Source organism: Lygodium microphyllum, chromosome 28, assembly GCF_053477565.2.
Source record: "Lygodium microphyllum isolate KBCC chromosome 28, Lygodium_microphyllum_v1.1.10, whole genome shotgun sequence".
Lineage (NCBI taxonomy): Eukaryota > Viridiplantae > Streptophyta > Polypodiopsida > Schizaeales > Lygodiaceae > Lygodium > Lygodium microphyllum.
The window spans coordinates 21,427,895-21,572,073 of record NC_141162.1 but is presented as its reverse complement, the minus strand read 5'-3'; the positions used below and the strand labels follow the sequence as shown (position 1 = coordinate 21,572,073).

General features: G+C 42.0%; 1 protein-coding gene and 1 pseudogene across 2 annotated transcripts; one reads left to right on the top strand and one right to left on the bottom strand.

Annotated features, from left to right (window-relative positions):
• The first annotated feature begins 46,978 nt into the window (after window positions 1-46,978).
• On the top strand, window positions 46,979-117,135 carry LOC148011236 (Haloacid dehalogenase-like hydrolase (HAD) superfamily protein). Of its 2 annotated transcripts, none has more exons than XM_087669951.1 (11): window positions 46,979-47,221; window positions 47,705-47,860; window positions 61,451-61,519; window positions 61,669-61,773; window positions 61,916-61,970; window positions 85,955-86,028; window positions 115,488-115,571; window positions 115,658-115,798; window positions 115,881-115,946; window positions 116,191-116,300; window positions 116,684-117,135. In XM_087669951.1, the coding sequence occupies exons 1-11, from the start codon at window positions 47,129-47,131 to the stop codon at window positions 116,850-116,852; spliced, it is 1,122 nt and encodes a 373-aa protein (XP_087526077.1). In that variant the 5' UTR covers window positions 46,979-47,128; the 3' UTR covers window positions 116,853-117,135. The 2 variants fall into 2 exon arrangements, with proteins under 2 accessions (XP_087526077.1, XP_087526079.1); XM_087669953.1 differs by having other exon boundaries at window positions 46,981-47,188.
• LOC148011237 (uncharacterized) lies at window positions 56,931-59,554 on the bottom strand (annotated as a pseudogene).
• Window positions 117,136-144,179: the final 27,044 nt, after the last annotated feature.

The following is a 144,179-nucleotide window of genomic DNA, read 5'->3' as shown; positions in this document are numbered from 1 at the left end:
CGTCTTGGGTTACGTAAAAACACGGTATGACCATTTTTGTGAAGAAAATGAAGGATTTTTTATAGTTTTTGATGATAATTATGTTCTTATTGGATGAAAATTTGTTTGTATGTGGGTTGCATTATGAGTAATTGTTGTTCATCAAAAAATCTTGATTTTGCAATGATTTACATGCTTTATTTAATTCTCAAAGACTCGAAATGCGGTTTTTAAGCGGTAAAATGGTAGTTTTTCCGTTTCGGGTGGGTAAAAGGTGTTCCCATGGGGGGAAAATGGAAGATAAATTGAATGTTAGTATGTTGAAGTGATTGGACAAGAAAAACCAGAAAATAGCATATTTTATTGCCAAATAAATTAAGAAAATAGAAAAAATAAGGAAAAAAATAGAAATACGTCTTGGAAAAATAAGAAAAAATATAATGATTGTTTGTGGATGTGTGGTAGTGGCAGAACATGAGGTTTAGCCTCAGTTTGCCCTATCTCTTTGTCAAAGTTTGTGATTTATTGCTTTTTCTACATCAAAACATGACAAAATGAACCTCTACACCTATGCAACGAAAGCAATACCTAAACGTAGGGGGTTGGAATGTTTGAATGGTGTGATTTGCATGCTGATTATTGCTGATTTTCTGATGCATATCATGATATAGAGTTCGTTGTATTTTAATTAAGAGGATAGTAGCACGAGTGTTACCTCGATGCTATCCTTACATCGCCACAACGGGTTAGGGAATAAGCATTAGAAAGCCTGATTGTGCACAACACGTGTCTTATTGGAAATGATGTTTGAGCACTTTAGGATCATTCACTTTGCATGTGCACGTAAACCATGGTGTCAGAATAAAAAGCCTGGATGCATAGCACATGTTTTCAATGACAATGACCCACGCTTGAGTGTGGAAAGGCATCCTAAGCCATAGGATAGACATTCGTTTCTTGGGGGATTATTTGGTAAGGACACATGGTATCTCCTGGAACACTAGCGAAATGAAAGAGTGGATTTTGTTCGTTTGGTTTATATGTTGAGCAGCAGCGCATCAAGGGGCCAATCCCTGCGATGTAGGAGAGCTGCAGTGGGGCCGCGGTGATTCTACCGAGAGATTGCCTCCCATGTATGTCATTATCGTGGTATTTATTGCCAATGTGTATGGGTTCTCCCTCTGAGGAGTCTAGAAAAAGAGAAATGTTGGACTACAAAACTACAAAACTATAAACGCATAGATTAGGCTTTAGGATAGTTTGTCTTTTAGCAGCAGATTGACGCTCCTGGCCCGCGAGGCCGTGAGGGTGTGTTTGTTTGTTATGAGTATGAGATCTGGCTAGTGCCATAGCCAGTGCCGGCCCATTTGAGGTCCCATCACAACGTGCGTATAGTCATCACTTTCAGCAAGGGCTGCACGACTCCTTCAAAGCCCCGCAAAGCCACCAATAGAGAAACCCACCATCAAGTCTAAGGAAGGGGGTCTGACCTATCACAACAACCCGCCAAACCTCAAGACGAGCGAATCACTAGAGCCAAAGATGAGGCCTACAAACCAAGGCTTCAATGGATGCCTAAACATCAAAACCCGCCCCCTAGGAGCACACATCCCCGGTCTCGCAAGGCTAAGAACCCACACTCAAAACCTAGGAGGCCAAGACGAAACCATAGACATCGACATACAGTCAAGCCCCGATGGGTTCCTAAGGCCTTATTACAAGCACAAGGCTACTATGAGGTAACTCCTGGATCTAGGTACCTATTGCCAAAATAGCCAAAGGCCCTACTCAAATGCCGCCCTCAAGCTTGACCACACAAAACATCAAGACAGATCAGGCACTCGGGCCACAAGAGACCATGCAGAATCTATAGGCCTAAACTATAGCCTACTACTAGCAAATAGTCTCAGCCTAGACCTACTAGTGCCCCTCAAACCTCAAAAGCACCCTTAGTAGCCACAGCCCAGCCTATTGAGCAAGAGTCCAAGCCACAACCATAGAAGCAACTGGTGCCGCAACAATCAACTACTGAACTCTCTAGCTCCCAGCCACCTATAGGTCTTAGACCCTCTTATGAACGAGGATCAATTCTAACCTTGGCCACGGAGTTCACTGAGAACACGGGGGATGATTTGGTTGCTTGCCTTAGACACTTAGATGCCACTTTTCGATCGCTTGCTAAAAGCTATGACTGCTCGGACTTAGACCTTTTGGAAGATCCTTTAGCAACGAAGGTGCGTACACTACCTTATTCATGGGAAGAATCCGAATTTGTATTTGTTAAGGCTACCAAAGCAACTAAGGAGTTAATTGCCACCGAGATTTCCCGTGAGCAAGTACAAAAATGGCGCCTCATCACATCATATGACAAGCGTACTGCCTATGCCACCGACCAAGAAATTGAAGAGTTGAAGCAGCTTGCTGACAACGACTCTTCTTTCTTGAGGAAATGGTACACTCTCCGACTTCAATGGGAATTTGAGGGCTGTCAAATCATGACTAATATTGAACAGATATGTGCTATCAAAACCTTGGAGTATGACCCCACTTATGTAGCTCCAACCTCTTATATGGTTTTGACAACAATTCGTAATATACCCCTAAAAGAGCACCTCCTGACCCGTCCGTCTTTGGATCATATTCTAGCTGAGGATGAGTTGCACATTGCTAGCTGAATTGGCTCCCATGACTTCCTAAAAACGGACGTCCTTACCTACATCACTCAAGTAGGTATTCGCCCTATTGACATGGACCACTATGCTAAAATGGAATATAATCCAAACTTCTATGCTTGGCTCATGCGAAAGTGAAGCACCGTGCACAGGCGTTGAACGCCCTTAACCCTTTAACCTCTAATCCTAGGAAGGATCCTTCTCATTCTCAAGTGGGAAGGGGATAAGGTGAAATAAAAAGGTAAAATCAAATAAGTAATGTGAATAAAATGCAAGGAAAACTAAAAAGCCTCAGTCAATGGCCAAAATAGATGAAATTTTTAATTTGTAAAATGAGGAAAAATATCATGAAATCTTAGAATGAAGGGATTGCTTGAAGGAAAAGTCTACTAATATGCTTAAGCATCTCAAGTCAGCAAGCATGAAGTCTTTCCTTCTGCAAGTAATTCTTTTGAAAAGTACTAATGGTGAATATGGCTTCATGACAGGCCAAGAAAAGACTGGTAGATTGTCTTTCTTGAAAGAACAGGTGAAATACGGCCTCTCAATGAAGACGAGGGCTTTCAATCAATTTTTTCTGGCCTATCTTCAACCTAGAGGATGTAGCCATTGAAGAATGAGTCGTGAGGCAGATTATTGATGAGTAGTGCAATCTGCAAAAATGCATGAAAGCAGTGAGCCAAGGGGTGGATTATATCCATTGTATAGAATTCTTACGAATGTTTCATAGGAACCGGGGCATCGTGACCATGCAAGAGGGAGAAGAAACTCATCGTGTGCAGATTAAATTGACCCCAGAAGAGCCCCAAAGTTGGCAGAAATAGCATTGGGCTGGCAAACAAAGTAGAGAGAAAGCCGAAGAGAGACATATGTGCCATGTTGGGAATGGACAAGGTGAAGATCCACACCAATGACAACATCAACTTGGCAGATATTCCGGATCTCGAAATCCAACTCCAAGCCAAGATGGTGAACACATTGTTCTCTAGCTAGAGGTACAACATAATCATGAGCCACATTAATGTCCCCTTGCTAGAGAGCATTGCAACACGGTCGCTAGATGAGGTGAATCTCAATGGTTTTGTGAGAAAGACCATCGAGACCTTGGCAAAGGCTTTGGCAATAGTAGGATAGCCCATCGGAGGAGAGTCCCCTGCCACCAAGGCTAAAAGGAAATCTTCATCTTCAAAGGCCTCAACCATTGGATTCAGTGGGGTTGTGGAGGGAGCTCACACTCAACCGCCAAGACCCACGACTACTTATTATTTCAAGCATTTCAAGCGAGCTCTAATGGCTATCTCTCACCTAGCCGATGCTTCTTCGAACCTACGAGTGTAATGAGCTTACCTCGATGCCAAAATGAGTTGCCTCCTCCCTCGCACACACTGGTAGCTCAACAATCCTAGATGCTAGCTCAAGCATCCTCGATCCTCCTCCATCGAGCTCCATTCACTATAGTCGCATGCATGAGAAAAAAGAAGAGAAGAGAAGAGAAGAAGAGTAGAGGAGATGGTGAAGAGCTTCACCCTCTTGATCTCTCACTCCCACACACTCACTCCCTCACACTCTTACACTCCCTCTCTCAAGAGCACACACACAAGCAAGGTGAAGAGAAGAAGAGAAGAAGAGAAGAAGAGAAGAAGAGAGAACTCTTATTAGCCGCACACCAAAGAATGAGCTTCCATTCACTTTTTGAACTTTATGTACAAGCCCTAAAATCCCATGGGCACCCATCCCTTTTTACATGATTGGCCATTGTGGCAAGGTCATTTTTCCTATTTCCCTCTTCTTGCATCATGCCTTAAGCCTACATCTATCTATTCTTTTACAAATGGCACAGGAGGGAGCCTAGCGCTCTTTTACAAGAGTTTTTAGAGTTTTTTGAGGCACCTTCCATTTAAAATTGTGCTTTTTGCCTCATCTTAGCTTTATCCTTTGCACCTTTGCTCTTTTTCTGTCCTTTTTCCTCTCTTTGCTTCATATTTTTGCCATCTCAAATTGAGGCTAACATTACCCCCTCCAAGATAGGTGCCAGTCCAATGGCACTTCGAGCTCTTTATTGTGGAAGGATGGGCTCTGAGCAAGTGGCTAGTGGGGTGATGATAGGGTCACATGTGGACTCTGTTGATTGGGAAGCTTTGGTAACGACTTGGATGGAGAACCCAAGGTATGTCGAGTGGATGATGGAGGCCTCCAAAGTTGGTGGTTTGCAGCATCTTGTTGTACCTGAAATGAGAAAGTGCTCTACCTAAGGGGAGTGTCTACCTCACCATACAATGTTCTGTGCTCGTGCTGAAAGGTGAGAAGGATCGAAGCTTACACGCGAGCTATGGCGGGAGAGCAAGAGCAAGAAAGAGAGAGACAAGAAATGGGAACTCCAACAATCACAATGTGTGACCGGGCCTTCCTTTATTCAAACTGTCACTAAAAGAATAAAGAATAAAGTGACGTGACGGACGCCCGCCACCTGCAGTGTGCAGTGGCGGGTACTATCAGTGTAGTAATACATGGGGCGGCACGACGGAGGCGCCTTTACCCCCAACAACCTCCCACTTAAAGGCGAATCTGCCCTAGTGAGAGAGAAAAGAAAAAGAAAAGACAGTACAAATGTACATAGGTACAAGGGATGAGGAAAGGCGACATCTCATCCAACGCCCATCAACCTCCTGAGGAAGGCAAAGCGCTCAGTAGTGAGGCTCTTCGTGAGCAGATCTGCAGGATTCTCGTGAGTGGAGATCTTGACAAGGTCAACAGACCTGTCCTCCACGACACCACGTATGAAGTGATACCTCACCTCAATGTGTTTCGTCTTCGCATGGAAGACCGGATTCTTAGCCAACTGAATGGCACTCATAGAATCCGAATGCAGTGTAGGTGTAGCATCAATCCCAAGGTCAGCAACTAGACGGCCTAACCATATGGCCTCCTTGCAAGCCTCAGTGGCTGCAACATACTCGGCCTCAGTGGTAGACAAAGCCGTACACTTCTGAACCCTGGACATCCAAGAGACAGCCCCTCCAGCATAGGTGAATACATAGCCAGAAGTGGACTTCCTACTATCTGCATGTCCTGCATAATCGGAGTCAGTGTACCCCACGACCCCTGTATCCTGGCTGCCATAGCAAATACACATATCTGCTGTGCCCTTCAGGTACCTCATGATACCCTTCACGGCATCCCAATGTCTGCTGCCAGGTGTAGCCATATAGCGTGCCACAACACCAACTGCATGCGCAATATCTAGACGAGTGGCTATCATGGCATACATCAAACTGCCCACGGCTGAAGCATAAGGGATCTTGGCCATCTCGGCCCTTTGCTCATCTGTTTGCGGACAATCGGCCTGTGATACCCTCACATAAGAAGGTAATGGACAGCCAATAGGCTTTACGTCCTGCATGCAGAAGCGCTCAAGGACTTTATGAATGTACTCCTGCTGTGAGAGATACAAAAGCCCCTGATGCCTATCGCGCTTAATGCGCATCCCAAGTATATGTGAGGCTTGTCCCAAATCCTTCATTTCAAAGCTCTTCTTCAGCTGAGATTTAAGAGCATCTAGCTCATCATGAGCTTTCCCTGCTATCAGCATATCATCAACATAGAGTACCAAGATAAGCAAACTGCCATCACGGGCTTTCTTCGTGTAAAGACACGGATCCATAGCACTCCTGCTATAGCCCTGTGACTGCATAAAGGCATCAAACTTATGATACCATTCCCTAGGTGCGTGCTTCAAGCCATACAAGCTCTTCTTCAACTTGCACACTAGGTGCTCCCTGCCAGGTTTTGCAAAGCCCTTAGGCTGATCCATATAGATCTCATCATGCAAGTCCCCATGTAGAAAAGCCGTCTTGACATCCATCTGATATAGATCTAAGTCAAGCTGTGCAACCAAAGCCAAGACTAAGTGCAGGGTGGTCATCTTAACCACAGGAGAGAAGACCTCATCAAAGTCCACACCATGTTCCTGCTTAAAACCCTTTGCTACCAATCTAGCCTTGTATGCCGGCTTGGGGTGTCCAGGGGTACTTTTCAGCTTGTACACCCACTTGCATGGCAAAGCCTTCTTGCCCTTAGGCAAGGCAACCAAATCCCAAGTCTCATTCTTATGCAGGGAGTCTATCTCAGACTGCATAGTCCTCTCCCAGGAGTGATTGTCACCCCTGCGCATAGCCTCATCATAAGTGAAAGGCTCTCCTGCATCTGTAACCAAAACATAATGCATAGAGGGCTGAAATCTGTCACGTGGACGTCTGTCTCTAGCAGACCGTCTCACCGCAGGCTCTGCTGCCTGTCTAACTGCCTGTCCAACACCTTGGCCCTGTGGAGGAACTGCTGCAGGCTGTACTACTGGCTGTGCTGGAGCTCTAGGCTCCTCCTGAAAGATCACTCTACGGATCTCAACCACCTTCTCAGGCTGCCTGTGCATCTTGTCTTCATGGAAGATGACATCATGGCTACGTACTATTTTCCATGCCTGCGGATCCCATAGGCGATAGCCCATCTCTCCTGACTCACCATAGCCAAGGAATATGCATTTAATGCTCTTTGGATCCAATTTACTCCTCTTGTCCTTGGGCACATGGTAGAATGCCTCACATCCAAAGACACGGAGATGCGCATAAGAGGGTGGCTTACCAGCCCAAACTTCCTCTGCAACCTGGAAATCCAATCCACTGGAAGGCGATCGGTTTATGACATGCACTGCCGTACTAACTGCCTCAGCCCAAAAACTCTGGGGTAGGCCTGCATGGCTAAGCATAGAGTGCACACGCTCCTGAATAGTCCTGTTCATGCGCTCAGCCAAACCATTCTGGGGTGGGGTGTAAGGAGCGGTCAACTGACGCTTAATACCCCTGTCATCACAAAACTGCTCAAAAGCATGCGAGACATATTCTCCCCCATTATCTGTCCTAAGGCATTTCAGCCTATACCCAGTCTGGTTCTCAACAAGAGCAAGCCATCTCTGAAAAACTGCCAAGACATCGGACTTTTGCTTTATGGGATAAGCCCACACTTTCCTAGAAAAATCATCAATGAAGGTAACAAAGTACTTCGCGCCACCCATAGACATGCAAGGCATAGGCCCACAAACATCGGAATGCACCAATGCCAAGGGCTCACTCATGCGTGGCCTACCCGATTTCTTATGCGTAGACCTATTCTGCTTACCATAAAGACAATGATCACACGAGTCAAAACGTGCATAGTCCAAAGGCGGAAGATACTGCAAACCAGATAACATTTTCATTCCCTTCAAAGACATATGCCCCAAACGGGCATGCCAAAGTGATACATGTGGGATAAAGCTTACTATCAAAACATGGTCTACAGAAGACCCAGATACAACAAGAGGATAGAGGCTGCCAGCCTTGGCGCCTCTAGCAAGCACAAGTTTGCCTTTGGTAATTTTCCAGGCAGAATCCCCAAAACAGACATGAAACCCTGCATCATCCAACTGTCCTGCAGACATAAGACTGTGCGTAAGCGCAGGTACATGACGTACATCCTTGAGCAAAAAGGAACTGCCAGTGGAAAACTGCAACTGAATATCTCCACAGCCCACAATATCAAGAGACATGTCATCTCCAAGTCTGACTGATCCAGATACAGTACGGTAAGAGTGAAACCACTCACGGTAAGGCGTCACATGGAAGGACGCACCTAAATCCAATAACCAGCACTGTGCATACATACTAGATGTCTCAGTCAAGTGTGAAGTATCAGAAGAACTAGCTGCAAGTATAAACTCATCACCACCATCGAACTCCTCAGTCTGCGTGACATTAATTTCCTCAATCTTGACGCTGGACTTCGCAGGTACTATGCTGCGATTAGAGGACTTCTCCTGCACTTTATCTTTCCCCTTATCCTTGCGCTTCTCATTGCGCAACTCATGACACTGTGGTCTAATATGGCCCTTTTTCCCACAATGATAACAAGTGACATTTGCATTGCGCCCACGCGACTTACTACGCGACTTGCCACGAGATTTAGACTGACCCTTCTGCGAGTCACGGCCTCGGCCATTACCACGGTCATACCTGTCATTCCTGCCTCTAACTGTCAAAGCATGACTACCACAAGAGGCATCCAAGTTTTTGCGATTCACCTCTTCCAGAAGAAGAGAACTCTCAACATCTGCCAATTTTAGAGTAGCACTAGAGGCACAAAGAGCAGTGCGGAATACATCCCATGACTCATTCAGAGTCCCAAGCAAGAAAAGAGGAGTTACTTCCTCTCCAAAGGTGATATCCTGCGAAGTCAGGTTCTTCAGCATAGCATGGAACTGGCTCAAGTGAGCAGACATAGTCGCATTATCCTTCATGCGCAGATCCATAAGCTGCTTCAACCAATACATCTGACTCGCCGGACTTTTCTTACCATAAAGATTCTTGATCTTATTCCATAGATCCCATGCACTCTGTGCTTCCTCAAATACATTATAATGTACCTATTCAGTGAGAGACAATACAATCGTGGACTTGCATACCTCATCAAGTTCAAGCCAGTCGTCATTGTCCATAGTTTCAGGCTGCTCCCCACTCAACCGAAGTGGCTTAATCTGAGATTTCTGCACCAAAACCTGCCATATTTGACTCTTCTAGTAAGAGTAGTTGGTACCATCCAACTTTGTAATGTTAAAGATGGCACTATCATGCGAAGATGATGCCATTATGCAGGCTGGAAATGCCCAAACAGTCCAAAACTGCTTGCTGTTTTACTGCAGAAACTGCCCAAAAATGACCAAAACGGGGTCCAAAGGGCGAGCAAAGTGTGCCAAAAGTTGATGCCCACTTAGTACTAGGTGCCGTACACCAAATCAAGATATTTCAGCATGAAAAGTACACCTCAATCCACCAATAACTGCTTGTTGTAATAAATTGCAGGTATGCAGTCTAGAGAGCAAACTATCCCAAAATAGGATCCAATGTCAAGCAAACAATGCTAGGTCCAAAGCCGGCATGAAATGGACATAAGCAAGGCCAATGACAGTGAAAAGAACATGAGCTCAACACCAAAGCATGTCAAAATAACATCTGCCAGTGAAAGGCACACCCCCAGACACTCTAGGCAAAGTGTTCCTGTAACTGCCAAAACCTGACACAAATAGGTGTCTGCTCAAAGAGAAAGATCCAAATATGAGACTCAGCTCATAAGCATCCTGTGAACCAAGAGTACATCAATGCATATCCATAAAGATCGGAGCATGATCCCAAAGTCTCAATGTGTATGTAGCTGCTCAAGACATAAACTGCTCCAAATACATGTAAGTGCTCCAATAGCATGCAACTGTCAAAGATCAAGCAAGCATGTAAAATGCTCCCACTGGCACAAAAGGCGTACAAAGCGAGCTCAGAAGCTCAAACAACCCAAGAGAAAGCACCAATGATAAGTGACCCTGTCAATGCATCAAGCGCATCCAAGAGAGCATGACATACATGAAGCACCGGTCGTATTAACCATGAGCAATACATAAGCCCAAATAAGCTCTCGGTCAACTCAATGACATCCAAATAGCAACCAAGATCAGTGATCAAGTAAGCCGGGAATGCTCAAATACATCCAAATCCAAGCTCCAAATGTCGGTATGGCATACACGAACCAAATAGCATATGTCACGAACCAAAGCATGTAATGCAAAAGCCTAACTGTCAAGCAGAGACATGAGGCATAGGCGGTCCACGAGCATGCCAAGTCGGTCCAAATGCCAGTGAAGACGGAGATAATGCGAAGCTCAAAAGCATCCCATAATCTCATACATATGCTCCAAGTCATCCCCAAATGTCAGAGACATCATGCCAAAGCTCAAAGCATACATCCGGTATCGGTAGGTAAGTGCCGAAGCATGTAAAGTACCTTCAGCCCACTGTTATTCCAGCATGTATTTACTGTTCTAAACAGTAGATTTCAGCCCCGTATTCAAGCCAAAATCGCTCCAAGTCGTCCCCAAATGTCAGAGACATCATGCCAAAGCTCAAAGCATACATCCGATATCGGTACGTAAGTGCCAAAGCATGTAAAGTACCTTCAGCCCACTGTTATTCCAGCATGTATTTACTGTTCTAAACAGTAGATTTCAGCCCCGTATTCAAGCCAAAATCATGGTCAAACCAAATGCATACATCCCCAATACATGCGGGTAGGAAGTAGACCGCATACGGGCATCAAATAGCTCCAATGGAATGAGGCATAAGCAACAAATGTCAGTGTCAGGGGTCCTGCCCTGTTTCCAGCACTGTTATGCAGTGAATGACAGTTTCAAAACTGAGAATGATCAGCTCCCAACCTCAATGTCAAGACGAAGCATCAAAATGATATCCAAAAATGGCTCAAATGCCCTCCAAATAGGCCAATGATGAGTGCTCCATGAGCAACAAAGCATTCAGCTGTAAAACGTGGAGGTCAAAGTCTAAAAATGGGCACCATATTTAGCGTGTTGAGGCTTGGAGTGCTGCTTTAATCACGTGGCTGAATGTTGAGTGTGGGGGGGCTCAATGACGGCCCAAGGTAGGCACATACCAAGCCATGAAGGCCCAATGCAAAGGGGAGGGAAGATATGAGCTATGGAGCTCAAGAAGAGTGGCTGCCCTTTGTTCCTGCCCTGTTTCAAACTGAGAATACACTCAAATGCCTGCAAATGCTGAAGCAATAACTCAAGGGCAAGGCCCTGATGAAGCTCAAGAAGGCCGGGATGGAGCTCGGGAAGCCGGGGAGAGTCGGGAGCTCAAGAGGTCGGCTATGGCTGCTGGGATGGAGACCCAATGCGTGAAGTGAGTCGATGCGAAGGTCGGAAGCACCGAGTCGAGCTCGAGCAAGAGAATGCCAAGCTCTGATACCAGTTGAAAGGTGAGAAGGATCGAAGCTTGCATGCGAGCTATGGCAGGAGAGCAAGAGCAAGAAAGAGAGAGACAAGAAATGGGAACTCCAACAATCACAATGTGTGACCGGGCCTTCCTTTATTCAAACTGTCACTAAAAGAATAAAGAATAAAGTGACGTGACGGGCGCCCGCCACCTGCAGTGTGCAGTGGCGGGTACTGTCAGTGTAGTAATATACGGGGTGGCACGGCGGAGGCGCCTTTACCCCCAACACGTGCTGGTGGAACAGGGAGTTGGGTCTACAAGCCTGGGTGATGTCCCACACTGGAGGACCCCATTTGTGCAAAGGGAGGTGCGATGTGTGTAGCTTAGGATGACAGGTCTAACCATAAGCGAGTGTTACCTCCCTAGGTATGTCCTGCCCTTAAGGTGCCCTAAGCGTGAAGTGGGGAGTGAAAAAGGGCTAGGGGGTTAGGAATGGAGTTGGCGGTCAATTGAGGCCATCGAATATGCCTAACTTGAGGACCCCTAGGTGCAGTGACTATGAGCTATGTGCCATGAATTGTGTTTGGATGTGTCGTGTGCTCCTTTCATTGTTATTTATTTGTTGTCTTTGTGTTTGGCCTTCTCTTTTCTTTTCTTTGCTTTTTTTTTTGCTTGCTAAGTTACATGATTTGGGCAGTAGCTAATTGCTAGTTATCATCATCAGAATATGTGGTAGGGAAAGGGGATTTAATGGAGTGATTCAAAAATCTCCAACTCTACATGTAACCCTTAAGGTTCAAGCGGACATGGAAAGAGGTGGTGGAGAGGAATGGGTGGTTACACCAGGTGAATTGGCTATCACTCATATCCTCGAGAATAGCTAGGTAGAAGGAAGGTAGAAGGAAGGTAGAAGACTGGCTCACATCATTAGGCAGGTCATTGTGCAGCTATCTATGGCGTTAGGATCAAAAAAGAGTAGGGAGAGACCACATTCTTCCGGGGTAGGATCCCGCTTAAGTAAGATTTTTTATAGCCTAAAGTAGTTGCATGTGGTAATGAAGGTAGGATCGGGACAGGAGGAGAAGTCAACAATGAAGCGAGTCACAGTAGCATCTAGGCTATCCGAGGTGAAAGTGAGGACTTGTGCTAAGGTAGTAGTATGGGGGTTATATATGATGGGGAAGTCATAGCGACCATGGGTGTTTGTATCAAAATCTACTCCTACCCTACGAGGATATACCATGAAGGTGGGGTTGTTTCTCTTAGAGAGGAGGGTATTACAAAAAGCCATCTAGGAGAATACATTGTCGTCGCAAATGCATGTTTGCCACAATGGCTGGCACTCATATCCAAGCAAAGACCGAGGCACTTCAAAAACCTTATTTTGCCAATACTCCACATCCTTGGTGCCCCAAAGGGTAGGATTCTTCTCTCTTTCTTCCAACTTTTGTTGGCCTAGTCGACTTCCAACACCGATCATCTCTTCCACTACTTTAAGAAGAGGGACTCTGCACAATCCGTTGGGGAGGAGGAAGGACTCTGCACAGTCCGTTGGGGAGGAGGAAGCTGAAGTTAAAAGGTTGCTTTTCTTTTTCTTGTCTCTCCCAAACTACAAGTTTTGCATGGAAGCTGGCCAGCAAGTCACCTGGGCATGGTGGAAGAGGTGCGGACAGCTGCGCCATAGGTGTTCCCTCGATCTCTATCTGGCTTCTTCCAACATTTTCTCTATTTTCCCTCAGGGCAGTTTTTCTTTCCACGGATGTGACTATTGACTTATGTTGTTCTTCAGAGTGGGGTGAAGGGGGTTGTGGGATCACTTCTTCTTCGAATCTGCCCCTGTCAAATTGCAGTTCAACTTCACCCTTTGGCGATCTTCTTGCTATACCTCCTCTACAAACCCCAGTGCATCAGTCTCCTAGGGGGTTAGGCTAGCCAACAACAGGTACTTGCATTGTTCATCAAGGCTCAACCCAACTACAACGGGTTGTGGTGGCATATGTAGCCCTGCTTGTAGAGCTCTGTGTGCTATGCTCAGCTTCTTCTTTACCACCTCAAGGGACCCTCAAGGGACTCCCCTTCCTCCATGTGATTGGCATCCATCAAAGTATTCATGAAAGCTCATTGTTAAGTATTGAAGCCCACTTGGGCTGCCTCTGCTCTGCTTTCTGCTAGGACTTTATCTTTATTCACGAGAGCCAGGCGACGCGCCAAGTTCTTCACTCTTCATTCATTTTGGCCTGCCCACTCTTCGGCTCTCTTTTTCATCTCCTCTATACTTTCTCCTTGTCTTTGTACCAAGGCCTTGAGTCTCTGCTCTTGGTCTTCCAATTCCCTGCTCATTCTGCCCTGCTCTTTTCTTTCAAGGCTCAACTTTTCAGTCATGGTTTCCATCTCTCTGTGGTGTTGCTCCTCTTCTTGCTTCCTTTCTTCTTCTCTTGCGGCAAACTCTTCCATGTCTTGTTCAATCCGATCTAGTTTTGCTGCCAAATCCTCATGTTGCATGATTAAAAGTTTATATCCTCTCTGCATTTTCACTAGCTCTTGATTTTCATCTTCGAGCCGTTGTTGCCAGCTTTTCTCCTTGTCATCTTTGGCCTTTAGTTCCTATTATAGATCAAATATCTCATTTTGTTACATAGCTATTTGCCTCATCTTTTCAAGCTGGAAGGTTGTCACCGACTCATTTTCCACTTTCAACTTGTCCACCGCTATCTTTCTTTCCTCCTTTGCCTTCTCTAGCTAAGAGAGCAGTTCAATAACATATTCATCATAGTTTGCTGGTGGCGTCATAGTAGTAGGGATTGGAGTGGTCAAAGCTTTCACCTTTGGCATTTTGGATCCTAACTAGACTTGGCATCTGTGGCCGATCTTTTCTACCTAGTGGCCGTAGTCTCCACACTCTTTCCTTGGGCCAGTTCCTTATTAATGAAGTACTGCATCCAAGCCACAAAATTGTTTACATTGGCGCTGGCCAGGGTGCTTGGAGTGAGAGTGGTTGCTTCACTGGTGGGCACCAAGAGGGGCGGGATGGGATGGATGGGAGCCTTGTCCTTGCCTTCGATGATCATAGGAGATGGTATGACTTTGGGTACATGAGTGCTTGATCCAGGTCCGTCATCCCTGGGCAGACTTAAAGCCCCTAGGTCATCGAGTCAGCTTTGCTGTTCTATGGACCGGTGAGTTGCTTCAGCCATGTCTTCCTCCTCCTTTCTCCTCAACTCCGCCTCCTTTTCCGCATCTCTTCTCTCTCTCTCTCCCTCTATTTTCCTTGATTAATCCGCCAGCTTTTCAACTTTTTCCTTCTCTTTCTTTTTCCTCTCTTCAGCCTCTTTTTCCGACTCCTTCTTAGCTTTTCTAGCTTCCTCTTTCAACTCCTCTACCTCTTGCTTTTTCTTATTCTTCCTCTCTTCAGCCTCTCTTCTTAGGGATTCCCTTTTGGCTCTCTCTAGATCTTCTTTTTCCTTCTTCATGCCCTCATCCTGTTTCTTCTTCTGAGCTGTCTTTTAAGTGGGCTTCTTTACTTTTTTCCTTCTAGATCGAGCCTCCTGATCCTCCTTCTTTGTCTCAGTTTCTGTCCTATCGCTCGATGGCTCTTTCTCCTGGTGGATCGGTGACCTATCTGGAGTCTCATCCTCTCCTTCTTCTCCTTGCTGAGCTTCTTTTACAACCTCCTAGATTATGGCTGTGAGCACACTTCCATATCCGATAAAAGAGGCTTTCGAGGAAGGTTTCTTTCTCTGGTACTTTTAGAGACTGGGGACTCTCCGCATGCCAATCTGCTGCGCCTAGGGCTAGTGCTTTGGCTGCTTGGTCTATAGTCTTGCACACGTAGCCATTCTAGTCTACCTCGTCCAAGGTGTGGGCTGCCACATTCTTCAACATAGGCACGCTGATTCGGTGCATGAGGAAGTTATAAACCTGGCTGGAGAAGAGTGAGTGCACCAATTTTACCTGCATGCGGGCCTAAGCATCAGGGATATCCTATATGCTGATGATGTCATTTGTCAAAACATCCTCCCTCTTCATCTTTAGCATAGCATACACATCTCTCTTATGTTTCTTCTCCACCTTAGGTTCCAAACCCAATGCCTTCTCCACTAAGGCCTGGTTCAATGGCACCTGCACATGTTTAGCATTGTCCCCTCCTCCCATAGTCATCATTCCGCATTCTTGATCGAGGTTGTATGTTCTTAGAAATTCCACACACTTTGTGTGGTCAAGCTCCTACGCAAACTTCTCTAGGTACTTCAAGAGGTTACACTGTTCCACCACTCTCCTTGCAGCCTCCTCCTTGGCTACCACCTCCTCAAGGTTGTGGATACTACAGAATTTCAGTTGATTATAAGTACGATTTTCTACGTTGATGTCATACTACATCCTCTCCTCCTCCGTGAAAGGGAGTTGGTGAGCACGATCTTGCTGCAATATCTTTCATTTCTGTCATGAACCATGATTCCCATTAGTGCTTTCAAAACAATTATTTGCTGAAAAGAAAGACTTCATGTTTGTTGAATGAAAACATTTAAGCTCCAAAATAAACTTTCATTTCAGACTTTTCACCCTTTATTTCAAAATTTTTGTGACATTTTTCCTCAATCACAAGTTAACATGTTTCTTTCCTTTCTATATTTAAGTATAGACTGAGGTTTTCACGACGGTGTGTTTTTTCTTATGTATTTATGCATTTGCTTGATTTTGATTGGTTCTGATTTGACTCACCTTACCCCCTCCCCTTCCGAATTTGAGAAGAATCCTTCCTAGGATTGAAGGTTAGCGAGCCAAGGGCATTCAACATACGGGTCAAGTGTTTACCTTTGCATCAGCCAAGCATAGAAATCTAGATTGTACTCTAACTAAGCTTCGTGGTCCAGATCGAATGGTCAGCTGCCAATGTGTGTGATGTAAGTAAGGACATCCGTTAGTAAGTCACCGAAATCGACATAGCTAGCAATATGTAACTCTTCCTCGGTCAGGAGGCAATCAAGGTAAGGATGTCCTTTGATGTGCTCTTCCATGGGTCAGCCCCACAAATAGTTGTTAACACCCTATACGAGGTTGGAGCGACATAAGTTGGGTCATACTCCGGATGTCTTGATTGCGCGTCGTTGCTCAGCGTTGGTCATTATTTGGCATCCTTCGAGTTCCCATTGCAATCGAAGAGCATACCAATTGCATAAGAATGGGGATTCGATTTCAGGCCGATGATAGGAGAAGTAGCTCGCTTATCATATGACGTAATGAGACGTTGTTTGATGGCTTTGCTCTATAGATATCTCAATGTTGAGAAACTTTGCAGCTGAGTGGGGTGCTTTGATGAATGTGAATTAGAATGTGTCCCATGAAGAAGGCATCGTACAAACTTCGGTTGCTAAGGGCTCTTGCAACAAGTCCAAGTCCAAGCGAAGCCAGCAACATGAATGTGGCATCTAAGTGTCTAAGGCAAGCAATCACGTCATCCCCTGTGTCTTTGGCTAGATCCGTGGCCAATGTCAAGAATGATTTCCCATCATAGGAGGGTCTAAGGCCTGCGGATGGTTGGGGTTTGATAAAACTAGAGAGTTTGACAGCAGATGGTTGCGATTTCAATTGTTCTTGAGATTGCGGTTGGGTCCCTTATACAACGGGCTGGGACTGGACTGCTAATGGGGCACTACTACTTGCGAATGCGGCTTCCTAAGTCTTGGTAGAGTTGCGTGGTACTGGTTTGGAAGTAGCAGGCTGAGATTTGGACCGATAGACTTGGTCAGTCTTCATTGGCATAATTGGTTGTGAGTCTATGGGCTTGGTGTCTCGAGGCTTATGCGGCTTGAGGCCTTGACACATTATATGACTGGGTATGGTTAAGCGTGAGGGCAGCTTTTGATCAATGTCTTTGGTTGTTTTTAGCCTTAGGGATCCATATCTAGTCATTATCCTCATAATAGACTTGCACTTGCAATAGGGTCTTAGGAACCCATCGCGGCTTGACCGTATATCACTGTCTATAGCTTTGTCTTGGCCTCCTAGGTTCTGAGGTTGCGTTCTTAGCCTTGCAAAGGCATGGCCGATTGCTCCTCGGTGGGTGGCAGGATCTGATGTTTAGGTACCCATCCAAACTGGGGTTCATGGGCATTTGCTTTGGCCTTAGCAAGTTACTGGCGTAGAGGCTTGGCGGGTTGTAACAAGTTACAACCCCCCTTCTTAAACTTGGCTGCAGGTGTTTCTACCAGTGGCTTTGCGGATCTCGTAGGAGTCGCGTAGCCTTGCTAAAATCTACTACTATGCGAACATTGCCAATGGCTAGGTGGATACGCTGTGACTCATAATTAACATTACAGTGAGCTTACTTTTTAAAGGTTTGACCTAGCAATGACTCCGTGCTTGCATCTTTAGTGTTTGGCAACACATAAAAGATCATTGGTATGCTCTCAAACTCGATAGAAACTACGGCCCTGCACTTCCCTAGGAATGCATATGATCAGCCCCCATATGGACTTAGTTTGGCAGTAGTGTGTTGTAATTGTGATTTTCCAATGTTGGTCCAATGATTGTGGGTTAAGACATTGAAGTCTGCTCCCTCATCGATCAAGGCATTGAAAGTGCATGTCTGCTTGGCAGTGACCATGATGCAGAGGTAAGCAGGTTCTACGACTTCCTCATTTTCATCGTCAATCTTCGTGATTGTGGCTAGTCGTACCTTGACAAGGGGTTCTAACATTTGTGGTTCATGTAGAGGATGTGTGGGAGGGTAGTACTTCTTGATTTGACTACCATTGAAGAAGCCTATGCCCTCGCCTTCTAGAGTCTCGAGTTCGACATTACCAGTTCAGCTGATGGCACAAACCTTGAAAGGCCCTAGACCTTTAAACTTCATTGCCCCTTAATGAAGTACAAGAGCACTTAGTCTCCCTGTTCAAAGTCGTGATGCTTGATATGCTTGTCAAACCAGCTTTTGCGTCATACTTTCTCGCATATGAGCGCATGGGTAGCTAGAAGTTGAGTTTTTGAGAGGCGTTCGAATTCAACTAGACGTTTCGTCCATGCCTCCTTCCCATCGTTCGTGAAGTACGATCCTCAAACTAGGAACGAAGAAATCTATAGGTAGAATTGCTTCAGTTCCATAGGTCAACCTAAAAGGTGTCTAGCCTATAGCCATTTTATAGGCTGTGCAGTAAGCCCACAAGGCTGCCATCAACTTGTTATCCCAGTCACTGCGCGAAGCAGAGACTACCTTGGTTAGGACGTTTAGTAGAATGTTATTTGTGGATTCCTCCTGGTCGTTTGCCTGAAGGCTGAGGGTAGTATGGCGAGGAATTCTGATGGATAATTCGAAAGATGGATAGAAGATGCGCAATCACTTCATTAATGAAGTGTGTACCCTAGTTGCTAACCAGTTCAATGGGGCAGCCGAATCATAAGATTACCTACTCCCATAAGAACTTGGCAGTCGCTCTAGAGTCATTCTTTCTCGTAGCTCTTGCTTCTGCCCATTTCGTTAGATAGTCAACAATGATGTACTTGGCTTGCGAGTATTGCGCTGCAGGACTAATGGGTCCTATGAAGTCAATTCTCCATTTTTCGAAGGGTTGTCGTGTAATTATTGGGGTTAGCTCCATCTGATCCTTGCGAATCGGGACCTTTGTCCTCTCACACTTGTCACAGTGCTTAATGAATTGTGCTGCATCGTGAAAAAGCATGCGCCACCACAATTGAGACTGTAGCACCTTGTGGGCTATCGTATCTCTGCTAAAGTGTCCTCCATCGATTCCGTTGTGTGCCTCTGAGAGTATATCGTGCATCTCATGCTTGCATACGCATCTACACAACAATCCATTTTGCCCTAGCCTATATAGGTAGCATGCTATCAACTGATAGGGTTGAATCTTGAGGATAAGTTGCCTAAGTCGAGCTTTCTCTATCCATCGTTCAGGTAGTCCATGCTCAAACACTTGGACTATATCATCTGCCCAATATGGCGTCAAGTCGGCTCAAAATAAATCTCTCTCACTGGATAGGCTAAACAAGTGTGCGTCTGGCAACTCATTGGCGATGCTTTGTCCAGCGACCTCTCCTGTGGGGATGCATAACATGTGGTCGACCATGTAGTGCTACTTTTCCTTTCCTACAACCATGGAGAAGTCAAATTCTAAAAGCAGAAGGAGCCATCAAGTTATGCGTCCTGTAGCACAAGGTTTGTTTACTAAATATAGCAAGGCTTGATGGTCCAAAAAGAAAGTGAAAGGCGTGGCTACTAAATAATGCCAAAATTTCTTCACGACAAATACCATGGCCAGACTTCTCTTTCTGTCGACGAGTAGTTCATCTCGGTCTCAATGAGTTGTCTACTAGCAAAGCTCACTCGATAGTCGAGATTGTGTTTGCTAGGTTGGCACAACACTGCCCCCACAGCGAATTTCGAAGTATCAATATGCACGTGGAAGGTAATGATCCAATCCGGAGCTCATAGAATCTGTGTTGTGGTCAGAGCCTTTTTCAATTCCTCATATGCACATTGGCATTCTTCAATCCATTTGAATATAATCAACAGTTTGTACAGAGGTCTAGCAATCAATGCATAATTCAGCACAAACCACCGTAATACCCCGTATGACCTAAGAAGCATTGAACTCCCTTATAGTTGGTTGGGGGTGGAAGATCAACAATGACCCTAACTTTTGAAAAATCCGTGGCAATGCTGTTCTTCGACACCACGTGCCCTAGGATGCATCCGTGCTTTACCCAGAACTGGCACTTTAAGGGATTTAGAGAGAGATGATATAGGCGACACCGTTCAAAGACTGCTCGGAGTTTGTCTAAGTGTTCTCTCCAGGTCAAGTGAACAGATAAGTCATCTACAAAGACTTCTAACTCTTTTCTGAGCATGTCTTTAAATATAGTGCACATAAGGCATTGAAAGGTGGCTGGAGCATTAGTCAACTCGAAGGGCATGACTATGTAGGCAAAGACACCCCACTCAGTGGCGAATGCAATCTTATGCCTATCGTCAGAATGCACCTGCACCTAATTGTATCCAGAGAAGCCGTCTAGAAAATTGTATACCTCTTTGCCTGCCACTCTCTCAAGCATGTGCTCGGTGTACGGCAATGGGTAGCTGTCCCTCTTAGTGGCAGTATTCACCTTTTTGTAATTGACGCATACTCTAATTTTTTCGTTTTTCTTCATTACAATGACTATGGGTAACACCCAATGTATGTGCTCAATTTCGTAGATAAATCCCACTCTCATCAGCTTGTCAATCTCTTCCTTGACTGCATGAGCGTGTTTTGGATTCATAAGGTACGATCGCTGCTTGACTGGTGTTGCATTTGGCATCATGGGTATGTTATGGGTCGCTACACTCGGATCTACCCCCTTAAGGTCTTCTAAGGACCAAGCGAATACGTCTAGATACTCTCGCAAGAGAGCAACGAGACTTATCTCCTCTTCCTCTGTCAAGTCATCAGCAATAAAGATAGGTCGGGGTGTCTCCCCTTCCTAGGCTAAGTTCACCTCCTTGACTTTGACAGGTCCCTCGATGGGTTCACTTGCTTGCCCTTAACGTTTGGCACCTAGCAAGATCACTACCCTATCACCCTTCTTGAACTTCGTAAATCCCTTAAGGAGGTCTTGTGGTTTTCGTTGTTCGTCTACTCGTGCATCCTTAGGCTATTTTTCCCTTTCTTCCTTTAAGCATCTATGCCTCAAGTGAACGGGTAGGTCCCCCTTAGTACATCTAGTCTTGGAAGGCCTAGGTATTTCTGGGTCGCTCTCTAAACTCACTTCCAACTCAGAATCAAACTCCCCGTCTTCGCTAGAACAGGTAGTCTCTCCCGATGGTCACAGCTCAGACGGTGACTCTGTTCTAAGCACTAGCATGCCATTTGGTTGGGTTAGGCCTGCTTTTTCAAAGTCTATGACTCCTATATATTCCAACCAAGTGCGTCACAATCCACGCGCATGACCTCTCACTCTATCCTGAAGGTGTTCTTTCTCTGTGGCTTGGAATCTGCTCATATCTGTTCTATCTCTCATCCTTCAGTGTCGTATTCTATGGTATCTATCTTACCCTCACTCTCGTCACTGAAGGAGCAGCAACCTTTGTATTCATCATCGAAAGCATCTTCGTCTAACTGCTCGTCGTCTCCTAGGTCTTGGTATGTCTCGCGTCTTTGATCAGGGACTAGGGCCCAATTGTACATGAGGTTTAGATCATGCACCCTAGTCCATTTCCACCTTGGTTCATCTAAGAGATCTTGGAGTGGCTTGAAATTTGCTACTGGATTGCCAGCTTGCTTGCCGGTCAAATACTCTAAAATCTCCTGGAGTTCCCTCTTATTGTTTGGCACTTGGAAAGTAACAGGGTTTGGTCTTCTATAAAGATTTCCTGCCATCATGCAGACCAGTACCGGGGGTGTACCCTTGGGCTTGCCAATCATTTTAATGGAATGTTCGTACTCCTCATTGTCCGAGAACTGCGGGTCAATGGTAGCAAGGATATGCATCCAATCTCGCTTGTCTTCAGGACATGGGATATACTTAGTTAGGGGCCCGCAGGATTTCTTGATCTGAGCATCACCCTTAAGCATCATGAAAGTGGCGTAGAGGTCGACTAGTGTAGTCTTCCAAGAGTCCATTTCTACCCTTATAGCTTCTGTTCTATTGCCTAGGAAGAGGAGACCATTCCCCCAATCTTTGATTACTCTGGCATTGCGCATCTAGGGTCAGCCCAATAGGATATCGTAGTCCACTTCCTTCATGACTATAAAGTCAACTGAGAATTGGACTCCTATGATTTTCATTAGCCAGTTTTTTAGCACCCCGAATGGCTTCACTTTCATTCTGTGAGCTAATGTGACATTGAACCTAGCAGTCTCGACAGGTGGGTTGCCCCAAGTCTGGAGCACTGCATGGCTCAGTAGACTAACTCTCACCCCTATGTCTACAATCCCTTTCCTTGTTGTGTCACCTAGGGCTAAGACCAGTAAGATCGCGTGCATCTTGGTGCCTTCCCAAAAAGCATTAATGTGAAAGGACTTAGGCAGGGAGTGCAATGTCAAACTCGGTATCTGCGACTTTGCAACATGTTCTTGTAGGTCTGTAGCAGCTTGCTCTCATGATCCTTCAACCCACTGCTTCAAGTCTTGCCATAGGGTCAAATGCTGCCTAAGCAGATCTCCCAAGCTTAGCGTCATAGGGGTGGTTACTAGAGTGGTGAGGAGGTCATTGGCAGCTTGTCTTTCTCCTATTCTAGATTGTCCTGGCCAATGGCCGTGACTGATTTTCTAGCTCGTAGCATTAAGGCTTTGCCTAAGCAATACTGCTTTGGCACAGTCGCATCTCTCGATTTTGGTCAAGGAGTGAGATTGGCATGCTTATGGTGGAGAGATGCTCGATCTCGCCCTCTAAGATGGGCGCATCTTTCAGGTGTTCTTGGGCCTCCTTTACCCATTCCTTTACCTTCTCGATGGCCTCTAGTTGGCGCTTCGGGTTGGGGTACTCCCCGACCTTAGCACTTCCCTTTTTAGCCATCTTTGGGGGGGCTGATGTCTCTGCCTCAGCGTCAATGACTTTCTTTCCAATAGGTAGCATTGTGGCACTCTCAGTTTTGAGAGTGACTTTAGCTTCGGGTCTCTTCTTCCTTCACCTAACGGCTCTTCTTTCCTATCGAGGTTACGTCAAGATCGCTAGGACTTAGAAGTGATATGCTGGCCTACTAAGTTTGTGCAGGGTCATGACATGCAAAAAAGGGATAGGCGTAGCCTCCCCATCGAGATTGTCAACATCAACCAGTCCCAATGGGATGGATGGAACGTTAGCTAAACTTAAGGATGGTTTTTGCTTTGGACAGTCAACGAAAAGATGAGTGATTCCGCACTCAGGGCACCTTAGGTCAGTCTTGTCTCTATTTTGTTGCTCCCTTTCAGGACAGCGTGATGAGACGTGTCCTAGGTGACCACAAGTCCAACATATGACTGGTTCTTGGATCAACCCTCCTATGCCTCTACCTCATCCCCTACCTAACGCCATCACCGGTATTGGTCGATAGTCCATAAGGACTGTGTTGCCCTTGTCATCATGCGAGACATAAGGGTATACGTAAGTCTCTTCCTCATTTGGCTCTTCCATGTAGTGGATTGGAGCATCCCTCGGTGAATGGGTCACATAGGGACCAGGTGGTCTAGGTATTCTAGTAGGATTTATGTCCATTCTTGGCTTAACATTGTTTGGCGCAAGAAGGGCCAATGGGGCTCCCCTTCCGAAGAATTGTTGCGGCCTATTCACTAGGTAAGGTTGACCATATGGTTGTGAGTACAGAAGTGTTCTAAACAATCTACAATACGCAACGTCGTGACCAAACCTACCGCAATTAGCACAATGATCATCTTAGCATCTCTTGCATCTTGGCTATTTCCATTTTCACATCAGCCAATTCTTAGTTGGTGTCCGTGGCCTTTCCCTTATCTTGGGTACTCGTGCATGATCGCTTATTGGATGTTGAAGCTCTCTTCGAACTTCTAGAGTTGGTCTATTCTTGGTTTGAGTTCTTGGAGCTCTTTTCCTTCAGCTAGTTGTCTACTTGAATGGCTTCTTCAAACACCCTAGCTAGCGCGTCTTGCTACAAGCTCGAGTTGCCTACCAAGACTTTATAAAGCTCCTCATTTTGTATTCCATTAATAAATACCATCGACATTGCTCTTTCGATCGGTCATTCGCCCATCGGGATTCTCTTGAAGAGACTCCTCACATGGGTCACATAGTCATAGATGTCCTCTTTTTCTTTCTGCTTGATATTCATAAGTCGTACTAGCAGGTTGTCAAAGTATCCGAGCTTTGAAAATCTCTGAATGAAGAGGTTTTTGAGGCCATTGAAGTTCACTCGCTCTGCAGTATTTAGACTCATGGACCAATTTTGACCCTTGTTGCCTAAGCAAAGGCCAAATGCTTGAGAGCGCCGAGTCAAGTCGGTGAGAGCATTGGCCTCGCAGACCTCCTCGAACTGCTCTATGAAGCTATATGGATCATCATGGGGCTAGTACTTATCGAGCTACTTAGCAACAACTGGTACCTTAGACTAGCTCTTGGAGCCTTGATTTACCCCTAACCTTGCTAGTAGTGGCGTCGCTAACGCTGCAGTGCTCTACTCTGTTGCTGTGTTGTCTAGCAATTACTTCATGAGAAGCTCACTCAGTGTCAAGTCTCTTCTAGCACTTTCTCATTGTCAATTCGATTCTTGCCTACTAGGTTCCGCACTCGTTGTATCTCTCACATCTCTGCATTCTACCTGTGGCTCCTAATTTGTTGGTCTCGGTTGTATTTTACTATGCCTTGCAATGCTTTGTGGACTAGCTTCCTTTCCTCCTCTAGGTCAGCTATGATGGCCTCTACTGTTCTACTACGGTGCTCATACCGAGCGTGAGAATCATAGCTGTTCACCAACTATTGGATCGCTTCTAGGAAAACTCCCAAGTCGAGTTCCTCATTGTGCCTGTGGTCTGAGCTTTCTTTTGACATGGTTGTTATCTCATGCTCCACCAAGCTATCGATAAGGTTAAGCAGGTCGGGTAGATCTATGTCTTTATCATTGTTCGCTTGGTCCTACACTGGGCTCCGATTGCCCATGTATGTCTTGGGATCTTCTCCTATTGGTGGGTTCCTTCATGTTGTTTTATTTGAGTGAGTTCCTTAATTATTGCATATAATCCTCAAATTACCTCCACTCTATGTGTGTGTGTGTGTGTGTGTGTGTATTCTTTTCCATGCACTTGTGCTCAATCAGGCTTTCAACTATTCTTAGATGTACTTCAAGTGCCGAAAATCAAGGTGAGTACGAAGAACAAGTGCCTAAGTGGCTTACGCACTCTCGTTTCGTCTTAGGCCTAATAGGCTTGTTCTGGCCATCTTGATAGGTTTTAGGGTTTCTTGTTGCATCGTCTTACTCATTTTAGGTTCATTTTGGGGCTATGACTCCACTAGCTGCCGTTAAGGCACTGACTCTCTCAACAATCTACTCAAGCTGCTAAGCGGATACGTCTTGCAAATTCGCCTATTCCTTGCGCTAGAATCGAGTTCTGGGCATCGAGCTGGCTCTCAAAGGTTTGTGTGATTGAAATCTAGCTGGGTTTGGTGCAATTTTCCAAAAAAATTGCAAAAATCTGACTCGACCCAACTCATCCGAATTACAGGGGGGCTGAGTGGTGGATTCAGATGGGCTGTGAGTCGAATAGGAACAGTGGCCGAATTTGCAGCTCCTCGGACGGCCAAATGGACGTTATCGAGTCAAAAAGGGCCGAGTGGAAATGGCCGAGTTGGTTTGGGCTTGGTCAAGGGCCGAATGGTATGTTTGGACAGGTCGAAGCGCGAGGGTCAAGGGCTGAATTTAAAGGTGTTGGCCGAGTTGTCCATTCGGATGGGCCAAATTGGCCAAATGTAAGAGAGCCGAGGGCCGATTCTGGGACTCCAAAACCAAGCTACTCGGACGGGCTTAGTTCGTTCGTTCGTTCTCTCTCTCTCTCTCTCTCTCTCTCTCTCTCTCTCTCTCTCTCTCTCTCTCTCTCTCAATGCTAGGGTGAAAAATGAGCTCTTCTATCATCTTTTGGCCCTTAAACCCCTTCTCAGGCAAGGTCTTGCTATCCCCAGCCACTCACTTGCCGATATTAATCATTTCAAACACTCTTTTTTCCCTGTTTACCATGATTTGTGCCTTGTTTTGCCATGTTTTATAGCAGCAAACTCTACACTTTTCCAATCCAATTTCTTAATCCTAACCTATGCTAAATGCAATAAGAATCAAAAGCAAATAACTGAAATGATTTCCCCTTCTTTTCCTCATCAAACAACCAAAATAACCAAAATACTTACTTGTATCGAATATCAAAAAACCCAAACTTCCTACCTATCTCAAGCTCTGTTTCAGGGATGAATCCCTTACTTCGATGCTCGATATGAAGCACGCAAGTGCTCAAGCTTAAATCTGTTGGTCCCAACAATGGAACCAAAATGTGGAGGGAGCTCACACTCAACCGCCAAGACCCACGGACCACTTATTGTTTTAAGCATTTCAAGCGAGCTATAATGCCTATCTCTCATCTAGCTAACGCGCCTTCGAACCTACAAGTGTAGTGAGCTTACCTTGATGCCGAAATGAGTTGCCTCCTCCCTCGCACACACCGATAGCTCCACGATCTTAGATGCTAGCTCAAGCATCGTCAAGCCTCCTCCATCGAGCTCCATCCACCATAGTCGCACACGTGTGAGAAAATAGAAGAGAAGAGAAGAGAAGAACATAAGAAGAGGAGATGGTGAAGAGCTTTACCTTCTTGATCCCTCACTCCCACACACTCCCACACACTCACTCCCTCATACTCTCACACTCCCTCTCTCAAGAGCACACACACAAGCAAGGTGAAGAGAAGAAGAGAAGAAGAGAGGACTCTTGTTAGCCACACAACAAAAAATGAGCTTCCATTCACTTTTTGAACTTTATATACAAGCCCTAAAATCCCATGGACACCCATCCCTTTTTACATGATCGGTCGTTGTGGCAAGGTCCTTTTTTCTATTTTCCTCTTCTTGCCTCATGCCTTAAGCTTACACCCATCTATTCTTTTACAAATGGCACAGGAGGGAATCTGGTGCTCTTTTACAAGAGTTTTTAGAGTTTTTTGAGGTGCCTTTCATTTAAAATTATGCTTTTTACCTTAGCTTAGCTATAGGGGCCGCCTTTGCGTCTTTGCTCTTTTTCTGTCCTTTTTTCGCTCTTTGCTTCATATTTTTGCCATCTCGAATTGAGGTTAACAGGGGTCCTTGCCACCATCATCAGAGAAGCCTTGGGGCAAGGGCAAGGAGGAGGAGAAGGAGTTGATGAGACACCAAGCAAATCGCCACCTCACCAGGAACAAGAGGCACAATCTAGTGAAAGGACGCAGAGTGAGGATGAAGAAAACAAGGAACAGGAAGAGCAGTCTAGCCGAGGAGAGGCTAAGAAGACAAAGAAGAAAATTGCACAAGAAAAGGAAGAAGAGGAGGAGGAGGAATTGAGAATAAAGGAGGAGGAAGGCATAGCCCTTGCAATGCGCAGGTCCATTGAGTAGCAGTCCAAGCAGGACAAGTCAGAGCCCATGAGCCCACTTAGAGATGAAGGCTCGAGCTCAAGTACCCACGTGCTGGAACTCGTGCCACTTATAGTGTCGGAACTCATGCCACTTATAGTGCAAGAAGGCAAGGGTAAGGCCCCAATCACCCCATTCCTACTCTCCTAGTGCCCGCCACTACCACCACCATATCCACACCTAGTTCTACGACCCAGGTGGACACCCAACAACCTAATGGCATGGGTCCAATACTTTGTGAATAAGAAAATGAGTCAAGGAGCAAGAGAAGGGACCCATCTAGCAGGAACCAAAAGACTAGCAACATTAGACACCAAGTCTAGACAAGACCCAAAGAGGCAAAAGGTGGCAACCTCCACAACCTCCATGCCACAACAACAGAGAGGCTGCCTCTACAGAGTATGATGAATATGTCAAGGAGCTGCTCTCTCAACTAGAGAAAGCCAAGCAAGAGAAAAAAATCGTAGTGGCAGGGCTAAAAGCAGAAAAGGAAGCCATGGCTACATTTCAACTGGAGAAAACCCGCAAAATAGCCATCCCAAAGGGAGATCAGTGAGCTCAAAGAACACCTATAGGCTAAAGACAAAGTAGAAGCTGAATGGCGGGTAAGATTGGATGAAGAAACCGAAGCCATAAAGTACCTGTGAAGACACAACGAAGAGATTGTAGGGCTCTATGAGGATTTGCAGACTGAAATGGAAAAGATCACTTAAGCCACAAAGGAATTGGAGGCATTGAGGGAGGAAAGAGAATGCAGATATGAAAGAGAAGTGGAGAAATTGACACAAGAGGCAACCTTGACACAAGAAGAGCAGTAGAGATTGAAAGGATAAATGGAAGATCAAGAACGGAGGCTGATAGTGCTAGCTCAGAGGCAGGGGGAAAGCCTCAAGGAGATGACAAAAAGGGCATATGAATGGGCAACGCATAATGAAAGATAAGTCAAAGCCTTGGTGCGTCATCCATTGGCTCAGGCTGAAAAAGATAAGGTACTAGTTGAAAGCTGAGTAGAGACTGCCCAAGTGGGCTTCGAAACCCAGCAATGTGCCTTCCTCAATGCACTACTCGATGTCACCCAGACAGAGGAAAGGGAGACCATCAAAACCATTAAGAAAAAGTTGTAGATTGCACGCAGGGCATTGAGAGTAGGCCTGCAGATGCCACCGCAACCTGTGGGAGTCAACTTGAACCTGGAAGAGCAACGGAGATACCTACTATTGGCAGGTCTGACCCCATAGGAAATAGATGCAATTGGGTTCAAGGAAGGAGTCCAACAGGAAGCCCAGCAAGGAGATAAGGCTTTGGCCCAAGCTTCAAGATGGGGCCCCGTGAAGAAGAGATGGCCCCACAGCCTCCTTCCCCACCATGGACAGAAGATCAACAACAAGTGGACACATCCGAAGAAAGAAGGGCCACACTTAAGGAAAAAAGAAAATAGATGGTGGAGGAAGCAAGTAGAAGGCTAAATGCCAGACTGGTACAAGTGTCACCCACACCTATTCCACCGAGCCAGGATATTTTTCCAGCAAGCTTTCACGTTGATTTGGTGATCTGGGAATAACAAGAAACTTCTAGAAACCCCTTCGACCTGAACTTCCAATTCCCTGCTAATTTGCACAGGGTTCTATCAATCAAGGTGGTGGAATAAGTAATCAACATCGGAAGCAGGCTCGCGGAAAAATGGCTAGTGGAGAGTGAACAAAACCCCACCCTCTGGGACACAAAGGATGCAAAATTTTGGCAAAAAAAGGTTTTTGAGGTCCCGAGGTTAGTGTCAAGTTATGAGTGCTAGCCTACACGGAGAAAGTGCCTCTGTGACATAAATATAGACACTTCGGTGGCTTTCTGTGACACCCTCCCATTCGAATGCAACAACCCAATATTCATGCCATACTCTCGAAGAATGGGAGTGGATTTTAACCCCAATTTCCATGGCCGATACGACTTCCCTGTAATCTACAATGTGAACTATACTATGCCGTAGGAGGCCCTTATCTTCACCCCAAAAAATCTGGGTGACTCTATAGTCTGTTTTGTAGATGAATTCTCATCGTGCCCTGACCATGCATTCATTACTACCTGTAATTACCTTAGGCTACTTAGAATACTACTTATGCAAAATCCCACTCCACAAGAATGCAACCTTCCACTCCTTTACTTTGATCCCAACGCCATAAATAGCTATGCCATCGACTGATAATGCACGCTGCTCTTCTCCCTTCATTTTGTTTATCACTTCTAGAAGATATGAATGATAGTTGCTTTACGCAATGCAATCATCCATTTCTCTCTACCACCACTCTGTAAGTCCACATGAACCTCAAAGGGTACTTGCAGAGTTGGAAACTTCCTAAATAAGTCTCCTAGGCCCCCTTTTCCACCCCACTCAAACGACAAAGCTTAGCTCTCGTCCTACCTATGTAATCCAAAAAAAAAAAGAATAAGAAAAGAAAATGAATGAGAAAGAGAAGGAAAGAAGAAAGCAAAGAAGAAAAGAGAAGAAATCACATCGAACCATAACCTACCCCACATAGGCCACAGTCACTACACCTAGGGGTTCTCAAGCTAGGTGCATCCGGTGGCTTCAATCAGCCGGCTCCATCCCTAACCCCCTAGTCTCATTTTGACTTCCCACTTCATGCTTAAGGCACATCAAGGGCAAGACATACCTAGGGAGGTAATATTCTTCTATGGTTAAACTTGTCACCCTAAGCTACACGTATTGCACCCCCCTTATGCACAAAATGGGTCCTCAAGTGTGGGACAATACCTAGGCTTGCATGTGGTTCCGACCCAGCCCCACTAGCACAAGCACAATGCACCACACAGCAACGCAGACACACCCCCCCAGATAGTGCACCTTCTTTTCTTTTCAGGTACAAACAAAGGCTCCAACCTTCCAACTTCAAAGGCCCCATCATCCATGCAATGGGCTCCCGGCCTTCACCACCTTAACTGGTTGATCAGTTTCTTCCCAAGACCAATTCCCCCAAGACCCCATCATCGATGACTCACACGACCGCCCTTTTAAATCACCGAACCTTCACCAACTCGAAACAACAAGTGTCTTGGAACTAGCACATCTAGGAGAGAGGTCATCTTATGCAACATGTCACCTTGCAGATGAAAGAAGGTAGAGGCAGAGACCGAGAAAGCCCCAATCAAAAAGTGAATGAAGAAGCTCATTTGGAACAGTGTAGGAGAAGGCAAGCTCAGAAAAAGAGGGAGCTCCAACTACTTTGGTGAGGTTCTCTCAAGGATGAGGGAGGCCCTGTCAAGGATGAAGAATTCTCTCTCAAGGATGGAGATAAGCACTAAATATTCTAGCAAGGCTCTCTCAAGGATGAGGGAGAACCTCCAAATACTCTCGCAAGGAAAGCCGAGGCGCAATGTAATTCATTTTATAAGGCACACACGTTTCCTCCTATGCAAGTGGTGAACTCTACATGGACATAGGTGAAGGGATAAGGCAAGTTGATAGGAATGGGGGAAAGCCATGTCATAGTAGCCTCAAAGGGCAAGAAGACGGATCTGTCTAACACCATCTTAAATTTCAAAGACAGATCCATCCACCCATCGTTCTCCAAACTGCACATGATATTCAATTTCAAAGGGCAAATCCACTCAAGGCCAACATCAAAGAGGGACCCACCCCAACTACATCTTCAATTTCAAGGGCTAGTCCGCCCAACACCATCCCCCACAAGGGCTTGTATACAAACTCAAAAAAAGCCATCTAGCTACACACATCCCACCTTCCAACTATTACACATCAATGCCATGGGATTGGCACTAAACTAGGAGGGGGGTAATGTTAACCTCAACACAAGAAGAAAGCCAAAAAAGTAGAAAAGCGCAAGTCGGGACCTAAGAGAGGTGGCCCTAGAGGAAATCAAACACAATAGAAGAGGCAGGAAGGAGAATGACTAAAAGCGCAATGGCGGCCTCAAAAATCGAGTAGAAGGCAAATGTGCATTTTTAAATACAGAGCGCCCCTAAAACTATTGTAAAAGAGCACCATGCTCCCTCATCTACAAATTATAAAGATAGATGGGCGGTGGAAAGGAAGCTAGGAAGATAGAAGGACTATGGGAAAGAGGGCCTAGTGGACATGTAAAAAGGGGATAAGGGGATGACCGTCCAAAAGGGATTTAGAGTTTTGTATATAAAGTTGAAAAGTGAATAAAGAGCTCCTTCTTTGGTGTGTGGCAAAGTGGATACTTCTTCTTCTCTCATTCTCTTCTCTTGCTTGCTTGTGAGTGCTTGAGGAAGGGAGTGTGAGTGAGTGAGGGAGTGAATACGTGAGGGTGAGGGATCTTGGACCTCTCTTCTTCTTCTCTTTTCTTCTCTTCTCTCGTATCGCATGTGACTATGAAAATGGAGCTTGGAGAAAGAGGCTTGAGGATGCTTAAGCTTGCATCACAAATCGTGGAGCTATCAAAGTGCTTGAGAGAGGAAGCAACTCACTCGGGTATCAAGGTAAGCTCACTACACTCGTAGAGAGCAATAATGCATTGTCTATGTAAGAGGTAGCCATTAGTGCTCACTTGAACAATAAGCAGTCCATGGGTCTTGGTGATCGAGCGTAAGCTCCCATCACACCATGCACAAGGAATGATATTGCCTCTTGCTTTGAATTTTGGAAAGGGAGGTATGCAAAAGTTTTTGGAAGACTTGATTGTCCGAAATGCTTACGCAGTTGTACATGCTTCTACTTTTGGTCTACATTTGGATAGAATGCCTGGTGAAGTGATGGTTGGTCCTCCAAAGGCTGCAATATGGACACATGCTTTGCAAGCAATTGAAAAGAGGAAAGTTACTGATAGTGAAATGTCTCATGCAGGGCAAAACATTTAGGACATAACTAGTTGGGAATCACCTATAGATGCATATTCGGTGGATGCATATTTAACAAAGCACAAAACATGGATGTACTAGTGGAAGAGAAATAGAAGAGAGATAAAGATAATGTAGAGATATCTAAGAGAGTGACAAGAAGAAGTGTGGATCCTCCTAAAGTTGCAAATTAGTCACCTCGTGAGCATGTTATGGAAGAGATTTTACAGGAGTAGAAACATGATAGCAAGAAAGAAGAGGACAAGCAACTGGAATATAAGCTGCAGCATCCTGATATTGAGATAGTCACAGATCTTAAGAAGGCTCTTAAAAAATGGATCTTAAACAGTCTCATGGAATTCACCTCGAACAAGGTGCTTGGCATCGCCAAGCAGGAATTTCATGATGAAATCATTGACATAATTAAGAGGAAGCGTCAATTTCTTGGTGATACCACTAGTGCATTGTTGCAATTTAAAGAGAAAACTGGTTTGTTGGGTATTCGGGCTAAATATGAGCATGATGTAAGTATTGGTTTATCTATGCAAGATGCTACTAATCAGCGGACAACATGTGAAAAAGAGAAGAAAGTGGCTGAAAACACATTGTCTTGTAGCAATATCCATCGAAGTCATTACATAAGAAATCACTGGGCCAGGGCTACCATTGAAAGGGTAGTGAAAATAGGGGAGCGTGAAACTCCTTGTGTTGCTTTGCTTGACCATGGGTCTGAGATTAATGTCATTGAGCATGGATTGTATGAGAATGATGCACGGCCTGTGGACATTGATCATGGTTGGTATATGAGGGCTACAAATAATTCATCAGGGGAGCTCTATGCTACATGTCCTAATGGAAAAGTGACGATCGGTGATGTACAAGAAGAGCAACACTTCTTTGTGCAAGATAGTTCCTCATATGCAATGATTTTGGGATAGGCCTATATTACAGGAGTGTGTATGGAAACAAAGGTGCTTAGTGATGGTTTTGCTTATGTAAGAGTCAAAAGTAGGGATGGGAGGAAAGTAATCCAATTTCTTACTATTTGCCTTAATCATCCTAGGAATCGAGATACGCTTCGAGAGTCTCCTTTGCCTCCAAATGCAAGGGAATTCAAAGACCTGGATTTTCATTAAGCACTATTGTAATGCAGGGCTACAGTAGTGTTGTTCAGAGGATGTACTCATCTCTTGATGGAATGAAGCATGTATTTACTATTGATTATTCTTGGTTTACAACAAACAATTCATGTTAGTTTAAGCATATGGAAGCTATGTGCAAGGTTGAACACATATCTATGAAGCACGCTACTAAGGAACTAAGAGCACTAGGGTTGTTAGCTAAAAACAAACGCATTTCATGCATCTTTTATGGATTGAATATTAATGACACTATGGTTGAAATTTCAGCAACTATACATGTAGAAAATGGGGCTAAAAATACAGTGTTGTTAGTATGTTCTTTGGACATGTATGATGGTATAGCATTGTTTGCTCAGTAAGAAGGATTACAATGGGTTGAAGCACTTGTGGAGACAAAGTATAAGACAATTAACAAAAAGGTGAAACTAGTTGCTTTGCCGCTTCCACTAGAAAGTGAGGGTCTGTATGAAAAGTATCCAGGCAGCCAAGCTTAGGGATCTTAAAGATATACCTCATTAGTTTACAACTGAAACATTACAAGAATTGAAAGTTGGTGCAAAAGGGTTTCTTTTACCTCCTAAAAGAGACTATTTTATGTAGATGTTGGCTAGGCATGGAAAAGCATTTGCATTTCAGCCAATTGAAATAGGTTGTGTGGATCCGAATGTTGTCTCTCCTATGGTAATATTTACTGTGCCACATGTACCATGGAACTTGAGGCCTATTCCAGTGCCTAAAGCTTACTTTCCAAAGCTAATGGATTTGTTAAATGAAAAGATTCCATGAAGATTTTGGAGCCCTCTCCAGCCCTGTACTCAAATCGTTGGTTTACTATGCCCAAAAAGAATGGGGCTTTGAGATTTATTCAAGACATGCAACCAGTCAATAAAGTGACCATAAGAAATGTGGGTGCAGGTCCTGTGGTTGATGAATTTGCAAAGGCTTTTGCAAGCAAAGTGATCTATTCTTTGGGTGATCTTTACTCACGGTATGATCAGTTTCAACTTCCAATTGAGAGCAGGTATATCATAACCATGAAGACTCCCTTGGGGTTAGTACAGATGTGTACTCTCCTACAGGTGCAACAAAACTTAGTGGCACACATGATAAATGCTATGAATAGGGTACTCAGGGATTTTATACCACAATTGACAATTCCCTTCTTGGATGATGTTCCAATCAAAGGGTGGGCAATGGATAAAAATAATGAAGAGATGGATGCTCATGGGTGCAGATAATTTGTTGCAAACCGTATTGTGGATTGTGAAAGGATTTTGATGCATCTAGAAGAGGTGCATTTAACTATTTTTTGTCAAAAGTTAGTCTTTGGAGTTGAAGAGATTTTGATTGTTAGGAAGATGTGTGGGCCCTATGGGCGAAGACCATCACCAACAAAAATAGATGGGATTGATAGAATGCAAGATGTATGCACGAATGTATCAGAGGTGCATAGATTCTTGGATGCATGTGTGAACTATTTGATTTGGATTCCTCACTTTGCACATGTAGCTGATGCTATATATCGACTCTTAAGGAAAGGTCAAAGGTTTCACTAGGAAAGGAAGCATCAGAAAGTAATGAAGAAATTGAAGCAACTCTTGAAACCTGCTCCTATATTGAGAAAGGCTGATTATTCACATGGAAAGCCTATCATTATTACTATTGATTCAAGCCCAATTGAAATTGGATTTGGGCAATTAGGCAAGATGATGAGGAAGGGCAAAGATACGCAATTCGCTTTGGTGCTAAAGTATTGACTGAACGATAGAGAAGGTATCCACTTGTAAAAAGAGAATTATGGGGAATTGTGACATCCCTTAAATGTGATAAGGAGTATTTTATGGGTGCTCGTATAGTCATTGAGACTGATTGTTTGCTGATATTGGGTATGACTACTAGTTGTGCTACCCCAAACATTGCTATGCTCCAGTGGATTGCATATATCAAATCTTTGAACCCTAAATTTTGGCATATTGCTGGAAGAGATAACCCAATGGTGACAAACATGCTATCTTGGGCATGCTATGAGAATGAAGATGGGATGATGGATGAGAAGGAAGAAGATGACTTTCTTGCAGGTGAAAATGATGTTGTAAGAGTGAATTTAGCAATGAGGAGTTTCTACAATACTAATAGAAGCTTGGACAGCAAAGAGATGACACTTTAGATGTTATGTATCTTGTATAGAAGTGTTTCTGGAAGACAAATATGCAAGAGAGTGGCTGAGAATTGGTCAATACCTCAGTACATTAACAAAGAGAGATGAGTGGTTAGATGAGGATTTTAAGAAGATTGAGAGGAAAGCCTATGGGTTTTTCTTAAAAGATGGGTACTTGTGGAAACATGCTAAAAAGAAATAAGGTATGCCATTATGAGTTTTGGGTGACAGAGCTTCATAAGTAAATGTTATGCAAGAATTTCATGAAAGCTTATGGGCTAGCCATAGAGGTATTTGGGGTACTTTTGCAACGATCAAAGAAAGATATTTGTGGTAGGGCATGTATAAGGATGTTGCTCACTTTGTCAAAACATGTACGACATGTCAAATGCATTTATCTATGAGACATCAGGATGGATTGCAACCCACATATCCCTTGTCTCTTCATTTTAAGTGGGTGGTGGATTTAGTCACGATGCCTACAAGTCTTTGGCAAATGAGATATATTGTACTTACCCGAAGACTTGACTAATCAAGTGGAAGGGATAACTCTATGTACTAAGACAACAAATGCAGTGTGTACTTTTTTCTTAGAAAAGATCTTTTGTCGGTATGACTGTGTGAGAAAAATTACAATAGATAGGGGTGAACTGGATGCAAAAGTGAAAGAGGTCATCCACCTATTGTGAAGGCATTGGAAAAAGCATGTGGAGAGAAGGTAAAAGAGTGGCCACGATTTCTCCCTTATGCTTTGTTGGGTTCACAGAACAATTCATAATGATGTTACAAGATATATGCCTACTAAATTGATGTATGGTCGAAAACCTATCATTCCGATAGAAGAGATGACAGTCACATGGAGTGCGCTACCTTGGGAAGAGTAGTTGAATCAAGAGGAGTGGTTGGCCTTACGTATTAGACAGTTGGAAAGAAAGTTAGAAAACATAGAGGTAGCAATTGCAAAGTTAAGGGCAGCAAGGATACAAAACGAAAAACATTTTGACAAAAGACATAGATTGAGGCCAACAACCATACAAAATGGGGATTAGGTATTGGTTTATGATAAGAATTTAGACAACCAGCATAATGCCATGCGTAAAGTATCCAAAAGATGGTTTGGACCCTATGTGTAAGACATTTGTTTGGCAATGCTACTTATGCATTAAATGACTTGGATGGGATAGCCATATAACTTTCGGTAGCAAGAAAAAGAATCAAATTATTCAAGAGACAGGAATCTACTGCCTATGAGTTGCCAGAATTGGAGGAAAATAGTGGCCATGATACAAGGGCTAGCCATGAAGATATGGAAGATGAAGAAGCAAAGAATATGGTTGTAGAGAATGAGGAGGGCTCAGAATCTGGTGACAACTATGACTTTGGCACATATGAGAGGATGTGCAGATTCAGAGGGGGTGGATGTTGTGCCGCTACACGGACACAATGTGAAGAACTCTAGAGTACATCATCATCCAACTTTCTTATTGATCTAGAGAGTCAATGTCATATTAGTCATTAGTGTAAGTGTCCATAGTATGGATGGTCCAAAAATACTAGATTTTTGGACAAAATTAGCATATATTTTATATTTTGAATATTATTTATTGTAAATATCTTAAAAATCTATGGAAACTTCTAGAATAGGGTGACATACAAAAAGCAAGGGGCTTTTTCATTCAGTTTTGGAGATTTCATAAAAAAGAAGGATTGGCAAAATCGCGTGTGTCATGGTCACAGTTTATAGGCAGCAAACAACACTCTAAACTAGGAGAAGAAGAAGGAGTGATTTGGGAGATTTCTAACCAAGAGTCCTAGAGTTTTACCCCCCTTTCTAAGCCAACAAAACCATTATATTTCACTACAAGATATAGGCCTCATACCGACATTCAAAGCGACAAAAATATTCATTAAAAATTTTTATCTCCATCATCGCTAAACACATTAGTATTAGCGTCTCCATGAAACCATCGCAATTTGCGTCGCTATTATCATCGCAATTTGTATTGATTTTGCGACGCAAATAGCGACGGTTTGTGACGCGTATTGCAATGCCAATAGCGACGTGTACATTAAATTTGTGACGTTAATAATGATGGTTACAAATAAACAAAATTTGTGGCAGGGCAGCAAGTGTGATATATTTATATTCTACAAATAGAGTACATGTTAAGTATGCAATGGTCGTCAAGATTAGCACAAAATGTACTTGAATCCACAAGACTAATAGATAGAATAAGTATAAGATCGCTGATGAAAACTCATGGAATTATGGCAAGATACAAAGGATGATAACAACATAGTACATAGAATATGCCTGCATAAATCACATGATCAAAAAGGAAGAGGATGTGCGCTCCATGAATCCAAGTGCGAGCTATAGATCCTCGCCATCCGAAAGCTCGTCCCGATGCAAAGGAGCATCGAATGGAGTCTGCAAAATGAACAACTAAACATTAGTTCACCATAGATAATGCATTTTATAAAAAATAGTAACTATGGACAAGGAAGATGAGTGACTTATTGGGATGTTGCATGCATACAATCTATCAATCAATGCAGTGAGACCGTGTCTCTCTGCATATTGAGTCTCCAAGCCGGTGGGATCGTAGTTTGTAATGGAATGCAAAATAGTTCATGCACCTGTTTACAATGGGCCGACAAGACAAACGTGTTGCGTAGATCTGTCCATCTTTTCTCCGAATCTATTTCAAGAAATCCAAATGGACCTCGCCGAACGGTTGCCCCGGCTCCTTCCAATACCACTTTGAACTATTGCACATCGAATATTATCATGGAGAAGCTACAGTAATCCACTGAGATAATACTTTGCAAGTTTCCAAAATACTCCATCTCATCTATAATAGTATTTGGATCCATGGCTCGCTGTCAACTCTCTTGCTTGAACTTTGCCATGACACCACAATCCGTTGTGGAGTACATTTTATCGATGCGCTCGACACGAAAATGTCACCCATAGGACCACGCCGCATTGCATATTTTGTACTATACATTGAAATGGTTAGATTGATTGTCACATATAAAACCTAGATACGATAGCTTGTAAAACATGTGGTCACCTTTGGACTACATCCCCTCGAGAATTCCCACTCCTTAGTAAAGACCTCGACCCCTTCATGAGAGGTTGCGATCAAAGCTCCATGTAACCATCACAGACGTAAATCGCGGCATCTCCTCCATGCCCTTAGGATATAGAATTGGTTGATGGCGCATACTGTGTCAAAATTCCGATTGTGCTTCTTCCCGATCTTTCCTGGCTTGCTCATACCTTGCGAGTCACATCTCCATGGATGCATGGTGCAACATACAAAAATGATTCACTTTCTCTTCCATTGCAGCATCCATCCTTTTTTCTATCCCATTTTGAACCACCACATCTCCAGTTAGTCTATCATCGTCCTTCAACGACCATAGCATACTGTTGTTTGAATCCACCATTGATAACCATTATGAAATATGCACTAATGCCTCCGACACCAGCTAACCTTCAGCCATGATACCTTTTGGCCGAGCTTGTTGTCGCACAAAGCCTTTCAAGGTTTTCATGAAGCACTCTAAGAAGAACATCCATCGTGTATGGATGGGTCCCACAATCTCCACTTCATCTACAAGATACACTAGGAGGTGGGTTTGTATCGTGAGGATGCTGGTGGGTAGGTACTTCTCAAAGAGACAAGCCATCTCCACTGCTCCCTGCCTTGCGGATTCAATAGAGGATGTCTTGATCTCCTTCTGTGAATCCATTGCACTAAATTTGACAACTTGTAAATCGCCTCACGTGTTTCTAGAGTGAGGCATCCTACAATCACAATCGGTAGTACAAACTGCCACAAATGAAGATGCATTATGAACACCCCACGCTGTCAAGCTCACCATGCCCAACATACGAAATATATAACATATACGGGAGATAAGTGGAAAGTGTCTAAGAACTTTCTGAGGGATGGGTTGGCCTTACAAGTCCTATCAATACCTATAAGCACCACACTTTGGACATGTCTTCCGTACTCTCCTCGAAATAACATGCAATTGTTAACACATGCATGGATGTTGTTGTAGTCCATGCCAAGCTTTCGTAAAACATGTCATGCATCATCACGAGACTTAGGCATGGTATTTTCAAGTGGTAATATATGATGCTTTAGCAACTTGAAAAAAAATCACAAACACCTTGAAAAAGCACAATTGTTTTTTATAATGGTGTCGAAAAAAAATCAACGGAGCGTACGTAGAATGTATCTGAACAACTCGATCACACTCGCATCGCTTCACTCGTATTTTGCTTGCACACTTAGGAGTATAAGCAGCGTCTTCAGGCGAGATACTCATCACCCATTATATAATGGTATGGATGCTTCCTCTCTTAGCAGATCAAATGACTTGACATCCATGGGCATCAATGCATCAATCATTGCCTCCATCTCAGGCTCCAAGATTAGAGGAAGGTCTGAAAGGCTATATGTCTCCTCTGGTATTGACGGTATAGACTGAGCCGTACCTTCCAAGTGGTGGATTGGCTCAGGCACTCCATCCATTGTACACCCACGAGCTCTTCTAACTGGTCGCAATAGGTGCATTCCTCCTTGGGATGAGACATCACCTCCTTGTATAAATTTTACGGCCACGTCTAATGTTTTTATATATGATATTCAATTAGTTTGTGAATGTAAGGCATGATTGATACACACTTTTCTAACAGTTTACTCAAAGTCTGAGATCGCTTGATTAATGATCTCTAATTGGAAGTCGCTGAAGTGTCATACATGTTCTATAGACAAGCGATGCTTTCGTTTGATTGCCAACTTACATTGAGAGCAAGGACACGATGATTAAGATACGCCTCGTGATCTTGAACATCATGACCATCATAGTTTTCCATTTTGTCTATATTACGATAAAAATTTGGTTTTTGTTCTCATTCTCTTTTTCTTTTTTAATTTGTTTAAGAAGGGATTTCTTCTATTGTAATTCAATAGAATTAACGTCAACTGAAACATCTTGGTTTACAACACATAATGAACTAGTTTAATATACATTATAAAGATTCCATATAAACCTTCTTACATTTTAACGTAAATTATTAGGAGCTATTGAGTTTACACAAGTAGAAGGCAAAGAGTCATATTTTATTTAAGTTTTTCCAATAGCTAAGAGACATTACATCATGATAAGAATCCTATTATAAAGATTTACCCAGTGAAATTAAACACATTAATAGTATGATTAACCATAGATTCCTTCAAAATAAGCATTAAACAACTTTTAGATTTTCCATCCACTATATCTACTTAAGGTTGGTTCTAATATAGCGAAGATAATCAATATTGATAAAGTAATACATGCCATTCCATATCCAACTAACACCTTTTATAATGTAGAAAGATCATAAAGTCAATTTAATGTGTGCACAATTTGATCCCTTTTCATCCAAATTCTAGAGAGTGCATGGCCTTGCAAATCTAGAGACTATATTCATATCTAGGTGCATATCTATATTTATAACATGTTTATCTACCGAATCCTAATGGCACAAATTTATCAAGAGGTAATCAATGTAACTTCCACTCAAAACTCCCTTGTAATAATCAAACTGCATTACCTCAAACTACTTAAGTCAGCTCGTAGGGAAAGTTCCACCTAAACCCCACAAGGATCAACCTAAAGCAAGCCTAAATCGTGACTATAGTCTCCTACCGTGGTTATCTAACATTACCCTAAGATAACTACTTTGCTATCATTTTTCAAACTTAAGTGGAACATTGCATTGGTTTAAAGAGAGTGAGAAATGAGGGGGAGTAATATGCATCAACCACTTTATTAATAAGGTATAGTCTCAACTTAAGTCTCCTTAAAATAACATTGATTTGGATCTAGGATGACACACTAGGATAGTTGGCATTCGATCATTCCTAACTTGACCTAATCTAGCCTTTTAGATTTTTAATGGAATTATCTTGGCTAACCAATACAACTTTGCTGTATAAAAAATCCATGGGTAATTTAAACACCCCCTTCCCTCAAAGAGTAGCTTTAGTTTTCTAACTAACCTAACACAATTTAACCACCTCTCTTTGCACTCTTCGTTGCATGTTCTCTCCCCCTTCTCTTTCTTTCTCTCTCTCTCTGTTTCTTTGTTGCCCCTCTGTTTCTCTCTGCCCCCTCATGTTTTCTCACTCATTCTCCTCTCTCCCTCCCTTTCTCTCTCTCTTTCTCTATTTCTTTGTTATCTTTCATGTTTACTCTCTCTCTCTCTCTCTCTCTCTCTCTCTCTCTCTCTCTCTCTCTCTCTCTCTTTTCCTTTCTTCTTCTCCCTCTCTCATTTTCTCTCTTTCTCCCTCAATGCACCTCATTCTCAAGAAAAACAAACAAAAGAAAATAAGAAAGAACAAGAACAAATCAAGAGGAGGAAATGTACTCACTGCAAAGACCCGAGGATGGATTGTTCATCTCCTCTTTACAACGGCCCCTCTTCTTCCTTTGTGCTGTTCTTCGCGAATGATGGCGATGGCGGTGGTGAGCTCTCCTTCTCTCTCTTCCTCTCCCTCTCCCTCTCCCTCCCAAAGCCACGATCTCTTTCGCTCTCTCTCAAACTCTTTGCGGCAAAATTCCGCGCTAGGGTTTCGTCCGTTTTTTTTCTTAAAGTAGTGTCGCTATTTGCGTCGCATTCGCTAATTTGCATCAAAAACGCCCGTCATTATACCCCTATTCCCTTATAGTGTTTGTGATCTAAGCAGCAAAGAAGAAGCTACTATTTGATGCACGTTTTTTGTCTATAAGGGAGCTCTAAGAGATCTAATGCTTGGAAATTTCTTTTGAGTAGTGCCAGACAAGGAATTTCAGGTTCTATCAATACATAGTGCTTTGATTCATTGAACTCTGCCTTTAACTTATGTACCTCTTGTCTATTCTTTTTCTTCTCTTCTATCTCATATTCTCTACTTCCTTCTATCTCTGATCCCTGGTGGATACGACCTTTCAACTAAAACCCCTCTAACAACATTTTCCACAATGACGATATGTAAACTTGGGCTTTTGACTTTGAACATTAAGATTTGTAGTTTGAGGTTTTACCTCGTTATTTAGATTGTTGTTTGGATGACTTTGAGCATTACCGTCTCTTTGTTGTTTGGATGACTTTGAGCATTACCGCCTCTTTGTTGAAAGTTGGATGACCTATTAGGTGGAAAATAAATTAGGACAATAGGGTACAAAAGGTTTCTTTGAGTTGTAGTTATTGTTGAAAGGTCAAGATGGATGAGATTATTGACCACGAAGCATTTGGGAAATGGATGAAAATTCTTTCTTGACGCTATGGGCATAAGAAATAGCTTTATGAAGGAAAGTGGGTTTAAGAGAATTCAATTTAGCTTGGATACCAAATTGAAGACCACATTTGTATTTGTGTTGAAACATAAGCATAGAAATAGGGACTCAATTTTTTTTAAGGTGGAAAAGAAATTAGGATGATAGTGTACAAAAGGTTTCTTCAAGTTGCAATTGTTGTTAAACGGTTGAGATGGATGAGATTGTTGACGCCACGAAGCATTTGGGCAATGGATTGAAATTCTTTCTTGACATCATGGGAGCATAAGAAATATCTTCATGAAGGAAAGTGGGTTTAAGAGAATTCAATTTAGCTTGGATGCCAGATTGAAGACCATATTCGTATTTGCATTGCAACGTATGCATAGAAATAGGGACATGAAAACTTTCTTCCCACGATTGGCAAATAAGATTGCAACTTCAAGCACAGAATTACCCTCTTTGAGAGTAATAAGAGAGAGATTTTTAAGTATTATATGTGAATGGGAATGTAGGGCAAGTTATTAGCGCCCCCTCCCCTCCCCTCCCCTGCGCCCCCCCACCTCTCTCTCTCTCTCTCTCTCTCTCTCTCTCTCTCTCTCTCTCTCCAATTAAAATGTCAGGCCACCTAAGAGAATAAGAATTAAAATCGTTATGGTCTAAAGCTTAGTAAGCTTTATAATGAAAAGTTGTATAAGCTCTTTGCTTATAAAAATGGTGCCACAAGCTCCTAGACTAACAAGGTGAGCCAATGATGGCAGTCCATAGTGGAAAGAGTGTAGATAGATAATGATTTTGAAACCGATGTTCTAACGTGGTCAAAGCAATGGAGGTTGATATTTCTTTCCTACATGTTAAGTGAAAACCATTATCGTTAAAACCACTAGAATAATGGTTTTAAAAATATTCATGGTTATTTGATAATAAAAGAGAGTTAGGTGAGAAGCTTTGCCGCTAATGCCAATGTTACTAGCCTTTATCATATAATAGAGAAAAAAGTAGAAGAAAATAGAACTTGAACATCTTGCAAGAGAGAAGATTTTAGATATGCTAAATGCCCCACCCTTGTAAGGTGCCACCAATGATCCATAGTGCTCTAAGTTGTAAGGTCCCCATTATGAGGAGAAGCCATGTGTGAGCTCGGGGACATTGGTTGGTGGTCTTGACTTGTATGTCAATTGAGATCTATGTAACTAGGGAAAGTTCATAAAATTCCTTTACTAATTAGAGAAGGTTCATAATATGATAGAACGAGCCAACTAGACTGTGCCCTTCCCAACCTATAAAAGGAAGGCCTCTCCAAAGCCATCATTAATCTATCTTTCACCTAGCCAAAGTTCTTCTAACTACCCTTAACCTCTTTGCCTATCATATGTTTGGATCATCATCTAAGCATATTTGTTGTGTGTTCACTACTCCTTGCTTAAATTTTGTTTGCTACACCGTGTAATTTCTACAAAAGAGAATTCCACAAAACTTGCACGACACAAGATTGGATACAATCTCCCCCCATGCATGGGTGAGGACCTCCCCCATGAATGTATTTATAAAAATTTGTGCTTAAAATACTTAGAATGCATCTTTTTGTATTCTTACTTTTCATTTTCTCAACATGACTTGCTTTTGGACAAATAAATCTAACACGCTCTATTTTAAATATCTTTAAGTTTTAAAAATAATATACTAATCTTTCAAATAAATACATCCAAAATAACTAATTATATATTACATGTGTGTATGCAAAGTCCTTGTGTTTATGAGTGCCTGTAAGAATATAACATTTTAATGTTGTGTAGTATACAATTTCCAATCATATTTTCACACTATAAAGCATATACTTTCCATGCATTAAAATGTGCATCCCAAATATCATAATTCAACACAACTCCATCTAATTATCTGCTCACCATAACATAACACACATTAGAATCCTTCCGTCTATCTGCCAAGAATAATGCAATTTGTATCACAGGTGCACCTTGTGCAAAATGTCACAGATCATGTGGCAAATAAACAAAATCCACAATAAATAAAATACTTTTAACTTATTTCTAGAGTGAGTTTCAATACATACCATGATAAATATAAATCCATAATGCATGATTAGATAGAGAATGAGTATTTATAGCTTGGTGAGAGATAGCATAGCCAATACACCAAAGTTTTTGAATCAATAAGATTTATGTTGTCAAGTCTCGCCAGTGACCAGAAAGCCCAACAATGAACTAAGATTGATTTTTAATTATTTTCTTGTTGTGCCTAAAGGCGTTCAATGAACCTCATCTACCAAGATAATGAAGTTTTTTAATGTATCCTCACAACATGGTAGGACCCTTAATCACGTAATAGAAAAAAGGATGTGTTGGATGGACATCAAGTGGATAGTTATCACAACTAGGCGCTCCGCGCCTAGACTCGCCCCGGCGCTTTTCATCATCATCAATCCAACAATTTAAGATGATGATAATTTAAAATTGAAAAAGTGGTGAATAATAAGAAAAGTTAAGCCTCGTGAGTTGTTACTTCCAAAAGTTATTGGAAGTAACAAAGGAAGAACTTAGATAAGGCCCGTGAGTTGTTGGATATCTATGAGAAGGTAACATGCTTCGATATAAAATATTAGCCCTAGTAAGTGTTTGTGAGGATGACTTGAGAAACTTGGGGTGGAAATGAAAATTTATAGGACAAGGGAATATATTGCAGTACTTGGGATTCCTAGTAGGCATAAATGTGAAGGAGGTAGATTGCACCAATTAGGTGCTCAACAAGGTAAGGAATACTTGGATAGGTAGGGCCAAATAGCCTAGCCACTTCACATAAGGCCAAAAATATTGTATTGTTTTATAGATTCAATGATCAAGTTCTATTTATAATTGATTTGCTAGAATAAAGTCTTGGAGAGGTTATGGGACATCATGATAGGCAAACTTCAATGGGGAAACAAAGAAAATGGGGACATTTGGCACCGATTGCTATGCATGAGGTGAAAATAAAGGTGATAGATTTATAACTATCAAGTGTGGAAGAGGAGGGAACTGATGTGAGGAGGGGCAAGCTACTTTGGTGGAGCTGGGTAGAAGAAATACCATGGGTAGAGATCATACAATAACATTTTTTACATGATAACAAGAAGTTCTGTAGCTCTTGGGGGATCTTAGGGAAGGAGATCCTAGTGACACAAATTATCAACAAAGTTAAGGCAACATGCATTGTCAAGGAAATATTGGAGTCATGGAAGAAATTGTTGAGCAAAGCGGTAAGTGAAAGGAGCAACAAAAATCTTCGTTTGGAAGAGAACATATTCTGCTCTTGGTCCTTCTCTCCACTGGTTATTATAATAGAAGTATTTGGGAGAAGGGGAAGGATACTAGCAAAGATAGGGGGTTGCAAAATTGAACATTGGGTGAAAGAAGATAGAAGTATGATGTTGTTTGATGAAGGGCAGGTAGCTTGGAATCCTGGCAAGCCATCTAAAGTGTGTTAGCTTGCTATGGGCAACAAATGTGAAGGGTTTAGTGGGAGGCCAATGACTAACATAGGTGCAATTCAGGGTAGAATACCAATAATTGAAATATGTGGCAAGCAGTTGATTGTGAGACTAACTAGTAAAAATGTGAGGAGGTAGATAATCAATAGAGAGCAAGACTTGATAGAATTAAAAGAGTGTGGGGGTTTGACATCACAAGTGGCTAAATTGAGGAAGTGTTGGTCGAGGTATGGGCTTTAAAGCTTTTAACAAAGAAGAAAGTCTTTATGGGCAACATGCGATGATGGAAAATTGAAGAATAAGGGCATTCTCTCTCTCTCTCTCTCTCTCTCTCTCTCTCTCTCTCTCTCTCTCTCTCTCTCTCAAGAAAGGGTGATGCTCTTGCACGTGATAGGGCACCCTTATTTTTACATATGTCTCAATATATTGGCCACTAAGTCACCAATCTTTCAATCTAAAGTAATTATTGTATATGTTGTCATATTGTGCCCGAAGCCGAGAGGGCTGGGGGTCTCACGTGGAGTCCGAAAATTCTTGAAAGTTCGGAGTAGGGGTCATTTGCGACAGAGCGAATCCCGGTGCTGTCTCTCGCTGTATTTCGTGTCACGTTTGCAGCTTCCATGGTTGGGAGGGTAAAGGATGGTCGACGCTCGGCTTGCTAACCTCTCGTCTCCTTCTATCAGTTTCGCCTGCTTCTGCGTGAGTCCATTTCGAAATTTGGCACAATGTGAAGTTGAGTCACAAAATTGTCGGAGTGGCATTTGCGCTCCGATTACGCTCTGATTTCTGTTAATGTGCTGTCAAATTGATCACAATGATACGAAGAGGGAAGAAATCTTGTGCTGATATGCTGTCAAATTGAAACACAATGATACCAAGAGGGAAGAAATCTTGTGCTGATATGCTGTCAAATTGAAACACAATGATACCAAGAGGGAAGAAAATTTTCGACAAATGCATTGACATCTCCTTATGCGTATGCATAGCACGATTCTGGCATTATTGAATAAACGAATTGATTCTTCTTCATGTGTATGCACAGCAAGATTTCGGCGTCATAGGATAACTTTATGACAACTGAATAATTCATATACATGCGTATGCAACATCATTGCATCAGGGAATGGAAGTCTCATTTCGTGCCAACAGAGAGGTAATGCCTTTCCAATTGGTGCCTGTTGACGCTTTGCAGTGATGACTGTTATGATTTTGTAGGTGCCTGGTTTTACTGAAAACTCTTCACCTTTCAATATATCATGGAGAAGAAGGTTCACACCTCAAGAATCCTTTTACTCATGGAGCAGCAAGTCAAAGGGTGGAATGCACGTAGTAACAAGATCCATGTCAGCAAGATCCTTGTTCACAGAAGAGGTCACTTTGCTATGCGAAATCTACATTCTGTATTTAGTTGTGCTTGTGTGTTGTTATGAATTGTGAAAGCTAGCTCAATTTGTTCTTTGCTGTTTGGTTCCAGATATTAGTTGTCATGAAACTTGGATTTACAAAAATATATCTACAAGACCTTATGTGCATAAGATGACATATCATCGAATGAACACCTTACATTACATTAACTCATTTAACACCTTGTCTTAGACCTTAGCGACTCTATAAACTCTTGATGGTACCTCCACTAGTTTGGAGATTTTGTGATGGCTGTATTCATGAAGCTTGAAGAAAGTAGATGCATGAATGCCACGTCCTTTTTCTCAACCGGCTAATAATTTCACATTGAAGAATGTAAGACACTCAATATCCAGCCTTGAAGGTTGGCTACAAGGGCATATACTTAGTCTGCGTCTGGCCAAGTTTAGTATGAGAATACAATCGTGCACATGAGATTAATTGTTTTGCTGTATGCAAAAGTGATTCTCATCTCAATAATGCATCCCTTATTTGGAGTGGCTCAACACCCCCTCTCAGGCCCAAAAAAGATCCTAAGATGTAGAGAACGTCATCACTCCATCCTCATTTTTCCCAAACAGTCCTATCCAAAGAAACCAAGGTATCAGACCAAGGGCGTTGCAATGAGTTGCCCAAGGGTGTACCATAATCGCAGAGGTGATAGATGTCTTCTTTTGAGTAGGCCAATTCAAAGGGTCTTTTTTAAAGTCTCTTAGAAAAAGACAATAAAGGATATCCCCAATAAAAAATTAGTGTGTGGCAAGGGTGTCAATGTGGAGGTACATGAATGATGACAAGAGTAAGCTACCATAGTAAGATTGCTCATGATAATAGCTCTGAATATCGTGGATCCAAGCTGTAAAAGGGAGTATGCATTAAGTAATGCTAGGATTTTGACCTTAGATTGATTCTTACTCTCAAGTTTTCATTCCTTTCAAGTGCCCTTTTCCACATAAATATGATGTCAATGATTGGGAGATGCAAGGGGTGATGTAACGGATCACCTGAGACACGTTGAAGTGCAAAATGCAATGGTGCCACTTGATTAGTATCCTCACAGAGAATTGCTTACTGTAAAGGACACTCAGGTAAGAGCAACCCTTGGTTTATATGCAAGCTGGGGCAACCCCCGTTTCCATGAAGTCTCTAGAAGATTTTAGAACATCCTAGAAGATATCTGCATCATTGCTCATGTCATTATTCATGTCAGTACACCAATTGTTAGTATACATGTCATGCCATGTGTTGATGTGCATGTTTGGCATCCTCTTTTAACAACATGTGATTCCCTTAACCTCCCTAGGCTATAGTATAAATAGAGGTCATGGGTTGCAAGCCCTTTAGTCTTGCCAACACCAGTTGTGAGGCTCTTGCAAGGTAAGTCCTCTTCTAGTTATTGTCTTGTGTCAAGTCTTGTCTTGTAATCAAGCCACACTCTTGTGAGCATTCTCTTGTAATTGAGCTCTCTTGTAATCAAGTTATCTTGCAATTAAGTTCTAGTTCAATTTCTCTTTAAAGTTCTTCTCTTATAAGTTGTGAGAGCAATCTCCTCACTTTTGAAGAGCACTTGTCGTGTCCATAATAGTTTGGCAAGACTCTTCTACCACAATTTTGCCTAGTCATGATGGAGTCTGTGATGGAAGGTATTGTTGCTTCTTTACAAAGCATCTGGCAACAAATCCAAGAGCTTCAAGAAAGTAATGCAAGGCTAGAAGTTGAGGAACCAAAAGCTTTGGGCTTAGCTGTGCAAGATCTTTAACGTCAACTTCAAGAAATTTGAGAGACAAGCCCACATTAAGCTAGAGATCCACCAGCTACTACTGGAAACCTTCATGATCAACATAAGAAAGAAACAAAGGTTAGTCTTCCATAGAAATTTGATGGCACAAGGTCAAAATTCAACGGTTTCCTCCAGCAGGTACGATTGCTTATATGTATGCAACTAGACGGTTATCCAAATGATGCTTCTCGGGTCGGCCTCTTAGGAACTCTTTTCTCAGGTATAGTCGACCTCTTGCTTTGGGAGACGTCAAGTATAAGACTTAACCCATAAAAGTTACCTTAAGGAGTCATATATTAGATAGAGCCTTTGACATTATCCATTGCCCAAATAGTTTCCTTGTTATTGAGCTACCTTGGCTAGAATTACATAACCCTAACATCGGTTGGAGGTATAGAAAGGTTAAGCTAAGGCGAATGTAAAATAATAAAAGGAAGAATTCTCAACCAATATACATTGGGGCAAAGGTGTTCATGTATCAAGTAAAGAAGAATCCATTTTTTTGATATGTACAATTCCAATGGGGAAGCCAAAGGACAAAAGCCTGGACACACTCCCAGCTCAATATACAGAGTTCAAGGGTGTGTTTGAAAATAAGAATGCGGATATGCTACCAGAACAATGACCTTATGATTGTGCAATTGATTTATAAAAAGAGCTCAACCTCCTTTCAGCCCCATCTATAAGCCATTGCAAGATGAATTAGTAGAGCTTAGGAAATATTGTGATGATGAGAATATTGCACAGGGATTCATACATTATTCAAAATCTCTAGTGGGTGCTCCAATTTTATTTGTCAAGAAAAAAGATGGATCCCTTCGTATGTGTGTGGATTAGAGAGGGCTTAATAAGATTACTATCAAGAATTGCTACTCTCTTTCCTTGATTCCAGAACTCCTTGAACAACTTGGAAAGCCAAAGTCTTCACCAAGATAGATCTTCCTAGCGCTTACAATCTTGTCAGGATAAAGGAAGGTGATGAATAGAAGACAGCTTTTCGCACAAGATATAGGCATTTTGAATATGTTGGCATGCCATTTGGCCTCAAGAATGCTATAGCAGTTTTTCAACATATGATGAATGATATCTTTCGAGAATACTTGGATGACTTTATCGTGATCTATTTAGATGACATTTTGATATTCTCCAAGAACGAAGAGGAGTATGAGCATCATGTTAAAATAGTTTTAAATAAATTGCGGGAAGTAGGCTTGAATGCAGAGTTGGAAAAGTGTTCTTTCCATCAAACAGAATTTGAGTTTTTGGGGTATGCCATTTTTGAAAGGGAATTTCCATGGACCCTAAGAAGGTACGAACTACAAACTATTCTAGAATGGGAGACACCTTCATTTATGTAAGAGATGTTCAATGCTTTTTGGGATTTGCAAATTTTGATTGAATCTTTATTAAGGATTATTTTGATATTGTTGCCCCTCTAACCAACCTCATTGGAAAGGACAAGTTTGTATGGGATCAAAAGGCTGGACAAGCTGTCAAAGATTAAAGCAAGCCTTCACCTCAGCACCCGTTCTTATCCATGCAAATCCATTGAAACCCTTTATCATGGAGATAGATGCCTCAGGCTTTGCACTTCAAGCTATTCTAACCTAGATTAGTAATGGCAATCGAGTTAATCTAGTATCTTTCCACTCGAGAAAATTCTATGCTGCAAAAATCAACTATGAAATTTATGATATAGATCTTCTAGCTATTGTGGACTCCTTGGAAACCTGGCAACACCTACTTGAAGGTGCTCCTCATAAGATCACTATCTATATGGATCACAAGAATCTAGAATATTTTATGGCTTCTTATGTCTTGAATCATCGCCAAGCAAGATGGAGTGGTTTGGTTACCAACAAGGAAAGCCATATGCTTTATCTCGAAGATCCTACTTGGCATCAAAAGAAGATAATGAAGCCCATGACCAATAGAAATCAGTAACTGTGAAAACTGAGCAATTGAAGTTAAGGGTAGTTATTAGCAAAGCCCTAGAAGACTTTGGATTCTTATCAAAGGTTAAGAGGGAAATTGCAAAAGACTCATTCGCCAAGGACATAAGAAGGCAATTACATCAAGGCCAAGAACAAACTCAAAGGGATTTTCAAGACATTGATGGGCTGCTCTGTCATAAAGGACTTCTCTATATTCCTCCCAGTCCTTTGCAAGTGGATATACTCAAAAAGAGACATGATCTCCCCTCAGCAAGGCATTTTGGGGTTAACAAGACAATCGAACTAGTTTCAAGGGATTTTTGGTGGTCGCAAATGTGGAAACTAGTCAAGGACTTTGTGCGTTCTTGTGACATGTGCAATCGAGCTAAAGTCCCTCGTCATCAATCTCATGGCCTTCTTCAACCACTATTCCAAGTAAGCCATGGTCATCCATATCCATGGACTTCATTGTTGAACTACCTTCTTCCAAAGGGTATGATTCTATGTTAGTGGTGGTTGATTGATTCACAAAAATGGCACACTTTATCCCAACAACCAAGAGTATCGGTGGAGAAGGGACAACAAGGCTCTTCCTGAAACAGGTATATTGGCACTACTGGTTATCTGATATATTGTTTGTGATCGCGGCCCCTAGTTTATATTTGGTTTTTGGAGAAGCCTCTTTAAACTTCTGGGAGTACAAGTGAATTTTTCTTTAGCCAATCACCAGAGAGTGATGGATAAATAGAAAGAGTGAATCAAGTCTTGGAGCAATATCTTAGATGCACAATCAACTATCATCAAGACAATTGGGTGGATCTATTATCCCTTGCTGAGTTTGCATACAATAATTCCTCTCATGCCTCTACTCAGCTGACACCATTCTTTGCTAATTATGGTCAACACCCAAGGATAGACAATAATGTAAGATCACAGGAGAAGAATCGAGCTACTATAGACTTAGCTTAATACCTCTTTGATATTCATAAAGAGTTGCAAGCACAGATCAAACAAGCTCAAGAGAAATATAAGAGAAATGCGTATAAGATTCGTATGCAACATCCATCATACAAAATTGGAGATCAAGTTTAGCTTCTTCGACGTGATCTACGTTTTTCTTGCCCTTCGATGCGATCAACGTTTTTCTTGCCTCTCCTAGAAACTAGATTATTAACGACTCGAGCCCTTCAAGATTCTTGGAAAAGTAAATCAAATCACCTATTGTCTCTAGCTTCCCCAGTCCATGAAAATCCATCTTGTATTTCATGTTTCAGTCTTGGAGCCATGTCATACATCTAGTATCCTTGGAAGAATACCAAAGCCATTGCTTGCAATCATAATTGAAGATCACAAAAAATATAAAGTAGATTAAATCTTGGATTTGAGAATTTCAAGAGGCAGATTATAGTATCTTGTCCATGCAAGTAAATGAACATGGGAAGCGGCTTCATATCTTCAAAGTGCTCTTGTCAAGATTCATGAATTTCATCTTCAATGCCCAACCAAGCCATGGCCTATTCAAAAGCACACCACTGCTCCTCATGGAACTCGATGCTAGAAAGGGGGGGGTAAAATGTAACGGACGCTCAAGCAAGGAGAGTTCTTGGTTCGTATGCAAGCTAGGACAAGCGTTGGTTCCATGAAGTTTCTAGAAGATTTTAGAATATTCTAGAAGAATACACCATTGCTTATGTCATCGTGCCGATGTCAACATACCATATGTTAGTATGCATGTCATGCCATGTAGCATCCTCTTGTAACGACAAGTATTCACCTCAACCTCCCTAGGCTATAGTATAAATAGGCGTCACGGGCTACAAGGCCTCTAGTCTTACCAATGCCAGTTGTGAGACTCCTGCGAGATAAGTCCTCTTCCAGTTCTTGTATTGTTCTAGTCTTGTCTTGTATCGAGTCTTGTCCTGTAATCAAGCCATGCTCTTGTGAGCATTCTCTTGTAATCAAGTTCTCTTGTAATCAATTTATCTCACAATCAAGTTCTACTTCCATTTCTCTTTCAAGTTCTTCTCTTGTAAGTTGTGAGAGCAATCTCCTTGCTCTCGAAGTGCGAGTACATCAATACAGTGACTAAATTGGTGTGTCCTCTTTTAAGCAAGGAGTCATGATCCACATCAACATGTAACTCCAATTGATGTGCATCTCCCTTAGGGTTGAGAGTTAGTCACTAAGAATCATATGCTCAAGTGTTAGCAGTCATGTTTGTCATGCCTTGTCATCTCCTGCCTGTGAGCCTCAGTCTGAGTCAGACGAGGACTTTAGGAGCTCTGACTTGTCTATCACTTGTTTTGAAGGAGGAGGTAGCTCATTCTAGAGCACTCGGTTTATTGCATTTTAGTGCATTTTCTCCTCCAGTCGGGATTTTATGTGCATTTCCCGGGGCAGTTTCTGCATTCTTCAGCCTGCCTCACCTGTTGGACATTGTCCACCGTTTTCGGGATTTTTCTGAGCATTCCTGGCATTTTTACCAGCATTAAATGCTGGTCAGATCAGCATTAAATGCTGGTCGGACATATTTATGGCCTCAAATTTCAGGTCGGCCAGTTTTTGGGTTTTTTGGCTATTTATAGCCATTTCCCACTTGCCAGTCAGTTGTATTATCATCTTCCCTCCTTCTTTGGCAGGTGCACACTCCGACTCCGTCATCTTCCTCCGTCTTTGGTACTGCCATCATCATCAGCCTGATCTGGTGCCCTCACTGACGCTTCGGGCTGTGTGCAGGGACTGATCAGTCCATTTCAGTGTATTCAGCATTCATTTCAGTCAGTGCAGATTTTCTTCCTTCATTCCCTGCTTTCTCTCTCTCCTCCTCTGTGTTCGTGTTCTTCTTCCGTTGCGCACTCTCACATCAAGGTGATGGAGGAGGATTGCAAGGTGGATCATGAGCATAAGGACTTAACCCCTTGTCTTATTCTCTTAGATCTTTGCCTCAGGACTAGGGTATATTCATTTTTTGTGAGGAAATACATTTGCCTTGTTGGGAGATCTTCTATTGGAGGGAGATTTGTCTCTTTTGTTGTTGGAGGAGATTAAGGGTACCGATCTTTTATAGCCAATGGAATAGGCTCTGAGGGAGATTGCTTCGATAAAGATGGTAAGACATCTCAGAAGGTGTTTGTGCATGCTCTAGAATGACAAACTTTCAAGAAAGCCACATGATACTCTTTAGAAGAGCATTGGATTTGATACCACATAAACAAATGAAAAATGCACGATAAACTTATGAACACAATATCTAGAATGCTCAATGAGAATAAGTAAATGAGAATATGAATGATGTTGTGCTGAGAAATGCACTTAGCCACTTAAAGAGTCCCAAAACATACTTATTTTAGGCTTATTTCAGCTAAAACCCTAAAATGGGGAGCGGATTGAGAGAGTTAAGTGGGAGAGGATCTAGAACCCTAATTTTCTATAAATAGGCAGCCAGCCCTTCACTCTTCTCTAATCTCGTTTTTGTAGATTTCAGGTGTTTCAGCTTGCTGTCTACACCCTGTTAGCGGAGGACATCTCAATCAAAGCTATCCATTGCTGTCTCCATCAGTTGGTGCATGATTTCCAGCGCTCTTTACGCAGTTTGGAGCTGATTCCAGCCAGGCGATTGCTGTTCCTGTGCAGACCTGCTGCCGTACAGCGTGCCATGTCATCACAGTTCTACTACCTACGTTTTTAGTCTTTCTCTCTCCTCATTGCTGTTTGTATCAGATCCAGCTTCTCGTCCAGCTCATTACCCTTGCTCTGATCCTTGAGATATAGGAGTTCGAGGTTCAATATTCATTCACTGTAAAGTGTGTTTGCTGCATGAGTATCGTATTATTCAGTAGTTATATCACTTCATTTATTTACTGTGCTCATTGTCTCTGAGTTACCCTAACCCTAACTGTGTTCTTTTATCAGTCTGTGCTTTGTTTGGTAATTCCTTGATTACAACTTAGTTACAGCAGCAACATTGATTACAAAATTGAGAAATGCAAATTAACTCACAATCTTGGACAATGGATACCCTGTTGGTTCCAAAATTGGCTCCCCTTTTGGTATTTCTTTAACTTAATTGAAGAAGAAGTTGATGTACAATAGGATTTTCCCAATCTCTTTCGGTATTCTAACTCTCCTTGCTGCCCAAAATGACCAGCAAGTCTTTAATCTGATTTGCCCCTTGATTCGAGGAGTCAATTGGCCTTCACCTACTTTGATGGAGATGAAAAATATCCCAAATTCATTGATTTATTGGTCCCTCTACTTGAATTTGGCTGAAAACAGCTTGAGCCATGTTGAATCCAAGTCTTTGAGCTTCCAATTTTTGGCACGCTTCTTGAGGTTGTTGCTAAACTCTAATTTCTGCTCTGCACATTAGGATTTATAGTCAAGAAATTTGACATTTCTCAGTCTTTGGTGATCTCAATGCTGTAATCTTCATAGCAAGGTTGTAGAAAGGTTGGGAGATAAGAGAGAATGCTAAGGAGAGAAAATTTAGACTTTCTTTGTGAAGAACTAAAGAAAATCAGTCATTTACTGTTGCCGCCCTATCTCAACAGTTTGTAGATGCTGTCGCCTGCTATTGGGAACCCTCTTCCTATTGTCGCTTGCAATAAATGCTGTGGCCAGTAGCGCAGATGCTTGTCGCTTGTAGTTTGGGGGTCCCTGCATAGTACAGGGGAGTTTTGGAAATGGAGGAAACAGAAATGGGAAAAACGGGAGTTTCGGAGTTTTGGCCAAATTTTGGAAACAACGTTTTGGATTGTACACTAAAAAAAAACACAGTATTATGTGGGTATGTAAATATATCAATGCCTACAACAACATGTACCCAAATTTCATACAAAACTTTGAGTATTTATGCCATATGATTGAAATCATGATTCATTATACATTTTACGAGTCACGAGTCACGACTCACGAGTGAAGACTGAGGAATCAAGATTGAGGACCCAATGGTTGAAACTTAAGACAACTTAACACAATTAAGACTCAATTTTCAAAACTTAAGGCAACAAAATCAATTAGAATTCATGACTCATGAATAACTAAAGAGCAGTGAAGACTGACATCAAGAACAATGGAACAAAAATTAAGATGCATAAATAAGTGGGATCAAGATACAATGATAGTAACTATGTCATGTGAATAATATGTCAAAACTCCAAAGCTCAGTGAGGCTATAAGTATCAACATCAATGAACAACTGGCAACTCTAGTCTGGACTCTGCACTGCTAAACTGACTTCCGTATATCACGAGTCATGATTTATGACTCATCCGGACTCTGAGAATTTGTGTACTATCTCCTCGTTCGACTCCGAGGACCCTGATCAAGAAGTTGATGAAGCAGCCTCAGCCTCATCCTCAGACTCAGGTCGAGACTCTGCTTGTGATGCACGACTACGTGTGGCCCTCACTCTAACTCTCCTCTGTGCACGAGTCTCATATGCCGGTGCCAATAGCTCCTCATAGAGCATGGAGTAGATATCCCGCTCCTCCTGTGGTATTTGCGGAATGCCATGCACCTTCTCTATATCAATCTTGTTAACATTCACCTGTAAAGATGAACGAGACAAAGATATATCATATGAGAGGAGATTCAATATTATCAATGTTTATACATATCACAATTTACAATCCAACTTACAAGCAAATTAGCAATGCCAAGTGCCAAGGACTCAAGGTTAAAAAGTTAATTATACATAATACTAATCATTACCAATTTACATGTGAAGGCTCAAGGGACAGAGCGGTCCTCTCAAGAAGCTAGAGATTGCAATGGCAAAACACTAAACGCTCCAGCTGGGCAGTTGCGAGCTTGTTTCTCTTTTTGGTGTGGAAGAGGGCCCATGTGTTCGAGTTCCTCTTAGCATGCCCTGAACTACAATCTTGCGAGAGGATCCGAATGGCAATGCGTTTCTATTCAAATTTAAGAGATTGAGGTTAAGTAATTGGCAATTGCTAATATGCATGCTGCAAAATCAACATTTGAGTGGGCAATAGATTATAGAACTTGTTACCTAGGTTGCATAATGCATTAGATAATCAAGATTCAAAATATAAAAGTCACCAGTCCATACCAAAGGAGGAGCACAATTGTTGTATTTCTTCCACCAAGAGACAAGCTGAAGCTGTGTCTCGCGAAGCCTAGCTGTGGATCAGCCAAAATGAAGAGAATGATTGTGGAATGCCAACAAATCATCCTCTTCTCATCATATCTATATCATCCCTTGTGAGACGCCTCATATACTCTATAAAGCCCTCCTCTAACTCCTTGCTAGTGTACTACTTCTCGCTACGCCAAAGGGGATGCAAGATATGTGCGACAACATGGATTGGTTTATGGAACCAATCCCATTGCGCATTCCACACTGCACGAATCTCATCAACTCTATAGATAAAATAAGTTAAAAACTTAGAAGTTAAGATAATGATCAATCATCAAGGAGTCGTTAGTACCAAATAATTACATGTGTAAAAGTTAAACAAAAACTTACTTGTCTTGGGGCAAAAAGCTGTTGTGAAGCAAGGCCTCGCCAATTTTATCCATATACTCATATAGAAGCCCCAAAGTACTTCCCTCCATATCAATGATGCGTAATATAGTGTAAATAGGAGTGAGACTTTTCACCAATGCCTTTGCCTCAACCCACCAACTCTCATTTAAAATATTGCGCCTAAAAGCAAGAGCCGTTGGAGACTCTCTCTCACTCCATGTGAGCCTTTCCTAACATGCAATGGTCCGTATCAAATTTGGACAAACTCGTATCAACCTCTCCAATACAATAAACATATAAGCAAATCTAGTGGTGGAGGGCTTCAATAGCTCAAGTGTGCTATTGGCTTGAAACATACTTGTGACGGACGGCCTCTTCTTCACAAATCTTACCATGCTTGTTACCATCTTGAAAATGTCATCCACCCAAGATATTTGCCCAACATCTTCAATAAGCAAGTCAAGGCAATGGGATGCACATGGAGTCCATATTATGTTAGGAAACTCCTTCTCAAGCATACGTTCCATAGACACACAATTGCTTCCATTATCTGTCACCACCTACACCACATTTTGGACTCCTATGTCCATGATGACGTGTCGCATGTGCTCCCAAATGAAAGCTCCTGTGATGGTAAGACCTGAGGCAGAGGCATCGATGGCCTTAATGAACATGGTGCCTTTACATGAAAACACCAAAACATTGTAAACATTCCTTCGGCTCATATCTAACCATCCATCGCATAGTATTGTACATCCATATTTCACCCATGTCTCTTTCAAGGGCTCCAATTGAGTCTCTATGGATGCTTTCTTCTTTCGAAGCTCCCGTGTGCGTAATGTATCTGCGGAAGGGCCTTCTTACTCACACCCTATGTGTCTTACTGCCATGATTGTCTTCTTCCATTGATGTGTAGTGGCCACATTGAAAGGGATAGCACATCGAATAAATAAGCGTGTGAGTTCCCTAGTTGCCTCTACAATTGCCTACCTCTGAAGTCCTGCATGGACACTTGCACCATGCAAGGAGCCCTTTTGCCCACCACCACTAAAAGATGGCAACGGGGTCTTTTTTGCACTTCGACCCGATACAGATATGGATGCACTTCTTTTTGATGGGCCATTGGCACCTCCAATTTGGCTAGCGCCACTAGGCCCACTAGCCTCTCTTTGCCCCACTTGTGCCTCATTGGCCCGATGTGGTGTTGATTCATTCTCTTCTAGCTCAATACCCATACGCTTTCGGCGCCAAAGATGGAGACTTACTGTTAGTTCTGTCGGCACATTTGCGCAAGGCGTGATGTCTTTGTTGGGAATGCATGCCAAGTGGTCTTTCATGCGCATTACACTCCCCGATTTGTCCAATCCACAATAGTTACACTGCCACTTCTTTGATCTGCTGGAGCCCTCGTATCCCTTGATTGGAGTGACGTGCCACCAATATGGGTCCGGCGCCATGATATGATTAGCCTTTAGGACCTAGGTAATGGATTAAACTTTGAAGGAGAAGGAGAAGGAGAAGGAGAAGAAGAAAGAAGAAAGAAGAAGGAGGAGGAGGAGGAGAAGAAGAGCTTAGAGGAAGAGGAAGAGCAAGAGCAAGAGCAAGAGGAGACGGGAGCTAGAGGTCTGAGGAGGAGGAGGAGGTGAGAGCTGTTGGAGTGTGCCGTGCGCGCGAGTCGGGAAGGAGAACGACTGGAATCACTATCCGGCGCTAGATAACCAGCTCCCAAACGGGCCACAGGATTTTGGGATACTAAGGGTCCCAGGAGTTGTCACAAGTAACCAACTTGCTCTTTCTTGCTGGAAAATGGAGAAAAAACTGTTCCAATCAGCTCCAACAGCTCCCCACCATTCACAATAGTAGAATGGTCACATTTTTCCTCTTCTTCAGCCTCCCACTAGCCTTTATGGGCATTTTTGACAAGTGGCAGCCTTCCCAAATGGTTTTTCCAGCATTATCCATAAGTGAATATTAATTTTCAGTCTTTAAATACTGAAAATTAATCTAATAATTATTTTGGTGCTCTGAAAAATAATATGATTAGCCAATAATTAAATTGGCTAGGCAACTTCCATTCCCGAGTGTCTCTACGCCATCTTTTACCACCAGATTGGCGTTAGGTATCATTAAACGTCACTTCCCTAGTATCACTAAAACTGACACTTATGGCCAAATGAATGATCTAGGTGAACAACTGGCACTAGATGTCACTAACTGACACTTATGGCCAAATGAATGACCTAGGCGAACAAATGGCACTAGATACCACCAAGTACTTGTGCGGCATAACTTATAGCAACTTTTGCCTTTGACATCACGTAATTTCCTCAAGTCCCAGGCTCGTAAATTTACTCTAACCCTAGTTACACCTCACATGTGCAACATTTACTTAACCATGTGATTAAAAATTAATCCACATGTTAAGTGCGGTTTCAAAAATACATGTCCTCATGAAAGTGGGGGTTGAGGATACTTCTCTGCCGGTCTTTGATGTAGCAATGCTACCCCCCGAACCTCGTAAGTTGATTGTAGAAAGTGGTGCTTCCTGCCATACGACTCCTTCCAAGATGGTATTGCCTATATGCATTCAATGCATGGGCAAATTCTCATAGGTGACAGCTCTTCGGTCCCTATCAAAGTCAAAGGTGATATGTAGTTGATTCCAGATGGGCAAGGTGGTGCCCACACATCACAAGATTTGTGCTCTTGGTCTCATGGTTGAGTTTGATAAGGACTCTTTGAGTTCTTGATGGAGATTCAGGTTCTTTGTGTAGGTCATGAGGAGAATGGAGTCTACAAGGTGCAGACTTCATCAGCCTTTACTTCTTTTCTTCTCTCTTCCTAGACTTGGACCGAGCTATCAGATCATGAGGATCCTTGAGGTTGCTGTAAGTTGTGCTGGATTTTGTTAAAGAGCAATGTGACTACAATTGCTGCAATTTTGAGTGGGGTGAGTATATATACAAGTAACATAATCTAATTTCTGCTATGTGGATGTAGATGACTGGATTGTTTTGGGCTTGGAAAGAGGGTTTCAGTGAGAGTTAGCTAGTTATTGTGTGGGTGTCAAGTTGTTCTCTAGAGTGTTTTCATGCCTAGGTAGACGAATATCACAATCTTTTCTGACTAAACCACAATCTTTTTGAGGGTTGATGTCCTTTACCAGCCTCCTATGCACAGACAATGCGACTTTTTGAGCTTGATCTTCTTTAACAGCCTCGTAATTGGTTGCATGATTCTAGCATGTTTTTTTAAATTATAGTTTGGGGGTTTTAAACAGTCTTGAAATTGTGTCAATGTAGACTCTTTGGTTTGTAGAAGCTACAATCCACTGCTAAATTTTCTTTTCACAGGATATTGGTGCTGAACATGGGGAAGGCTTTGAAACTTTTAGGCCACGTGGCCCATTAAAAGTGGATGTGGTGAGTTTGTTGATTAAGTTACAAGCAGTTTATTGGCCTGCTATCTTAAAGTTTGGTAACTTTTTTGTTGGATTTCAGTTCATAACTACACTATAACCACCTATAATAAAAGAGATTAGTGATTTATGTCAGGTTTGGTTTACATCCAGGACTACTTAAATGATAGAATGCGTCAACGGGGTTTACAAAGAATTCGATACGCAATGAAACCCGATGAAGCTTTTGGATTAATTTATTCATGGGACAATGTCTTGGTAATTTATTTGTGATAGCTGCCTTTTTCTTGCAATTTGGTTATTAGACTACATTTTGGAAGTGGCTTATGCTTGGGCATGTTGATGCTATAGGGGATGAGAAATGCTTGTGTCTTGATGCTTCTCCTCTGGTTTTCTCCAGGCAGACACAAGGTCACTGATGTTGGAGTCTTGGAAGCAGCTTGCTGTTGAGCAAGGTTAAGTGAATTTTATAAGGATCTTTGTGATGTGTTCACATTTTGCTTACATGGTTAAAACTTTAAGATCTTGCTCGTCTTCGGAAAGGAGACATACTGTGTGGTTCTAAGGTCCTTTTTATTTATTCTTTCAAAGATCAATCGGATGTAGAAGAGGCCATCTGGTCAACAAGCAAATGACATGTACAGCTAGGAAAACAGCCTAATAAGCCACACAACATTCAAAAGGCCATCTGACAGCACGCAAACGACATCTGTCAGCTAAGAAATAGCCTAAAAAGCCATACGGCTACAAACAGACAGAATCAAGGAACTTAGCTTGAGCCCAATCCCAAACAAATAAAGCATTGTGGCCATGGAATCATGCAGAACCAAAAGTGGAGTGGAACAAATAATGTTCATCAGTGGAGCAGTTACTGGTCAAAGGATAACATGCACAGATAGCATAGAACCAACTAGTTAAGACATAATTTCTGCAGGTATGAACATTATGTTTTACCTCAGATCGGTCTCAAAATGATGTTTTTTGCAGACCACACATGCTCAAGAAAGGTGACAGTGCTGCAGACTTCCCAGCCTTGCATCTTACATCAACTCTGTCATACTACATTTTCCTCTCTAGACAACATCCAGGCAATTCTCAGTTCTCTCTCACTTTAGACCTGCCCTATTGTGTATTTATTTCAGGACAGTAGGACAAGCAGTTTTCCCCATTCTCTCTTCTCTTGTTGAGCCTGAACAGCCTGTGCTCTCAGTTGAGTACAACTTGTCAATAGCAGACATGGAGGCTTTTCAATGCTTCTAATAGAAGTTTCATGAGCTTGAGTAGAAGGCTAGATAGTTGACAATTTATATTTAGGCCCAGACTTAGGAGCGAATGCTTCAACCCTGCACCACAATTTCCTGCGGAGTGGCATTGTTGTATCTTAATCATGCCATCGTGTTTGGTTTCTGGAAAGCAGACCCTGAAAAGGTGAGGGTAGCATTTAAATGACCTACTCTCCAAACTATTTGGCAAGTAGGTTTTCATACTTTGAAGTTCATTAGGGACCATGCTAAGATTATGAAGCCTTAACCTATTCACTTAAGGGGAAGCAAGAAAACACATGCTAGTCCTCCAATAGTAGGGAACAATGAGCTCGATCAAAGTTTCCAAACATTGAATCGGCTGGTTACGATTTCAATAATGCTTGTGTGAGTCCAATAGCTATTTTTGCTGCATGATTTATCTTAATGCCGTTCTGATTGAGAGAGTCATCTTTCATAGATGGAGTTTGCTTATGTAATACTAAGCATTTGACTACATGATGCGTTTATCTAGATTTACGATTATGAACCAGAAGAATTGATTACCTCAAGATTGGAAGGACTAGAAATGCAATCCATAGGTGACTTTTTACATGGCAGTTGTCAAGAACTCCTAGAACATATGTGGGTATGTTGGATGGTACCGGATGTTAAGCTAAAAAAGATGTATTACACATGAAATCTTCATAAGCTCTTTAAAACAGCCCCAAAATTTCAAAGATTACTGAAGTTTCTATGTCCAATAAGAAAACACCCAAACTTTGGAAGGATCCACATCTATAAATAGGAGGCTGCACAGCCCACTTGATCTATCCCATTTTTGCGGGTTCATTCGTTTGCTTGCTTCTGCCATGTCTCCTTTAGTTACCGGCGACTTGCATCCTGCTGCCCCCCTGGCTATCTAGTACCCTTTCTATTGCCGTGTTTCCAGCTGTTGGCTAACGTCAGCATCCACCTCATCTCAGTGACCTGTTCACCCTGCATTTCGTTGTTTGCAGCCACATGACAATGTGCTGATCACATTCTCCGCGTTCTTTGTCAAAGCACATAACAGCATGTTAGAGCTCGTAATGTATCCACATGTCATAACTCTATAGAAACAGAATTTGTGTCCTTTTTCATTAATTTGTCTATATAATGATTTATTAAATTTGTTTCCTTTGCACTAATTAGATATAAAGAAAAGTGTATTGGAGCTGGCCACTGATGAGTGGTCACAGGTTATGGTGGACCCACGCGGTGGGTTAGAGAAAAGATAGTTCACACTTCCACCTATATGGCCCGATTGGGCGCCTGTGACCAGAACTCACGCATATCAGGGTTAGACTCGCACACAGAAAGGATTGATGCCTTGAAGTGTGAGCTAGATCTGCCAGAACAGACAGTTACAATTAACAAGATGGCATGATCATGAAATGCTTGTACAATGTGCATGTGTGGGTTGAAAGCTTGAAATGCACATTTCTTTGCATAGGAAAGTCACATGAAGTTTGTGATACCGTTTTTGCGATGTACACGGAAAAAGCTTTCATATGATACCCATATTGGGGGGATCCCTAAATTTTAGGAGCCTCGAATTAGCCTAAAAATGCTAGTCCTAAAAAATAGGGATGTCATTCAAAAAATAGTAAATTTTGTACTCTGACTGTGTTTACTAAATTTGGTTGTTTCTATTCTTGACAGTATTCAGCCCAAAAAGGAAGGCCATAGAGAAGAGACAAGTGTCAAGACACTTATCACACAAGTTTGCAAGTGTCCCACCACTTGTCACATCTCATGACATGTGGCTGGACACTTGTCTTGTGCTACTCCACTTTCCCCTTTTGTACTAGCTTTTCCCTCTCCTATAAATAAGAGCTCGTTTTTCTTCATTCAATATCATTTTTCTTTATACTTGTCACGACCATACAAAATTTGAAATTGACGAATAAACTTCAGAAGAAGATCAGGATTTCGAGAACAATCATACATACTGAACTTGATGTTCTTTTCAAGTTGAGATAGTGACTTAGTCTTCTTTTTCTTTTTATGCCTTCGTCCATGTCCGAATCTTGAGGTTGCAGATGATGAAGTGCTTGATGGGGATGAAGATGGAGACGAGGGTGAAGAATGTCGATGCCTTTGACGAAGATGAGGTCTTCCACGAGAAGGGTGCGACTCTTCGTCACTAGAAGAGTGTCCATCAGAGTAGGCGCCAGATGACTTTGAAGAAGAGGATGAGCTTCGACGTGACCTCTTTTTTTGCCTTGAAGTAGAATGGGACTGCCTCTTAGAAGTAGTTGGACTTCTTGATTGGCTCCTTTCATTGGTATGGCTTTGTCTCCTTGAAGCAGATGGGCTTCTTTCCTTGAACTCTTTGGGATTCTCAACTTTTTCTAGTTTGAGAAGTTGCTCATGAATTTGCTGATTCTCCTCTCTAAGACTTTGAATAGCTTGAAGAATAGCACTTGACTGATTCATTGAGACTCTAAGAAAAATATGCTCAAGCATTCAATGCAAGGGCTGAAAACAAACAAACTTATAATTGTAAGCACTACCAGTGTTGGGGTGAGGACTGAGCCAAAGCTCTGATACCACTATAAACGCCCCAAACAATGTAGTATCCTTAACAATTATGATTTTCGCTTGTTTTCGAGATTTAATATAAAAGAGAATGAACACTTAAGCTGAAAATGAAAATTACTCACAAAATTACAACCATGAAAATGTAAAAGTAATGGAGACAGGATTGAGGGTTGAAGATGGGCAAAACTCCCCCCCCTCCCGAAGGAATGTATTTCTGCTCAACCCAAGTCTCTTAAGGAAGAGCTCAGTTACAATCAGCCTGAGAGTGAGGAGAAGTAATTCTCACTCTCACAAGATCATGCAAAGATGTACAAACACACATGCATTATCTATTATGCAATGATAAGAACTGATTTCTTTACAGTATGAGAGAAGAAAGAGGGGAAATCAGTCTTTCTTCATCGTTGATCAGCAGTACATGGATAGGGCTTGCTTCTTATTGCTAAAATGGAAGAAAGAGCTCGAGAAGGAGGTGCTGTAATGAATTTACAGGCTTGCTGTCCTGTAAAACAGCAGTGATAGAAGAGGGAATATGGAGGAATTTGATAATGGAGAAGTGGGGGATGATGATGGGGATGGATGGGGCTAGTTTCTGGCTATCTGTGGGTGCTATACATGAGTTTACAACAAAGAAAAATGATGCTGAATGAAGAAAAACGAGCTCTTATTTATAGGAGAGGGAAGAGCTAGTATAAAAGGAGAAAGTGGAGTAGCACAAGACAAGTGTCCAGCCACATGTCATGAGATGTGACAAGTGGTGGGACACTTGGAAACTTGTGTGACAAGTGTCATGACACTTGTCTCTTCTCTATGGCCTTCCTTTTTGGGCTGAATACTGTCAAGAATAGAAACAACCAAATTTAGTAAGCACAGTCAGAGTATAGAATTTACTATTTTTAGAATGACATCCCTATTTTTTAGGACTAGCATTTTTAGGCTAATTCGAGGCTCCTAAAATTTAGGGACCCCCCCCAATATGGGTGTCATATGAAAGCTTTTTCCGTGTACATCGCAAAAACGATATCAGAATCTTCATGTGACTTTCCTATTCAAAGAAATGTGCATTTCAAGCTTTCATCCCACACATGCACATTGTACAAGCATTTCATGATCATGCCATCTTGTTGATTGTAACTGTCTGTTCTGGCGGATCTAGCTCACACTTCAAGGCATCAATCCTTTCTGTGTGCGAGTCTAACCCTGATATGCGTGAGTTCTGGTCACAGGCGCCCAATCGGGCCATATAGGTGGAAGTGTGAACTATCTTTTCTCTAACCCACTGCGTGGGTCCACCATACCCAGATCCAATGCACTTTTCTTTATATCTAATTAGTGCAAAGGAAACAAATTTAATAAATCATTATATAGACAAATTAATGAAAAAGGATACAAATTCTGTTTCTATAGAGTTGCGACAACAACTCTATAGAAACAGAATTCATGAAAGAAGGGAAGTGCTTTAAATGTGGACAAACTGGCCACATAGCGAAGCAATGTCCAAACAAAGGACAAAGCAAGGTTTCTGACAACAAGCCTAAGTCGCCAGTGAAAATCAATGCTATCAGTGATATAGTTGCAAACACAACTCACACTCCAGAGATGCACAAATTATTAAAAGCTTGGGGACAGTTGCAAGGTAAGCAAGCACTATTCTTGATAGATCTTGGGGCGAATGAAAATGTCATTTCCTTGCAATTAGCTAAAGAGCTTGGATTAAAGAATGAAGAGATGGACACTCCGGCAGAAGTTCGCCAAGCTTTAAATGCCGATGAAGATGACACAGTGAAGACTGTGACACCCTACATTGGCAAGCTCAAGTTTCAAATTCAAGGCTACAGTGACGAAGATACCTTCTGTATCGGAGACCTTGATGGTTGCGATGTGATTCTTGGCATGCCCCGGAATCATAGAGTAGATTCAACCATATTCTCTCAGAAAAAAAAGGTAGAACTCACCAACAAAGGCAAGAAGTACGAGATCCAAGCTGGAGTTTCTGGAGACACCATAACAATGGTAAGCCATATGCAAGTCTCTAGAGCAATTAAGGATTGTGTTCAATGTTGTTTGCTTTATGTCACTGATGTAAAAGATAATATGAATGCTGAAAACCAAGAGCGACTTCAGCTCTTGGAAAAGTATAAAGATTGTTTTTTGGAAGATCTTCCTTATCAGCTTCCCCCAGAAAGGCCAGAAGATCATCATATTGATATTATTCCGGGCAGTTCTCCTCCTAATATAGCACCATACCGTGTGAGCTGTCCTCAACAAGAAGAAATCAGAAAGCAAGTCGAAGACCTACTCAACCGTGGGCTAATTAGGCCAAGTAGCTCACCATTTTGTTCACCGGTTCTTCTTGTTCAAAAGAAAGATGGCACATTCAGGATGTGCATTGATTATCGAGCCCTCAACAAAATCACTGTGAAGAATCGGTTTCCTATTCCCAGAATTGACGACATTTTGGATCGTCTAGGAGGCTTAAAGGTTTTCAGCCGCATTGATCTAAAGAGTGGTTATCATCAAATTAGGGTAATACCACAAGATGTACACAAAACTGCTTTCTGCACTTCATACGGTCTTTATGAATTCTTGGTGGTTCCTTTCGGATTAACCAATGCACCAGCCATCTTTAATCGAATGATGGAGCGCATCTTTAGAGAGCATCGACAATATGTCGGTACTTTCTTTGATGATATTCTTGTCTTTAGCAAGAATGAAGAGGAGCATCATCAGTACTTGGAGATTGTTCTACAATTACTTCAACAAAATCAACTCTTGGTAAATGGTAAAAAGAGTGAATTTTTCATGCATAAAATAAATTACCTTGGGCATGTCATCTCTTCTGAAGGGATTCAGATGGATCCTGAAAAGATCAAGATAATCCAAGAATGGCCTCATCTTCATGATGTACATGAGGTGCGGTCGTTTCTTGGCTTATGCTCTTATTACCGCCTCTTCATCCGGAATGACTTCTGAAATCACCTCTTACAGTGAGATAGAGATATGGATGTACTATTCTCCCTGTTATATGGCTAGAGATAGAAGCAGAGCCAAAGGCAAAAGTAGAGCTAGAGGAAGAAGCAAAGAATACAACAGAGAGTCTATTTTTCTCATACATAAAGCCCCTATGGAGGCCGAGATAGAGTTTGTAGAAGAAAAGGATGAAAGTAAGATGAAGACAATGAAAACGACATGGAAGAAGCGATACAACTAGAGGAGAATACTAATGAGGATAAAGTCTTAGAAGCAGTTGAAGTTGAAGATCCCATGTTGTTGGACAAAATGACTCTGGTACCTTTTGGATTAGTAAATGCATCACATCATAGGAAAAATATCCATAGAATTGGATTAAGTAGAGTAAGCCTTCCTTTAGCAGTGACTATTGTCACCCTAATTTTCCCTTTCCAAGAAAGGATGATGACGATGCACCTTGTCAAAACACTAATTTTGCAGCATAGGCAAAACTCAAATGGTTCTTGTTGTGTGCCATTGTTGGAGGCATCCTCCGAAGATGAGTCCTTGAGTGAAGAGATAAATAGCTCTCCCATAAAATTTGAAAAAGCCATAATATGTTTTGAACCCTTGCCTATTCATGGTTGTTCCCTATAAACCCTCCTTACCCACCTATAGCAAAAATGCCAAGGCCACAAAGGATACAACCAAAGGAATGTTGAAAGTCCCATAATGCATTATGGGTTGCAAGAAAACTACCCAAGTTTCAATTCCAACAAGTGAATAACAATCAAACAATCCTTCTAATTTACCCTTACCTTGTGAAGCATCAAGGCAAGATCTCCTCAAGCATCTAGCTTGCAAAACCTCCAATATCTAGATGTGGAGTGTGATAGCAACCTTGAGTACCAGGAGTAATATGCCATCCATAGGTTTTACCTTATAGACGATCATGTGTGTTGTCCATCCCAAAATGGTTGTATTTATAGGTCTAGGAGTATATATCAAGATCAAGTGTCCTCTCAATAGATGTTTTGGAGGAGAGAGAGAGGGGGGAGACCCACGCACACACATACACATACACAGACTGAAGAGAGAGAATTCTTCAAATCATATAAGAGCTCATCAAAGCAAAGAAAAGTGATAAGCATTTTGCACATATGGCTTCTCCACTTCATGACCTTACAAAGAAGAAGACCTCTTTCCAATGGAAGGAAAAAGAGAAGGCAGCCTTGACAAGGCTGAAAACAGCTCTTACTTCTGGACCTGTTCTTATCATTCTAGATTTGGTAAAACCATTTGTGGTGGAAGCAGATGCTTGCGGTGATTGTATTGGTGCAGTGCTAAATCAAGAAGGCCATGCCGTAGCCTTTGAAAGCCGCCGTCTAAATGATGTGGAGAAAAGGTATGACATTTATGAAAAGGAGCTCTTAGCAGTGGTTCATGCTTTGAAGATATGGAAACATTATCTTTTAGGCAATGAATTCCTTATTAAAACTTATCATCAGAGCTTAAGTATTTCAAGACTCAAAAGCATTTGCAGGAGAAACATGCAAGATGGGAAAATTTCTTGTCTATGTTTCATTTTCAAATTATGTACACTCCAGGGAAACAAAATGTAGTTGCTGATGCACTTTCTAGAGTGCCTTGCATTGCAACTATTAGAGTGGCTCATCATGAAGATTTTCAAATGATGAAGAATACTTATAATGAAGATATTGATTTTGCAGCAATTTGGTCAAATTTACAGCAAGGAGGTTCTCATCCAGATTATTCCATCAAAGACGGTTACCTTCTCATGAACAATCGCCTTTGTGTCACTCTTCCTGTTCGACAAAAGGTGCTTAAAGAAAGTCATAAACCCCCTTATGCAGGGCATAGAGGGAGGGCAGCCACTCTAAGTGCAATTGATCGCTACTTTTATTGGCCAACATTACGAAGAGATACACATAACTTTATTGAGGCTTGTCTAGTATGCCAAAAATCCAAGTATGATAGGCAAACGACTCCAGGATTGTTGCAACCTCTTCCAGTGCCCAAAGATCTATGGGAATCTATCACAATGGATTTCATCTCAGGTATTCCAAGAACACCTCAAGGCCATGATATGATTTGGGTCATAATTGATCGATTTAGCAAGCAATCACATTTTATTCCATGTCATAAAACATTGAAATCCGCACAAGCTGCAAGACTTTTCATTCAACATATCTTCAGATTACATGGTATGCCTTCTGAGATCATTTCAGATAGAGACTCCAAATTCACAAGTAACTTTTGGCGTGCTTTATTTGAGAATTTGGGAACCACTTTAAAGTTCTCCTCAGCTTTTCATCCTCAAACTGACGGCCAAACAGAGGTGATGAATCTCACTCTTTTGGATATGTTGAAAGCTTATGTTAGTGAACATAAGTCACAATGGGAGAAATATCTTCCATTATTGGAGTTTGCTTACAACAATATAGTGCACTCATCCATAGGGAAAGCTCCAAATGAAATAGTACAGGGTAAAGTGATTCCTCCTTCAATTATTTGTACCAAAGATAAGATTTTTGCTGTTGATGAGTTTGCTTCAGATTTAAAAACAGCAATGGATCAAGTTTGAGCCACTATCAAAGTTGCCCAAGAGCGACAAAAGAAGCAAGCAGATAAACGAAGAAGACCTTTGGCTTTTGAAAAAGGTCAATATGTCTTGCTAAAGTTTGATAAAAGCAGGCTCAAACAAGGTTCCGGTCAAAATTCATCTTTTCCAAAGCTCTCCAGTAGATACTTTGGACCCTTCAAAGTGATTGAGAAAATAAATGAAGTTTCTTATCGACTTGAGCTTCCTGCTCATTGGAAAATACACAATGCTTTTCATGTAAGTTTACTAAAACCTTAACATAGGACTAGAACCAAAGGAACCCATTATTGAAGATCCCCCAGAAGTTGAAGAAACAGAGCAACTCTTGGAACCTGAACAAATTTTGTTTCACAAGGATCGAACCACGAGAAGTGGCCTTGTGACACGAAAATTCTTACTAAAATTCAAGAATCTACCCACAACAGATGCACAGTGGGTAGATGAAAAATTCATGAAGGATTACCCAGACATTCTTCAGCCATATCAAGAAGCTTTTCAACCGAGGACAGCTGAATAAAAGCCAGAGGGCTGTCACAACTCTATAGAAACAAAATTTGTATCATTTTTCATTAATTTGTCTATATAACGATTTATTAAATTTATTTCCTTTGTACTAATTAGATATAAAGAAAAGTGCATTGGAGCTGGCCACTGATGAGTGGTCACAGGTTATGGTGGACCCACGCGGTGGGTTAGAGAAAAGATAGTTTACACTTCTACATATATAGCCCGATTGGGCGCCTGTGACCAGAACTCACGCATATCAGGGTTAGATTCGCACACAGAAATGATTGATGCCTTGAAGTGTGGGCTAGATCCGCCAGAACAGACAGTTACAATCAACAAGATGGCATGATCATGAAATGCTTGTACAATGTGCATGTGTGGGCTGAAAGCTTGAAATGCATATATCTTTGCATAGGAAAGTCACATGAAGATTCTGATACCGTTTTTGTGATGTACATGGAAAAAGCTTTCATATGACACCCATATTGGGGGGGGGGGTCCCTAAATTTTAGGAGCCTCGAATTAGCCTAAAAATGCTAGTCCTAAAAAATAGGGATGTCATTCTAAAAATAGTAAATTCTATACTCTGACTGTGCTTACTAAATTTGGTTGTTTCTATTCTTGACAGTATTCAGCCCAAAAAGGAAGGCCATAGAGAAGAGACAAGTGTCATGACTCTTGTCACACAAGTTTCCAAGTGTCCCACCACTTGTCACATCTCATGACATGTGGCTGGACACTTGTCTTGTGCTACTCCACTTTCCCCTTTTATACTAGCTCTTCCCTCTCCTATAAATAAGAGCTCGTTTTTCTTCATTCAGCATCATTTTTCTTTGTTGTAAACTCATGTACAGCACCCACAGATAGCCAGAAACTGGCCCCATCCATCCCCATCATCATCCCCCACTTCTCCATTATCAAATTCCTCCATATTCCCTCTTCTATCACTGCTGTTTTACAGGACAGCAAGCCTGTAAATTCATTACAGCACCTCGTTCTCGAGCTCTTTCTTCCATTTTAGCAATAAGAAGCAAGCCCTATCCATGTACTGCTGATCAACGATGAAGAAAGGCTGATTTCCCCTCTTTCTTCTCTCATACTGTAAAGAAATCAGTTCTTATAATTGCATAATAGATAATGCATGTGTGTTTGTACATCTTTGCATGATCTTGTGAGAGTGAGAATTACTTCTCCTCACTCTCAGGCTGATTGTAATTGAGCTCTTCCTTAAGGGACTTGGGTTGAGCAGAAATACATTCCTTCGGGAGGGGGGGGGGAGGGGGTTTTGCCCATCTTCAACCCTCAATCTTGTCTCCATTACTTTTACATTTTCATGGCTGTAATTTTGTGAGTAATTTTCATTTTCAGCTTAAGTGTTCATTCTCTTTTATATTAAATCTCGAAAACAAGCGAAAATTATAATTGTTAAGCATACTACGTTGTTCGGGGCGTTTACACCACATGACTTAGATCGAGATTCACAGGCTAGAGATTACCAAGCATGACAAACATGACTATAAACAGCCTTGTGATATTTAGCCTCAACGAGAAGAACACCACATCATCTTTATTTTTATCTTTGCAGCTTTGCTAGACGCTGGGCTCATGACGGAAGCAGAGTTCAGCGAATTCATGAGTATCAAATATTCCTACCATTCTGAAGACACTCCTAGGAGTCTTGTGTATTAGTCAGGATCAATTGATGAAGCTGGCCACCTCTCCATTGAGGGAGGACATGCTGCATTTGGGATGATTGGCAACACATCTTCTTTATCACAACCAAGCTTGGTGTTAGGTTCATATAATACTCTTGAGTCACGAAAGGTTTGATTATGCTAACTTCAATATAAAAGACTCTAAACGCATACTGCACACGTGTGGGTGTAAAAGAAAGCACAAAAAAGATGAAGCACACAACTACATACGTTACAAACGATATCCTCACCCATAGCCTTGCATTCCTAAATATACCGTAGCCAAAATGCTTGAACCTATAGCATCATCCAAAGTCTTTAATGGCATGCATCTAGAAAGAATCAATATCGGTGGCGGTCATCTTTCGTGATGCACATCTAGAAGAACGAGCACTATCCCAGCCCTACGACGATGAGAGAGAGACTTACCAATTTATACTTGATATTACACCCTGTGTTTCATTTGAGCATGGAGTTGGTATTGATGATTCGCAATTCCCTCCCTTTCCGTCTCTTTTTGCAGATTCTCTTTCATTTTCTTTCAATAATGCAGGTCTAAATTCCACATTTGCATCAAGTAAAATTAGATTAGGATCATCTGTTTTTGTTCCTATTAGTTTTTTAAAAAAAGTATCACATGTTAGCTACCCCCAAGTGAATGCCACTCTACAACCTAATTTATCGATATTGGGAATACATCCATTAACATTGTACCTTACACACACCCACAAGTGAACACATCTATCTATCATGAGATGGTTGTGTTGGGTATCCTCCTCACTTCCCCTAGAGATGCACCACTCATTCCATTAGCCTCTTAGGTATGCCGGACTCTTTGATTGGTCTAGAGGACCATATCCATCAATGGAGAGCTCGCAATGCTACAACAAATGTTGAGTTAATATAGGGGATACTTGAAACTTCATGAGTTTTACTCACAGTTATAGCACTTGCCCTAGCATGCAATCGTTGGAGTCATCTCCTTGATCGCTATGCGGAGAGAGATTGAACTCAACATATCAATCTCGATTATGAGTTGCAAGAGTTTTCTATTAAGGAAGGGGATAATCTAAAGTCAAGTTGGCCAAATATAGGCAGCTATTCCTTGTTGAGTTCACCACTATTGGCTCACCGAAGACAAACGATGATTAGCTTATATTCTTCTTTAACAAGCTGTCTCCTAAATGCTTCCATTTTATGTATCATTTCATTATCTCATTTGCCAACTTTGTTTGAGTTCGAATGTCATTTCTTGCATTACGCAAGGTTGTATAATCAAGTCCACAAAAAGACCTCTTCTCCATTTTCCTATTCAGAAGGGGCTTTGGTACTTTGAAGGGGAAATCCAATGGTGGCAAGAACTCTTAGGACTAAAAGGCAACTCAAAACTAGGGTTCCTTAGATGGAACCAAAGAATGTAAACCTCTATGGTAGTAACTCCTTAAAAAGGATAGGTTTGGCACACACTACCAACGCTCAGGCCATGTAGGCAAGGAGTGTCACATCAAGGCCCAAGGTCTTCTAGCTAAGAATCCATATAAGGTTGCAATTTCATCCGCAAGTGGTACTATGCCTGGACAGTTGATCAAGGCTATACCTCCAATTGTTGCATCGATTTCTCTTGCTCCGTTTGGTATATAATCACACTTAAGTGGCATGCCATGGATATGTAGCATATGGACAACCCTCTTTTTCCAAGCCTTATGGGTCTCTTGAAGGTTTGGGCAAGTGGTCTGCCAAACCCACTCCATTAGATTTCTCACCATAGGCATTTCTAGCCACCTTTCTGAGGTCTCTTGCTATGCCCCCTCCTAGGATCACTAGCTGACCTTGCCATGAGTTTCATTGGCAAACTTGCTGATAGTGGACGTGCATGATGGTGGCCGTGCACTTCGGCTAGCACCCTTGGGGTACTCTAGGCTAGTCTAGACTTTCCTTAGTACTCTTCCTTAGGCTACTTAAGCTTTAAGATTTCCTTCATTTTTATCTTTTGTTGCATTCACACATTCACACATTCACACATTTCTTTACTTTGCTCATCATTCATGTTAGTTTTACTTTTGTTTTGTTTTGCACTGAAGCATCTTACTATGAAACTTTGATTCACAAATTCTAATCTCTTTGTAAGGTTTTGTATTTCAGTTTAGGACTAAGACGCAGGTTGCAACAGCCCCTCTTGGACTAGAGACATGGGAAGCTCGTTGTTGCTTTGTGGTTTTATCTTTCCTTGGAGACTTGTTTTCTACTACCATGGAGGCTTCTCCTCCCAACGCAGATCTTGTGACATCTCTTGATGCTACTATGACAACTCCCTAGCTCCTCTAGCGAGGGTGCTACATCTTCGTCCTTCTTCCTAGGTCTTGGCACCACAGGAAGGTCAATATTAGTTTCCTCTTCCTCCTTTGGTATCAACATCCATGGTTGAGGGGGGGTTCCTACCCTTCACTTGATACCAATAGGTTTTGGCATTTGTCTTTGACATTAGCTTTCCTTCCTTGTGTATTCACCCTTTGCATTGCATGATCATCCTTATCTTTTTGAAAGGTCATTTTGGCAAGTGAACATTTTCCCCCATGAGGGACACTATCCGAGTGGCACCTTGTTGCACGCGCATTCTCATCATGTAGCATTAATTGATGCATCTACCCAATTGACACACTTCTATAGGCTGCGTTTTGGCTGCCTACACACTCTTCCCAACTCCGATTGGTGGTTATAACCCTCGGGATCCGTCTCCGATAGATGTTACTCTTTGACTACTTCCTTAGCTTGCTCCCATGAGAGCGCTGTTGGATAGCTTTGCCTTTGAGCATCTTGTATACACATTCATTTATTTTCAATATTTATTCATTTACTTCAGAGTTATCTTCACACTAGAGGACATTGAGACGATGTACTGATGAATATTATGAATTATCTTCATAGTGATGCGGATTGTTTGAAAATACCAAGTAGATAAGTAGTTGTATTCTACTAATTGGATTTATCTCTGAATATCCATGTTTGTCTTGTCAGAATGTTCGGGATAAGGTGTCCTGATTAATGAAGTATTGCACCTAGAGGACATTGTTCTTTGTTGTTTGCAAACATGAATCAGCTCTTGACTATATAATTAAACGATTCTATTGCATTGTTTATCCCAAGTACCGAAGGTAGAAGCCTCATTGGAGTTTGTATACTTGCTCTAGAGTTGCTTTCATGACCTCATGCTTGAGGATATTGCTGAGGACAAGAATCGTTCTTTGGGGTGGATCAAATTGGCCTTCTATAAGATTGGATTGGGTAGCAATGGTCTCATTGAAGTGCAACATCATTTCTCAATAAGGTGATATATTGAAGAAGATTTGTGGAAACATAGGTACATAGAGAATATCCATGATATACTTGCAATACTCATTATAGTAGTTCATGAGAATGCTGCTTGCTGAGTAGATCAAGGTTTTTGCTATCTCCCCACATTATCTTGCTGTGGGTAGGAGTTATGTGATCAAACTAATGTTGGTGCTAGCACATGCAGCTGTTAGTGGGCATTTGTGACTTGCATAGCCATCTCTTGCCTATGAGCCCCAGTATGAGTTAGATGAGACATTAGGAGCTGCGACATTGTGTTTGTTGGTCATTTCATGTGTTTTGATGAAGGTGATACCCTTGCATTTCACTTTTAGATTGTTTCACACTGGCATCTTGTTATTTTAGCTTGTGCATTTCTTTCTTATGCTGCCTGCTTGTGTTTTCACACTGGACACTGAGGCAATTTGGTTTTTATGCTTTTTTATTATGGCGATCAACATTAAATGCTGGTTAGCCAGTTTTGGTGCATGCTTTTGTACTAGGTTGCCTAGTTTTGGGGCTGATTACCTATTTAAGGTAGTCCCCTAAAGTAACCGAGCCAATTGTTCTTTTAACTCCTAATCTTGGTATTTTGATGCTCAACTCTGTAGTTTGAGCATGGTAAGCCTATTGAGCTTACAAGTTATTGTGATGCGGATTGGGCTGGATGTATGTATGATGAGAGATCGACTAGTGGATATGCATTTGGACTTGGAAGCAACATGGTCAACTGGAGTTGTAAGAAACAACCAATTGTGGCTCTCTCAAGTATAGAAACAAAATATAGGGGTGGGTGCAACATTGGTTGCATGTGAGGCTACTTCCCTAGATTTGTCATGTTGAACTCCTACCTCAAGATTTCTTGAGTTCGATCAACCTCTTGTGAGTCATTCCTTGTGATAATCAAGGCATCCACATACAAGATGATGAGTACACACCTGTCACCCTCAACCTTGTAATAAATGTTGGAGTTGTGATTTGATCGATGGAAGCCACTCTATAAGAGGAATCAATCAATCCTATGGTACCAAGCTTTAGGAGCTTGCTTCAGGCTATAGAGGTCCTTTTGCAACTTGTAAACATAGTCCTTCTTCCCTTGCACAAGAAAAGCAAGAGGATGTGAGACATAAGTCTTCTCCTCCAAGATGCTATTTGGAAAGGTAGACTTTATATCCATTAAAGAAACAGGCCATTGGTGATGAGTTGTAAGAGCCAAGATAGCACGAATAATAGACATTTGAGTTGTGGTGTGAAGGTCTTTGAGTAACCCAATCCTACTCTTTGGGCAAATCCCTTGGCAACAAAACGTGCCTTATGCTTGTTCAAGGATCCATTTGCAAGATACTTGGTCTTAAAGACCCACTTCACACAGATCACCTATTACTTCTTTAGACACAGAACCAACTCTTAAGTCTAGTTGCACTCAAAAGAATCGAGCTTATCTGCATAGCACGACACCAAATATCTTGTGCAAGAGTCTCATCAACTATAGTAGGCTCACAATCCTAAAGAATCTGTGACATAAAGGTGTAGTTCACACAGAGTGAACTATCTTTTTGGGTCTACAATTTGGTTGAGCTACGTGGGCTTGTAGGGGTAGCGGAAAAATGGAAAACGCTTGAATCCTGTATAAGCTATTGATACCATCATGGAATGATGATAGACACATTTTGTTGCGAAGGAGACGGAGTTGCCTTCAGTACCTATAAAGCACCTGTTTGGGATAGGGACTCCCCCTCATCAGGTGAAGGCAAAGTCCTCTCATAAGAAGAGGAAGGCTCCCTTTTTATGTCTCAATACCCCTAGAAGAAACTCGAGGGGATGGGGATGGAGTAGGAATACTCAAAGATAAAGTAGTAGAAGGAGACGTCAAAGAAGAAAGGAAAGTAGGTGGAGAGGGAGAAGAAGGGGGAGGAGTCACAGACAAAGAAGTGCGAATGGGTAACCTGGAAGGAAGGAGAGGGGTTGATGGCCAAAGGGGGGTGGAGGTGGGTGTAACTAGCCTTCCTCCTCGAATAGGGTGGTAAATAACCCGATTAAGCACTATCTACAACAATTAACAAATTCACAAAACTGAAATGCACACTTAACCATATAATCTTGGACATTGGACACCCTGTTGGCCCCAAAATGGTGCCCCATTCGGTATTTATTTAACTTAATTGAAGAAGAAAATGATGTACAATGGGGTTCTCCCAATCCCTTTCCGTATTCCAACTCCCCTTGCTGTCAAAAATGACCAGCAAGTCTTCAATTTGATTTACCCCTTGATTTGGGCAATCAATTGGCATTCACCCGCTTTGATGGAGATGGAAAATGCCCCAAATTCAATGATTTGTTGGTCCCTCCACTTGAATAGGCTAAAAACAGCTTCAGCCTTGTTGAATCCAAGTCTTTGAGCTTTCAATTTTTGGCACGTTTCCCGAGGCCATTGTTAAACCCTAATTTTTACTTCTGTCAATTAGGGTTTATAGTAGAGAAATTTGAAAATTCTCAACCTTTGGTGATCTTAATGTTGTAATCTTCGGAGCAAGGTTGTAGAAAGACTGGGAGATGAGAGAGAATGCTGAGGAGAGAGAAAATTCAGACTTTCTTCATGAAAAACTGAAGAAAATCAGTCAATTACTGCTATTGCCTTCTCTCAACAGCCTATAGATGCAAAGAATTGAAGAAAATCAATCATTTATTGCTACTACCCTGTCTCAACAGCCTGTAGATGCTGTCCCCTGCTGTTGCTTGGTCTTCTCTTGCCCTTGGCTGTCTCAGAAGGTCCTCCAATGGCTACAAATCAGACCAGCAACATCTCCTTTCTCTCTCTTGCAGGCTGAATACCCTAAAAATGCCTCTTTCCAGCCTCTAAAGACGTTTTTTAGTCTTGCATGGGCATTTTTGATAAGTGGCAACCTTCCCAAATGGTTTTTCCAGCATTATCCATAATTAAATATTAATTTTTAGTCTTTAAATACTGAAAATTAATCTAATAATTATTTTGATGCCCTAAAAAATTAATATGATTGGCCAATAATTAAATTAGCTAGGCAACTTCCATTCCCGAGTGTCTCTGTGCCATCTTTGACCATTAGATTGACGCTAGGTACCATTAACGCTACTTCCCTAGTGTAACCAACTGACACTTATGGCCAAATGAATGACCTAGGCGAACAACTGGCACCAGATACCACCAAGTACCTGTGCAACATAACTTAGAGCAACTTTTGCCTTTGACTTCGGTTTCAAAAATACATGTTCTCATGATAGCCCTCTCCCTTAAAATCCTTGCAATCATCCTCGATTGCACTACCAAATGCATCAAAAGCAAAATAGTGGATTGAAATTTCCACAAAGCATCATAGTTAACATAACATTGCGCACTGTTGCTCAACAGTGACATGTCAATTTCTCATGAGCTCAATGCTTGGTTTCCACTCTACATGTGATTCCCTATACTCAGTGGTGAACCCTCACATGTGTGGCGTCACGAGGGTGTAATCCTGAGATGTGTCTCAATGTTGAATCTTTCTATATCATTAATACAAAGGATTTCTTATTGATATATCTTGTGTGTTTTTCCGTTGTGCCATTTCTGTGTCTCATGACAGGTTATGACTTGAAGTCCCGTGAAGGTCCATATTCCGGTCCCCCCCATCCCCCCCCCCCCCCCCCCTCCCCCCTTTTTCTCCCAAACCTCCATGGAGTTCCATCCTCCGCCATAGATTAGTGGTCACATGCAAGCTTCGTACACAACAATCTCGTCTTTAGAGAGGCCTTGGCTCACCAAGAGTGGTGTTTCGAGTTATATGACTCCCCGAGGAGATTAATTCGAGGATCTTTGTTCATTAGAGGTTACATTTAGTACAAGTGACATTTTGTCAGTGCTTGTTATAGTTGTTGGTACTTTGTTGCTATTGCTTGACTGCCCATCGAGCTCCATCTCGAAAGTCCTATATGTTCTAGATTTGTGCTTCCCACTCTCAATTCATGGCCTTACTGGGCTTGGTACTTGGATTGTCTTTATTGAGCAAGCCGTCTTTGTTTAGGATTCTTCTACAGGAGCCATTCTTGCGATAGGTTGGTGGGAAAGGGGGCTATATAGGCTTCATTCTCCCTTCTTTGTGTAGGGCCCTTTGAGGCAATCCTCCATAGCCACACCCATTCTTGGTCGTGCACCACCCAACCCATTGGTTCCATCCCATCTCCCACCATTTCCATTGGTGGTTCCCTCGTATCCCCCATCTCTTTTAGAGGGGCATGATACTGGTGATGTTGTTGTGGATTCCATGGCTCTTTGTGTTCCAGAGGGGGATTCGCAAGAGGGGGATTCGCAAGATCATGAGGAGGTTTTGATGACGGACTTTGGCACTCTTGCTTCTTCCCTAGGATCTGTTCTGTTTTCTTTGGCCTTTAGCCACATCTAGGATTTGAGAGGGGGTGTTAGTGGACATTTGTGTCTTGCACAATCATGTCCTACCTCTGAGTCCTATTTTGAGTGAGATGAGGATATTAGGAGCTTTGACATTCATAGGTGCTGTTTACTCTGCATCATTGGTGGCTGTTCTTCTTCATTTGGTGCATTCTCTGTCATCAGCTTGAACCAATGCCCTCACAAGGCACTGATGCTTTGGGCTGCATGTAGGGACTGATCAGTCCACTCTGTATTCAGCATTCCATTTCAGTTCAGCATAGATTTCTCCTTCTATTGTGTGTGTTAATTTAATCTCTTTCTTCCCTTCTCTCTCTGTGTTGGTGTTCTTCTGTTGTGCACTCTTACAGCAGTTGGTAGCACATATTTCCACCATGCAAACATGCTCTGAAACGGGTGGATGATGAGGGTATTGCAGTAGTCATCTTCACGAGCTTGGCCACATCAAGCTCCACTCCTTGATATGAGTTCCTTGGGTGTAGTTGTCATAGGGACATGAAATTTTTGGATGCTTTACCTTTGGTAGAGACATAGAAGGAAGGCTCATTTCAGTAGCTGCCTCATCACCATATGCTTGTAGCAATTTGGTAGATGTGGCCTCTCCAACCACCATGTTCACATGTGGAGAGTCCCCCTCTATGCTAGTTGTTTGTGTTGCTGCGACTGTCTTCTTACTGCTCTGACATTGGTTGTGTCATTGATCCCTTTGCATGACACAAAGGCCCCTTCATTTTTCAAAGGAGCATGCTAGGCAACAATCTCCTTTTGCAGCATGAGGGCGAACTTGGTGAAATTTGGTTGGTCTTGAAAGTCGTGGAGGAGTTTGGAAGCTTTTGGATGATACGCATGTCATAGTTGTTATTAGTTATGCTCTTGTAGACTTTGTTGGGCTGATTGAATAGATCCAGATTTTGTCAATGTTTGAACTTTGGCAAGCATGTTTGGCCCTTCATACTTGAAATACATAGGGTAAGGGGGCCAATAACATCATTCCCCCCAAAAGCAAATCGTACTTGTTGAGCATTTAAAATTAAAGGCCTGAGAAGAGAAGATTATCATGCATTGCGGTCTGATCCAACTTGACCAAAATAGCCCCAAAAATACTTATTTATGAAAGTGGCATTTTAGTTATGATAGAAGGTTAAATGCCCAAAAATCTCTTATAAAACAACATGTGGCCATCCATAATTTATCATGGATTCCCTCAATTGTGTCAGCTCTTCATCATCACTCTTTTATCACAGTTTGCTGCCCAATTGGCTGGTGCTGCTGCCCACTCTCAGGAGCTGTTGCCCACCTGTGGCTGTTTGGAGGAAAGCTTCCCCCATCTTCTGCTGCTGTGACCAGCCCTTCTAGTGATGGTGCTTGCTGCTATCTCCTCAAGATACAGCTACGCTTCATCTCAGCCTGCTGTCGTCTGCATCCAACCTGCCACTCGGCACCATGCAAGTGCAATTTTTGAGCTAGGTGAAATTTGGTTGGTCTTGAAAGTCGTGGAGTTTGGAAGCTTTGGATTTTATGCATACCATAGTTGTCATTAGTTATGGTCTTGTAGACTTTGTTGAACTGATTTAATAGATCCAGATTTTGTTAGTGGTTGAACTTTGGCATTCATGTTTAGCCCTTCTAGTGATGGTGCTTGCTGCTATCTCCTCCAGATACAGCTACATTTCATCTCAGCCTGCTGTTGCCTGCATCGAGCATGCCATTTGGCACCATGCAAGTGCATTTTTTGAGCTTGGTGAAATATGGTTGGTCTTGAAAGTCGTGGAGGAGGTTGGAAGCTTTTGGATGATATGCATACCATACTCGTCATTAGTTATGGTCTTGTAGACTTTGCTGAGCTGATTTAATAGATCCAAATTTTGTCAGTGTTTGAACTTTGGCAAGCATGTTTGGCCCTTCATACTTGAAATACATTAGGGTGAAGGGGCCAATAATGTGATGCCCCCCAAAAGCAAATCGCACCTTGTTGAGCGCTTAAAATTTAAAGGCCTGAGAAGAGAAGATTATCATGCATTTCGGTCTAATCTAACTCCACCAAAGTAGCCCCAAAAATACTTATTTATGAAAGTGGCATTTTAGTAATGATAGTAGGACAAATGCCCAAAAATCTCGTATAAAACGACATGTGGTCATCCATAATTTATTCCCGATTGCCTCAATTGCGTGAGCTCTTCATCGTCCCTCTTCATCACAGGTTGCTGCCCACCCTCAAGAGCTTTTGCCCACCTGCTGTTGTTCGCAGCAGAGCTTCCCCCATCTTTTGCTGCTGTGACTGGCCCTTCTAGTGATGGTGCTTGTTGCTATCTCCTCTAGACACAGCTATGCTTCATCTCAGGTTGTTGTTGCTTGCATCCAACTTGCCACTTGTCACCATGCAAGTGCATTTTTTGAGCTTGGTTAAATATGGCTGGTCTTGAAAGTCATGGAGGAGTTTGGAAGCTTTTGGATGATATGCATACCATAGTTGTCATTAGTTATGGTCTTGTAGACTTTGTTGAGCTGATTTAATTGATCCAAATTTTGTTAGAGTTTGAACTTTGGCAAGCACATTTGGCCCTTCATTCTTGAAATACATCAGGGTAAAGGGGCCAATAGAGTAATCGCCCCCAAAAGCAAATCGCACCTTGTTGAGCAGTTAAAATTAAAGGCCTGAGAAGAGAAGATTATCATGCATTTTGGTCTAATCTAACTTGACCAAAATAGCCCCAAAAATACTTATTTATGAAAGTGGCATTTTAGTTATGATAGTAGGACAAATGCCCAAAAATCTCATATAAAATGACATATGGTCATCCATAATTTATCCCGGATTGCTGCAATTTTGCCAGCTCTTCATCATAGGTGGCTGCCTAATCGGCTGGTGTTGCTGCCCACCTTCAGCAGCTGTTACCCACTTGCGGCTGTTTGGAGTAGAGCTTCCCCCATCTTCTGTTGCTGTGACCAACCCTTCCAGTGATGGTGCTTGCTGCTATCTCCTCTAGATACAACTATGCTTCATCTCAGCATGCTGTCGCCTGCATCGAGCCTACCACTTGGCACCATGCAAGTGCATTTTTTGAGCTTGGTGAAATTTGATTGGACTTGAAAGTTGTGGAGGAGTATGGAAGCTTGTCGATGATATGCATACCATAGTTGTCATTAGTTATGGTCTTGTAGACTTTGTTGAGCTGATTTAATGGTTCCAGATTTTGTCAGTGTTTGAAATTTGGCAAGCATGTTTGGCCCTTCATACTTGAAATACATTAGGGTAAAGGAGCCAATAACATGATGCCCCCCAAAAGCAAATCTCTTCCTGTTGAGCATTTAAAATTAAAGGCTTGAGAAGAGAAGATTATCATGCATTTCAGTCTAACTTAACTCCACCATAACAGCCCCAAAAATACTTATTTATGAAAGTGGCATTTTAGTAATGATAGTAGGACAAACACCCAAAAATCTCGTATAAAACGACATGTGGTCATCCATAATTTATCCCCGATTCCCTCAATTGTGCCAGCTCTTCATCATCACTCTTTGTCATAGGTTGCTGCCCAATCGGCTGGTGCTGCTGCCCATCCTCAAGAGCTGTTTCCCACCTGCTGCTGTTTGCAGCAGAGCTTCCCCCATCTTCTGCTGCTGTGACCAGCCCTTCTAGTGATGGGGCTTGCTGCTATCTCCTCTAGATACAGCTATGCTTTATCTCAGGCTGCTGTTGCTTGCATCCAGCTTGCCACTTGGCACCATGCAAGTGCATTTTTTCAGCTTGGTTAAGTATGGTTGGTCTTGAAAGCCGTCGAGGAGTTTGGAAGCTTTTGGATGATATGCATACCATAGTTGTCATTAGTTATGGTCTTGTAGACTTTGTGGAGGTGATTTAATAGATCCAGATTTTGTCAATGTTTGAACTTTGGCAAGCATGTTTGGCCCTTCATACTTGAAATACATTAGGGTAAGGGGGACAAATAACGTGATGCTCCCCAAAAGCAATTCACACCTTGTTGAGCAGTTAAAATTAAAGGCCTGAGAAGAGAAGATTATCATGCATTTTAGTTAAATCTAACTCCACCAAAATAGCCCCAAAAATACTTATTTATGAAAGTGGCATTTTAGTTATGATAGTAGGACAGATGCCCAAAAATCTCTTGTAAAACAACATGTGGCTATCCATGATTTATCGTGGATTCCCTCAATTGTGCCAGCTCTTCATCATTACTCTTTATCACAGGTCGCTGCCCAATCGGCTGGTGCTGCTGTCCACCCTGAGGAGCTGTTAGCCACCTGTGTCTGTTTGGAGCAGAGCTTCCCCCATCTTCTACTGCTGTGACCAGCCCTTCTAGTGATGGTGCCTGCTGCTATCTCCTCCAGATACAGCTACACTTCATCTCAGACTGCTGTCGCCTGCATCCAGCCTGCCACTTGGCACCATGCAAGTGCATTTTTCGAGTTTTATTGCTGTTGTCAACTGTGAGACATCTCCTATTGGCTGTGTTTCCAGCCAACTTCCCTCCTTCATTGGAGACTGATTGCGAGGTGGTACATTGCTGAATTTTTTTCATTCCCTCCTAGAGACTATTGCATTCCAACATCCAGCTTGCTGTCCTGCTGTCATCAGTCCTTCATATCAGGTTTCTTCTCCAACATGGGTGGTTTGGTGCATTCAGATTCTGTACTTGGAGGATGATACTCTCTGATATTCCCTGAGCCAGAATTCGTACTTCAGAGGTGGGTAGTTCTTTGTAAGTGCATCTGATCGGAGTGAACATATGGTTGTTTAAATGCCAGAAAAAAAAATGTGAATCAGGTTGTGCAAAAATGAACAACTCATGTATTTGGTTCCTCTCTATGTTTAATGTGGCACAGCGCTTCTTTGACAATGGTCTTTCCCTTGAATGGTGAATGCATATTGTATGTGATAAAAGGATTTCAGTCTGCTTGAAACGTACCTGGAAATAATCTTTATGAATGCAAGAGTGATTGTGAAATGCAACAGTGGTTTCTGGTTGTAGTTCAATCTGTGGTTTGCTGCGAGCTCTCTCAAAAGCAAAGGTGAAAATGTTTAAAGCAATGAAATGTACTATGCTGACAATCTTTGTATTCTTCACAGGGAAGAAGTTTAGGGTGGACCAGGAAACACAACGGCAGATCCTTTGCACAGGTGTTGAACATGTTTTGAAAAGGGTGAGTAGCATCATAGTTCTTGCTATGTATAAAATGATCACGACCATTTGCATATATGGGCTACTGAACATGTTTTAGAAGTGCATATGGTTTATGCTCTTTCTTACATGATATGGGTAGATGATTCTTGAAATTGTCTCGATTTCCTCTTTATTTCTGTCTGTTAGTTCTCCCTTAGCCTCTTACTCCCCTGTGGCAAGTTCATTGCTGAACCTGACATCTAACAATCACTCCACCAGTGAGTTCTGTTTCACCCTCTGTGTCCTTTCCTGCAACTCATTACTCTGCCTAATATCTGACTAAAAGTAACCTGAATCAAAATTTAATTTATCTTAAACTTGCAGATACTTAGAGGCCTGATGGTGCATTTTGATGTGGAAGTCTCAATCTTTGAAATAAGAGAATTACATGTAGGGACTTAAGTGGATAATGTAGCGTAAGGCCAGTGCCTTTCTGGCATTTGGGCATTCTGGCATTCTTGCTGTTCTTTGCTTTTCTTTCTTTAAGGGCTGCTTTTAGTGGTTTTTTGCAAAAGCATTGACTTAGCTTTCTTTTGCCAAATTGTTATCTATTAAAATGTGGCGTATCCTGTTCCAAATTGCAGTACCCCAACCGTATAGTTCCCAAAATTATTGAACAGCATGCTCAGCCTGATGTTGAGAAATTAGGTTTTAGTCCAAAAACCACATTTATCACAGAACAAATGGTTTGAAAATGTTTTGCAGTATAATATTTACTATGGACAAAGAGCCATGTTTACAGTTCAGTTGAGACTAATAACCACATCTTCAGAATATTTAATGAGTATAAGTTGCACAGGATTTGATTGATGCATGTATTGGTGAGAAATCTACTGTTTTAGTATGTACAAAGGCAGAACACACTAATGTTCCGTAACTGTAATGCTAATGGTGGTTGGTTCTTGTTAAATTTCAAATGGGCGCAGTCAATGAACCTGTTGCTGCACAACCTTGACCTGCATAGTTTGTGGTTCTTTATTGTAGCCCAGTGAGCTCTCTCCAATATTATTATAAACCTTGTCTTTTATTTCAATTTTAGGTGGGAGGCTTTACTACGAAAACTTTTAAGGTAGTATTTACTGTGAGCCAGCCTGAGTATAATAAATGAGAGGATTATTTGCTTATTAATAGAGCACAACTTGTGAACACTCATGTGCATAGGGCTCAAGGAGTATGTATTGCCTCAGATGAGCCAAAGATGGTCACGTTGGAGCCTACTGAGATTTCACAGCCTGCAAAAAGTGTGATGCATTCGAGTGCATAAGACTTTGGGTTCTTGTTTTGGCATTTTGTCAGTGGCCAACACTTCCATGACCGAATCATTTGGCCCTTTTTCTCTCTTGGGCACTCTCATATGGCAGGGCAATGTCATTTCCTCCGCTTTGTGTTGGGAATAAAGGGCCCTCGTGCCTTTTATATGTGCTCGGGTGTGAACACACCCTTAGCATACTTGTACTTTCATATATATATCTATCTAAAAACCTAAAGAGGTACACTTGTCATTGTACCCACAAGTCGTGCTCACTCTCCTTGCTACTCTACACTCTCTCTCACTCTCTCTGCTGCTAGCAAGCACTGCGTGTCTCGATCCTCACGCTCCCTTGGAGCTCAACAAATTGGTATTAGAGCGTAGGTGTTGAATGCTCCAATAGTCGTGCAGGAGTTAGATGGCAGAGTCGGAGTTGCAGGTTCGGCTATAGGTGTCAGAAGGCTGGACAAGCAGACAATTGGCGAGTTGAACTGCAGGTGAGGACTAGGCCCAGGAGACATGCAACTAGGCTGCAGGTGTGGGCGACAGGATTGATGTAGGTGTGCAATCGCGACGGACTGCTGGACGGTTGTGCCGACGGCAGGACCAGCGTGGCAACTGCATGGCGACCAACGGGGCACATACTGATGGGGCAGGAGCCACGTGACGGGCTGGAGACGCCAGCGTGACCCAGGCCGGCGGGTCAACGCACCCCCTCCCCATCACATTTTTTCAAAAGTCAGGTTTTAAAAAAAAATCTTTTATCTCCTTTTCCCTTTGACGGGGTTTTACACGTGGAAGCATAGAGTGCAGATTTGTGCAATCTTGGCCCGGAAATTTGGGGTTTTTCTCGGATTTGGGGATTGTGATGTAGAGCAAGACATTTGTCTCAGAAATTGCGGGAATTTGTGACATTTTGCCTCCAACATTTGGGGCTTTTCATGTACATGCAAAAATTGGGCTGAAATTTACCCAATTTCTCGACATTTATGTACATTAGACCTTGTGGAACTTGGCACTTTTGCTGTTTGTGCAAAATCTGTGCGCCATTTGGTCATTTTATGTACATCGGGTTTAATTCCATGCAATTTGGACATCTAGCACTTGGAAAAATTAGGGGGTTTTGTTGAAATTGCCCTATTTTGGCAAAATTGACCTATTCTATGCATGCCAGAGACTGTGCAGATGTATGGCTGATGCTTTGAGCACAAAAATTTTGGGGCTTTTGACCGTGTGTGTCAAATTTTGTGCCCGTGGGTACATGTACAAGAGAAATTGCAGCTAAAATTCGGGACTTCTCATGTAATGTGATGTAGTTGTCCTTGGAATAGCTGTAATCAGCTGTGGAATGCTGTAGCACAAGGTTTAGTGCTTCTGAAAATTTATCTGCAGATCTGAAATTTTTGCTTTTACGTGGTCATTTATTGCTGGCTTGTACTTGTTTGTACCTTGGTCACTTGGGTGCAGTTTGGGCCTGCATTTACTGAATTTTATGGTCACATTTGGGCTGAAAATCATGGCTGGCAGTAGTGACACCAGTAATCTCATGCACATTAAGAAGCTTGAAGGAGCATATAACTTTGTAGTTTGGCAAAAACAATGCTACAATATCCTGTTGCAGAAGGAGCAGGCAAAGCTGATTAAGAGCAAAGGGGCAAAGCTTGCAAATATGGAATAGGAAGATTGGGATGAGTTAAACGAGCTTGCACGCTTAACCATCGAGCTATCGATTTCTGATGCCTTGTTGTTTAACATTGAAGGTTTGGATTCTACATATGCTATTTGGACTCGATTGGAAGAACTGTATACACAGAAGAGTGCCGCAAGCAAAGTGTATTGGTTGTAAAAGCTAATGGATTTGCGTATGAAGGAGGGTATAACAATGTCTACTCACTTGAGTGAGTTTAACTCTATTTTCAGCCAGCTGGTTGGCTTGAAGTTCTTGATTGATGAAGAATTTAAGGCTATGTTCTTGATTTGCACTCTGCCAGAGAGTTGGGATACATTTAGGATTGCTATGAGCAATTCTAATGCGATTCTTTTGTATGCTGATGTAGAGAGTGCTCTACTTATGGAAGAAATGAATCGGCAGAACAATGCATCTAGTAAGTCTTCCATTGCTTTGCATACTAGGGGTAGATCACAACAGAAAGGCAAATTTGATAGCAAGGGACACAGTAAATCACGTGGTAAGGATGTTGAATGCCATCATTGTGGCAATAAGAGTCACTTTAAACGTGATTGCTACAAATGGAAGAAAGAGAAAGGAAAGGGCAAGAAAACAGATGATAGCAAGGAAGAGAAAAAAGAGAGTCAACCTAAGAAGAGCAGTGTCAAAATTGAAAAGGTGAATGTAGTCACTCATGATAGTGACAGTGGGAATGACGTACTCTTGGTCTCTTCACACTTTAATACACATGCTTTACTTGCAGATACAAATGATGACATGCATGCTTGGATTCTCGATTCAGGTGCTTCCTTTTATGTCACCTCTCATCGTGAGTGGTTCTCTGACTATACAGGGGGTCGACATGGTGTTGTTCATCTTGTGGACAACTATGCATGTGATATTGTAGGTATTGGCAATGTGCAGTTGCAGTTTCAGTATGGTTCTATCTTCACACTTCAGCATGTACGGCATGTACCTTAGCTCAAGAAGAGCTTAATTATCATAGGGCAACTAGATGACGATGGATTTCATATTACCTTTGGTCATGGGAAATGGAAGATCTGTAAGGGATCTAGAGTGATTGCTAGAGGTTGTAAAAGTGATACCTTGTATCCTCTCCATGTATCTAGTGTGCGTAACCATGTTGTTGCCGTGACCGAGCAACCAAGTGTTTCTTTGTGGCATGGTCGGTTGGGACACATGAGTCAAACTTGAATGAAAGTGCTTTCTTGTTTGGGTTACTTGCCTTGTCTTCGTTATGCTGATTTTGAGCATTGTGATCATTGTGTTTATGGTAAACATGCACAAATGTCTCATAAGAAGTCTCTTTCACTGAAATCTTCTGCTCTAGAGTTAGTACATTCTGATGTATGTCAGATGCCAGGGTTATCTTTAGAGAGAAATAAATATTTTGTCACCTTTGTCGATGATGCTACATGGAAGGTATGGGTTTACCCTATTCGTAGCAAGGATGAAGTGCTTGACAAGTTTAAAAAATTCTTGGCATTGGTTGAGAATCAGATTGATAAGACACTTAAGTGTCTTCGCTTTGACAATGGTGGGGAATATGTGTCCAATGCCTTTTTAGACATTTTGTGACAGCAAAGGGATAAAGAGGGAGCTCATTGTCCTTCATAATCCACCCCAAAATGGAGTTGCAGAGCATATGAATTGGACCATACAGGATAAGGTCCGTACGATGTTGTCTCATGGTGCATTACCTCATGGTTTTTGGGCAGAGGCTGTTATGGCAGCCGTACACTTGATTAATCGGTCACCAAACAGGTTTTTTGGGGGGGGGGGGAGTTCCCCAAGAAGAAGCATGGTCGGGCAAGCCACCTTTGTATGCTCACTTGAAGGTGTTTGGCTGCGAAGCGTTTGTACACATACGTAAGGAAAAACACAGCAAACTTGAGCCAAAGTCCTGTAAATGTATTTTCCTAGGATATGGTGATGAGGGTGAAATGGGGTACAGATTATGGGATCTCGAGAAAAGGAAAGTAGTATGCAGCAATGATGTTATCTTTCGGAAAGATGACATGCATAACTAGCCCAAAAAGATTGAGGAGGTTCTTAGGGTTGTATTCCAGGAATAAATACCTTTTGGACAGCAAAATGTGGCTGCTGTACAACAGCAAATACTTGCTGTAAATGAACTTGCAAATGCAGAATGGTTTGTGTATGTTGATGACATGCTGATCACTGGCAGGGATACTCATACCTTGGACTCACTGAAGCAAAGTCTTCGTGGCAGCTTTGACATGAAGGATCTTAGTGATGCAAATCACATTCTTGGCATGCGAATACTCAGAGATAGATCATATGGATTACTCTATCTATCTCAGTAGGAGTATATCTTCAAGGTTTTGCAGCGTTTCAATATGGAGGGGAGGAAAACAAATGGGGTATCATTGCCTCCATATATGAAACTCAGTGCAGAGGACAGCTCTATGTCTGATGATGAGAAGGTTGAAATGGGCAAGACACCATATGCTTTAGCTGTTGGCAGTTTGATGTATGCTATGGTTGCTACACGTCCTGACATTGTCTTTGCAGTGGGAGTGGTTAGCAGATACATGGCAAACCCTGGTAAAAAGCATTGGGAAGCAGTGAAAGGTATTATGAGATACCTCAAAGGCACAAAGGATTTGTGCATCTGCTTTGGAAAGCAGAAGGCATCTGTCGTTGGCTTTACGGATGCAGACTATGCTGGTCATGCGGACTGCAGAAAGGCCACTTCTGGGTATGTGTTTACCTTCACAGGAGGAGCAGTCTCTTGGATCTCCAGGCTACAAAAGTGTGTTGCATTGTCTACTCTACAGAGGCAGAGTATGTGGCTACCACTGAGGCATGCAAGGAGGCTTTATGGCTTTCACGTCTAGTGGGAGAGCTTGGCATTACAGAGTTACGTGTTCTCCATTGTGATAGTCAGAGTGCTATCATGCTAGCATGGAATCCCGTCTTTCATGCAAAGACGAAGCACATACAGGTGAAGTATCACTTCATTAGAGATGTACTTGACAGCAAGAGCATTAAGCTTGTCAAAGTACATACAGATGATAATCCTGCAGACCTTCTCATGAAGGGTCTTCTAGCGGAGCGGTTTGCTCATTGCCGACAGATGATGGGAGTTATATAGATATATGTATTTCAGCTTTGTTTATACCTAGACTTAGCTGATTCTTTTCTCCTCTTAAGGCACATTGCCTTTAGGTGGGAGGTTGTTGGGAATAAAGGGCCCTCGTGCCTTTTATATATGCTCGGGTGTGAACACACCCTTAGCACCCTTGTACTTTCATATATATATCTATCTAAAAACCTAAAGAGGTTCACTTGTCATTGTACCCACAAGTCGTGCTCACTCTCCTCACTACTTTACACTCTCTCACACTCTTCTTTGTCGCTAGCAAGCACTGCGTTTCTCGATCCTCGCGCTCCCTCGGAGCTCAACACTTTGTGGAAGGCGAAAACAAAGCTCAGCTTGTTGCCATGACATTACCTGCATTTTCATTGTATCCAAGTTGGATTTGTGGAAGGTCCAAATCAAAGCCCAGCTTGTTGCCATGACATTATTGAGGGTCTTTTATGTTTCAAAACCTACTCCAATGCATAGTAGCGAGGAGTTTTGAAAACATCGAAGTAGGAAATGATAAGTTTCCTATAGTACTTATGTTTAATAAATGTCTAAAAAAAGTTTCGTATAAATAGCAAAAATTTCTAGACATAGGATCTAAGTTCATTTAAATAACCGTATTCAACCATTACCTCCACAAGTAGTGACAAATTTCCACTATATGTAGGTTGAAACAATGCTAAATTAAAAGAATAGAAACATTACAATTGCCACTTCAAAAAGATAATACTTGATGACATCAAGATATGGCATTCAAAAGACAAGTTCAAAACATAATACCAATAAAATAGTTCAAAGATCAAAGACAACAACGGAAGTGTCAACTAGTGAATAAAAGTTCAAACACACTAGATATCTTGATTACTAGGATTTAGAGCCAAAGCCCAGGTTTTAATAAAACAATCTTCGAAGTTGCTTTAGTCTTGAGTAGTCATCTAAGTAATGTTCGAGGATTATTTTATTATTATTATTATTATTATTATTATTATTATTATTGGGGCCTTGGGTGGATAAGAAACATATTTCACTTGTAGGAAACATTGAGTATGTTTCCTCTTTGTAACTATGTTTCAATGATGTTTCATTGACCTAGTTGCACTAATCTTTGAGGAGGACAAGGGGAATGTGCAAGATGATATGCTGATAGATCAGATTGGGTGAGAGTGGGAAGATATTTGTTTTTAGGCCTACACATTATGTCAAGACAAGTGATTTAATGAAGTCACTTGAACTTGGACTTCTCTTGTTAAATCTTTCTAAAGGTGTCGGAATTTGAGCAAGGTTCTGCACATATCTTTTGTAGGAGGCATATATACAACAATTTCCATTTTGTTAGGGACGAGGGTCTTTAATTCGTACAAGAGTCTCCACTTTGTTAGGGATGAGGTCTGTAATTGGTATACTTGCACACCCCTCTTGTAGTGGTTTTGGTATGAACATGCTTTAACACACACATACACTTTTTTACCCTCCTCTGTGATCACCCTCTTAGGGGTACTGCTAGCATACTTTAGAGATATAGCTTGCTTCATTCATGACTTATCCTATCATGCCCCTTGAATGCCAACATCTCATGTGAAAATTAGCACACACGCATGCTGAATTTGAAATATCAGCCACATCAGACTCTTTGGATGTGTTTGAGGGTCTTCTTCCATATGCTATTGGTTTGGGGGCAAAAAATCAGCAATCACAGCATGCTGGACCTGCCCCATTTACCCATCAGCCTCGAACTGATCCACTTTCTCCTAGGGCAGTGGATGACGTAATAGTGCAAGAAAGGTTTGCTATAGATAGAGCGAAAACAGTCCCCCTAGATGGTTGTCACAGACTCTTTGAGAGAGCCGTAATGATGCTCCTTTACCTCAATGTACATGTCCAAGCGCTAGAAATGTGAGGGAGGCACATTTTGTTGATACAACCATCTTATTGATTATGAGGAAGCATATGCTTTTTCTAGTGCTCTTTTGGATGAGGATGAGCCGACATGTCTTGATGATGCATGACAGGATGTGCATTGGGTGCAAGCCATGAGTGATGAGATGTGCTCTATGAGCAGAATAACACCTGAAGTCTTGTTGACTTGCCTTCTAGAAAAAAGGCCATTGGCTGAAAATGAAATTTGATGGGTCTATTGACAAATACAAGGCAAGGCTGGTTTTGCAAAGGGATCTGGTCAGAAAAAGGGCATGGCTATGAGGAGACCTTTGTTCCTATATCCATGATGAGCATCGTTAGATGTATGATTGCTATGGTTGCACATTTCAGTTGGAATGTCCATCAATTGGACATAAAGACAACATTTTCGAATGAAGATTTGGAAGAGGATGTGTATATTGCACAATCTCTAGGTTTTTGTTGTGCAAGGCCAAGAACACAAAGTATGTAAGCTGAATAAAGCCTTGTATGCCTCAAAACAGGCTCTACGTGCTTGACACTCCAAGATAGATGCATTTTCGACTGCACAAGGTTTCCAATACAGCCCTTGCTGGAAAAAAGTTGCAAATTTCAATGCTGAATACAGTCTCATTTTGGTATGTTAGATATGTGCTGCTTCATCATTTTTTGGGGATTCAATTCACCCAAAACCAGCACACTGCTATTATACCTCAGTTGTAGTATATTCAGAAGTTGCTAGGAAGGTTTTACATGTAAGATTGTAAACCTACGAGCACACCTATGGAAACAAGGCTGAAACTTTCAATGCATGATGACAGCGATCTATCAGATGCTGCTATTTATAGCTAGGCTGTTGGTTGCCTCATGTATTTGTGCAACACTTGTCTTGACATACAATATGCAATATCATAGGTGAGCATATATATGCATAGTCCAAGGACATTACATTGGCAAGTTGTTGAGTGCATTTTTTGATATTTGCAAGGAACACAATCATATGGTTTGCTATTTCCCAAGGGAGAATTGCAAATGTGTGCTTATAGTGATTCGGATTGGGCTGTCGATCATGATACAAGGTAGTCTACTTGTGGACATTGTTTCTTTCTAGGCCAATCATGCATTTCTTAGTGAAGCAAGAAACAACTTATTGTGGTTACCTTATCTTGTGAAACTGAGTACAGGGCAGCTTTCACAATAACAGTTGAATGTGTTTGGTTATGCCATATATTGGCCGATCTTCATGTTCATTTGCAAGGACCCAGTCCTATTATTTTTGATAGTTAGAGGGCTATTGTCGTAGCATGGAAGCCAACATTTCATGCTCTTGTCAAATAGATTGAGATACATTATCACTATATTAGAGAGAGATCATATGCAGGGGAGAACAACATGATCTACATTCCCACACAAAAGAATGTTGCAAATATTTCCACCAAGGCACTATCATGTGAAAAGTTTGAGGAAATCTGAAAATCCTTGAACTTACCACCTTTTGATGATTGATTCACTCCTTGTACATTATCACATTGGCACTGCAAGGGGGTATTAGAATTGCTCAATTTTGGATAGTGCCCAATGTTTGAACTTTTAGTGTGTGGTGTGGACACAACTAAGTTTGTAAATTGTCACTTCTTTTAGAGTGAATCTAAATCTAGTCAAGTTAGGGATAGGTCTAACTTACTTTAGATCTATTGTACTTTCATTTTATCATTCTAGGACTTATTAACTTTTGGTGATTGATTTACTCATTGTACTTACCATCTTTTGGTGATTGATCCACTCCTTGTACATCATCACATTGGCATTGTAAGGTGGTGTTAGAAAGAGTATGCACCAAATTTCATTGTGAGGCCAAGGCCATAGATTTTACTCACTAAAAGAAGATGGTAGCCTAAGCTTGGTACATAAAGAACATTTGAAGTGTGAGCACGACCTTGCCCATTTGGATATTATATATATCACCTTTACCTTGTATATGAACCGAAGAGCTGTTACCATCAGAATAAGCTCATGCATCAAACTCATGTGGGCAATACCATTCCAAGGAGTCACATGGATAATGGCGGGAAGCACCACTATCTATGATCCACTTGTGAATCTGAGGGGCCATCAATGCTTTGTGAAGGAATCGATTAGGCACGGAGATAGAGGTAGACAGACCTTACGCTCAGTGAGAGAGACAGAGAGAGTGCGAGTGAGCAGAGTAGAGAGTGAATACGTTGTTCGGTACAATAATGAGTGTACAAATTTAGGTTTTAGATAGATATATGTATGAAAGTACAATGTGCTAAGGGTGTGTTCACACCTGTGCACATATAAAAGGCAGGATGGCCCTTTATTCCCAACAACCTCCCACCTAAAGGCAATGTGCCTTAAGAGGAGAAAATAATCAGCTAAGTCTAAGTATGTACAAAGCTGAAATAAATATATCTATCCAACTCCCATCATCTGTCAGCAATGAGCAAACTTTGCTGGAAGACCCTTCGTGAGAAGGTCTGCATGATTATCATCTGTATGTACTTTGACAAGCTCAATGCTCTTGCTGTCAAGTTTATCTCTAATGAAGTGATACTTCACCTGTATGTGCTTTGTCTTTGCATGAAAGACAGGATTCTGTGCTTAGCATGATAGCACTTTGACTATCACAATGGAGAATAGGTAACTTTGTGATGCCAAGCTCTCCCACGAGACGTGAAAGCCATAAAGCCTCCTTGCATGCCTCAGTGGCAGCTACATACTCTGCCTCTGTAGTAGACAATGCAACACACTTTTGTAGCCTGGAGATCCAAGAGACCGCTCCTCCTGTGAAAGTAAACATATACCCAGAAGTGGACTTCCTGCAGTCCGCATGACCAGCATAGTCTGCATTCGTAAAGCCAACAACAGATGCCTTTTGCTTTCCAAAGCAGATGCACAACTCCTTTGTGCCATTGAGGTATCTCATAATACCTTTCACTGCATCCCAATGCTTCTTGCCAGGGGTTTGCCATGTATCTGCTAACCACTCCCACTGCAAAAGCAATGTCAGGACATGTAGCAACCATAGCATACATCAGACTGCCAACAGCTGAAGCATATGGTATCTTGGCCATTTCAGCCTTCTCATTATCAGATGTAGGGCTGTCCTTTGCACTGAGTTTCACATATGGAGGCAATGGAACCCCAATTGTTTTCCCCCCCTCCATATTGAAACGTTGCAAAACTTTGGAGATATACTCTTGCTGAGATAGATAGAGTAAACCTTTAGATCTATCTCTGAGTATTCGCATGCCAAGAATGTGATTTGCATCACCCAGATCCTTCATGTCAAAGCTGCCATGAAGACTTTGCTTCAATGAATCCAAGGCATGAGTATCCCTGCCAACAATCAGCATGTCATGAACATACAAAACCAAGATAATTAGGCTGCCATCTGCTGCCTTCTTGGTGTACAAGCAATGATCCACTTGACTTCTATGAAAGCCTTGGGACTGCATGAATGTATCAAACTTATGATACCATTCTCTTGGTGCTTGTTTCAGCCCATACAAACTCCTTTTGAGTTTACATTGTTAGCAGTCATGTTTGTCATGCCTTGTCATCTCCTGCCTGTGAGCCTCAGTCTGAGTCAGACGAGGACTTTAGGAGCTCTGACTTGTCTATCACTTGTTTTGACGGACGAGGTAGCTCATTCTAGAGCACTCAGATGTGCATTTCCCGGAGCAGTTTCTGCATTCATCAGCCTGCCTCACCTGCCGGACATTGTCCACCCTTTCCGGGATTTTTCTGAGCATTCCTGGCATTTTTACCAGCATTAAATGCTGGTCAGATCAGCATTAAATGCTGGTCGGACATATTTATGGCCTCAAATTTCAGGTCGGCCAGTTTGTGGGTTTTTTGGCTATTTATAGCCATTTCCCACTTGCCAGTCAGTTGTATTATCATCTTCCCTCCTTCTTTGGCAGGTGCACACTCCGACTCCGTCATCTTCCTCCGTCTTCGATGCTGCCATCATCATCAGCCTGTTCTGGTGCCCTCACTGACGCTCCGGGCTGCGTGCAGGGACTGTTCAGTCCATTTCAGTGTATTCAGCATTCATCTCAGTCAGTGCAGATTTTCTTCCTTCATTCTCTGCTTTCTCTCTCCTCTCCTCCGTGTTCGTGTTCTTCTTCCGTTGCGCACTCTCACATGGTATCATCGCCAAACTGAGAGCACGGAGGTCTTCATCGACTGGAGAGACACCACACCTATCATCTGTTGCTGTCCCCCTTCTCTCCAACAGCCAGGCGGCCCCTCCAGGTGGTTTGAATATTTGCGTTTGCTGCATAGGTGGTCTGAATATTTGCGTTTGCTGCATCAGCCCCTTCCAGAGGCTGCCATGTCATCAACCAGCCCTGTCTCCTTGCGTTTTCAGCTGGACGGCCTTCTCTTCAGCTGGGCGACTCCACTATAGGCTGCGTTTTGCATCCAAGGTTGTCGTTTTCCCTCCTGGCGGCTCATCTCCAGCTGGCGCTTCTCTTCTTGGCTGCGTTTTGGTGCCTGGCAACTTTCCCTCCGGATTTTGTGCCCTACACAGCTGCGTTTTCACCTCCTGGTGATAGGCGACCTGATTTCCTGGAGTTTGGTGGTTCTTCTGGTGGTTGGTGACCCTTCTGGTGGTCATTCTTCGGCATCGGCACAGTTTTCTTTGGTGTTTGGTATTTTGCAGATTGGAAGATGTCTTATCATCAGTTTACAGGTTTTGATGACTCAGATGATGAGCTTTTGTCTCGACATTCATCTGAACGGAGGCGTGATTTCTATCACTAGGACCGTCGTCCGGAGTCTATTCCTCTTTCTCGTCCCCCTTCTATTCATGTATCTCGGCGATCCCCTTCCAGTGGGCCGACGATGCAGCCTTTGGTACCCCCTGTACAGGTACCCGTACTTCCTCAGCTTCCCAAAGAGGACCGGTTGGATGGCTCCAACTTTTCTCTATGGTCCTGCAAGGTGGAGTGTATCTTGGACTCCTTCGATCTTTGGGAGCTTGTTTCTGTTCCTATTCCCCGGCCTAAGGTGGATCCCGCAGATGGGACAACTATGGATCGTGCAGCCTTATGGGATCGGCTCAATTCTAGAGCGCGATCTTTCCTCTTTCTGAGTTTGTAGGATTCTGTCCTTGTTCATGTTCACAGGTTGAAGACTGCAGCGGACGTGTGGCAGAAGCTAGCGTCTCTCTATCAGCAGAAGACGTTTGCCCACCGGATATCTCTCGAAAAGAAGTTGCGGATGCTATCTATTGATGATAGTCCTTCCATGAAGGACCACATCAACAGATTACAGGATATGAGGGATGAGCTTGCATCCCTCGGTCGGACGATATCTTCTGAAGACATGGCTATGATTCTTTTGACTCAGCTGCCATCGCCTCGGTTTAATGTCTTCTACACTAGCCTTCTTACATCGAGGACCCGTGATAAGCTTCTATGGGAGGAGCTATCCCCGCTTGTCTTGGAGCATGACGAGCGACTCAGAGAGGTCAGTGCTAGTGGATCCGACTCCACTAGAGCCTTTGTTGCAGGTTCGGGAGGACAGAAGAAGAAGAAGAAGAAGTCAAAGGCTACGAAGAAGGACAGTTCTTCAGGCTCTGACTCAGATTCAGAGAGACCGAAGTGCCCACACTGTGGGAAAGGGACACATCCCGAGGAGAAATGCTGGAAGAAGTACCCTCACCTTCGTCCGGGAGCGAAGGGTGGATCTACATCGGAGCCTTCTTCTACCTCTACACCAGCTGTTACCCATGAGTCAGTGTTCCTTCATATCCATGCTTTGGAGGAGGATCCTTCTTCCGTGGCTGCAGTGTCTTCTGCGCAGCCTTGGTTAGTGGACAGTGGTGCTTCGAGTCATATGACTCCCCGAGGTGATTTGTTACAGGATCTCCGTCCATCAGAGGGTTCAGTCACTATTGGTGACATTTTATCAGTGCCTATTAGTGGTGTTGGCACATTGCCTTTGTTTACAGACCGACCTACGAGCTTCCTTTCACAGGCCCCACATGTTCCGGACTTGGGCCTTCCTCTCCTCTCAGTTTATGGCCTTACGAGGCTTGGCACACGAGTGATCTTCACCGAGCATGCCGTTGTTATTGAGGATTCTCTTACAGGAGCTGTCTTATCTACAGGTTGGCAGGAGAGCGGGCTTTACAGGCTCCATTCCCCTTCTTTGATGCAGGGTCCTCCGAGGCAGTCTATTGCTACACCCGTTCCCGCTTGTGCACCTTCTATTCCACAGGTTCCTTCCCATCCCCCACCTTCTCCTCCGGTGGTTCCCTCGTACCCTCCATCCCTTTCAGAGGGGGACGATCTCGGTGATGCGGCTGTGGATTCCCTGGTCCCTAGTGTTTTAGAGGGGGATTCCCAGGATCGTGAGGAGCTCCTTCAGCGGCAGTCTACATCGACGGACTTCATCGACCTTGGCATTCCTCTTGCCACCCCAGGATCCGTTTCTCCCTTGGCCTTCAGCCACATCCAGGATTTGAGAGGGGGTGTTAGCAGTCATGTTTGTCATGCCTTGTCATCTCCTGCCTGTGAGCCTCAGTCTGAGTCAGACGAGGACTTTAGGAGCTCTGACTTGTCTATCACTTGTTTTGACGGACGAGGTAGCTCATTCTAGAGCACTCAGATGTACATTTCCCGGAGCAGTTTCTGCATTCATCAGCCTGCCTCACCTGCCGGACATTGTCCACCCTTTCCGGGATTTTTCTGAGCATTCATGGCATTTTTACCAGCATTAAATGCTGGTCAGATCAGCATTAAATGCTGGTCGGACATATTTATGGCCTCAAATTTCAGGTCGGCCAGTTTGTGGGTTTTTTGGCTATTTATAGCCATTTCCCACTTGCCAGTCAGTTGTATTATCATCTTCCCTCCTTCTTTGGCAGGTGCACACTCCGACTCCGTCATCTTCCTCCGTCTTCGGTGCTGCCATCATCATCAGCCTGTTCTGGTGCCCTCACTGACGCTCCGGGCTGCGTGCAGGGACTGTTCAGTCCATTTCAGTGTATTCAGCATTCATCTCAGTCAGTGCAGATTTTCTTCCTTCATTCTCTGCTTTCTCTCTCCTCTCCTCCGTGTTCGTGTTCTTCTTCCGTTGCGCACTCTCACATACATACCATTTGTTCTTTCCCTTGTTCAACAAACCCTTCAGGCTGTTGCATATATATGTCTTCATGCAGATCACCATGTAAAAACGCAGTCTTTACATCCATCTGTATGAGCTCCATATCCTCAACTGCAACCAAGCCCAAAATAGTTCTCAACGTAGTCATCTTGACTATAGGAGAGAAAATCTCATCAAAGTCAATTCCATGCTCCTGCTTGTACCCCTTTGCAACCAATCTTGTTTTGTACTTTGTTGAGGAACCAGAAGTGACATTCATTTTGTAAACCCATTTGCATGGAAGGGTTTTCTGCCCTTTAGGCAACTGCACCAAGTCCCAAGTGCCATTTTTGTCAAGAGATTCCATTTTTGACAGCATGGCTTTATACAATTTCTTGCTGTCCTATCTGTCCATTGCTTCCTTGAAGCAAGACGGTTCACCAGAGTCTGTCAACATGACATACTCAGCCACATTAATTGCACCAAGAACGAATCTGTCAGGTTGTCTAGTAGCCCTAGACGATCTCCTAACCCAATGGTCATTGTTTGCTGGCTGTTCTTGCAAATTTCCATTTTCAGCATGCTGTCCTGGCATTTCAGCCTGCAAATCAGCATTAACAGCTTGCTGTCGTGGCAGTTCCTGCACATGTAATGGCTCATTTTCATGGGCAATAGTTGGCTGATCATTTCCAGCATCATTTCCTGCATTTGCAGGTTCATTTACAGCATATATTTGCTGCTGTACAGCGGGCACATTTTGCTGGCCAAAAGGTATTTCTTCCTGGAATACAACCCTATGGACCTCCTCAGTCTTTTTGGGTTGTTTGTGCATGTGATCTTCCCGGAAGATAACGTCATTGCTGCATACTATTTTCCTTTTCTTGGGATCCCACAATTTATACCCCATTTCACCCTCGTCACCATATCCTAGGAAATGCATTTACAGGACTTTGGCTCAAGTTTGCTGCATTTTTCTTTACGAATGTGCACAAAAGCCTCGCAGCCAAACACTTTCAGATGAGCATATGAAGGTGGTTTACCTGACCACGCTTCTTGGGGAACTCCCCCCTCCTCCAAAGACCTGTTTGGTGACCGATTAATCAAGTGAATGGCTGTCATAACAGCCTCTGCCCAAAAACCATGGGTTAATGCAGCATGAGACAACATCGTACGGACCTTATCCTGTATGGTCCGATTCATACGTTCTGCAACTCCATTTTGGGGTGGATTATGAGGGGCACATATTCCCTACCATTGTCAGAGCGAAGACACTTAAGTGTCTTATCTGTCTGATTTTCAGCCAATGCCAAGAATTTTTTAAACTTGTCAAGCACTTCATCCTTGCTACGAATAGGGTAAACCCATACTTTCCGTGTCGCATCATTGACAAAGGTGACAAAATATTTCTTTTTCTAAAGATAATCCTGGTATTTGACATACATCCGAATGTACTAACTCTAGAAGAGAAGATTTCAAAGAAAGAGACTTTTTGTGAGAAGTCTGTGCATGTTTGCCATAAATACAATGATCACAGTGCTCAAAATCAGCCTAACGAAGACAAGGCAAGTAACCCAAACGAGAAAGCACTTTCATTCCTGTTTGACTCATGTGTCCCAACCGGCCATGCCACAAAGAAACACTTGGCTGCTCGGTCACGGCAACAATATGGTCACGCACACTAGATACATGAAGTGGATACAACGTATCACTCTTGCAACCTCTGGCAATAACCCTAGATCCCTTACAGATCTTCCATTTTCCATCACCAAAGGTGGTATGAAAACCATCATCATCTAGTTGCACTGTGCTGATCAAGCTCTTCTTGAGCTGAGGTACATGCCGTACATGCTGAAGTGTAAAGACAGAGCCATGCTGAAACTGTAACTGCACACTGCCAATACCTGCAATCTCACATACATAGTTGTCCCCAAGATGGACAACACCATGTCGACCTCCTGTATATGCGGAAAACCACTCACGATGAGGGGTGACATGAAAGGAAGCACCTGAATCAAGAATCCAGGTATGCATGTCATCATCTGTATCTGCAAGTAGAGCATGTGCACCAAAATGTGAAGAGACAGAGCACTCCCACTGTCACTGTCATGAGTGATTACATTCACCTCTTCGATTTTTACACTGCTCTTCTTAGGCTAATTGTCATTATTCTCTTCCTTGCAATCATCTGTCTTCTTGCCTTTTCCTTTCTCTTTCTTCCATTTGTAGCAGTCACGTTTAAAGTGACCCTTCTTGCCACAATGATGGCATTCAATATCTTTGCCACGTGATTTATTGCGTCCCTTGCCATCATATTTACCCTTTTGCTGTGATCTGCTCCTTGTATGCAAAGCACTGGAAGACTTACTGGATGCATTGTTCTGCCGATTCATCTCTTCCATAAGTAGAGCACTCTCTACATCAGCATACAAAAGGATCACATTAGAATTGCTCATAGCAGTCATGAATGTATCCCAACTCTCTGGTAGAGTGCAAAGCAAGAAAGTAGCCTTAAATTCCTCATCAATCATGAACTTCAAGGCAACTAGCTGGCTGAAAATGGAGTTAAGCTCACTCAAGTAGACATTGCTATATCTTCTTTCATACGGAAATCCATAAGCTTTTTCAGCCAATACACTTTACTTGCAGCGCATACAGTTCTTCCAGTCTAGTCCATATAGCATGTGCAGAATCCAAACCTTCAATGTTGAAGAGCAAGGCATCAGAAATCGATAGCTCTATGGTTGAGCATGCAAGCTCATTCAACTCATCCCAATCGTCCTGATCCATGTCTGCAGGCTTTGCCCCTTTAGTTTTGATCATCTTTGCCTGCTTCTTTTGTAACAGGATATTGTAGCACTGTTTTTGCCACACTGCAAAATTATGTGCGCCTTCAAGCTTCTTTATATGCATCAAATTACTGCTGTCATTGCTGCCAGCCATGGTTTTCAGCTCAAAAGTGACCAAAAAACCAGTAAATGCAAGCCCAAATTGTCACCCGAGTGACCAAGGTACAAACAAGTACCAATCAGCAATAAATGACTATGCAGAAGTACAGATTTCAGATCTGTAATTCAGTTTTCAGAAGCACCAAACCAAGTGCTACAGCATTGTCCAACTGATTACAGCTGTTCCAAAGGGCATGTGCATCACATTACATGAGAAATCCCAAAATTTCAGCTGCAATTTCTGTTGTACGAGTACCCACGGGCATAAAATTTGACACGAACGGTCAAAATCCCCAAAATTTTGTGCTCAAAAGCATCAACACACATCTGCATTTCCTCTGTCATGCATAGGACTGTCCAATTTTGCCAAAATAAAGCAATTTCAGCAAAACCCCCAAATTTCACCAAGTGTTGATGTCCAAATTGCGTGGAATTCAACCTGCATGTACATAAAATGACCAAGTGCTGCACAAATTTTTCCCAAATTGCAAAAGCCCCAAATTGCACGGGGTCCAATGTGCCTCAATGTCGAGAAATTGGGTTAATTTCAGCCCAATTTGTGCATGTATATGAAAAGCCCCAAATGTCGGGGACAAAATGTCACAAATTCCTGCAATTTCTGAGACAAATTTGCTTGTCCTGCATCAAATTTCCCAAATCTGGAAAAAGCCCCAAATTTCCGGGCTAAATGTTGAGAAATTTCACTCAGATGAGCAAAATTTCAACAATTTTGGCGAAATCCCCAATTCAAATGCGCACAATGTATGCAATTCCGACGCAGATGCCTCAATTTTTCACAAATAGTGCTCTGTCTGGCAAAGCTCCAACTTTTTGGGTCAAAATTACACAAATTTGATGTTTTGTGCTTGTACGCGCGAACCCCGGTTAGGGGAAGGAGTTTGAGAAAAATATTTTTTTTGAAAAAATGTTTCGAATGACGGGTCCGTTGACCTGTTAGGCCTCCCTGTCGCGCGCTTGTCCATTGGTCCCGTCACCGTCACGCGCCCTGTCAAGCCTGTCCTTGCCCCCTGGTTCCGTCACGTGTTGCGCGCCCCGTCAGGCCTGTCCTTGCTCGCTGGTCTCGTCACGCGTTGACTGCTGCCCATTACCTGTCACGTCACGTTCGCCCGATGACGAGTGGCCTCACTGCCACCTCAAGGCAGCGGTCTACTGTTCCGCCACATTCGCTCGATGACGAGTGGCCTTGGCGCACAGTTGGAGCCTGGCCCTCGCACACTCTCCACAGCCTGTCCGCTTTCTGCAGCTCACGATTGCCTTAGCCTGACTGACGATTGTCTGCAGCACCTGCAGCACCTTACGCTCTGATACCAGTTTGAAGGAATCGATTAGGCACGGAGATAGAGGTAGACAAACCTTACGCTCAGTGAGAGAGACAAAGAGAGTGCGAGTGAGCAGAGTAGAGAGTGAACACGTTTTTTGGTACAATGACGAGTGTACCGCTTTAGGTTTTAGATAGATATATGTATGAAAGTACAATGTGCTAAGGGTGTGTTCACACTCGTGCACATATAAAAGGCACGATGGCCCTTTATTCCCAACACTTTGCATCAAGAGCATCTGGTGTAGAAGACTCAATGACTTCTAGGTGAAGAAATGTTACTAATGAGGGAGTTGCCATCACTCCCGAGTCCTTCGTAGCATTCTCCTTCTTGGTGTTCTTCTTGTCCTTGTCAGGGCAATCTTTTTTCCAATGGCATGTCTCACCACATGTGTGGCAAGTAGACTCCTTGTCCTTCTTGTTTTTAACCTCCTCCTTATCCTTCCCTTTATTTTGGGAGTTTTGACCTATAAGAGTCTCCAACTTGTGAGGATTAAGGTTCTTTAGTTACTCCGCTTCGTCCGATACCATAGGAACCAACTCTTCCCACTTAAAAATCTCCCTATACCCTGAAGCAATCAAGGTGGAATAGAAAGAACTAAAGTGAGGAGGCCATTGTGATAACAAAGTCATTGCCATATTTCGGAAGTGATAACCTTTTTGGCATTCTGAATGTGCATCTACAATTACTGGAGGCTGTTAATATGCTCTCGCATGGAGGTAGACTTGTCGAGATTCAAAGTTTGCATCTGAACCTTCAAAGACACCCGCTTCATCATGGTCATCCAGTTGTAAAGCTGATCCAACTCCAGCCATATATCACGAGTACTTGTGAAATGCTTAATGTGAGCAATCATGGCCAATATGCAAGAGAGAAATAGGAAGGAGCAAATGCAGGCATTCAATTTGTTTCAATGTGCCTAGGCCTTCTCCAATTGCAACTTCTTCTCTTAAGAAAGTGTAGAAGGTCCGTTGACCAGCGGACAGTCTATGTCTTCAATCATGAGCTCCTCTAGATTATAAGGCTCTAGGATGGCTTCCATTATTACTCGCCATATGTTGTAATTTTCGCCATCAAGTTTATGATCTTGGGAAGAGCCAATAGAATTGGACCCTTATTGTCCATGATGGCTTGAAACTCCATATTAGCTTTCAAAAACATGATCATTGAATAACTTTACCTGAACTAGGTAGCCCCCTTTGGTAGTTTGCTCGGGCTTCCTTCACTCATCCTAAACAAACTCTAACTGCTAGAGGTGCTTAAGAGACCAATTTAAAAAAAAAAACTGAAAATGCAGCCTTGAATCTGATTTGATAGCCGTTCTTGCACACAAAAACAGCAAATAATCTCTTTCCCACGTGGCTTCGCTCGGTCTAGCCTTGTATTGATGTGCAGCCCTCCCGCTTGCACCCAAATACTGAAAATACAGCCTTGGTGTCATGCTGAAATTGCCTCTTCAAGTCTGCCCACGATTGATCAGCCCCTTAATGTTGCTCTAATACCAAGTTAGACTGTTGCAATGTGGAAGTGTATGACCAGACTGAAAGAAAGAAATATGAGAGAGAGAGAGAGAGAGAGAGAGAGAGAGAGAGAGAGAGAGTAGAAATTTACGAAAAAAGAAGAAGAGAGAGAGTAGAATGATTTATGAAAAAAAGAGAGAGTAGAATGCTGAAGACTGCAGAAATGTGAATGCTGATTACAGAAGGCAGTAAGTACAATGGGCTGTGTGAGAGTATGCACAGCCAAAGATCGCTCTATCTACACAAAAGTCAAAGTGTTTGAGATTTGGGGGGGAAGCAGGGTGTACATACCTAAAATAAAATGAAAAAGTCTGTAGGTTGGTGCTGTAGCAGTCAACCTGCCACATGGCAGGCTGTATTGCCTGCCTGTCCATACTGCATGCTGCCTGCGCTGACTTGGCACCCTTGTCTGCTGCACATGGTTCCTTGGCAACTTCCCAAACAATCCAACCTGGTCTCGAAGGCCACAATGCTGCCTAAGCTGCCATGCCCGAGCTGGTGCCGGTGACCAACTCTCTAACAGCAATGGACAAAATGCCCTTGTTGTATTGGGAGATTTCTTGGATGAGAATGTTCTTGTTGCCTTGGCATTTAAGGTAAAAGGGAGGAAGCTTCAACCTCATACTTGATTTTGTGTCATTATTCTCCATGAAACTAGCCACTTGGAATGTCCATGGTGTTTGCTCTTGTGGCAAACAACATGCTATGTGGAGAATTTTGCATTCTAATGATTGGGATGTTTTATGTGCCGCTAAGCATAAATGCCATAAAGAAGTTGGTAGAATAGTACATTGCCATGGTTTTAAGTTGTTTTATGTTGGAGTCCTTGTAGGGAAGTATTTTGATGGTTCATTCCTACTAGAGATTTTGGAAATCAAGGTTTTCCACAATTTTGTCATTTTTGATCATTTTTTGCTGGAGTTTGAGATACTCAAATAGCATGTTCATCTTTGTAAGTGTTATTTGACTAGACTGTCATTGTGTTCTAATCCTTCCTTCCTTCAACATTTCGAATGCCATGCCTTAAGATGCATTGAGCCTTGATTTTGATGAATTTTGATGAACATCAAAATTTTTGAAGAAATTTGGGTGAAATTGATCTTGGGTGACAAAAAGACCCATATTTTGTCAAAATTTGAAGAATTTTTGTGAAATTTTTATTGCATGTTACCGAATGTTGTACCCGTTGATGAAATGAACCTCAATGTCAATGCAGAATATCAAATTCTTGAAAAGCCTTAAAAATTTCAATGAAATCTGGACAAAATTGGCAAATTCGGTGAGAAGCCCCAAATTTGCTGTTGACACTGCTGAATTTCTTCAAGTGGATAAAGAATTTAGCAAATTCGGTGAGAAGCCCCAAATTTACTGTTGACATTGCTGAATTTCTTCAAGTGGATAAAGAATTTGGTAAAATTGATAGAAAACCTTCAAATTTTGATGAATTTTGGACCAAGTTGGGTGAGATTGGTGGAAAACCCCAAATTTGGCCCAATTTGTGTTAGAGAGGGGTAGTGGGCATGGATAGGGGCTAGCTGATTTTTTCAATTAAAAGAATTAGTGTAAAGTACAAGATTTGTTGGGCGTGAGGAGACATGATGTCGTGCTGACATGGTGGTAGTATAGACGTCGGGTAGGGATGACAATACGGTTTGTCGGCTGGTGATGGTTGGCAGATTTGGCATGTGATGATCGTGATATTGAATAGGTCAGATGTGTGACAGGGTGGCGACTAGCAGATGTGACGATGATGCGACGAAGACAGTTGTAGGTCCATCGTTAATACCATTACAATATGACCAATGTGACGAGGAGGTGATACCAACGAATTGTTGGTGATGTGTGAGTAGGTAGATGAACCAAGGTGGCGATGACAAGGAATCGTGGCACTATACAAACAACGATTGTAGGGAGCATGGGTGTCAGCACACAGGAGCATGGTAGAGCAAGGTGCTGGAGGTGCTAGACACAGTAGCAATGGCGAAGTGAAGCTTCTTGTTGGCAATGGACTTAGAGATAAGGACCAACTATTGGTGTTGTTGAAGATAAGACCAAATGGTGGTGACAATGGTAGCACGGTGACATGCAACTGTCGGTGCCCACTAGTTGGGGGAATGAAGACCGTTGTGACAAAAGTTGGTGTGATGGCAATGGTCTTCGGACAGTAGTCGGCCGAGGTGTGGCACTCAATGGCAATGGCTGCGAGGAAGATGCCGCGAATGATGGTGATGGCGAAGAAGGTAAGTGGCTTTGATATCATTGTTGGCCAAGATGTGAAGTAATTACACAATTAATTGATAGAGAATGAAAGATAAAGAAGTACTCAATCACAAAATGAGAGGCGATGTATTAATGAGTGAGAGAGAATGCAATTGTCTAGGCAATCACAATGAATAAGGCCACACTTGTGTGTTAATGAGGCACAAAGTGTCTTTTTATAGCAAAATAAAGCCCTAATGGCTTAACCGTCATAGGAAACCTTAAATGAAATCCTAAACTAGTGTCACTTAGTGCCTAGGACACTAGGGGAAACAATTGCATTTAATGGCTGTTTAAATGCCTAGAGATCTCGGATCATGGATCAAAGGACATCAATGTGTAGCCCATGAGATGGCCTACAGGTTGAATGCCTCTTTTGCAAGGAAAAATGTAGTAAGGCTGTAAAATTTTGCCCATCAAATGGTTATGAATCCTTGGGCTATTGTGTGAATTGGGAAGGAAGATTTTTTGGATCTACTTGGGTCACAATCACAATTTCGGACAAAGAATGACAACCCCCCAAACTCTATCTTTATGATCTAGTTAATGATCAAGTTCTGCTTGATATAGCGGAGAGCCCAGATATGGACATATGTGAGATTGAGATAATGGAAGTTTTGCTATACTTGTGTTTTTGTGATATATGCAACTTAGTTGGCGAAACCTTTGACCATTATGTATTATGAAGTTTGGGCAATTGGGACTAGTTTATGCAAACGACAGGATTTGGCCCTCGGATGCCTCATTTGATTTAGACTATCAGCATGGATTCTTCTTCTAGACTTATGCTTTATGGTGGTGTTACATAAATTTTCACTCTGTCTTGAGCTGTTAGAGAGGGCTGACCTTTGAGCCCTTCGTTCTTTGCTCTTGCCACACATCCTATTTTAACAATGTTATCACATTTGGCTGCAAATGGTGATGTGATGGGCTTGTTCCTTCCTTCACTGCAACATTTGATCGGTGAAGCCTTGGTTGATGATATGTGTATGTTCTGGAAAGCTGATAAAGATAATCTTCACCAAGCATTGGAAATATGGGACTTGTTTGCACTTACTTCAGGCTGCATATTAATATCACCAAGTTTGCTCTTATGCGTTGTATAGAGCGGAACTTGCAAGCTTTGGTTTGACAATGTGAGGTGGTAATTTAGGGAAATATTTTGAGACATTTAGGTTATCCCTTGGGGATGAATGCTTTGTCCAAGAAGTTGCTTGGAGATCCATTGCTTGAATGGATCTCCACATATATTATTGACAAGTTTGTTTGTTGGAAATCATAGGCATGGCCTTTTCATACGTGTTTTAAAGTGGCTCAGACAATCATGGTACAAACGATTTTATATTATTTGTTGTTGCTTCCTTGATCAAAGTCTAGATGCCTAGAAATCGCTCAATCTACTCGTTTTATACCTTGGAAAAAGGATTCTACACAATCTCACATTTCGTGGATCTCTTGGAATCATGTCTATACACCGAAAAGAATAGGGCTGGAGTTATTTTAGATGTGGAGACTCACATGATTGCACTCCAATAGGCTTTGTTTGAAGCTATGTGTGTTGATCAGTAACCTTGGGTTTCTATTGTAGAATTTTTTCTTGAAGACCTGAACATCTTGGATGCGAACTTGGATTTAGGTCTCACCGTGGCATGCTATTAATGCTAATCAACCTGTCACAAGGACACGAAATTTTGAGATGCTCTAATCTTGTCGATAACATTTGATTAAGATATTAATCAAATTTGCAAGGTTGTTAGCACATGTGATGCACATGGCAATTATTTCATGGTAATAGGCCAAGGACCCCGAGATATAAGTCGGTGCCAAAGGCAAAAGTTGTAATAAGTTATGCCTGATAGGTACTAGGTGGTATCCATTGTTTGATTTTGGCCTAGACCAATTTATTGACCACTAATATTAGTGGTGATATTAGAGGCTAGGCATTAATTAATTAATTAATGCCGGTCTAAGGGTCAATAACTACTCAGGGATACTTGGAAGACAATTTGGCAACACTAGAATTATTATTAAATTAATTTTCAAAATTAATATTTAAAAAAATTAATTTAATAAGCTAGATAATGTTAAAAAATGGGATTAGAAGGTTGCCACTTGGCAAGCCATGCCTATGCAAGTGGAAAAAACGTTTTTAGGGGCTAGTGGAAGTCTATTCTAGCCATTGTGAGAGAGAACGAGGTTGTTAGAGAGCAAGGAGATACTGCTAATGTGATTTGCAGCTACCATGGACCAGTCCTATAGCAAGTGATAACAATTTGGAGCCCTCTAGGAGTAGGTGACAACAACCCAAGGTCCTTTTGGTATAGGTGATAGCAAACAGGAGAGGACATGAGTCTTTTTGGTGGTCCTAAGCTGTAGGTGATAGGTTCCATGGTTGTTTGAGCAAGGCAGCAGCAGTTTTTGGTGTTTCTCGTGATGAAAGTTTGAAATTTCTCTCTTTATAGCATTCTCTTTTATCCCCCAGTCATTTCTCAAGTTATCTCAACATTTTCAGCCGTATTAGAGGAAGAGATTATAGCTAATCTCTGCTGCAAGTTATCTCAGCATTTTCTAACAATTTGAGCCATTGCAGGAAGAGATTTCAGTTAATCTTTGCTGCAATTCAAGCCATTAGAGGAAGAGATTTCCATCGATCTCTACTGTAAACCCTAATTTACAGCAGAAATTAGGGTTTTGGCAGTTGCCTCCGAATGCATGCTCAAAATTTAGGGACTAGGCTTGAATTCCAGCAGCTGAAATTGAGGAATTTCGGGGAGATTCAAGAGGCCAACCAACCAATATCAGGTTTGGGGCTGAATTTGTCTTTTAAGAAGTAAGGTGAAGGCCAATTCTCAAGCAAATCAAGGGGCAAATTGGTTTGGAGGCTTGTTGGTCAGTTTTGATAGTAAGAGGTACTTGGATTTGTGGAGGAGATCAAAGGATCTCATTGTACTCCTTCCATTTGAATTTGAAATATTTGGACATACTTATGAATATGAGTGAGGTCAATCTTATGGACGTTGTAGAAATAAACGTGTGTGACGCATCTTGATATGAATCTTGATCCTTGTGTTCTCGACCATGTGTGAGTTGGCAAAGAGGTCATGCTTGTAAGGTCAAGGACACTTTGTTGTATCTTAATGGAGTTGAGACATTTGATAAAATGGTGGTAGTGGCATCTAGGAGGTACTCTTGTTGCTATCGTTTCCCATCAGTAGGCATGTGGAGGAAGTCGAAGAGAGACTTGTTTCACCGTCACTGAGGATCATGTGTTTATGGAGATATGCATTCTGAAGGTGTGATCAGGGCTTGATCTGTTTTCTGACTCCTATTTGATAGTAGACTATGGTGATGCAGGTAAACCTTAGTGTTGTTGAAAGCCCTGGGTTCCTAATAAACACTTTTTGTTGTTTTAGGCTAAAAGGGCTCTTATAATGCTCACCTTACAATCCAGCCACTGCCATCACAAAGACCAGACTATGCAATGTAACAAGTAAAGAATATTATCAAGCCTCTCAATGTTGTAGTTTGTACCCAAGCACAAGCTCATTCTGAACACAGGAGTGATAGTATATGCCACGACGGGCATGGTTGCCATTTGATGAATGGGAGAAGGAGCCACATGGGTAATTCTCTACAAGCTGAATTGCTGGCTTGTTTCATGGGAAGGTAACAACAAGCTAGGGCCATGTTGAACAGGATGACAAGGTTGGAGCTGATTATTGTTGTTGGCGGGCTTTTGCCTACATGACCCACTGTGATGTCCTTCCAGTCAGTTCGAAGGTTTTTGTGTTCCTCGAGGCTATCATCACTTATGGGAAACCATTTCAGCTTCCTTGCATGTTTTGCAGCCCTTTCCCCCCCTTAAATTAGGATAGCTTCTGGTAGGATTGGAAAATCGAAGGGTAATTGTTGTTACACATGCATTTGTGAATCAGATATATCATTTGCTTATTAGAGATCATGATTGATTGCCATTGAATATAGAGTGTTTATTTAGAGGATGGTGGTGGGTGGCCTTCCTATTGCTTTTGCATTGTCAAAACGCAATGTTTCCAATGGCTCTTGTTTCTTTTGTACTACCAATGAAGTAACTTCTTGTCATCAGTTTCTTTCTTGCCCAGTGGCATGAAGGTATGGTCCCTTCTATATGCTATTTGGTGCCATGTGATTGGACCCACCACACGTTTCTACTTTTTGCATTTTTGGGGCTGTTGGAATATTTGGATCATCCGGAATGCATTCATATTTGATTTTGGCTTTGGTTGCACACACACATTTTCCATTTGAGAGACCTGCATTAGTAGTTTAGCATCATTCAACTTGCAGACATTCTTTAGAGGGATGATTTGCTTTCTTGGCATGCCATGGTTTCTTCAGTTTCATTGTGAGACATATAGTTCAATTGCGACTCTCGTATTGTTAGTCATATAGTGCACTTGTATTGTGTAAAATTTTGGTAACTAATATAGTCATCCTTTACGTGAGACACACACACACACACGCGCGCGCGCGCGTAAGATGAAATGATATATTAATGTCTATTGAAGGCCAAAATGACCTATGAGACCATGACAGTACAACTGTTTGAAAAGAATAGTAATTGAAAATGTAAGAATTAGTACAAGAAAGCTAAAAACTATAAGTAAGGAGAATTCTAGCTGACATATAAAGAGCTCTAGTCGATACAATCTAATGGAGGTGCAGAGAATGTGGCTCTAGCTTGAGTAGTAATCTCTTGTGTTTGCCTATGGAAGTGCTGCCAACACTTGTGTTGGATTCTAGGATGTGTGGATCGGCCAAGCTAGACGGCTTGATCAATCAATGTCCCATGTGTATGTGTAGATGAGTGAGGCTGTGTCTACTGAAACCTCTAGAGACTCCCTCGCAAAGAGATCTGCACATTGCCTTTGGGTAGGTCTTCGATGTCTTGGAGCAGCTGTACTCCTGAGGAGCATGTCCTGAAGCTGTTGTATCTCAAGGAGGAAGATGCCAAGGCAGTGCTGATCATTGAATTGTTTTGTGATCAATTGTTGGTTTCGTTTTTTGTTTTGTGATTATGAGTGAACTCACCATGTACATGTATAACAGGTCAACTCATTCATGTTCCACACTTGAATCACCATTTCATCACAGACCTGCTTGGGACCTTCTCCTCTTCCTCTTATTGCCATGGGCTTCATCATGCTTCAACATCTATGATGTGCCAAAGGCTGCCCAAGGATGGATATTTCCCCATGATTGCAAATGCTTGCCCTATCTCATAGTGAGAGAGCATGCTTATAAATGTGTGTATACAACAAAATATTATGCTCCCCTTTTTGTATAGAGGGTGTTTCAACATGCTATGGTAACCAGGACATTCCGGCACACAGCATACAATTTCCCAAACAAGTTATTTGCGGCGCTCATTCTTCATCTAGGATCTATATCCATTTTCCAACCACCATTTTCAGACAAGCTTCATGACATGACTTGATCTCGGATCCATGGTCTAGTAATGCAATACATGGAGTTTCCCACTTGCTAATCTTTACTATAGTCTCCATCATAGCCCTTGCCTAGTGTGTACGAGAAAAATGGCTGCTACTAGGAATAAAGCAAGCTTCATCTTCATCATGTGTTTGGTGTTGCATAACTTGTCTTTGAGCAATGCTATTTATTAGGACATTTTCAGCCAATATTTCCTCTTTTTCACCCATAATCAGCCCCCATTTGTAGCTTCAACCTACTTGCAAACAGCAATGGGATTATTAGTAGACTCTACATGAATTCCTTGAGATTCCAAATTCTCATCAACTTGCAACGAATCCTGAGCGGTTTCCCCAATAAACTATATTTTCTCTTAATGATATCCATTATTTTATCATGGAATTCATGATTGGCAATTCCGAGAACTTTAGCTAGGGTAAACTCAATCTTATTCTTTAAGATTCTCTCCTCAAACACTTTTTTTATGTTTGTGGCAATTTCTATGTCAGACTACAGTTTATAGCTAGGCTTCTTACCTTTCTTTTTCTCATCTTGCCTCTTTTCCTGCACTACATCTTCCATAATAAGATAATTAGCCATGCCCAATCTTGCAACAAATAGAAATAAAGAAAATAGAGGATATCTGAATTTTAGAATGACTTAACTTTGTTAGGATTACTTGTTTAGAGGACTAGTTGCCAGAGGATAAGAACCTTCAGAGCTCTGTTGTTGTTTGTGACCAGTTGATCATAGACTTTACTTCTGTCTATGTGCTCTAGATCAGATTTATGCTCCTTTGCACTTTTCATGTTCATCTTACAAGAAATATCTTCACATCAGGTGCTTACTTGGAGTGTGAGAGATATCGAAGTGGAGCATTTCAAAGAGCGTCTTGCTGAAATTTACTGTGAGAAGCTTTCGAAGGTCAATACGGCTTGTTTGAGTCAAATTGTCGTACTACAGACTTCTACAGTCAGCAGACAACTTAATTTACTTTTATCCATGAACAGGTAAGAGCTCCTAGAGAAGGCCTCAGAGAGTGGTTGGAAGCATTACAAACAGCTGGCGTTCCTTGTGCTGTTGCCTCGTCTTTAGATCGTTTCAACCTGCTTGCAGCTCTTCAGAGAATGGGTCTTTACAGATACTTTCAGGTTTTTGCACAAATCAGTTTATAAGGGTTTGACCTGTCTGAGAAATAGAAGCTTGCCTCTCAAACTTGATTGCTCTGCTCAGGCTGTGATTACACATGAAGACGGGATGGAGTCTATGGCTCACAGGTTTCTCTCTGCTGCTGTGAAGGTAAGGATATAGAAAGTTGTTAATCTTTTGATTTGATTCTTCAATCAAGAATGGTTTGGTTTTTTGAGATAAAGTGTACAGGAGAGTGAATCTAATGGAGTTTTGAGTTGATCATCTACGCTTTTAAGTTCAGTCTTAAGCATAGTTTAAGTCAAGAGTGGGGATGATCAACAGCTGCATCTGTATGCTTATTCATGCTGAACAAAGTAATAGTATAACTCTGGCTTTTTCTTTGGCACACTAGCTTGACCGTCCGCCATCCAAATGTGTGGTGTTTGAAGATGACCCCAGAGGAATTGCAGCTGCACATAACTGCTCAATGAAGGCAGTGGCATTGATCGGTTCTCACCCAGCGTGAGTAACTTGTCTGGTTGATTTGTCCAAAGTGAAGTGAAAATCAACGGTTCATGTTAGAGATGTTTTCCTTCTTTCTTTACTGTCAGAATATGTATTGTCGGTAGAGCATGTGTATGCTAGTTGTGCAATGTGCCAGACCCTTAAATGTTTTAGATCCGTAAAGCTAGGGACATTTTGTGCACTGGCTTTTCAGGACTTCACATGCGTAGAATAGCTCAGTGCATCCACTAAACATGAAAGAGATGGTGCTATAAAAAGTGCTTTTAAAAGAGTAAAGAAGTACAAGCAGTCCACGTTACCACCTTCTTGACTCCATGTCATGCTACTATGAGTTTTCCACAAGCAACAGATTGTCTCACATTATATTTTCCTGTTGCCAGGTATGAGTTGACACAGGCAGACCTTGCTGTAAGCAGCTTCAGTGAATTGTCTGTCATCAATCTTCGCCGGCTATTTGCAAATAGAGGTGCTGAATTCATGGATTTGCAAAAGCAGGCTGAAGAGAAAAAGCCTCCCAAAAGGAGAATAGCAACTGACACAATCAGATGACCTGTTAAATCATACGGGTGCCAGGCCTTACTGAAGGCTTACATGCATTAGGAGCCTTGTATAAACTTGTCAATGTCATTTCTTTCTGGCTTTCATGGAATGATTCTCTGGGATTCCAACTACAGCACCATCATCATCTAGCAAGGAGTGGTAGATGAACAAGCTCTATCTGTATAGAGAACCTAATTGCAGATTCTATAGAATGCTATTTGTACAGGAGATTATTTTGTACAGGCTTGCAAAATTCAGAAAGTATAAAGAATCAAGTTTTGCTCTTTTAATCTCCAGAGGAGTACCTTTAACAGGAGACACATGGCTGTTTATATGGAGTGGTCTGATGCTCACTTGAAGGCTTATCCCTACCTTAACTGGCCCTTTTGTTTTTACCTGTCTCTGCACTTTGTTAAGCACTGGAATATTCCCCACAATTGAGCCATCAATGGGACGCCTCCAAACAAAATTATGATTAAGCTGCTCCCTAATGAAGGGCCGTCTTTAGATGGCCCTTCATTACTTGACCATAATGAAGGGCCGTCTTTAGATGGCCCTTCATTACTTGACCATAAAGTATGGATCAAGTTTTAGATACTTGGATATCCACTTGGCATGGGCAGCACTATGAAACAGAGATCAATTGGTTAAGGAGAGGATTAGCAGTAAACTCAAGAGATTGGGCAATACCTTCTGGAAATATGGCTGGAAAAATTATTGTCACGAGAGCATTCTTATTGTCTTGGTTTTATGGCATGTCATTCCTTTCTCCAAAACTGCTTGCGGTTTGGTTGAGTATGTCAGGCATTTCTTATGGAATCATGGTGAGTACATGGTTTGGCTGTCTATTTAAGGGGCTCATTGTTACTGTCAAAAAGTCAGCTGGATTAGGATAGAGATGCTTAAACTGCTTGGAGTTTTTCTTGGAAGTACTTTAGGCTGCCAGCCATTTCCTTGGGAATCATGGTGATTACATGGATTCACGGTCCATTTAACAGGCTCATTGTTGCTGCCAAAAAGGCAGCTGGGTTAGGTATAGAGATGCTGAAACTGCATGGAGTTATATTGAGAAGTACTTTAGGCATTTCTAATGTATAAGGAGATGGACTTGCCATCTATCGAGTAGGCTCATTGTTACTCCCAAGAAGTCAGGTGGATTAGATGTAGGGATGCTAAAGGATAAAGCCACTGGACTTTGATTTATTCTCAAAATCTGTGGTGGGATGAGTCTCTGGCTATAGTTGTCAAGGTAAAAGTCAGTTCCCTGATGTTGCTCAGTCCCTGATTAATGCATGGACAGGATTTAGTCATTCAAGATGCTCACTGGTTAGGTGCTGAATATACAAGAAGCCACCTCCATGAAGGACATACTGTGACAGTCCCAAATATCCCTCCATTTTCTTGGCCCTTGTGTCATAAAGCCACATGGACACCTTTGGTTTTGACTGGTAACAAAAAAATCTGCAAAGGCAGGACCATGTGTTCAAATCACCTATTGCAGAGTGGCCTTGGCCTCTCTGAAAGAGGCAGAGTGGGTGAAGACAGTCATGCGAAGGAAAACAAGATGCTGGCTTACCTCAATGATTTGTAGGCTGGAGCATCCTGGGATAATTATGCTAATAAAGTCTCTAAGGCAGTGCAGGGAGGAGGCGACTTTGCGAAAAGCAAGTACTCTGTTTTTGAAGGCAAGAGGTAGAAGTCTCTTCTTTATACATTTTTGGAATAGAAGTTGTCGTTATTTTAGGTAGGATGAAGAACTATAACATTATTTAATTGCATATGGAACGTTTTTTGTATACCATGGTATAGCTACATAGGGAGTAGTAGTGACTCTGAGCTCTGCTTGGTTCTTCTTTTGGTTGGCTTTGCTCTATTCTTCAGCTCTTGGACCCTTTCAACTCTTATCTACTTCAAGTATGGTTCGGCCCTCTCTTTGGCTCCTTCAGATCCGAAGGCAGTCTCTCAGTTCCATCTCAGCATGATTTCCTCTTGCAGCTTTGTGTCGAGGTCTCGGGCCATCTTCACTTGCCACAACTCGGCTCTCTCTTGCACCATGATCAACTAATAGTCAACCTTCTCAGGTCTTCAGCCTTCTCTTTGAGATTGTGCAACACATTTGTTCGTTTGTGGGTCTTTTCTAGTGCTTTGATGGACTTCTTTGTTTGCTCGATCAGTTTGAGTCGCAACTCTTTCTTCTTGTATGTGGTTTTGAGCCAATGACATAGCTTGTCTTTGTCTTTAAAGAAAGTGTCATTCCACAACTTCAACTCTATCCAAGTCATTTTTAGATGGTATGCCCCAGGTCCTTGTTACACTACGGCTTTCTCTCAACTTTGCTCGCACATTAGGTTCTCTTCCAATTTTCAATAGGTAACATGCTTGGGGGGCGTCGTGCCATGTCATTTCGGGATCGTCGGGTCGTGTTGCGCGACATGTTATAATAGTATCTCTGCGTTTGTGAACCTGCTACACTCTTGAGCTAGTATGGTTCGTGCTAGAGTTGCTCTGATACCAAGTGTTATGGACCTTCATGGGACTTTAAGTCATAACTTGTTATGAGACACAAAATGACACAGCGGAAAGGCACACAAGATATATAAAAAAGGAAACCTTTGTATTCATGATATTGAAAGACATAACATTGAGGCACATCTTAGGGCTACACCCTCGTGATGTCGCACATGCGAGGGTTCACCACTGAGTATAGGGAATCGGACGTATAATGGAAACCAAGCAAATCCTAGAGTCACTACTACTCACTCTATAGGTGTTTCTGGCTTCAACGCTACAAAATTTAGATCACATACATATATAGATGGTGCAATTGCTCTTTAATACTTGCATGGCTCAAAATAGAGTTACACAAGCGGATAATCATAAGTGAAATTCTTAAAATAAGTGAATGTTGCGCATACAAAAAGGTTGCACTTTCCCCTTGTGGTTCACCATAAAGAAATGGGTGTACGAACATTTATAAAACAATAGTAAGTCATCCTTTTTTTCTCCCCCATTTTCCCCCCTCAAAGTATTATCCCTCCTCTTCAATAAACAACAAAGTTTGTTGGAAAATAACCTTGCTCTATTAAGAGTAATGTAATGTGTGGAAGACTTAAACATGGTGCACTTGAGACTACCATTTCAAACAATAATGAGAAGTACCAACACTTTTTTGTATAACGATACTAGGTTTTCTAAACTCTTTCAATCAAAAGCTTTGGGCAATGAGGCTTGTCTAGAGTGTTGGTTCCTAATGAATAGGAGATAGCAATCAACTTGGTTGACAAAATGTTGTTTCGCACTTGACCTCTTATTTTTACAGGCCAAACAATCCAATGGGCAATGTTCATGTATATTATGTGTGCACTTTATTGACAATGCAATGTTGCATACTTTCTTGGAGGTTGTGTTTGATTGTTTAGTCTTCCAAGTGCAATCTTGCTAATATGGTTTTAATGTGGTATAGTGCTTTATTATGTGATCAAGTTAATTTGTTTTTATTTGGATAGTGTTGATAGTTGCTTATTTTATGTCTTTAGAAATTTATATTATTTTGCAACATTGGTGTGTTTTGTGATTAGCTCTTTCAAGGATACAAATACAACTAGTAGTTGCTTAAATGAGTTATCCATGTCTTTTTGTTTGTTTGTGGAGATGGATGTTTAGGCTTGAGAATATATAATGGTATTTATTGGTGGTTTTTGTTGAGCAAGATAACATGCTTAATTGTATGTTTGTAACATGGAAGTTAGGAATTGATGTGTACGTTGTGTACTTGTGCTTAACTTCAATGTATTGGTAATGTTTCATCGATGTGTACCAAAGATGGTAGCTCAATATTTTATTTGCATTGTTTTGTTGGAATGTTTCCTTACCTTTAGTTGAGCATGCTAGATCACCATAGAATATTACATCTTAAGTTAGTAAAATTTCAATTGCAATCCAAGTGATTAATTAATCATAGATATGTGGATTTTGTTTGACTAGTCAAAGTCCCATGTTCACTAGTTTTATTCATGTTGTTACCACTTAACTTATAGAATCAATTGTAGATATTTCTATAGCATTGAGGGTTTGTCTAGCTTCTATGATAGAAATGCTTGTTGTTGTTATTCCTAGTGTGAATGCAAGGTTGAGTGGAGCGTTGTGTCCTCTACATTTGTGGGAGCTTTCGCTCAACCGCCAAGACCCACGGACTCCTTATTGTTTCAAGCGTTCCAAGCCGAGCGCTAATGGCTACCTCTCACATAGCCGATGCGCCATCCATATCTACGGGTGTAGTGAGCTTACCTCCATGCCGTTCGAGTTACCTCCTCTCCCGCGCACTCCGGTGGCTCCACGATCCTAGTGCAAGCTTTAAGCAAGCTCCATTCTCAAGTCCCACGCTCCAAGCTTCATCACCGCGAGCAAGAGAAGAGGAGAAGAGAAGAGAAGAAGAGAGGAGAAGATGGAGAGCTTCTCCACTATACAGTCCCTCACCCTCACACACTCACTCCCTCCCACTCTCACACTTCCTCTCTCAAGCACAAGCTCAAGCAAGCAAGAATAATAACAAGAAAAAGAAGAAGAAGATGAGAGCCACTTTTTGCCACACACAAGAATGGGCTTCTCATTCACTTTTCAACTTTATATACAAAACCCTAAATCCCTTTTGGGCGGTCATTCCCTTTTCCCCTTTTTTACATGGCCGGCCATAGCCTAGACCCTTTTCCCATTGTTCTTCTTTCTTCCTAGCTTCCTTTCCACCGCCCGTCTACATTTATAAGTTGCACGGGTGAGAGCCCGGCGCTCCTTGAATTAAACCATGATGCGCTTGCGCTTTTTTACAAAAGTTTTGACTTGTGCTTTTTCTTGTGCGCCTTTGTCTTCCGTTTCTCTTTGCCTTGGCCTTTGCCCTTGTCCTCTGTTTTAGCTTTCTAGATTTTCCACCGCCTGGCACTCTTTTACAAAATTTCAGGGTACGCCTTTGTATTTAAAAATGCACCTTTTCCCTTTTGCATTTGCCTCGGACTTTTTAAGGTTGCCCTTGCGCTTTTGGCATTTTCTCCTCTTCTTCCTTCAGTCGAGCTACCTTTTTCTCGCCTTTGCCCTACGTCTTTTTTATTTCCTTTTGTTTCCTTCGTGTTGAGGTTAACATTACCCCCCTCCTAGACAAGTACCAGTCCCATGGCACTCTGCGTCGAAGGTAGCATGCGGAGCTTGCACCGAAGACGTGGGTGGAAGGGACTGTGGTGGCTTGCCTTGGGGGAGTTCAGATGCTAGTGCGGATGGTCATTGGTGGCACTGCACTGTTCCGATTGGCGGGTGATGCGATTGTTGTAGGGGGCGATAGGGCTACTCTCTGTTGGGAATGGCCACTCATAGCTGGCATAGGGGTTGGTGTTCGTGGGATGCTCATGGTGGATTGTGCTCGTGAGGACTCTTGTTCGTATAGAGCCATTACCACACCAGGGTCTAATTTGGAGGACTTGTTACGGCGTGCGTTTTCTCTCCAACCTACTTGGGGGAGGTGCGGAGGGGGCGAAGCTTCCTCTGGGGGGGTCCTCTCCTACTGGCGGGGTCCTTGAGTGGTTTATCTGAGTGAGTTCCTTCTGTTATTGAATGCAACCCTTACTTTATGGTTACTTAGTGTGCGTATCGCTCCTCGTGTACTTGTGTTCAGTCAGGCTTTCAATTTCTTTAAGTGCATTCAAGTGCGAAAATTCGCGGTGAGTGCAACAAGCTACTTGAGCGTCTTATGCACTCCCGCTTGTTCGGGCCTGATAGGCTTGCTGGTTGCTTTTCTGGCCGCCTTGACGGGGTTCAGCGCCTTCCTAATGTGTTGCCCTGTCCGTTTTTGGTCCAATCGGGCTTTACAACTCAGCGGTTTGCGTCTAAGTCCCTGGGTCTCGCAACTGCCTACTTCTAGCTGCCAATCGGCTGCACTCTACGATTTTGCCTATTCCGTATGCCAGAATCAAGTTCTGAGCGTCCTAAGGGCCCTTGACAGTTTGCGTTGCTGAGTTCTAGCCGGGTCAGGTTAAGTTTTTGAGAATTTGATCAAAATTTTTACTTGGCCCAGCTGGTCCGAATTGCTGGGGCCGAGTGCTCAATTCGGGCCGTCCGAGGGCCAAGTAGGAGGTGCCGTATGTAACTATCCGAATGCTAAATTCGGCCAGTCCGAACCCCGATGTCCGAGGGCCGAGTGGGCCGAGGCTGAGTCGGAGGGCCGAGTGGGCCAAGGCCGAGTTTCAAGGTAGTCCGAGTGCTTGATTCGGACGGGCTGAACGTGGGCGTCCGAGTGGTAGTGTCCGAATGGTTTGAGGACCAAGTGGCCGAGGGTCGAGTCGAGTGGTCAGGAGGGCTGAATGGCCGAGCGGTCCGAGGGCCGATTCTGGGACTCGGCCCAGAATCGTGGTCACTCGGATACGCCGGGCACGGCGCGTTTTTTCGCCGAACCTCATAAAATCTGCCGCGCTGAGCTTTGGAGGCCTTCCCCTTAGTCAAGCAGATCTAAATCCATCCTACTCATGTAGGGGAAGGTGTAGAATTACCTGGGTTGGGCAAATATCTCTCTGATGACAAGATCAAAGCGGATCCCCTCACCAAGCTTTTCTCTTCTCTCCTGCTCTTCTGAAACCCTGTAGTGCACAATGTGGCCTTTCTTGCCACTTTTGGCCCTTATACCTCTTCCCGGGTATGGTATTGATACTCCCAATCACTCACTTGGCGACCTTAGGCATCACAAGCGAGCCTTTTACCATTTTTTACATGATTTTGCCATGTTTTTGCCTTGTTTTGCAACAGTAAATCCTAATGCTTATTTTCTTTGTTTTTCTTTGTTTTCTCCTACTCTAATGCATCCAAATCACAAAGTAAATACCTACACTACTCCATCTCACAACATAAATCTAAAAAAAACAAAAACCTACTTGCCAAGGAGGTCGAATACCATCTTCAACCCCCTCACTTCCTATCTATCTCAAGCACCGGTTCGGGGAAAACCCTTACTTCGATGCTTGATTCGAAGCGCGCAAGTGCTCAAGGCTTGAATCCGTTGGTCCCTGCAACGGAACCAAAATGTGGGAGCTTTCGATCAACCGTCAAGACCCACAGACCGCTTATTGTTTCAAGCGTTCCAAGCCGAGCGCTAATGGCTACCTCTCACATAGCCGACGCGCCATCCATATGTACGGGTGTAGTGAGCTTACCTCCATGCCGTTCGAGTTACCTCCTCTCCCGCGCACTCCGGTGGCTCCACGATCCTAGTGCAAGCTTTAAGCAAGCTCCATTCTCAAGCCCCATGCTCCAAGCTCCATCACCGCGAGCAAGAGAAGAGAAGAGAAGAGAAGAGAAGAGAAGAGAAGAGAAGAGCAGAAGAGAGGAGAAGATGGAGAGCTTCTCCACCCCACGGTCCCTTACCCTCACACACTCACTCCCTCCCACTCTCACACTTCCTCTCTCAAGCACAAGCTCAAGCAAGCAAGAACAATAACAAGAAAAAGAAGAAGAAGATGAGAGCCACTTTTTGCCACACACAAGAATGGGCTTCTCATTCACTTTTCAACTTTATATACAAAACCCTAAATCCCTTTTGGACGGTCATCCCCTTTTCCCCTTTTTTACATGGCCGGCCGTAGCCTAGACCCTTTTCCCATTGTTCTTCTTTCTTCCTAGCTTCCTTTCCACCGCCTGTCTACATTTATAAGTTGCACGGGTGAGAGCCTGGCGCTCCTTGAATTAAACCATGATGCGCTTGCGCTTTTTTACAAAAGTTTTGACTTGTGCTTTTCCTTGTGCGCCTTTGTCTTCCGTTTCTCTTTGCCTTGGCCTTTGTCCTTGTCCTCTGTTTTAGCTTTCTGGATTTTCCACCGCCTGGCACTCTTTTACAAAATTTCAGGGTACGCCTTTGTATTTAAAAATGCACCTTTCCCCTTTTGCATTTGCCTCGGACTTTTTAAGGTTGCCCTTGCGCTTTTAGCCTTTTCTCCTCTTCTTCCTTCAGTCGAGCTACCTTTTTCTCGCCTTTGCCCTGCGTCTTTTTTATTTCCTTTTGCTTTCTTTGTGTTGGGGTTAACAACATTGATTGCTACTTTGCCTATGTGTGTTATTACTACCATTAGATAATTGTGATGCCTAGGCAAGCCTTGTGTGCAGTAAATAGTAGGGAAACTTTGCATATTCCTGTATTGTTTGCTCTCATTAGCAAATGTATCATAGGTACATGATTTGTTAACTTCCTTTATCATAATGTCATCAAGTAATTGAAATTGGTGTAAGTTTAACATTGGCACTATCTCAAAGCACTTATAATTCTCTGTTAACTTCTTTGTTTGATGGTAGACATTTTTGGTTTTTAAATAGTGCTATGTTTGTCATGTAAGTTTCCTGTCAAGTCATAAATGGTACAAGTGGTCATTGATCCTTTTATGGTGCAACTCTTATGGTGCAATTTATTCTTTTAGCATATATATATATATATATATATATATATATATATATATATATATATATATATATATATATATATATATATATATATATGATAAACATTCTTAATCTAAACATTGTGCTATTTCTTTTTGCTCTCTTTTTGATAAATTTAGAGCTTAAAAATGGTAAAGGCAATAAAAATTGTTGACCTTTATAGTTGTTCTAATCATTTACTTTGTCTAGTGTAGAAATCTTCTTATATATGCCTTTCCAAGCTTGTTTTTCTTTCTTGCATGTGCTAAAGTTTGTTCATCTTGCTAAGTATGTTTCTATTATCTTTAACAAAATTTGTTCATGTTACAATGTAATCTTTTGCTTCAAAAGTAGTGTTTGATTATTTGCATGGTTTAAGTTAATGGACTTGGATTGCCTTGTGTGACCTATCAATGAAAAGGACGTTGTTTGGGTATCAACATAATTAGATGGTAGAATGCATTTATTTGAAGAAATATAGTTGTTTATAATCTCCTTTCTATTATATTTGTCTATTTATTGCTTGGATCCAAATGATCCATGACCGTATTGGCTCCCATGAGTTTTGACCTCGAAACAAAAAAGTCAAAGACTATTCCATGAACTTTTGGGCCTTTGTTAACTCAACTTTCAAGGCTTGGAAATCATGGACATAACAACATGTTGATGTGACAAGATAGTTGAGATTGCTTGATCTTCTTATTCTGTAACGAAAAGATTTAGCTTTTATGAGACTCCATCAAAAGGGTTCTTGAAGTAACGTTCTAAATCTAATTATGGTGAAAAGTAGATACTCTTCAAGAAAAAGATGCTTTCACATTTACTCGTGCCAAAAATAGGTAAACTTCAAGAAAGTAATGCAAATGATAAAATCATGACTACCAAAGTAGCATAGCTATGTAGCTTCTGGAATGACTTAAAAGGAAAAGCTAGTATGTGGAACCATGACAAGAATGTGCAATTGCCACAAAACAATGTACTAATTTAGCACACCTCTTATTCACAAGTTCATTCTTTTACAAAGAAGACAATGCACAATATGTAGTCTATTAGACAAATAGTGAATATTGATGCTCCAGTTTATTGTTTTAAGTAGCAACTATAACGGTATAATGCACACAACATTTGTGTTTTTCAGGAAAGAAACTTGATATTCTAAGATATGATAAAGAGATTTATGATATTAATTTACAAGAGCCATAAACACTAACAAAAACAAGTAGATTATGTGCATTACATAATTACAATAGATTGATAATTTTCATATGTGCTAAATAAGATCACACCAAATGCAATAACTTATACAAGGTTGTCTATTGTGGACTTGTTGAAATTTCCTAATGTTTATCATGTTGTTTTTGATCCATTGTTGCTACTGCACTTTAATCACAATAATTCAAGAAAGAATTCTATAGAAAAAGGATATTTTCAACACTTGAACCACATTTTGACATGATCAATGTTTCTTTAGTTTCACTTAAGTGTGCTTGTGTTAGCTTTAGTCCAATATTTCCACATGCTAAGCATTGTGCCTTGTGCTCGAAGCAAGTTACTCTCAAATTTTGCACGTTAAATAGTAATAGTTTATTGTAGTACTAATGAGATTAGTAATTTCAAGTGCTCTGAGAAGTTAGAAGAATAGCATTAAATGTTAAATAAAAATTATTCATAAACATAGTAACCCAAACTTTTTATAGGAAAAATTGTGTTTCAAGAAGTTACCTTTATATACACCAACTTTGCAATTTGGCATTGTTTGGCATCTAAAGGATTTTCGGTTTATACAAGTTAAATGAACACCTATAATGATTGTAATATTTCCGCTCAGAAATATTGTTGAACTTGACTCCCCGCACGCCGCGTAAAAACCTGTGCAAGGTTATCTTCCGCATCGTAATTACCAACAGCTTAATCCGTACCCCACACGCACAAAGATGAGGCGTTCGCATTGTGAAATCAAGCTCAGGGGTTCAAGACTGCATAACCGCGGGGAAACAACCTTTTGGAAGGGGCAAAATGGATAATGATGCAAATTAAGAAAAAAAAATTTAATTCGCCCAGCCGATGCATGGTTGGAGGGAAGGGAGTGGGAGAAGGAGGTGATGTGGTGAAGTTGGTGTATGGGGGGAGAGCCATGCACAACCCGCGTGGTGGAGCTTCTCTTTTCCCCCCTTGGCCTATAAAAACACTCCCCTGTGGGGGTAAGGGGGATAGAGAAGGGGAGGGAGGCGATCGTGCTGTGAGAGGGAAAGGCTGCCGCCGTGCCGGTGGGATCGAAGGGAGAGAAGGATTGGATAGACGAAGGGAGGCTGCCATGCTGGTGGGATTGAAGGAGGGAAGCTGCCGTCTTGACGAACGCCGCCGTGCTGCTGAGAAAACGCCGTTGCCGCCATGCTACCCGCCGCCTGCCTTTGAAGAATGCCGCCTTGCTGCGCTAGTCCGCCAGGCCTCCACGACTGTCCGAGCCATTAACACCATAATCCCCCTCGTCCGTCGTCAAATCCCTCCAATCATTGCCTTTTCTTCCACGTGGGAAGCAAAAGCTTCCTAGAAGCTTCTTGGAAGCTTCTAAAGGCAAGGCTTAAGGCCTTCTGCACACGGATTGACCTCGAGGGAAAAATTCCCAGCCTCCTTAGGCTCGGTGCATACATCTCATTCCCGGGGTTCAAGATCCAAGCTCCCAAGGGCCTGATCCCGCGCAGGAGAGAAAATTTGTAGACCGTAAGTCTTCGGGATGTGCGTATAACTCGAGGGAAGCCGCTGCGACAAAAGTACGCTGCATAACGATGGCTCCCAAGAAGACGCAAGGCGCGATCGCGGGAGGCTCTTCCGCAAACATACACGTGGACATCTCCCCGAGCCCACAAGCCCAGGTTTTACGATTTTGATTCCACGCAAAAGTAATGCGTTGAGCACGCTTAATTCCATAAGGGAGAATGCATTTTACGCCTATCATTAATGCATGTGGTAGTGATAAAAGTACATTTGATAAATTATCTCTTTGAACGATAGATAAGGAATGATGCATGTCATGCAATTGGATCGTTTGCATTTCCAGAGTTGTCCGTCTTAGGAGATTAGCTGTATGTTGCTAATTTGGTGCATTTCCAAAGTAATGAGTCTAAACGCCTATTGCTTAGGGCAAAGGGATGAAATTGTTAAGTGCATTTTTGACTGGACATGGAAAGAATAAGCGTATGTCGCATTTTAGGCAATATCTTCCTTGTAATGATTCGCATGAGGAAAAGTCATTAACAACCGTAGGATGTTATCCGAAAAGGAATTGCAGAGCACGAAAATGAATCTATGGATTTGCATGTGGCATATGCTTGTAAAATGGAATAAGTCAACACTAGTCCTACAATATTCACTTTGCATGAACTTCATTAACTATGTTGTAGTTAGGAAAGGGTTGCATGTTGCATCTTCGTCGTACATAAATTTCATTTCATCGAGTTGCATTTAGAAAAGATTGCATGGCTTATCAAAGCATGAAACTCAATTGCCTAGACAAAAAGGTTGTAGGCATGATTCTTTGATGTAAGTCCTAGTAGGTCTTATGAAAGTTATTCTGCAAATTATCATGCATTTTGACTTTTAGCAAGAAAAGATAGGGTTATTGCGAACCTTGTGGTACGTGGAACTAATGAATCGCAGGTTTGCATGTTTTGCGACGACTTGAAATTATTCATACCTTTAGAACAAGCTTAGCACCTCTAGGAAAGGCTCGTTCTTGTCGCAAGACAAGTAGATCAAATCATCTAAATCACCTAACCCGCAAGGGATTCGTACAGGCATAGTTCAGTCGATACGATAAACACCCAAGTGCTAACTAGGGTTTAGCACGTTAAGGATTCGGCCTAGTTTCGCACTTAGTTGCCAAGTCGAAATCCTCAAACCCAAAGCTCCTACCCACATTCACGGAATGTTTGGGTCAAATGGACGCTCATGTAAACAACGATCTGGGGTTTCTACCCTAAGGATTGTTCGACCTAATACTAAAACTCGGATTCAGTTTGGAAACCCTAGGACCGGCCTAGTACAATTAGGATTGGGTTGGGTAAGAAGACGCCCTAATCCCTGCATATTGTCTAAAAAAAAGTCCTTGACCAAGAAACGCCGTTCAATGGGTGAGATGATCCCATGAGTTAGGTGCGGCACTTGTGCAACAAGTTGCAATGTCGCACGGCTTTGTGGTTTATCCATAAGATAAATTTGTCATTCCTTGGAATGAGGTTGGTAGGTTTTAGCACAAGCCTAACTTGCAAGAGGATAAGTAGACATCCTGTTACGTCACCTTTCTTGGGCTGATTTGCCAAGTTAAGGGAAGTTATGTATTTGCCTCGTAAGCAAAGGATCAATCAAGTTAGAGCGACATGGTCGCCAGGATTCATTGTCTTAATTTATGAAACCTAAGGTGTTGGTTAAGCTGGGTTAACAGGGTACGGCCCTAACCCAAGGATAAAAGTGTGAACAAACAAACCCTTGGGGATCTTGCCAAGTCGCAATTATTCCCGGATTGAATGCTGGATGCATTTAGAGATAAGGATTCACTCCTTAGCAGTTGGCCAAAATAAACGACCACTGGAATGATTGTGCTTGTAACAGTTTAGGAGCACCGCTTGCATTGTTTGCTCAAGGAATTAAAGATGAAAAGATAATTAATGCTTCAGGTTGAAGGCCTGGAGGGAGAGGCAGCATCAGTTACCCCCGACTGTTTGCCTGACCCTAACTAAGGGGATTGTTAGTCGCGCTGGGAATGTGGACCAAACCCGCTGCGAGAGGTCTCTCCATTGGGCACTACTTGGGAGGACGCTTGGGTGCTAGGGGGGGCTCTGGCCATAAATCCCTTGCCTTCCAGGCCCTGCACAAGAGGCCAACGTGACTCAAGATTGGATCTTGAGGCCCGCATACTAGTCTATGGGCGGAATCTTGGATTAGTAATTCCTGTGGATTGCTGGATAGCCTTCGGGCGGATTATGGATTGCCTTCGGGCAGATTACGGATTAGCCTACGGGCTGGACTTTATGGATGTATTCCAAAGATAAATAAGATAACCTGTTGAAAAGGAACTTGTTTGACATTGTTTTTCTATGTCAAGTGCTAAGATTATGTGAAGGAACCAGTGTCTAACTGGCTAATTAAGGAAGTTGTTTTATGCGTGTCCAACTAAATGTGGTAGGTAATTAGACAACTAAAACAACCCTGAGGAAAGTGCGATGGATGTGGCCATGGGTCCGTCCTACGGATGGGTGGTCCCGGTTGGCCGGGAACTTTTCTGAAATGAAATCGATAGCAGGAAACTTTGCTCGAAGGAAATGAACAGCAAGAAACGTTGACCTTAAGTCTAGATTACTAGAATTCCGATTTATGCTGTTTTGGGGGAACGGAATGGGACTATGCCTTATGGGCAGAGAGGTTGAGCTTTGCATCCCTCTCGTTTCCCATTCTCCTTGAACCAAGTACATCATGAATCTACTTCAATCCTGACGTTTCTGCATAAAGTAGTTCACTTGGGGTTCGACGTTAGCTGCCGTTTTAGGAAATTGACCATTAGGGGAAACCCTGATTCAGGTCGGTCCTAAGTAGGAATGGCCAGAATACTTCCGCTACATGGCAGACTCGGAAAGACCTAGATCGTAAACCCCGTAACATTCCATGGGAGTGCCGGGCAGAGCCTTCTAGACCCTCTTTTCGATGGGCTGCTAAGATGTATCCTGTAAGGGAACAGGTGGACACGTTACAATGATGGACTTGTTCATAATCGAAAGTGTATTGCCACATTTTTTGAAATCTATACTACAAAATCAACCATGCATTCAAAAATGACAGCTACATAATGTAACTATATGACATAAGGAGGCAAGTATGAGCTCTTTTGCTTAAAATATTATAAAAGTGAATCCATCTTCATTATTAGCATTGTCATTGTTGGGGTAAAGGCCAATGGCCAAGCCCAGATCAACACCCCTTGTATAAGTACAATGGCCATTGGTCTTTGCCCCATGTATAAGCACATACTATACGATCATATGTAAGTAAATATAACAAAGAATAAGGTACCACTATATTTTAGTAGCACCGTATTTTGTACCCACAAAAACCTCTTGTACAATAATATATAAGTGAATATAACAAAGAATAAGGGTAGCACTGTATTTTGTACCCACAAAAACCTCTTGTACTATTGTATATAAGTAAACATAACAAAGAATAAGGATACCAATGTATTTTGTACCCATAAAAACCTTGTGTGTGCTCTCTCTATCTCTCTCACCCTCTTGCACTCTACCATCACTCACACTTTGCATTCCTCTATTGTAATCATCTCAATTGGTATCAAAGATGCGTTTGTGGGAGCTAGTGGTTGAAGTTAGGAGCATGATGAGCAAATATTCATCATGAAGATCAAATATTAAAGCTAGTGCTTGAAGTGAGGAGCTAGTGGTTGAAGTGAGGAGTATGAGAAGCAAAGATTCAATGTGAAGATCAAATATTCAAGCTTCTTCTTTGACATTTGTACTTGTTTTCCACATCTTCATATAGGTACTATTCTTTCTACCGAGCTCTAAGTAAGTACACCACATTGGAGAACCATTGAGGCTTGGACCATTTTTAAAACTATTTCGGTAGTCAACTAGTGGCTAGTTTTCAATTCAAATAGCTTAGTTTTAGTGCTCAAAGAGGTTGAGTAGCATTGAAGCTTTCCAAGAAAAGAGAAACCATCATTCTCTAGTACTTTCCCCCATCTTAAATGTATATGTAGCAAAAGAGAAAGTGAAAAAACCTTTCAAGCATTCACTTTGGAAGTCATTCTATTCATTTTGAGTGTTCAAAGAGCATCCTACCGAAGTTGTGGACAACTATGACATCACTTCACTATTTTGGCCATAACTTTTGCATTTGATATTAGATTGAGGTGATTTATAGCTCAAAATGAAGGATGTGACGTAGAGCTACATAGTTGTGTTGTCATGGCACTGCGTGTCCACTCATGCAAAACCCGAGAGGGTCCCAATTTCATAGGATTACAGTGTTCTTAGTGAGTAGCATGTTAACCCATTGTCTTGCTATTTTGCCATTCCCGTAAGTGCTTTCTCCCAAGACATGATGCCAAATGACTTAGTGCATATGACTGTAGCTTAATATGGTGTAAGTGGTGGCATCCAAAGACTATCCAACACGGTCAATAGTAGAAGAACATGACAAGTTATAGTTTGAAAGGGGATGGATTTGTGGGTTGCCCATGAGGAGTGTCCAATGTCCATGGACAAGCTTAAAAGTGACCAAAATAGGGATTGCATCCATGAGTAAGTGGGAATAAAGTGAGAGGGACCTTTGTGTGGGAGAGAAGTCATGGATTAGCAAAGGAGGAGATTTTTGCACTTGAATTCAATGTGGGAAAAGATGGATTGCATGGAAAAATAGGGCACCTTCATGCTGAGCAGCAAAGGAGGAGAGGTGAGGTAAGTCTATGTCACTCTCAAGGCAAGGCAAAAGGAAAGTCATCAAAGCTGAAGGAAAGGGACTTGCAAGAGGATATTCAGGCTTGATGTGGAAGAGTCTTTGTTGTCTAGAATAGGCACCACAACAGTTTTGAATTTCCTTCATCTCTTTCATAAAATTTCATGATGCTTTGGACATGAAGACACTCTTAGATACATCCCTAGACTTAGCCTTGGACATGAGGCATCAAAGTGGAAGCGTTTGTGGATGATTTGGGGCTAGAATTGACTAGGCATACAACAAGGTATATAGTGTTGCAATAAAAAAATCATTTTACTAACTGTATGTGGATGCTATAGGTGAAGACTTATGCTTGTTTGGAGGAGGATAGCTCTTATTGAGAGTAAATTGTGTGCTTTTGGGCATGACATGGAGGCTTGAAGGCTGGATTTTGGGTCTAATGTGGGCTGTTCAAAATAGGAATTTATGTTGCCATAAAATGATTTAATGCTGAACCTCTTTTCCTTCAACTAATATAGGGTTTTGTTAGACTTTTGAAAGAAGAGAGAGGGCAACAACTAGCCTATCATCCAAGGTATTGTTCTTGGCAAACAATCAAAAGAGGATTTTGATGCATTCTTATGATATCATAAATAGGGAATTAAAGGGTCCATAGACTACATAGTAGACATACATTCCTATCCTCAATCTATAGCCTATTCAATCTCTTGGAGTATTTGCTCGTCTATAGGGAGTAGATGCTTGGTCTATGCTTTGAGCATACTTTGAAGACTTTTTAGGGTAGCTCAAAAGTGTTTTTTTTTTGGGTTGTGATAACCAAGAAATACAAGGCTAAGGTGAAGAATTGATGCCCATATAGGGTTTTCTTTAGATTCAGTGCATACTGACTCGTGGTTTTATGCTTGGATGTTAGTACTCTCTTGATTTACTATGTTTTCTTACATTTAGCATGTATTTTGAGTTGCTTAGCATTAGATATGGTTTATGTATAGCATAGCCTTGACTTGTATCGAGGTATCTACTAAGCTATAGTCTTAGAGTGTTTTGGCAATCATCCCGAGTTAGTGTTCATGCTTGTGCATTGGAGAAATGTATTAGATGTAACAAACATGCCCTGCTAAGCTATATATGAATCAAAGCATCTTGATTGCACCTCTATCTGTGTCACTTGAATATGTAGCTCTCTATAACCTTCTTACTTAAGCCCATGTGGTTAAGGCCTTCTTTCTTATACGCCCCGATGGTTGGTGAACCTAATGTAAAGGTCATTGGAAGGATTGGAGACATGGGATATTCATCAGCACACCTGGTTCTACTATAGGTGTTGATCCTTTTGTAGGGTCTAGAATAAGTTCCTTAGAATGGGTTGATAAACCCAATAAGGGGTTAATAGTGTCAAAATTATTGAAATAATTCAAGCTTAGATATGTGCAATTGTCAAAAAGAGATCAATTGATGCTCGAGATAGTAAAAAGAGAGTTGTTTATTTAGGCAGCAGATTCCACATTGCACTTCAGTCTTTTGGATTTTTTGGAAGATGCTAATATAGAGAGAGGGATGATAATAGATTGGGAATATGTAAAGAGGCAATTTCTAGGCTTGATAAACAACTCAAACAAGAGTATTGTCTACAAGATCTAGTGCAAGATGGCAAGCTAAATCAAGTGTCTACAAGGTCTTACAAATGAAAATTGGCAACACTAGCATAGGAAATGCAAGAGTTACAGTTGAAGGTTACATGACTGTAAGAGAAAGGGAAAACAGAAAATGTGTAGGATGAAGCTCAAGAACTCTTGCATGTGTTTCACAAGTTATAGTGGAAGTTTACAGACCCTTGAAGAAGAGGCTCACTCTACAAATGATACAGATGCCTTGTGGTGATGAGTTACTTGGTACTATTGATGTGTTACTAGTAGATGTTGTGACAGAGGATCAGGTTGAAACATTAGCAGAAGAGGACATGTTACCTATGGATGATGTACTTATTGATGCATGATGTAGAGATCTTGACTAGGGATGCTACTTTGTTGTTTGATCAGTAGGATGGGGCTAATGATACATATGCACTGATTAAGGTTGCAGATACAATATTAGCGGAGGGTGCACATGAGATACAAGTTGCAATTGATGATGTGGATCAGTTAAAGCGATTGACGCTACTATGGAAGGTTCTACTAATGATGTTTTGTTTAATGCATATGTATTGATAGGGAAGGTAGTGGATATAGTGATGTAGGATACTAAAGCACTTGATGCTTTGAGTGACGTTGTGGTTATGTTGGCAAAGAGCCAGCAAAGGGTGGCTTCCAACAATGGGTACAATGTGAAAAATCAATGTTTTATGTGTATACATATGGGTAGATTGAATGTATGTATATGGAGGATACAAAAGGATACTATCTTGACACACATGCATGCAAGAGGATGATGTGGCCTTATGATCCTAGTGATGTACATGTATTGTGTAGGTGATACGATCTAGGGTACTACAGGTGTTCTATGTGTATATTTTCTTAGGCAAGGCATACATGCCTTTTCATCCAAGAGGAAGGATATGGTTGTAGGTTATTGCAATAGATAGGTTGGAGCATAATTGAAGATCTTGAAAACTATTCTATCTTAGCAAGGATTATGGTGGCCAAAACTTCCAATATGGGCTTTTATACTTGGGAAAGAGGCCTACCAAGTTTGGTTGTCATCTAGGTTGCTATGCAAAAGTTATAAGGATGAGAAGGTCAATGTCTCTAACTGGGACTATGTGTAATAAAAGGCAGATGCAAGCCACATAGAAAATTTTAGAGGTTGAAATATTTGGAATTTGGTTTTGAGTTCTTCATCACAAGAGTTCTAGATTATAAGTATGCCTACAACTTTGTAGGAAAAATCTTGGAGATCCAAGTTATTGGATCAAAGGATATGAGCCGTTTTATACAAGGTGGTCTTGTAGGATAGTTTTCCGAATAGAGAGAGTTTGAATATGAAGGATGTAAAGTACTGTATGCGACATATGCTTTAACAAAGGTGGATAGGAATGACTTGTGGATACCGAGGGCTAGAAGAGGATCAAGATAATCAAGGAAAGAGATCTAGAAGCATAAGCTATGAAGGATGAAAGGTAGGATGATAGGGTAGATGAACAAGGCATTGCAAGAAGAAGAACTTGAAATAGAAGATGATGACTTTGAGTAGATAGTTGAGCTTGGGGATGATGATGGGTAGTCGTGTCCCATCCAAAAGATGTGCAATTTTGGAGAGGGTGGATGTTGTGGTACTGCGTGTCCACTCACAAAAAATCCGAGAGGATCCCAATTTCATAAGATTTCAATGTTCTTAGTGAGTACCATGTTAGCCTGTTATTTTGCTATTTTGCCATTCCCGTCAGTGTTTTCTCCCAATATATGGTGCCAGGAGACTTTGTGTATATGACTGTACCCCAAGATGCTATAAGTGCTAGTGTTTAGGGACTATCCAATAGGGTCAAAAGTAGAAGAATATGACAAGTTATAGTAAGAAAGGGGATGGATTTATAGGCTACCCGTGAGGAGAATCCAATGTCCATGGACAAGCTTCAAAGTAACAAAAATAGGGATTGTGCCCATGAGTAAGTGGGAGTAAAGTAAGACTTGTGGCAGATAAATCATGAATTAGTAAAGGAGGAAATTTTTGCACCTAAATTCAACATGGGAAAAGAGCGTCTGCATGGAAAAATAGGACACTTTCATGTTGAGAAAAGGAGGAGAGGTAAGAGAGGTGAGATAAGCATCTTGTGGCTTATGTCAAGCTCTCAAGGAAAGGCAAAAGGGAAGCCATTAAAGTTGAAGGGAAGGGACTTGCAAGAGGGTATTTAGGATTGATCTCAAAGATTCTTTACTATCCAGAATGGGGCACTACAGTAGTAATAAATTTTCGTCATCTCATTTATCAAGTTTCATGATGTGTTGGGCTTGAAGACACTCAAATACACCCCCAAAATTAGGCTTGAACTTGAGGAATCAAGTGGAAGCATGAGTGGATGATTTGGGGTTGGAATTGGCTATTAAAATAGGATATATATCAAGATATATCATAGTGTAATAATAGTTAGCATATTAATTGCATGTGGATGCTACAAGTGAAGACTTATGCTTGTCTATAATAGGAGAGCTCTTATCGAGAGTAAAAGGTGTACTTTCTTTTGGCTAACATGGAGGCTTAAATGAGGGAGTTTGGGACTAATGTGGATTGTTCAAAACAAGAATTTATGTTTCCCTAATAGGGATTTTATGTTGACCCTCTTTTCCTTCAATCACTACATGGTTTTGCCAAACTTTTGAAAGAAGAAAGAGGGTATGAACTAGCCTATCGTCTAGGGTATTGAAAACATCAAGAGGGAAGAGAGGTGAACCACCCAATCACACACACACTTTAAAGAAATGGAGACTTGAGAACATACAGAGATAGGGCTCAAATGATCTTCTTCTTCCACAAAAAAGAACTAAGTCTACAACATGATAAAATAATAATATGAAAATACCACAATGTATGTACACACAGCCACTAAGTGTGAACCTGCCAGGAAAGAAGAGGTGGCACAATAAATATGCCATGACCAAGGATGAACTATGTGGGTGTAGTCCAACTATAGAATCATTGGAGTGTCCTCATATCGATCACCTAGCATGCCAATGAATAATATCATGCCACATCACCAAGGCACATAATGGATGCATGTCATGTAGAGCTTGACATCTCAACACTTCCTCTCGAGCTCAGCATGAGCTCATGAACTCCAAGCATAGTCTTGAAGTATTGAAGCTTCTCAGCTCCCAAGGCCTTGATGAAAATGTCAGCAGCTTGATCCTTTGTGCTAATATAAACCAACTCAATATCACCTGCTAGAACCCACTCCCGAATGAAATGATAATGGACCTCTATGTGTTTGGTATGCACATGATACACTAGGTTTTGAACCTTGCCATGATACCACAGTCCATTGTGGAGCGCATTTTGTCAATACACTCCACGCGAAAATGTCGTCCGCATGACCACACTGCACTATATATTTTGTATTGTACATTGAAACACTCAAATTAGTTGTCGCATATAAAATATAGATATGACAAATCCTAAACACGTCATCACCTTTGAACTACATTCCCTTGAGAATTCCCACTCCTCAATCGAGACCTCTGCCCCTTCGCGAGACGCTACAGTCAAAGCTCCATGCAACCATCGCATTGACATGAACCGCGGTATCTCCTCCATGCCCTCGGGATATCGAATTGGTCGATGACGTGTACTATGTCAAAATTCAGATCGCGCTTCCTCTCGATCTTGCCTAGCAATCTGGTACCTGGCGAGCCACGTCTCCATAGAGGCATGGTGTAACATACAAAAGCGATTCACCTTCTCCTCTATTGCAACATCCATTTTTTTTTCTACCCCATTTCCAACCACCACATCTCCGGTCAGTCTATCATCGTTGTTCAACGAGACCATAGCATTTTGTTGTCTGGATCCACCGTTGGTAGCCATTGTGAAATATGCACTAGCACCTCAGACACCAACCAACCTTCAGCCATGCTACCTTCTGGCCGAGCTCATTGTCACACAAAGCCTTTCAGGGTTTTCATGAAGCACTCCAAGAAGAACATCCATCGCGTATGGACAGGTCCAGCAATCTCCACTTCATCTACAAGATACACAAGAAGATGGATTTGTATCGTGAGCATGCTGGTAGGCAGGTATTTCTCAAAGAGACAGACTGTCTCCACTGCTCCCCGCCTCGCGAATTCAATAGAGGACGTCTTAATCTCCTTTTGTGAGATCCATTGCACCAAAGTCGACAATCTGTAAATGGCCCCACGTATTTTTGGAGTAAGGCATCTTGTGATCGCAATCGGTAGTACAAACTGCCACAAATGAGAAAGCATTATGAACAATGGCTACACTCCAAATAGCAAAATGTGCACACCAATTACAATCCATTTGTAGTACAAACCTGACATATCTTATGCCAGTCATGGGCTTTTAGCCCTGATAATTGGTCATCTTTAGAAAATGCAGACTTGAGAGAATACATCATACCCGTCGGAGTGCGGATAGACTTGACTACTTGCTTCACAATGCACTCTTCTTTAGTGGACAAAACCCAAGGAGCGTGAGGTAGCTGCACGCGACCATCAGCACTCGACTGCGGCCAAAGCGCCTCCATCTTGCCTACCTCCTTCAAATCCTTTCGTGCCCCTATAGTGTCTCTCTTTCCTGTGATGTGGTCCCATAGCAAGCTGCCCATATTCTTGAAACTATGCATGGGATCCAACAAGTGGTTGATCTGTAAGTGGGTCCAATATGGCAACTCGTAGAAAATCGAGAACCGTCGCATTCCGTTTGGATGTGACTCCACGTGGACCATTTTCAGCTCGTACCAGCTTGCGTCATTCATACGTGTTGGAGGTCGTCCAAGAAAACCTTCCCTGAGTTCATGACCCTCTGGCAAGAAATCGGTGTGTCCTTGATATACTATCTTCTTCATGGTTCGTGACCTTCGGGAGTCTAATTGTGGCCCACACAATGGGCATGCATGATAACCTCAGGTAACCAGACCTGTTTCAACACCTCTATCAAGTGAATACGAGATAAAATATAGATATTACAAACGAGAATGGAAGTCTATTTACCTGAGCACTCTCCGAATCCCGGAAAGTCATGCATCATCCACATGAGAATGGCTCAAATATTGGCAGACTGTCGACCATCGCGCTTGCTCATATCTTGCACAGTGACCCCCTCCTCCCACAAAATCTTAAGCTCATCGAAGATACATATCCATATTTTTGACTTTGTAGTGGCTAGGGACGAGTAAGCTAAGGATGAGATGTCCTTTCTTTGTAGAAAGCCATGGAGGGATATTGTAGTTGACAAGGACTATAGACCACACATTGTAAGAAGTTGAGCGCAGATCGAATGGGTTCACGCCACCCATTGCAAGACTGAGCCGAAGATTCCTTGACTCTCGGGCGGAAGGTAGAGTCAATGTGGCTCCATGCGTGTGAATCCGCTGATATTCGTTGAACTCCATCTATGGACCTATTCTGCACATGCCACGTTGTCAAGCTCGCCATGCCGGACGTACGAAACATGTGGTTTATGCGGGGGATAAGCAAAAAGTGTCTAAGAACTTTTTGAGGGATGGTTTGCCCTTGCAATTCTTGTCGATACCTGTGAGCACCACACTTTGGACATGTCTCCATAGTCTCGTATTCTCCTCGAAATAGTATGCAATCGTTGATACAAGCATGGATGCTATTGTAGTCCATGCCAAGCTTTCGTAAAATATGTCGTGCATCATTACGAGATTCCGGCATGGTATTTACAGGTGGTAATATATGATATTTCAATAACCTAAAAAAAATCTTAAAACACCTCGAAAAAGCACAAATGTTTTTAATGATAGTGCCGAAAAGAAATCAACGAAGCGTACGTACAAGGTACTTGAACAACTCGGTCACACTCGCATCGCTCCACCCGTATTTTACTTGCACACTTAGAAGTGCAAGCAGTGTCTTCAGGTGAGATACTCGGCACCCATCGTATAATGGTACGGATGCTTCCTCTCTAAGCGGATCAGAAGTCTCAACATCTATGGGAATCAATGCATCGATCATTGCCTCCATCTCAGGCTCCAAGATTGTAGGTAGGTCTGGAAGGCTGCTTGTCTCCTCTGGTATTGATGGTATAGATTGGGTAGTACCTTCCAAGTGGTGGATTAGCTCAGGCACTCCATCCATCGCATGCCCACGAACTCTTCTAATTGGCCGCAAAGGATGCACTCCTCCTTGGGACGAGACGTCACCTCCCTGGATAGAAAATTTGCCAGCCACACCCAATCTTCTTGTATATGGTATTCAATTAGCTTGCGAGTACAATGCATGATTGATATTAACTTTTCTTACCGTTTGCTGAAAATCCAAGATCGCCTGATCAATGATCTCAGATTGAAACTCACCGAAGCGTCTACGTGTTTTATAGACAATCAATATTTTCGTCTAATTGCCAGCTTGCATTGAGAGCAAGGACATGGGACATGTTGATTAAGATACGCCTCGTGATCTTGAACAACAAAGCCTTCATCGTTTTCCATTTGTCTACGTTACGATAAACAATTTATTTTTGTTATCATTCTTTTTTTCTTTCTTAAATTGTTTGAGAAGGGATTTCTTCTCTCGTAACTTAGCAAAATTAAAAATGTAAAGTCTCCACCCACCCACCCATAGATTAACATATATATGTTGGAGTGTTTCCCGTCTCGTGGTGTTGCATTGGACCTCGCCACCACTCTCTCTTTGCTTTTTATCCATTCATTATCTCCTCTCCTTCCATCTCTCTCTCTTTTTCTCTTTCTTTATTATGTTGTATGTTTATTCCCTCTCTCTCGTTCCTTCTTCTTTTTTCTCTTCCTCCCCTCTCTCAGTTTCTTTAACGATCACGGTTACGACTACGATGAAGACCACGACCACGACTACAACTACGACTACGACCATGACCATGACCACGATCACGACCACAACCACGACTATGACCACGACCACGACCACGACCACGACCACGACCACGACCACGATCACAACCACAACCACGACCACGACCACAACCACAACCACGACCACGACCACGACTACGTATCACTACCACTATCACGACTACGACCATCACATCTACCACTACCACTACCACTACCACTACAATGACTATGACTACTATAATAAACAAGAAAAGAAGAAGAAAAAAAAAACAACAACAACAACTACTACTACTATAATAAACAAGAAAAGAAGAAAAAACTACTACTACTACTACTACTACTACTACTACTATTCCTCTCTCATTTCCCTATTATGTTTAATGTCTCCCTCTCCCTCTCTCATTTCCTCTCCCTCCCCCTCTCCCTCTCTTTCTCTCTCTCTCCCTCCCTCTCCCTCTTCCTCTCTCATTTCATCTCCCTCTCCGTCTCTTTTTCTCTCATTTCCTATCCCTCTCTCAATACGCACGAATTATACCTCATTTCCTCTCCCTCTCTCAATACACACGAATTATACCAAAAACAAGTAAAAGAGAGAGAGGAAACTCCATCTCCCTCTCTCATTTTCTCTCCCTCCCCCTCCCCCTCTCCCTCTCTTTCTCTCTCCCTCCCTCTCCCATTTCTTCCCTCTCCCTCTCCCTCTCCCTCTCTTTCTCTCTCATTTCCTCTCCCTCTCTCAATACACACGAATTATACCAAAAACAAGTAAAAGAGAGAGAGAAAACACAAAAGCAAAGCAAGAATGGACAATGCAGTCACCGTAAAGGCTCGAAGAAGGGTTTGGCGGCTCCTCTTCGCGATGGCGGCTCCTCTTCACTGTCTGTACACCTCCTCCTCTTCTTCACGAATGGCGGTGGCGGCAGCGGTGGCGATGAGAAGCCTTCTTTCTCCTTCTTTCTCTCCCTCTCAGCAGAGCAAGATGCTCGCTCTCTCTTTCGTGAATGCACGAAAAATGATGCGCTCGGGTTTCGGCCCGCGTTTTTTTCCTCTGGATACCGTTGCTATTTGCATCACTAATGGGCGTCGCTATACCCTCATATCCTTGTAGTGAGATATTTTCATTTCCTCATATAAGAGTCCCCAAAGAAAATTATACTATTTTATAACTCAAGGATCCTCACACTCTTATCGTTGGTCAATAGTTTGGGCAACCAATTGCAATGTATCCACGAGACTTTATCTTTCTTGATGCCATGTATAAGAATGCAAATGCAAGGTGTAATGCCATATAGTGCTCAAACAAATTAACCACAAATTAGCCAACATGTGTGAAAAACATTCTTTCAATGATTTCCTTTCTAACGTATTGCTATGTTACTCAGAAACAACACCAGACTAATTTGTGCTAATGTTCCTTTAAACTTAAATGAAGTGAGTCTTATATGTCATGATATACATGAAAATCATAATTTAATTGATAACTTTTCACAACCTCTTTTCCCCTACCATTTAGGTTTTGCAATCGTGCATTGGTTTAAAAGGGTGTTTCATGTTTTTTTCATGTAAAAAAGCAGTAAATACACGCTTTTGTACAAAGATGGAGGTAGGCTGAGGCAAATCCCCATGCCCTACCTTCACCATATATTGTAAACTTTTATGCATAAAACCTAATATTTTTCATTAAAAATCCATTTTTCATAAAATTTCTTATTTATTTTAATTTTAATCGCTAATTTTTCTTATTTTTGGATTTATGAAGCTTATATAAATTGTGATTCAACATTATATTCAATATAACTCCATAGGAACACCATTTGAATTATAAAAATCCACAAAATTATTAGTTTCTATTAAATCTGACATTATGGATTTTAAGATTTTGATTTTCATTATGTGAATTGCTAAAAATTACTTATTATTCTATAATTTCATATATATTCAAGTATATTCAAACATTTTCCATGACAAAAATTAAAGATTGACCATTAAATATAATAAAAGATACTTATGCTAGAATCCGCATATGTGTGTATCATATTTTAAAAAAGGGAAGCCACTGATGCTCTTTTACAGTTGTTAACACCTCCTTTGTGCTTCCTTGATCCATCCCTTGCATTTCACAACAAAATGTCACCCATTCCCCCTCATCCTCTCAATCCATATATGAACCACGTTTATGGTAAGAGAGAAAGATTGAAATATGATATTTTCATTCGATGTGTCAAATCTTGCACCATCTAGAGCGATTGGGAGTGAAGATTGGCAACATCTCAGCCCTAGGATATGGGGGGATGATTTAAACATTTGCAAAAATCCATTTTTTGATGCATTGGGAGGTCACCAAAAAAATGCCCCCCCTCCCTCCCAATTCATCATGTTTCTTCATTTTGTGCTTCTTTAATGAAGCTTAAGCACTTAATTTACAAGAAAACTAGTTCACTCTTTTGCGTTCACACTATCTTGCAAGTGGTTTTGTCTAGACGGAGGGGCAAACGACCTTAGATTTGCAATTTGATTAGGCAAGGTGGCTTCCTGGCGCATCGAAATGTATTACCTTGGCCTCCATCACTTACTTTCTAACTTTCAGATCCAATAGTAGCTACTTTATAATGTCAAACCTTGTAGCCACTAATGGGGGGTCAAATGGACTTCGATCAATGAACAGATACTTGCCTTGGATTCTCGACATTGAAATGCATCTAGGTAAACTCTAGCTCCTTGATTTGTGATCGATCAAATTTTCACAAAAAATGCCTCTTTTATAGATCTCGGGCTACTTTTGCACTTTAAAATGAGCTCTAAAATTCAACTCTCAATAACGCCTGCACATTTGTCCCATGGTGTAGCTATAATAGATGCTCCCAACCCTAAAATACATTGAGTATGAAAGGTAAGGCAAGTGACAAAGCAATGGCTAAGAGATTGTA

Bases quoted from the DNA above. Each gene is read 5' to 3' on its own strand.
- LOC148011236 (XM_087669951.1), top strand. From the start codon at position 47,129: ATGGTCGACGCTCGGCTTGCTAACCTCTCGTCTCCTTCTATCAGTTTC. The intron at 86,029-115,487 runs GTGAGTAGCATC...TCTTCACATCAG, and splicing joins TTGAACATGTTTTGAAAAGG to GTGCTTACTTGGAGTGTGAG. The intron at 116,301-116,683 runs GTGAGTAACTTG...TCCTGTTGCCAG, and splicing joins TTGATCGGTTCTCACCCAGC to GTATGAGTTGACACAGGCAG.